Below are 138,791 nucleotides of genomic sequence, written 5' to 3' on the forward strand. Positions count from 1 at the left end.
TCCTCCAATATTGGCATGCATATCCTCATTGCTTTGAGTCAGTTTAGCCCACTGTCTTTTTCAGGAAGAGCAGGCTAAAGCTCAATCACAAATCTACTGTTGGGACTAAGTTGGTGTTTGAGACCAAGAGAAGGAAGATAATGCAGTGCAAGCCGGGTGGCGGTTTACGTTTGTCATTTGTCACCTTCCTCAGAAATTTGGACTCCGTCGGAGCTTTAAAGCAGAGCCAACTTCCAGGCCCATGGACGATCCTCCGGATGTTTATCAGTTTACGAAGTTATTCCACAAGGCTAAACCTAGAGTCCAAAACCATAGACTGATTTTGGGCTTTGGATTGGGTCGCCACTTCTACGTGATTAATTTGCCTATATATGTCTAAGGACGATACTTCTTATTTTGCACGTAAAATTATGATGATTTTATTATTATTGATTAGAAATTGGAGAATTCAATTTTTTAATAAAAAAATAATGCATCGATTATTAAATTAAATGTCCACTCCTACAATATAAAGCGAATTGAAGGAAGAGTACAAAGAATAATAATGTAGATAAAATTTAGTCATTAATTCTTTTTTTTTTGAAAAGTCAGTCAGTAATTCTTTAAATCAAATTCACAAAGTTTTCTATTAAAATCAATCAAATTAAAATTAAAATAAAAAAAATCTAAACCCATAATTGAAAAGCTTTGTTATATAGATTAAGTCTATAAATTTTGAAATTTTTTAATAAATTTTGATATATTTTTTAGATATATATTTCGACTAAAAATTATAACAAAATTGACCATTCAATAAGTATTGATCAAAATTTAAATATAAATAGTATTTTAATAATTTTATTACATATCTTTGACATTCTCGTTGAACTCTCTCCATATATACGTTTTGATTTTCAAAATTAATTTTTATTTGATCATTTTCAATAAGAAACTTTACATTTTTTTTGCAAAATATAGATATTTTAAAAGAACAATTTCAAGACGGACAGCCAAGACTGGCAAGTGGATAAACACTACTAAATTTTGAAACCCTTTGAATATAGCTTAAGGAATGTCAATAAACACTACTGAATTTTGAATAATAACTTTATGTGATGGCTTTTTACGGGTAATTGATAATAGATAAAAATTATACATTATTAATGCATCAAATATAAATTTTTAATTAATTTAACATTTGGAAACCAACAAGATCTTACCTCAACAATAAAGAAGAGAGTTTGAAAAATTGAGATCTTAGGTTCAAATCCAGCAAGTGCGAGTTTGGTCTAACTTTGTATCAAATTTTTGTAATTATATATTAATTTGTTGACTCAATTATTTGTTATATTAGATATAATACTTGATTATGATTGTAATTGTACATGTAACTTTGTCAAAATAAAAAATTAAAATTTCAAAAAATATTAATGTTCATTACACTTTATTTTCCATAACCTATTATAATGATTAACTAAGCACTTTCATTTATTTTATAGACATTTCAATTCCCAATGTATTGCCATAACATTTGAGTCCGTAAAATCAACTTTTCGATGTCAAAAATAATCGCCATCAATTATTTTTATTCAAGTGTAATTGATTACTTAAGTGAATTAATATTTTTTAATGAGATCCTGACTTAAGTTCATTTAAAATGATAAATTTCGTCTACAAAATAAATAAGGTAATGTGTGAAGAAAGTATTATCATCCTCACAACATCCACATTTAGTTAATTATATGTTTTTCTTTCAATATTAATAAATTAATTTAAATTCAATTCTTTTAATTATTTTTATATTTTATTTAATCATTTTACAACAAATAAAAGTTCTTTAATATCGAAATATCTTTTGAATACTCCAATACTTATCTTTATTTTTATTAATGAGATGCTTTGAATAAAATGAGATATCCACACGTACCATACAAACAACCTTTTATGATGAAAAGGCGAAAGATGGAAAAAATAGAAGGGATACGGGTTTCATTAAAGTATTATTGCCTTTTAACCTTACAACCAAAAGAAAAAGGTCTCTTCCATTATATTGGATAGACCCTTAAAAGTCTCAAAAGCCTGGCAGGCTAAATCAACAGTACGAGTGTTGATGAACTGGACCTGTTGGAATTTCAGATCACGAGCATGTGAGAGAGTGGGTATTGGACAATTCCAAAGGTGCTCAGACACCCAACAATTCCAAAAGTGTTAAAGCATTTAATTATTCCAATCCTTAATATTCACGATTATTGTGAAAAGTTAAATTATTTTTGTTTTATTTTTTATGTTATTTTGAAACGGAATTTTTAATAATTAAAAAGCTTATTCCTCATGAAAAGATACATATATAGTATTCATATTTAGATACACATATGCATTCAAAACACTTTTTTTCAAAACCGTTAACATCAAACATATCCAATTAATAATTCATAATTTCATACTTTTTCAAGTTTTTAAAACATGCTTAATTATATCCAAAATAATTTTAAAACGTGTATCTACTTACAATACTTTTCGGATACTTTCAACTAATCAAATCTTGCTTAACATGACAAGTTAAATCATTCAACAACACCTAGTTTAACAAGCAATCATTAATATCACCATAATTACCTTCAGAAAATCGTAATAAATAAATACACATTTTCAATCTTATCTCATTTTCATTTATTTGTAATAATTTTCATCAATCTCTCCTCCAAACTTCATACCCTTTAAAAAAACAACTTACTTTACTTATTATTTTTCCTCGGTAAGCTTTCTAATGGAAGAAACTAGCCAAAATTTAAAAATTAAACAAAAAATTTTGTTTTTAAAGAGAAGAGCTAAAGTCAGAAATACCAATATTTTTAAAGTTGATATCCTTGTTTTGAGCGGTTAGAATCTAATCCACTGTTCTGCTCTTGCCGTGTACAAGTGGGAATCTAGTAGTCAGGCGTTGGGCCAGCATAATGCTTTATGTTTTTCAGCTTTATGAGGCCATAGGACGGCAGGTTGCTTTGCCACTCTTTTGTTTTCCTCTATGGAATCTGGGTTACCACACCACATGCATAGTTAATTAATTTTGTAACTTCCCCTATTACACAATTATTGTATCAATTTATAATTTATGATGAGTTCAATTTATTTTCATCTTTCTGAAAAAGTTCATTGATCCTCCTCGTCAGGGGCGGAGCTAGCCCAATTTTATTGAGAGGGCCAAACACAGTTGATTAAAAATTAAAATTTTTAAAAAATTAATATGTTAAATTCAATCAATAATAAAAATATTGATAATAAAAATATGAAACTAAATATAAAATTACAATTTGTAAAATATAAATAGTTAAAAATAATATATAAAATTAATAAATTTTTCTTATGTAATTAAAATTATTTAAATACTATATATTCAAAATAATTTCATTTTAACTAAACATAAAACGTATAACATATAAAAAAAATACTCAAGTTAATTTCCTTTTATATAATCAAAATTAATAAAAAAAATGATACGTTGATGAAATTTTAAGTAACAATATAACACTACAACTTATATTTGAAAATTATATAATAATTTATTAATTTTTAAAGATTAAAATCATAAAAAATAAAATTTATGTAACATAAAAAAGAAGAATATGGCAAATAGAAAGTAGACACCACATATTATATAACAAAAAAGAAAAAAAAGAATATGGTTAATGGTTTGTAGAAATTTAGAAAAAAAATATTTATAAAAACTTATAACATATGAACAAATAGAATAAAAATGAAAAAATAAACAAATATAAATAAAAATAATAATATAAATTAAAAAATATAAAGTTGTGTGAGATAAGAGAAATTATTTTATTATTTTATTATTTATATTAATTATTAAATAAAACATTATTTTGAGAGAGTTAATAATAGAATATATAAAATATTTAACAAAATTTATATGATATGAAAAAAATTTTAAAAGTTTTGGGCCCCCCATCACATAAGGAGGCCCCGCCCCTGCTCCTCGTCCTCGACCTCTGGGGCATTTTGATGTTGTGGCTAATTACAAACATTCAAATATTGATGGTCTTGTTCCTAGACAAAACTGTGTAAACTCTTTTTGTCCATTTCGTCTCACCCTCACTGGGCTCTTTTCACTTACTGATTCATAAACCTTCTTCCTGACCCTCGATGATTTTTGTGTGATGATTGGGAGGTGATCTTTCCACCCCTGATTAATGAAATCCTCTCATTATGCTTTTCAAAAAAAAAAAAAAAATTGATCTGTCCTTTTGTCACACACTGGGACACAAACCTGCTTTCATATTTCTTTTCGTCGAGTTTGCTCTCTGCTTTTATATATACGTACAGACAAGAAAAAAAGATCACTCTGCACTTTGTTGAAAAATTGAGTATCTTGTGATTCTTTCGTATTCTAGAGTATTGACAGTTCATTGTGAGTAGAGCTCAATCACAAATCTATTGTTGGGACTGAGTTGGCGTTTGAGACCAAGAGAAGGAAGATCATGCAGTGCAAGCGGCATGGCGGTTTACGTTTGTGATTTGTCACCTGCCTTAGAAATTTGGACCCCGTCGGAGCTTTAAAGCAGAAGCAACTTCCAGGCTCATGGACGATCCTCCTGATGTTTATCAGTTTACGTATATATAGGAATGGGCTTGGATCATTCAATGTATGTCAGAACCACGTCCAATACTAGGACTTACATTTGGTCATTTGCTAGGCATACTTAATCAAGCAAGTTATTTCACAAGGCTAAAGCTAGAGTCCAAAACCGTAGACTGATTTTGGGCATTGGGCTGGGTCCCCACTTCTACGTGATTAATTTGACTATATATGCCTAAGGACAATATTTCTCATTTTGCACAAAAACCATTAGGAATTTATTATTATTATTATCAATTTGAGAGATTTGAGATAGGAGAATTCAATTTCTTTTAGTAAAAGATAATACATCAATTATTAAATTAAATATTTGTTTATAAAATATGAAGACAATTGAAGGAAGACCCCAAAGGAATAATAATGTGGATAAAATTTAGTAAAACAAGATTCTTTAAATCAAATTCACAAAGTTTTTTTTTATTAAAATCAATTAAGTAAAAATTACAATAAAAAATCTAAACCAATAAATTGAAAGGCTTTGTTATCCAGATTAACCCTATAAAATATAAAAAAATTTGATTTTTTTAGATATATATTTCTGGTAAAAATTACCACAAAAATTTACCATTCAGTAAGTATTGATCAATATTTAAATATAAATAGTATTTTAATAATTTCATTACATAATATTGACATTCTCCATCAACTCTATCCAGTTTTGATTTTCAAAATTAATTTTTATTTGATCATTTTTAATAAGACACTTTACAATTTTTTTTGTGTAAAATATAGTTATTTTAAAAGAATAATTTCATCATACATTAGCTAAGACTGGTAGCCAGGACTGGTAAGTGGATAAACACTACTAAATTTTGAAACCCTTCGAATAATATAAGATTCTTTGGACTTAAGAAGATTCTATTTGCATGAACCCCAACAACAAAAATCTTTTTGTGCTCATAAAATTTCATTAATGAAAGAACAGCATTTGGTCTAAGAAAAACACGTGTTGGAAATTTTTGTTTGGTTGGGTCAAATTAACCTTAAAATCATGAAAAAGGACAAAGGATGTTGGTATAGTTTTAAGACTTTTCAACCTGTTTTATCAATGTTAATCAATTTGCTTGCTTGCAATTATATATATAGTATATTAAAATAAGACGACACTGATCAATAATTAACCGTTAATTTAATTTTTACATTTTATAGGTGTTTATTAATAAAAATATTCATTTAGTACTATCTCGTGATACCTTATTTCATATTTAGACATTATTGTAATTATTAAAATATATATAAAAATTTAAATCAATCATTAATAATTTGAATTTAAATTCATATTTTAGATTTTTAAAATTAACAGATCGACAATGCTTAGACTCAAATTATTACAATTATCATCAAAAATGCTTCCACCTTTGCTGTTTCCATCAACTTATATTAGTAATATTGATGCAAGGTTTGCATAATCAATTGAGATTTGGAAGATAGATTAGATATTTCAAAACCATGGATTTTCTCTTCTCATTAATGTGCAAAAGAAAGGGAATAGGAATTTGTCTACAGCTTCAATGACAAAAATATAAAATTAAAAGCTTCCCTCATCATTCTATTGGACCCTTCAAATCTTAAGATGAGACCGTGGGAACGGAGAAGTGGACTTATACACTACTTTCTTCTTGTCGTCACTCCAAAATGTTTCAACGGTCAATTTTGGATGCCCATCTATATATATAATAAAGTATTGTTAATTAATGTGACAAATACACATAAAAAAGACACAATCTCCATTCATATTATAAATTTATAACTATCACGTATGTGTTTGTCCTTGAAAATATCGAAATGTATTATAAAATAAGATTTTTTTGATAAAATATTTCGTCAAAATGACTTTATTTTTAATAGTATTTGGGACAATCAACACTGATTTGTCCGATGGGATTTTTTTCTTCCCCTAAAACTTGGTAAGATGGATACTGATATAGATTATTATATATATTTTATCATATGATTATTTAAAAATATTAGTAGGTCAAGTCGACCGCCGTTTGCATGTGTGGATCATGATAATGAAGAAATTTTACTCCTCGTCTGGTCTTTAATTATTGAAAGTATCTCAGGCGTAGTGGCAATTATTTTGGTGGAAACTAAAGTCAAGAGAAATGAGTTGACGGTCACATCATTGGGGACTTTATCATACAATTTTGGCCACAACATCAAAATGGCCCCAAAACTCAATCGTTCTCTTAGCTAGCTAACATCAATATATTAACTCCTTGATAAAGACGAAAATAAATGTAGTTTGCTATTCCATCTTACTCCATTTTTATTTTCTATTTCTCTAAGCAATTAAAACGAAAACTTAGGGAGTTAATTATATAATATATGGCTGAAAATTTTTCTAATTTTTATTAGAAAATATGCTTTTTCTCCATCACTAATTAATTCGATGAGTGTAAAAATAAAAAATTAGATATATTTTTATAATTAGATATATTTATAAATTAAAACATTGTATGACTTTAGCAACTTAAACCTGATTGGGAGCTAGCAAATCAATTAGTTATAAGAGATTGCATTATTGGTTTTTAGACATTGTGCCACTAGGTTTTAAGTCTTGGTGTATTTTCAAAATTAAAGGTTATTTCACATTATAGAAAAGCTATCATTAGCTCAAAAGTTATGTTACGAAAAGTGACATAATGTGTTTATTAGATATAGATATGTTTTCATGTAAATGCTTATGTCTCTTGAAAAATCATATTCAAAAGTTAGAAGACATGATTGAAAAGATACCATTGCTCAAAAGTTAAAGTGAATAGTTATTGTTTCAAGATATAACTCAAAGGTTATAATTTGTGGGATGAATAATTATCTATTCATAAGATGACTATTGAAACAATAACTATATCTAAAAGTTGTGTTGGCAAAAATCATAAAAATGTTTTCTAGACAAAGAGGTGTCTTTATGAAAGGGTTGTGTCCTTGAAGAAGAAACACTTATAAGCCTATATAAAGAGCTTGGTGCCAACCATTTTAAACACACCAGAACACACCAAAGACACACCAAAATCAGAAGCAAAGCAAGAGCAAGAGCAAGAAAAGTGTTATGTTTTATTATAAACATAAACACTAAAGTTCCCACCATCTTCAAGATATTTCGAATTCCTTATTATCTACTTGCTGCAGAAAGTCGGTTCTAAGGCTAAACAACTTTGCAAACCCTCGAGTGTATCTAGCGGTCTACTTCGTAAGTGTAATACGAAAGTTAGACGTTGGCTTCATTGTATCCTTGAGACTATTCGCATTATTCCCCTTTGCATACCGAGTGGTGGGGGTGAAATAAGTCTTAAAGATAGACGTCTATTTAAAAGGTTCACCTTGAAGCCAATTTTGCCTATTCTTGAATACCGTATAAAAACCCCATTTCCCACCACCAGTTTTAAGATTTATTTTCGTGGTATTCAAAATGGCTTCACTCAAGGAGATGGCTAGCAACATTGCCAAGTTAGATCGCTTTGATGGAGGAGACTTCATTCGATGGCAAAAAAAGATGCACTTCCTCCTCACAACACTCAAGGTTGCATATGTTCTAGATATACCACGACCAAGTGAGGAAGACGGTGAAGAATCCGTGGAAAGAACTCATTCGAGGCAGAAATGGGATAATGATGACTGCATATGCATGGGACACATTCTAAATGGAATGTCGGATGCATTGTTTGATGCGTACCAGAACGAGGTTAGTGCAAAGCAACTTTGGGACAAGTTGAAGCACGATACATGGCGAAAGATGCAAGCAGCGAGAAATTCTTAGTTAATCGTTTCAATAACTTTAAAATGATTGATAATCGTTCTGTTATGGAGCAATTGCATGAGCTTGAACGTATTCTTAATAGCTTTAAGCAATATGGTCTTAAAATTGATGAAGCTATGGTGGTTTCTTCAATAATTAATAAGTTTCCCCCTTCGTGGAGAGACACAAAGAAATTCCTTAAATATAAAAAAGAGGATATGTCTCTCAAAGACCTTGGTAATCATCTTCGAATAGAAGAAGATTATCGAAAATAAGAAGAAGTCAAGCAAGATGAAAAAGAAAAGAATTCTAATGAAAAGAATCTTGAGACTTCAAAGGTCCATGTGATGGAACACAAGCCATCAAAAGAAGACATTCCGTGGGAATGAAAGACAAAAGTCATAAGTTCAAAAAGAGCAAAAAAGGGCAATTATTTTATTGTAACAAACTTGGTCACTTTAAGACGGAATGTAGACTTTTGAAAAGCAAGACACAAGGTGTGAACAATCACAAGTTTGTGGCTATGATTTTCGAAGTCAATATTCTCCAAGATTATGGAGCATGGTGGATTGACGTTCGTGCAACTAATCATGTATGCAACGACAAAAGTTTCTTCAAGACTTTGGAAGAAGTTGATGATGGAAACGTGTTATACATGAAAAATTCCTCCACTACACAAGTGAAAGGAAAAGGCACCGTGGAACTTGTGTTTACTTCTGGAAAGACACTTGTGCTAAACAATATCTTTTATGTACCGGAAGTAAGAAAGAACCTTATGTCAGGTGGCTTATTGAATAAGTTTGGCTTCAAATTAATATTTGAAGTGGATAAGTTTATCTTTACAAAAGGTGGACAATATGTGGGAAGCGGATATTATTGTGAAAACATGTTCAAGCTTAATGTCAATAAAAGTATTACTAGTTCTACTTATATTGATGCATTGTTTCATGTTCATGATAGTAAAGCAATCATAACTAATCTATGACATAATAGATTAGGTCATGTTCATTATAGAAAAATGCATGATATGGCTAAAATGGAATTAATACCCAACATTGATGAAAGTAATGATATATGCAAGACATGCATGATCACTAAAATCACTAGAAACTCATTTCCTAAGGTAGAAAGAAGCACTAAATTACTTGAATTAATACATTCTGATGTTTGTGACATGTATAGTACTCCTTCTATTAGTGGAAAGAAATATTTCGTAACATTTATTGATGACTTCTCTAGATATTGTTATGTTTACTTATTGCATGCCAACAATGAAGCATTAGAAAAATTTAGAATTTATAAAAGAGAAGTTGAATTGTGTTGTGAATTTTTTATTAAATGTTTACAAAGTGATAGAAGAGGTGAATATTATGATCCCAAGTACTTTGAGTCCACTGAAATTATTCACGAGACTATCGCTCCATACATACCGGAACAAAATAGTGTAGGTGGACGTAAGAATCGAGTTCTTACGAAAATGGTCAATGCTTTTCTTTCTAACTCGGGTTTGGGAAACGGATTTTGGGGTAAAGCCTTACTAATGGTACTAAATAGAATCTCAAACAAAATGAGTAAAACTACTCCTTATGAACTATGGAAAGGACGAAAGTCATACCTTAATTATTTAAGAGTTTGGGGATGTCGAACCATAGTAAGGGTTCCGAAGCCAAAGAAAGGGAAATTGGATGAAAAAGGAATTGAATGCATATTTATAGGATATGCTGAACATAGTAAAGCATATCATTTCATGGTGATAGAGCCTAATGATTCATATTTCGTTAATACGGTCATGGAATCAAGGGACGCTATCTTTGATGAAACAAAGTTTAACTCAATTTCAAGACCCAAGGAACAAATAACAAAAAGTGATAGTTTCTCAGAAAATGACGAGAAAACTATCGAACTCCGGATGAGTAAAAGAATTAGAAAAGCAAAGACATATGGATCCGATTTCCTCATGTACTTAGTGGAAGGTACAAGAGAGGAAACATGTGAATACCTACCTTACTACTTTAATGTAGAAGGTGAAGGTGATCCTCAAACTTATGAGGAGGCAATAAAGTCTCGGGATGCTTTTTTTTGGAGAAAGCAACACAAGATGAGATGGACTTAATAATAGGAAACAAAATATGGAAATTGGTAGACCTTCCACCAGGTTCCAAGCCAATAGGCTGTAAGTGGATTTTCAAAAAGAAAATGAAAATTGATGGAACCGTGGAAAAGTTTAAAGCAAGGCTTATGACAAAAGGCTTTAAACAAAAGGAAAGTGTTGATTATTTTGATATATATGCACCGGTAGCAAGAATAGTTACAATTAGAGTGCTTATGGCACTTGTATCTATATATAAGATGGTAATTCACCAAATGGATGTTAAGACAGTATTCCTAAATGGTGAATTAGATGAATAGGTGTATATGGAACAACCCGAAGGGTTTGTCTTTCCTGATCAAGAAAGGAAAGTGTGTAAGCTTGTAAAGTCCTTGTATGGATTAAAACAAACGCCTAAACAATGGCATCAAAAGTTTGATGAGGTTGTGCTAGCTAATGGCTACAAGATTAATCAATTTGACAAGTGTGTCTATAGTAAGTTCCATAACGATAGAGGTGTCATCATTTGCTTATATGTGGATGACATGTTAATATTCGGTACCGATTTGGAACAAGTGGAAGACACAAAAAGGTTCTTGTCAAAGAATTTTGACATGAAAGATATGGGCATGGCGGATGTTATTCTTGGTATAAGAATAATGAGAGACAATAATGACCTAACATTGTCTCAATCTCATTACATCGAAAAGATTGTAATGAAGTATGGAAAGTCAGATTGTATGCCCATGACTACGCCTTATGATTCTAATCTAAGGCTAGTAGCCAATGAAGATAAGCCAATAGCACAAAATGAATATGCAAGGGTGATTGGATGTCTCATGTATGCAATGGTCTGTACAACGTCGGATATTGCATTTATGGTTGGGATGCTAAGTCAGTTTACAAGTAATCCGAGTAAACAACATTGGTATGCTGTTTATAAAGTTCTAAGGTACTTAAAGAGTACAAAGAATTATGGCATCTGCTATTCAGGTTTTCCTTCAGTTTTCGAAGGGTATACAGATGCAAGTTGGAACTCAAATAGATCAGATTACACATCCACAACTGGATGGATTTTTACACTTGGTGGGGGTGCTGTTTCTTGGGGTTCTAAGAAACAATCTTGTCAAGCGGACTCCACCACGGTGGCTGAATTTATAACCTTAGCATCTACCACCCAAGAAGCGGAATGGTTGAGAGATTTACTTTATGAAATTTCATTATGGCCTAAACCAATGGCACCAATCTTGATACATTGCGACAATGAAGTAATTGTATCAAAGGCATATAATCAAGCTTACAATGGAAAAAGTAAATATATTGGACTTCGACATAGCATTGTAAGGCATAGGATTAGTGACGGTATAGTCACTAAATGTTATGTGAGGTCTGGTGAAAAATTTAGCGGATTCGTTTACCAAAGGTCTAAAAAAGGACCTAGTTATGAAGACCTCAAAGGGGATGGGTCTCAAGCTTATTAATTAAATCGTCAATGGTGGAAGCTCATCTCAACGCTTGCGACTGACCTGCAAGTCTCGGGTATTGATCATTCTACCACATGGTAGTTGCAAGCACTAAATTATATTTTCCATCCCAAGGTGTATAATGCTTGGTTCCTATAATGTGTAAAGTAAGGCTGAATGGAAAGTTCTTAATAGACCCATAACATGTATATGTTGAAGTATTATAATTACGAGATACTTCTGATGGAGGCTACCTATATGAGTGAAAGTGCGACCGCTTCTAAGAGTTAAAGGCTTGACTCTGACAGCACTCATGAATGGATGCAAAACACATGGCTATAAACGTGTTGGCAAAACTAGATACAATGTGAGCAAGGAGGCTTGTGTGTGTTTAGTGGCCCGATTAGTTAATGAAGAATCGATGGTTCAATGCTTGGTCAACCACTCAATTCAGACTAGAACCAACCACACTCACTAAATGAAGGTTCAAATCTACGGAATACCTTCATTTATGCACAAGTTTCCCAAAGTTGTTGGTATTTGAAATTTTGAAAATGGTGGGAGATTATTGGTGTATTTTCAAAATTAAAGGTTATTTCACATGATGGAAAAACTATTATTAGCTCAAAAGTTATGTTACGAAAAGTGACATAATGTGTTTATTAGATATAGAAATGTTTTCATGTGAATGGTTATGTTTCTTGAAAAATCATATTCAAAAGTTAAGAGACATGATTGAAAAGACATCATTGCTCAAAAGTTAAAGTGAATAGTTATTGTTTCAAGATATAACTCAAAGGTTATAATTTGTGAGATGAATAGTTATCTATTCATAAGATGACTATTGAAACAATAACTATATCTAAAAGTTGTATTGGCAAAAATCATAAAGATGCTTTCTAGACAAAAAGGTATCTTGATGAAAGGGTTGTGTCCTTGAAGAAGAGACACTTGTAAGCATATATAAAGGGCTTGGTGCCAACCATTTTAGACACACCAGAACACACCAAAGACACACCAAAATCAAAAGCAAAGCAAGGGTAAGAGCAAGAAAAGTGTTATGTTTTATTATAAACATAAACACTAAAGTTCCCACCATCTTCAAGATATTCCGAATTCCTTATTATCTACTTGCTGCAGAAAGTCAGTTCTAAGGCCAAACAACTTTACAAACTCTCGGGTGTATCTAATGATCTACTTCGTAAGTGCAATACGAAAGTTAGACATTGGCTTCATTGTATCCTTGAGACTATTCGTATTATTCCCCTTTGCATATCGAATGGTGGGGGTGAAATAAGTCTTAAAGATAGACGTCTATTTGAAAGGCTCACCTTGAAGCCAATTTTGCCTATTATTTAATACCGTATAAAACCCCCCCCTTCCCACCAACATTAGGTATTGTAAAACTGATTTTTAAGTATTACGTGACTTAATCATTGCGTCTTTAATTTTCAGGTATTGTGTAATTGGTTTTTAAGCATCGCGTGACTAGGTTGTAATCATTACGTGATTGATTTTTAGACAATGCCTAAGGCACACAATATCTTAAAACTAGTCACGTAATGCATTACTAACTAGTCAAGCAATGTCTTACTAACTAGTCACGCAGTGCCATCAACCAGTCACGCAATGCCATATTAATCAGTCACGCAATGCCACATCAACTAGTCACGCAATACTTAAAAATCAATCACGCAATACTTAAAAACTAGTCACGCAATACTCAAAAATCAGTTACCTAATGCTTAAAAACCACACCAAACTACTGAATTCTATTTAACAAAATTAACAACTTCAAACAACATACAATATTTCATTTAACAATATAATCAACGAATATGCCTACTTGGCGAAGAATGATCAAAATGCTCAAAGGTTTTTCTTCATGTATCAAAAATCACTCAAAAATATTTAAAATATTCAAAACGTTCAAAGATTTTTCTTCGTGTATCAAAAACTACTCTAAAATGCTCAAAATGCTTAAAGATTTTTTTTCTTCATAAGAAATACTCCAGAAATGAATGGTCTGGCGAGAAAAGCTCAAAGGATATGAATCGGTTTGAGGCGTGGACCTAAACATATGGATCGGTTTCATTAAAAGTAATTTTGTCCGAAATTAATTTCTCTTGGTTAAAAATAATTAAATTATAAATAGAGTTATTTTAAAAAATATTTATTTATGAGAGGTATTTTTGAAAAGAACCCTAATTCTAACTAACATTTAAAATATTTTAATGCAAAAATAATTGGTTTTTTGAATTTTAGATTTTGGATTTGCTGATATGATTGTCTCACCCTCACTATCTCTATTTCTTGGTACATATATGTAATTGAGTTTGTGCTTCTGTCACACGCACTTGATCACACCAACCTGCTTTCATATTACCGTAAAAGCACACGGACAAGAGACTTTGCTTTCATAATACGTACATACAGTAGAGAAAAGATCACTCTACACTGCTTTGTCTCTGCTAATCATGGAGGTCAAGGAAGCCGAACCAAACTCCAGCATGAGAAGAGCTCTCCTAGTGATAAACTGCTTCGTCTTAGCCATAGGCAACTGCGGTGGCCCACTTATGATGCGCCTCTACTTCATACATGGTGGGAAACGAGTCTGGTTCTCGAGCTGGCTCGAAACTGGTGGTTGGCCCATCATCCTTTTCCCCATCGCCTGGGCTTACTTGCACCGTCGTAGGACCCAACCCACATCAAGAAACAAGTTCTTCTTCATGAAACCACCCTTGTTCATTGCCTCCGCGGTCATCGGAATCCTTACGGGCTTTGATGACTACCTCTACGCCTACGGCGTCGCCCGTCTCCCCGTTTCAACCTCTTCTTTAATCATCGCAGCGCAATTGGCTTTCACAGCAGGGTTTGCTTTCCTTTTGGTGAAGCAAAAGTTCACTTCTTATTCCATAAACGCTGTGTTTTTGTTAACCATAGGAGCAGGCGTTCTAGCTCTAAATACGAGCAGTGACCGGCCTGAGAATGAATCAAACAAGGAATACGTTATGGGGTTCCTAATGACTATTGCAGCAGCGGTGTTGTATGGATTTATTTTGCCCCTGGTGGAGTTAATGTACAAGAAGGCAAAGCAGGAAATCAGCTACGCCCTTGTGATGGAGATTCAGATGGTGATGTGTTTGTTTGCTACTGTGTTATGCACCGTTGGGATGCTGGTTAACAACGATTTCAAGGTTTCTTTTCTTGCTCTTTCCCGGCCAAAATTAAGTATATTCCATCTCATGATGAGTCATATAGAATCTAACACGTTTCCTTTCTTGCTCTTCGCCGGCCAAAATTAAGTATATTCCATCTCATAATGGAGATGCTATTAAATCTATTGTATATTATTGTTTAATTAATTTTCATTCCTTGAGACAAAAAGGTAAGCACAACTCAAACCCACTTTTATATATATATATTAGTTATAGATCTTTTCTAGGTTTTAGATTTCCTTTTTCATATTGCAAATTAAAGCCAAGATACTGATTGGCAGCTACAAAGATATTAATCTAGTATAGGATGAAAAGTGAAAGGGAAGCGCATTACTATTGTTCTTGTTCTTTTTTTGGGTTTAATTAACACATTTATTCTAAGCTATGAACAACATTGAAATGTTATATATTATAATTTGCAGGTAATTTCAAGGGAAGCAAGGGAATTCGGGCTTGGCGAAACAAAGTATTATGTTGTCGCGATTTCGAGTGCAATAATATGGCAGGGTTTCTTCTTGGGAGCAATAGGAGTAATCTTTTGTGCTTCATCTTTGGTATCGGGTATTATGATTGCAGTTCTATTACCTGTAACAGAGATTCTGGCAGTAATTTTCTTAAAAGAAAAGTTTCAAGCAGAAAAAGGTGTAGCTCTTGCACTCTCGCTCTGGGGATTCGTTTCGTACTTCTACGGTGAAATAAAGCAGACCAAGAAAAAGAAACGAGCTCTTGAAACAGAAATGCCACCGGTTCCCACTAGTCCGGAAACTGTTTAGAAATATTGGTGATCCGAGCAAATCCAAGCTATAATTATCTTTGAATATTGCTCGAAACATTTGCAAAAGAGAATAGAAATTTATCCTAGTTAGATAAGAAATGGCCTTCGTATGTTCTTGTAAGACTTCGATTTTCTATTATTTCGGCTTTTAAAGACCGAAAACTATATATTGATACATAAAATTCTCAAAGTTTCTTTGTCATTTTCAAATTTAACATCAAAAAATACATATGTATGCATCATGTATGTCTTATGTTTTTATATATACATATATATATATATGTACATACAAGTATTTGTATACTATTATTCTCTCTACGTTTCTCTGCTAATGCTTAGATGAACATTCAAATACTTTAATTCCTCAAAAAAATAAAAAAAGAAAAAGAATTAGGGACGGGGGAATCAGCATATCTACACGCATGTCAACAAAAATAAACCAATAAAATTGCCCCCAAAGCAGCAATATCCCTGTAAAACATCTAACCACTTCTCAAACCCTAAATCAAACCTCTTTAGATCCCTGTGAAACAACAATCTCAATGAAGTTTAGGTGGCCAGCCAAGCTTTGAGGGAAAAGCTTTCAACATCTAGAATGATTTGGACTGTAATAATGCCATCCAGTGGCTTCAACTTTGCAAAGCCTAGTAAAAGACTACCCTCCAATTTATATAACTAAACAATGTATACGCTGCATTGCTACATTTTATTTTCAGTAAACTAATATCTATGGAAGAATTGAAGGAAAAAGAAAATGGATGCAAGTAAAACGAATGTACCTTTTCATTTATTGTGTGGTTGAAAGCAAGCTCTATACAACAACTATCATGTGTAAACAGCTAGAGTACTAAAGGTGAGAAAAAAGAGGCATTCATTTGATGCCCAAATAATTGGTAACAAATGGAACTATTGGTAAGAGAATTGAACCCTTCCCCCTTAAAAAATGGACGGAAGGGGTGCGCGCATTTCCTGTATCCTCCGTTGGCATGCATGTCTTCATTGCCTTGAGTCAGTTTAGCCCATTGTCTTCCTCAGGATGAGAAGGATTAGCAGGAGTAGAGAAAACTCAATCACAAACTTAGGACTCATCACATGCTCAAGAATTGTTTCCCACCTGTAAGTTCAACCAGTAGAGAGCTGCTGATAAAGCCTGTTGTCCATTTCAGGGTCTTCATTATAATCAGATTAATTACTGAAGGACCCAATGCTACACAGCAAAAATTCAGGTAACTGATGCATGCTAGATAAATTTCAAATCTATCGAATTCAAGCCGGCTGCTCTGAACCAAAGCTAATTTAATATCTATCCAGAAATGAAGATCTAAAAAAAATACAAATCAGGAACATGATGACATTCCCTATCACAAGATCGGCCATCACCTTTAGTACATGCTGATGCCAAACAGCTATTTCATGAACAGCTAATATCATGGAAATAATTGTATATGCCAAGAACAAATGTGTCAAAATCTGAACTCATCATATTAATGATGTAAATGAATTTGAAAGAATCGGAATTATCAGATAACATGCATATTGTGACGTACACTTACCAGTTGCCTTCAACAGTGCTGTTGTTTTCAATATTAATTTCCTCCTTCGCAAGTTCCTCTAAAATAGCACGCTGCCGGTCATTTATCACACTGCAGAGGAGATAGGGAGGATGAAGAATGCGACAGAATAAATACTTGGAAATGAGTTTTTTCAGAGAGTCTACATTGCACAGAACTCAGGCTTCAAAAGTAATAATCATATAAATCATTCCAACATTTGTCTACAATAAAGAAAAGATAACCTCAGTTTTGGCAAACAGGTCACTGTGTAAATGTAAATCTTTTAGTTTTCATACAGTATCAACAATAAGATAAGGTTATGAACACTCACATTTCAAAACAACAATAATAACAACTCATATAACAGAATGCTCTAGGGATTGACAAGACAAAAATGATAGGAGTTGACCAAATTTTAAACCACCATTCAAATAGGGGTTAGAACAGAGGCTATAGTTTACAAGTGTAAAAGACCCAGATACGGCAAAGGCCTGCTATAATTTGAACTGGTTCTTCCACCTCATAAATTCTAATACTTGGCTACAGCAAGCTCTCATATACCTACTTAACATTTTATTGAAAAAACTTCAGTTGACACTAAAAGCATCTCCTAGTCACAAAAGTAACAGGTGATCTCAAAAATGAGTAATTATACTTGACAATTATGAAGAAAGTTTCCATTCGCAAGAGGCAGAAATGCATGATAAAAGCAGAGTTGAAAATCAATAAGATAGAGCATTTTCAAGGCAAAATGATTTCCACGAATCCACTTTGACTGGTATAGTACATTTAGCTGTCAGTTTATCTTTTGATTAACTAGAATATTGAATTAAAAAGATCAGACTGTCCAACTTCAACTCCATGTTACAGGAGAGAGGAAAAGTAATAGTAAAAAGAATGCAAAATCGTGTAAGTAGTTCACGAGGAAGAAATCACTTTTTTTTTTTTTTGAGAAAAGAGGAAGAAAACAACTTAATTAGCATCATGATACTTTTGCTAATGCCCAGAAGCATAATATACTCAACGAAGCCTCAATTCCAAGAGGAAGACAATTAGGCATACTTCAAACAAATGAAATATCTTTGGTGTAATGCTATCCAAACTGATCTATATATCTTCATGTCATCAGACATAAATGTAGAGATAACCAATAATATAAACCGAAATAAGCTAAAGGAAGCATACGTGGGCAAATTAACACGGAAACGGACATATTGATCTCCATGATGTACTATAAAACCATGCTTCGGCAGTCCTGCAGGAACTCAAAAGGAAAGCACATTTATAGCAGGAAAATGAAGCAGAGAGTAAATTCAAGCAGCACGGAGAAATGGGGAGAGGAGGCAGGGCGATATGGGGGAATGATTAAGCATACCTTTGCCTCTTAGAACCAGAAGTTCTTCATGTTGACATCCTTTTGGTATCTGAGGACACCATAATTTCAAACCACAAAATGGTTAATGTCAAGTACATTGACGCATGTCAATTGTTAAAAACTAATAAAAATAATGAGGCTCTAGACAATGGGACCAAAAATGAATGAGATTACAGAATATCGCATGAATTTTAATCGACAAGGTATCTATATCAACCTGAATAATTCATGCCAGGTTCACAGATTAACGGGGTCCAAATCATGGTAAGACTGAGGCTCATGTCCAAATATCTTTAAAGATTCAGCACTTAATTTGGCTTAACTAGACTACCTCTAATACCAGAAAATTTACAAAAACTTCTTCTTATGCCATTCGGTAACTCGTACCAGATCGTAATGCACAAACATATAAAAAAGGAGCATAAAAACAACAGTATTACTTTCACTTGAATCTTCCCCGACAAGGTAGGCACCTCAACTTTACCACCAAGAATTGCCTGTAAGAGATCCAAACATCAATTATTGATAGAATTATTTAGGTTCTGTATGCAAATCTATAAAGTTGTTCAACAGGGCATGACAGACAACATAACTTTAGTTCAAAAAGGTAGCTAGTATATACACACTTAGAAATCAACTGAGATGTCTTCACTAATAATAAGAGATAATGTAGTATAAGCCTAAAAATAGATCAAGGTAAGACAATTGACATTTAGGAAATAAAAAACATATAGAAGTTGATAGAGAAAAATAAGAGTTCTACACCAAAAGTTTTGAATGTTGGTGAAATTGCAAATCCGATTTAACCGGATGGAACACAAACAAGTGCAGTAAACATTTCGCATAGCACAAATTCTTACTTGAGTAAAGCTAATATTAGAGTTGACATAAACATCTGCACCATCTCTAGCAAAGACAGGATCATCTGCGACCTATATTACAAAAGCAAAGCTCAGAAAGCAAGGACAATATACATATATCTCAAATAGCAAATCGTATTTAGTTATTTACTTCTGTACTAGCCTATTTGGCCTCCTCAAATCAAGTTCAAAAATCATCATATTCTAGTTTCAACTAAAGGTGTCCCATGTGTGTCAGCTCAAACAAAATGTAGAGCCATATTAAAATGCAGGTTACATTGAGGAGCAATCTCATGACCAGAAATTATCAAATGCATATATGAATTTACACTTGCACATAATTAACCTTAAGCAACCAGACCTTAAGGAAGCTTTATAAAGATATAAGGAAATAGAAGGAACTGCACCTTTATTTTAATGAACAAGTTACCAGGTTGACTTCCTTGTCGTCTAATATTACCAGCTTCTGGTATACGTATTGTATCTCCAGAATCCACACCTAATCCATTTTTTTAGAACAACAATAAGCAGAACCAACAAGATTAATGCCACTATAATAAGCAACATATCTTTGTGCCAGTAAAAGTAGAACAATTATGCAACAAAGGTTCCATCCTAAAACTAGTTTGACATTCTTAGATCCATGGAAAATGCAGAAACTAATGGCAGTACCTGTCATAGAGAAGGGCTAATTAACAAAAACTGTATTACTGAGGAAGCACTGAACATTCAAAAACGAAAAAGAAAAAAAAAAGAAATAATATGATAGGATCTGCAAAAGCCAACCTCAGATAAAAAGAAAATAGCTATAAAGATTATCTTATAGCAATACGCTAGACCATATCAGAAATCCATGTGCAACCACTTTCCTTATATGAACTGTAAGAATCAAAGCTACCCCTCAACCTTCTGAACTTGAAAAATTGATTCATCAAAGACAAGCATTTTATATCTACCTGCAGGTATTGTAACTTTAACTTCTTTAACACCTTCAACAACCCCTGATCCTTGGCATGATATACAGTATTCCTGGATCATATGTATAAAACCTTGTTAACATGGCGTACAAGTAAAAAGAAAGATGGGGCTATTTTGCCCAAATTCACATCAGACCTGGATCATATGTATAAAACCTTGTTAACATGGCGTACAAGTAAAAAGAAAGATGGGGCTATTTTGCCCAAATTCACATCAGACCTCGATTATTTGTCCTGATCCTTTACAAGTGTTGCATGTTGATGTAAATGGAGGAATTGTAACCTGGTTAAGAGTTAATACAGTATAATAAATAAAAGGTAGCAGGCATTATTTTCAGAAAGTGAGACCTATAGGAAGGATTTATCTACTAATCACCATCAAAATAGATTGTGAAAACACTTACCATCCCTGTGCCTCTGCAAGTTGGACAAACTTTCACTTTGGCATTAAGTGGATAGCCACGCCCATCTGCATTACACAATAAAGAAGGCACAACAAAACTATATCATCTATAAAGAAGAAAGGAACCAATACTTCATACAAATGGAAAGTGTAGAGAAATATATTCAACAAGATGCTGGAAATATTTGCAATAAATTAAGCAAAACTTGGCTTCTAACAGTGACGTGAATACATACAAAATTTTGAACAAACATTATAAATTGAGAAGTAGAAAGATTATTGCATGTGGTAGACTACATTGGTGCTTGTATGATTCTTGAACACAACCTGATTCCAACAAATCTTAGCTCCACTTACCGCAAGAATCACAAGGAACAAATGCATCAAAACATAGATCCTTTGTGCATCCTTTAGCAGCTTCAGAAAAAGAGAGCAACAGCTCTGTCTACAAAATTCCAAAGAGAATATATTTTAACTTGAAAATATAAGTTATGAAGAGTAGAAAAATTAGGGAGAGAAAAATGTGTTGACCTGGATATCTGGTGCAAATTGATCCATCTCATCTTGAAATATCTGCAACAAATCAAGCTTCAGCATTTTAGGAATTACGACAACCAATTGCACGGAGAAGAGAATAGAAACAAGGAACACTGAATACCTCAGAAAATATCTTAGAGAAAGAATCAGAGAAGTTTGTTTGATAAGAATATCTAAACCCTCGTGCACCACTTGCATCATAAAATCTAAACCCTTGAGCACCATCTGCACCAAATTCCGTGTCTTCTGAACTTCTAACATGTGTCTTCAGTGGAAAGATTCAGAGTAATTCATTAGTTTAGAAACCACTACAAGAACCATGGACATTGAAATGCAGACAGTTTGAAAGTCCCAACTTAAGAATTGGTGACAGCTAAAAGTAACAAAAATGTACCGGAGTTTTACTTACTGGAGGAGAACAAATAGCAACAGCAAAACAAACCAGGAAAAACAAAAGGGACAGGGGAGGAAGAGTATTAATTACCCTATCATATTCTCTCCTCTTCTTCGCATCTTGCAAAGTCTGCAATTAAGCAGAACAATTATAAATGGAATTTTTTTTTTAAGATTAAAAAATATTGTTCAGAATTAGACTTTTGCATTCATTAACTTTCATTAGGAAGGACAAAATTTTTGAGATTAACCAACAACTATGAAACTACAAACCTCATAGGCATCCGTTATCTCTTGGAACTTCCTCTTTGCAGAAGGATTATTCTTATTTGCATCAGGATGGTACTTCTTGGCAAGCTCCATAACCAAAAATTACAAAAAAAAACATCCCACTTGGTTTATATATATTAATCAATAAAATTAAGTCAAGAATTTATTTTGGAAAATGCAAATGCCAACATCAATCTACTCACAGCACGATAGGCCTTTTTAATTTCATCTCGAGTAGCATTTTCCGGTACTCCAAGAATTTCATAGTAGTCTTGTTTAGCAGAGCAGCATGGCCCTAGAAAAAGGCCTCAAACTTAAGAAAATTGAATTTATAACAAAAAAAATGAAAATCTTCAAGGTAAAAAAAAAAACCGGTTGCGTGGAAATAACGCTCTCTCAACGGCATTCCAGTGACTGTAAAATCAGAAGGTTTCCCAATACCAAAACTGCAACTGTGCAAAGCTTATTCCACAAAAAAAAGATAATTTATCATTAGCTAATTCGAAATGTGTATTAAAAAAAATTAAGCTAATCATCGGTTTTAGAACAAACGAGCATTACCTCTTTCACAATTTAACGATTGGAATAATGCAGAAAGTTTCCTAACCCCGTCGCTTCTATCAATCGCCGATTCCACAGCCATGGTTGAAAGCAAATGCCGTCGACACTGCACATCAAAAGTCAGGCATATAAAATCATCTATGTATAGTTAAAAGAAAATGATTCTTCGAGTGAAATTGAAGTTCAAAAAATTGGTTAAGAAATTAGGTCGATGGCACTTACTAGACCTAGCCAGTTGAATCTTCCCATTTTGGAGCTGAAATGTTACGTTGTATGATTCCTTGAACAAAATTTGACGGAAATTAAAGGAAAAAATGAAAAGAAAATTGTTGAAATATTTAGGAGTCAAAGGCAATAAAAAGAATCAAACGAGTCGTGTTGCGCAAGCAAAAAAAAAAAGGAAATTCTGGTCGATTTGCTGGATTGCAGAGCAGTGGAGGGTCAATGACTTCAACGGGAAAGTTCAGGGTTTTATACAAGGAAGGGGTTTAAGTCTTGTTTTTTAGGCTCGTTGAGTCCAGAAAACGCTGCCGTTCTGACTATGGGATACACGTGGCAAACCGTTCACTCCTTCCTCGGCCTTCTTCCTCTTAAGCGCGAAAGGAACTGTGAGACGCCAAGCAGATTTTCGTCGTCCATGGCGAGTCGCTCGATTATCCCCCATCTCAAACGCAATGGCGGCGATAAGCTTGCCGGCGCCACGTGGCGGCGGATAATAAATTCAGGTGCTTCCCCAGGTTACGCGGTGGAGAAGCCACGTGTAAAAACTGCTATTGCTAGTAGCAGGGTAAGTCTAAAGAGGAGCATTCTGAGGTTGAAATCACCGACGGAAAGCACAACGACGGTGCTCCAAAATTGGGCGGATTCGGGTCACAAGGTTGAAATTTCGGATCTCCGGTACATTTCCAATATTCTCCTCAAAACTAGTTGCTACAATCAGGCGCTCGAGGTTCCTTTCTTTCTCCGTCCTTGGGATTTTATCAATACTACTATATAGCATAAACAAAAAAAAAAAAGCTTTATTTTTGTATTTAATTAAATACTGGCCCAAAACAATTGCAAAAAATTTGACTGGGCAAAAGTGAAAACTTTCGCCCCATTTATGTAAATTTGTCGATCTTTATAATTCTGTGAACAAACAGATGTGGACATGGATGGAAACTCAGAAAGGTTTACAAATCTCAGCTGCTGATCATGCCAATAAATTGGAATTACTCATCAAGGTCCGGGGTTTAATGGCAGCTGAAGAATACTTCGATCGTCTACCCAACACTGCTTCACAGAAAGCAGCCTGTCTTCCTCTTCTTAATGGTTATGTAAAAGAAAGAAACGTTGGAAAAGCTGAGGCTTTCATGAGTAAGCTGACTGGCTTGGGGCTGACCCTGGGCCCCTATCTATTTATTGAAATGATGAAGCTGTACATGGCAACATGTCAGTATGATAAAGTACCTCTGGTTATTATGCAAATGACACGAAACAAAATACCCAAATATGCACAATCCTACAACCTTTGGATGGATGCTTGTGCCAAAGCATCTGGGGTTGCAGAAGCAGAGGCCGTCTACAGAGAAATGCTGAGTGATGAGAATGCCAAAGTGGGGTGGTCCACGCTATCTACTTTAGCTAATATTTATGTCAAAGCAGGTCTTGTTGAGAAAGCAGTTGCTGCACTCAAAAATGCAGAAGCAAAGCTGTCTACAAATAACCGCTTTGGTTATATCTTCCTTATGACTCAATATACATCTTTGAACAGTAAGGATGACGTTATTCGGCTATGGGAAGCCAGTAAAGCAGTAGGTAAGAGACTGAGTTGTGCCAATTATATGTGCATATTGTCGTGCTTGGTTAAGCTAGGTGATCTAGTACAAGCTGAGAGGGTGTTTATGGAATGGGAGTCCAACCGTCAGAAGTATGATATTAGAGTCTCCAATGTCCTTTTAGGTGCTTACATGCGGAATGGTTGGGTGGAAAAAGCCGAGTCACTGTATATCCGCTCATTGAAGAAAGGTGGGTGTCCCAATTACAAGACATGGGAAATTCTAATGGAGGGGTGGGTGAGAAGCCATAAGATGGTAAAGGCCATCAATGCTATGAAGGAAGGGTTCGCAATGTTAAAAGATTGTCATTGGAGACCATCCCAGAGTATTCTTGTGGCCATTGCTGAGTACTTTGAGAAGCAAGGGAAATTGGCAGATGCGAACAACTTTATTAGAGATATTCAGGATATGGGTCTTGCAAGTTCACCAATATATAAATCATTGCTTAGAATCCACCTTTCTGCCAAGAGACCAGCTAAAGACATCCTTGAAATGATGGATAAGGATAAAATTGAGATGGATGATGAGATTTCTTCCCTTGTTCAAGCAAGTGAAATTGATTCCAGGAATTTCAATTCCTGCTCTGGGTTTTTGGGATGAGAGAGATTCTATTATTGAGGAAAGAAGCTGACTTATGTTCCCCGGTAAAGATTACCGAGGCAAAATGAAATGCTCGGCTTATTCTTTTTATAAATTTGGCAGCATTCTTGTTTAAATTTTGTATTTCCTCTCTCTCTCTCTCTCTCTCAACACACACACACATCAAACACGAGGATAATGCTGGAAAACTTGGAACCATAGGTTGCTTTAGGTGATATGCCCTGTTTGCAGTAAAACTAAGGGAAAAAAAGAAATAAAAAGATTGAAGAAGCCTTATACTTAGGAACGACAAAGCAATCACTTCTTAATAGCAAGCAAAAATTTCTCCACTGAATTTATATGTCACAAAGGCATATGGACTCTTGGGTTAGATTCAAGAGTAAAACCGACATTAGACCTCATGACAAGATAAAATTGATGAAACTTTGGCTGTGAGGCTGTGTTTCATGAGCCATCTGGACTCACCTGCTTAAACTTTGAACTCTAGAGGTCTTATCTTACATAAAAACAGTTTCCAACAACTCTGTTAAAATGAAAATTCCAAGTTCATATTTCCCCAATCTTAACGATTTTCATATTTTTTTCATTTGACACAAATCTTCAAAGTTTCTTTTTTCCCTTAACATCTAGGAGAATCATTCTGTAGTTGTCAGAATGAACTTGTTTTCTGTAGTTAGTCAATTCAAAATAATTAATCATGCCTGCAAATGTGCAGCGAAGACAAATCCAAGTGCCGATGAGAAATTTCAACTAGAGGAAAACTTGATACATTTAACAGATGCAGATAGTATTGAGTTTCTCAGAAAGAATCCTATCCCACAAAAATGTCAAAATTGTAAGTTAATATTCTTTGAATTCATTGAAATTTTTGTCATAACTATAGATTTAAAAGTAAATAAGTGCTCAATGTGTTACACTGGGGCAATCCAGCTTGTTATTCCACCCCAAGTTCATCTACCAAATACCTCTTTTAACCACTGAACGCTCATTATACTTCTCACTATAGTCTCCATCCTAAAAAAACCATGAGCTCTTATACAATCTTCTTGAGTTACTGCAGAGATAACAATGCTGACGAAACATTTTGCGAGATTCGATCATGTATTGGCTCCTGCAAGAAAAAATCAAATTGCCACTTTGCATAATAGCAACCAAAAGGCATCTATAGTGCTAAGTCTTACCTCTGTCAATGGCATCTCAAATCTTGATTTTGTTATTGTTTCGTACAAAAAGATATACCTGGCATAATGGTTAACATCAGTGCAAGCAGACATAGTCGAAAGCACTTCAATCATAAAACAGTGTCAAAAAGTTTCTACATCAAGAAGCAGAACAAGGTATACAAAAATACGTCAGTTAAAACACGGCTTTGGCTCCTCTCTACTATCTTTCAATACAACTATCATCAGAGTTCACATGTCTAGGGTCCACAACTAATGAATGCAGCCCACAAATGTGAACTGTGCTGAATGCATTAAAAATAATGAAAAAAAAAATAATTGAGAGGATCTATATTGAAAACACACACCCAAAACTGTAATAATTGTCTTTCTCTATAGACAATTTACCACTGTTTAATTGTGGGATTACTAATAATTGTTTAACAAATTCCACAAGCTTGTACAAATAGATTCACACAGCCACGTTTTGTAAAGGGCTAAGGGCTACGCTTGAGACATACTACATCTGGGAGCTGCTAAACAAGTGACAGTGTGTTTCAATTGACAGGAGAGAAGAGAAATGAAGAACAGTGTGTGAGATATGAGAAGTAATCTGAACTGAAAAAGATTTTGACTTCATTTTCTCTTTTCTCTTTAAATTCATAATAGCATATACTATGCCTAATTAAAAGGTATAATAACATGGAAAACATACCGCCAAGCAAGCTCACAGACAAGTTCTTCAGGGGCATCAGGAAGGACCTAAGGATTGCATCATCAAAGGAGATTTACAATATTTCCTCATATCAACAGACATCAAAGAGCACAGAATTTAACTTCTTGTTGCAACTTACCTCATCTTCATAGGGATTACAGTTATCTTTAAACCATAACCTCAAGAACTCCTGTAAACTCCATACATAATTACACATTAAAAATCAGAAAATTTCCTCAGCATGAGTAGCGAGGAAGTCAAAGTGACAGTCAACGAACTTCGCATGTGAGTTGGCAAAACACCTTTTTGTCCCTAAACACAACTCAGACATGCATAACTACCATTCACTACCCACCTTGTCAACATTTTCAGGTTCAAGGCCATTCTGAAAGCGCTCTTCATAAGAATTGGCAATCCAATATCTACTTGAGTCAGGTGTATGCACCTAGAATTACAAAACAAGATGCAAAATTCATCCTTGCATGTCAGTTTGAGTGAATTCTCATGCCTGCATATAGAAAGATGTGTACGCGAGAGTGCACATGTTTGCAGGTGTAATGTGTATATGAGAGAGAGAGAGAGAGAGAACAGGGAATCTTTTCATGAAAGTGGCATCTAACCTCATCAATCAATAGAATTGAACCATCACTATCCTTTCCAAATTCATATTTTGTATCTACCAATATCAGGCCATGCTCCAAAGCTACACACTGTATTTTCAACAAAATCATAATGTCAGTTGCATTAAACAATATACTAAAGATCAAGCAACATGTAGTAGAAGTAGAAACATTAAAAGAAACAATCCAGCATATTTTAATGACAGACAGTGAAAGTGTTGGCTGTTAGAAAGTACAAACACCGCACATTCATAAAAACAGACCCAGGATTGCTCTATATAAGCTATGATGCTTGATGTGACAACATTTTGTCTACCAACAGAGCATCACTGACACTGTAAATTAGTTTGTAGTACTAAAATGGTTTTCAACAAAATTAGAGGAGTAAAACAGAATGGAGGGCAACTCTCAAATGCCAAAGGCATCATTTTCATCCCAATCAACTGGCCTTCATAGCACAAGATGCAAATCAATTGATGTTTTGCTTCTTATGCTCTTACGTATATTCAGTATTAACATATTGAATTTGATCTCATCTCAAAAAATTTCAGTGTGTTGATTGATATTATCTTACATGCATCATAAACAATTACATCACGTAAGCACCTGAGCGTATGAACAAAATCTAAATTACCTGTCCGTACTCAAACAAACTTAAAGCTTTTTCTCTTGCTTCGTCAAAGTCAGCTTGAGTCATCAGTCCTCTTCCAATTATCTGCAATCCAGCAGATAAACAGAGACCAATCAACAGTATCCTAAGATTAGCCAACAGGAACCCTTTTTTTCGAGCCTAGTTTGAAGGGGTGGAGGTGGCAGAAGAGGAAGAGGAAGAGGAAGAGGAAAACTTTGAAGCAATATGAAAGATAAAAGAGAATCTTATTATTTTCTTTATACTTTCCCTGTATCTAACAAGTTTAAATTTGGAAAAAGAAAAAAAAGATTAACCTCATCTGGAGTTACAGGAACATCATGATCCTCAGCCTTGGTTGTTGGTGTGAGTATGTTTGCAGTTAACTTTTGATTTTTTACCAACCCTATACAAACATATTAAACAGCCATCACATAGAGCAATTTCCAAATGAAATCAAAAAGTGATTTAAATAAACAAAAACCTCACCATTTGGAAGCACATTGCCACAGTAATTTCGAACCCCATTTTTGTAGACTGTCCACAGTGACGTATCAGTACTTCCTGTCACAAATCCTCTAACTGCATATAGCAACAAAATTCAGATCAGAAGAGGATTTTACACCAGACAACTACAATAACTCTAAACAATGACCTCGGCACACAGAGATGGAAAACTTAAATCACTTTGAACCTGTGGCACTTCAACCTCCCATTGAAAGAAAAAACAATCAACTTACATGGAAGATCAATTTGAAAAAGCAAATTTTTGTAATCAGACCATGTTAAGAATTAAGTTAGCTGTTCTAAACTAAACAAGTCTTTGTCTTCCATACCTTATGAAATTACCCCATCTAAATATAAGAAAACTAAAACTTATGAAACATGTTCACTATCTTACATGCTGTGAATGAACAAAGGAAAAGTCGTCGCTTGCTTTAATTGATAAAATGGAACTTGGTTTATAATCCAAACTCAGGAATAGCCCCTAATCATGAATTGTAACCAAGGAAATTCAGAGTTCAAGTTTGCAACAATGAAAGAATTCAATTCCATGTGGAAAAATGAAGAGTAAAAATCTCGAAGATACTCACCAACAAATTCAACAGGAAAGACAGAACATTTCTTTGCAATTGTAACATTTTTATCTGGTACTGACACAACTGCATTTGGGGTTATGTGTTGTGTCCTATTGAACCACCACAAACTCGTCTCATTAAGAACCTGAAAATTGAAATTCCAACAATGATACTACATCTCATTTACTACTATTAATATTTACCATCAACAAAGTAGTAAAAGGTAGTGCGATCTGAGTATAAAAACCTGGCCCTTGAAGGGAATAGAAGCAAGAATCCTATCAAATGCACTCTGACGATCAGTAGTGACCAAAACAAGATAATCCCCACTATCATAAATATCTCTAACCTGCATAAATCAATCCAACTAAAAACGCATCCCTTGAACACCAACCTTTGTTTGGTTGCCAAGAGAAAGTACAAACTTAAAAAGCTTAACTTAGCCAAATTTTAAAGACAAAAAAAAAAGGGCAATCCTTTTCATTTCTACCTTGCCTCTGGTTTTGGATTCGATACCAGGAACCGTTAAATGAAGATTAGTCTCTGAAAGACAATTGTGAACAGAGCCTTTTATAGTGGCAAAAACTTCTTCTTTGCGACCAGAGTTGAGCAAAGCATCAAGGGATGGATTTAGTTGTTGGCTTTGGTTTTGGCTGGACATAACCGACAGGGAGATTTTGGGGTACTTTATGGATTTGGGTTTCGCTTCTAAGGAAGAGATTGATGGGAATAAGCGATTGGGATTATGGGTTTGGCTGGAGTTGAGTGGGGTTTTGGGAGGGTTTACGGTTGTTCTTATACACTGAGCCATTTTTATCTTTCTTTGGCTTCGGCTTTCTGTCTGATTTATGAGGGTCAGTGAGACAGTGGAATTTTATAATATAATCGAGCGTTTGCAAGGCCGCGTTTGGTTGCGTTAAATGCAGGCTGCTTTTTCATTTTTGGAATATAAAACTTCATTGGATTCCGAAATACAAGAATTTCAAACTTTATAAGATAATTATTAATAATTCAAATTTAATAATTTTATGATACAGTTTGAAGACAATACTATTAATTAGATTACAGTTGTTCTAATTAATTAATTAAATTATAATACACATAATTTCAGAATGCAAGAGATTTTTTCTTCAAAGAAAAATCTACTACTAAAATAATAAAAGAAATTAAAACACATTTTTCAAATATTTATTGTGATAATAATTTCTGAAAATATTAAAGACCGTCCATAATGGGGTATGGACAATCCGTACAAAGACGTATCCAAACAACAGCACGGCTGAAACCAAAAAACCTACGTCCACGTCGCGGACCAGCGCGTGCTTTCAACCAATCACATCAACTTGCTTCAACAAAGAAGAAAAAGCACCAATCCCCTCGGCCACGTAACCAATCAGCACGCTCCAAATATGACGACAGCAGCTTCCTTCATGCGGCTACAAGCAACACGAATAACCCCTCAAGGAAAACCCAGGTACCCGAATGAGGACCCGGATTCGGAAAACGTAGCGTTTAAGAACTGGACACGTCCTCAATTACCTCACTGGTGTAAGCCAGGGAAATAGGTTTTTATTGTTAAACAAAATCACAGCCCCCAAATCTCTCGACCCGGAGATTTCTTCTGATTCAGTCCTCAAATTTCTCTCTCCGGAATTTTTTTCCCAGTTATTTGCTTACCTAATTGCTCTAATTCTTTCTGATTCTTCTTTCGCTAAAAATCTCTTTCATTTTCTTTTTTCCATTTCTCAAGTGGGCTCTCCTTTGGTGGAATCTGAAGCATTTTGGGCTGTGTTTAAAGGTTGGTTCTTTGCGCTGAAATTCTGATTTCTTTTCGGTTAATTTTTATGATTAGATGAAAATTTTGAATAATAATCGAATAAAGTTAGGATTGTGATCTAGGTTCCATCTGGTCCCCAGGAGAATCCTCGAAAAAGCCAAACAGGATCGATTCAGTATCTTGATTTTCTTTTATATATATATATATATATATATATATAAATTTTCCGTTTTAATTGAAGATGCGTTTTTACTTAATTGATGGTTTACATCATTTTGTGGCTTAGTGAATTAAGTTTTTTATTTTATTTACTTTTCTTTTCTTCTATTGTGCCTTTGTTCTATGAACTGGTTTTGATCATCTTTTTTTTTCCTTTTTAGTTTACAGGAAACAAAAGCAGATGAGCTTGCCGCCATAAAATGTGATATTTTTGTTGATTATCTTTAATTTTCTGCAACTTAAATGCATCTAAGGTCTAGTTTTAGATAAGTTTGTTTGAGTTGATACTTGACTTGATGAGAAAGAAGAGGAAAGGAAGTGAAACTGATGTGTCTACTGAGGTAACAAACAATTTTGCTTCGTCTTGTGGTTCCAGATCATCTAATATTAGGTCTCATTTTTCATTAGAAGATTACGCGAGGCTAAAAAAGAGGTGCAAAGAAGATGTTGATGCACCTCCTGTTGGTTCATGTAAAAGTAGACTCGCTGGCATTGCTACTGCCCCACCTTGTGGTGCATCTTCTTTGGTCCCTCCCGGCAGAGGTCTTAAGAGGAAGATAGGGTGCATTGAGGTAATTACACAAATTGGTAGGAAGAAAAAGGTCGAGGATGATTATGTTAAAGGTGCCACAATTGGGCGGGGGAAATTTGGGTCGGTTTGGTTGTGTAGGTCTAGGACTAGTGGGGTTGACTTTGCTTGTAAAACACTATGCAAGGGAGAGGAGACTGTTCACAGAGAGGTAGAGATAATGCAGCACTTATCTGGTCATCCTGGGGTTGTGACTTTGCAGGCAGTGTATGAGGAGCCAGACTGCTTTCATCTCGTAATGGAGTTGTGCTCTGGAGGTCGTTTGATTGACCAAATGGCAGAGGGTCAGTATTCAGAGCAACGTGCTGCTAATATTTTTAAGGATGTTATGTTAGTAATTAAGTACTGTCATGAGATGGGAGTTGTGCATAGAGATATAAAGCCAGAGAATATTCTTCTCACAACTTCAGGAACGATAAAGCTGGCAGATTTTGGTCTTGCCATGAGAATTTCCAAGGGTGAATATCTGCGACCTGCTTTAAAGAATATGAGCTTTACTTTTTATTGATTCTTTTAAATTCTTTCTTTGTTTATTATCTTGCAACTCAATATTCAAACGTTTGGAGACAGAGATAAGTTTGTATGCTCTCAATGTTTATCAAGTATGGTGACATGTTTATTTTGAGATTGGCTGCAAAATGCCTGTCACACATATGCATGAAGGAAGAAGGACAAGGGGGGGAATAAGTTGTTAGCTGAGACAAGAAAACATATCTTCCTGTCTGCTTATTGATTAAGAGCACCTAAGTTATCTGGCCTGGAACATTATATATTTCCCTTTCTGTGGCCATGTCTTGGCTGGTGGCAGGAACAAGAGAATTTGCTGAAGAAAAGGATTAGCAAGATATTATACTCAAAGTGCTAAAACTTACATTAAATAATAAAAATAAAATCGAAGCATTAAAGAAGTCTACAACTATCAGCATTGTGATTAGCTATTGAGGAGTGTTGATATCTGCCTGGGAGCATGTGAGGGACTGTGGCCTGGTTTTAGCCTGTCCAACCACACCACTTGTGAGACTAAATTATATTATAATTGCTAAAATATTTGAAACTAGAAATTTACAGGGGCATGCAAATTCTTTTTATTTAATTTTAATTTTAATGTTCTCATGTTCTAAATTGCTAATTCTAAAGGTTTTTGGCATTTTCTTTTCCTTTGATCATTCTTATGCATGAGTAGATAGGATCATGCTAAAAGATGCTAGCATATTGGCTTAGGAAAGTTATGTTTAGTATTTGAGTGTCTCCTTTTTAAGCTGTGCCTAACGCTTCTGAGTGACACTATTACTATTTACTACAGGTCAGACTTTGTCTGGTTTGGCTGGAAGTCCAGCTTATGTTGCACCTGAGGTTCTGTCAGGAAATTATTCAGAGAAGGTCGATATATGGAGTGCTGGTGTGCTCCTACATGCACTTTTGGTTGGTGTTCTTCCATTTCAAGGAGACTCCTTGAAGGCAGTGTTTGAGGCCATCAAGAATGTAAACCTTGATTTTCACTCAGGGATATGGGAGTCTGTATCTAAACCTGCACGTGATCTGTTGGCAAGAATGTTGACTAGGGATGTTTCATCAAGAATAACTGCTGATGAAGTACTAAGTAAGCCCTAACTATCTCTTACAAAAACAGTACTATAATTAAATAATAGATACATTCACTAGAAGTTTGTGAATTAGCCTTATAATTGTATATATTAAGGTGTTGAGCCATCATAGAGGTGATTCATTAATTTTTTTTCGTCATGATTTTTGCTTTCTTATGATTGTTTTGCCACTCATTATGCTTGTTTCTTTTTCAATTTATGTGGACTTTTTTTTTCCTTTTTTTATTTTTCAAACGATCTGTTATTTGATTAGAAATTTACCTTGGGACTTGCATAGGGCCTAACCACACAATTCTTGTGAAAGCTTAATAATGAGACTACACTTGCTGACATTTGAATTGTTTCATTTCAGGGCATCCATGGATATTATTCTACACTGAGCGCTCTCTAAAGACATTATCCATCAAATCAAAGTCAAAGAATCAAGTAGGACCTTCCATTCAAATTTACAGTTCTCCTGGATCCAAGTTAAGTGTGAGGAGGATAGATGGTGGTTCTCATAGTCGGGTTCCACAGCCAGTCTCAACATCCAGCAGTTCAAGTTGCGGGTCAGAGGAACAAGATGAAAATGGTGTGGTGGATGTGCTCGCTGTGGCAATTTCCCATGTGAGGATTTCTGAACCAAAACGGAGCAGACTTTGTAGTCCCACGGGACCTATAGAGCAGCAGTGTTCATCTAACCTGACGGCTAACAACCTCTGTAGAGCCTTTTGATCCTGCTGACACCACTAACATGATTATCTCCACTGTTTTTTGAGCTGGGGATTTAGAATTAACCTGCCCTGGTTGCAATTTCAGTGGGCAAAATGATGCTTATGGATGATGAACTTAACATTCAATCTGGTGATAATGGTGTCATCTCTAGCAAAGCTTTTGACTTCCAAAGCCATGGTGGTAACTAAATAATTGTTCTCGCCTGGTGAACAGAGAGAATTGAAGTACAGGATTGATGTATATAGATCCTTTCAAATCATTTTCTCCCCGCACTTGTACAGGTGTGTGTTCAGTTATTGAGATTGAAAGTCTGTCATTAGGGACATAGGTAGGTTGCCTTATAAAGATCTGTTTTTACTGAGCTGTGAAAGCAATGTGTTTATGGTGTTGATTCCCATCCTTCGTAACTGTTAACAGATTTTCACCATTTTGGGCCAAAAATTTCCTTTTCCTTCGAGGGGAAGACATGAATTACAAGTCTTCAAAGATGCTTCAGGGATCAGTGGGAGATTGAATTGGGAGAGAATTGATGCTTGGAAAGAGGAATTCCGCATAACAACCGTAAGGTATTGTCAGGATTGATATGCCCCATGCTTGCAATCATGATGGGACCAGGATAAAACTGGCCATAGCTCAATGACCAAGATACTTTACAAAAATGACAAATTGGTAACAATATCTTCCATGCCCAAGTTAGAATCAGCAAGACATTCGACGGTAATTTAAAAGCCTGTTTAACCTAGGCCAAGTCTTGTAAAGCAACTTTGGATGGAGTATGGAAAATATGATAATTAACTAAAACTACGGAATGATAATGCAACAATATCTCCTCTTTTGGAGGATAGAACTAGCCTTCTGACAACAACATAATAAAACCTAGAACCAGTATTTTCCAAGTCAATTACAACCGACAGAAGTCATGAAGAAAGCTTTACACAAACTTCACTGAAAACTGTTAGAAGCATTTAGGCACCATTTTCTTTCAATCGCCAATCAACATGTATTCAGCAGTCCCCCAAAACCTCATCTTCTGGACAATTTGGACCACATGTAGACAACAAAGAAGCAAAATAGCGCAAAAAGAACCACATGGACTATATGGTTTGAACCATGTTTGATTATGCTCTTGTTCAATTTCCTAATGTTGTTCTTCACCCCTGCTTGAGCTTTAATCACGGTCATTTGCTGTCATAAAATGAGAATGCACATTCAGAAACCAGGAAAAGCATCTCTCCAAACGTAAATAGCAAAGCACTACCACCTAGACCTAAGTAATACCATGCCAAAATCACCATGAAAACGATAAACCAATACTATTCATTTTGCATGCATGTGTGGACATGTGCTTAATAAAAGTAGGCATCAGAGAAATGGGAGAATTGCTGTAGATAACAGATGAAATCATCAAAGAAACAGCTTCCTCTTTTGTTTTGCATCTAGCCACCACCAGTTGGTTGCTAATAGAACTTTGCCTCCTTTACCATAAAATAGAAAGAGGTGGAGGAAAATAATGGTTTGATGCATTATTGTCTTACACAACAATAGGGTATATCAAATTTAACCATTATACAAATGAGCTTGCATCATACAACACCTGAAATGAAGAGACACAAGGGGATGTTTCCAACCCATACAAAGTCTGAGTGGGAAAAATTAGTTCTAGTAACTTTATGTGACTGAGGAAGATCTCATCATTATCTTTTACATAACAGAGAAATAACATGATAAATACGTTTTCAGGCACAGATAAGCAGGAACTAACATTTCCCATCTTTTTCAGGTTATTTTCCAACACTTTTCTAGTTCAAAATTCTATTCCCCCCTGCCCTCCCTCCTTCATTTCACTTCACTATACAAAACTGCATTGCAATTTTATAGTAAAACCTCAAAATGTGTACAATAGACTATGGAGGTTATTCCTTGTATGGAAGCAAAAAAAAATGTCATAGCAAGGATTGATAGCATGCAAGAAACCATAAAGAGAACAAATGTTAAGCAAGGGTGCATTTAGCAGTAACAAATACCAGCTGGTCTAAAAAGTCCTTCTGAAATTTTGCTTCTGATCCTATCTCTTGAGCAACCTGCACCAACATTTTTCAATAAGAACCAAGTTAACAGAAAAATCAAATAATTTATCTAGAAAGCAAGGAACCAATCTCATAAATTATACAATTTGTGCAAAGTCATAACCAAGCAAAGAGTATATTATATAAAGTCAAGTAGAAAACCTCCACATAAAAATTTTAAAATTCTACATCATACTTTACCAACTTACCAAACCACTGCAATCAAGCACATTTGACAGACCCCAACAATCTCTTACAAACTCCCACTTAAAATACAATGAGAACCTTTTGAAGTCCCAATTGTGATATTCCTCTAAATTTGCACACTTCAAGATTTACTTAGAACATTCTTTTTCAAAATTTAAGTTAACTGCAGCGCTTCAGTTAAGACAACCTTCAAGATTCACACAATTCAACCAGTTAAGCTACAGACATGAATAAAAAAGAGAAATGTATCCCCCACCCCCCAAACATCAAAAACCTAAAACCTCAAAAGCAACTGACAAGCTAAACTTAGGTAAATGTATACTCATTGCATTAAGGGTCAGGACATTCGTCCGCACAAAAAAATATAAACCAACACAATTCCAATGAAAAAAGCAAAAATATATTAAATATCATTACAAGATAAATACTTATAAGCCTGATTTATCTAAATTCAGAATGACCTTCGATATTTATCTACATTGGTCTAATTTCCGGTATCTCCCCAAATATGAAGATATAATCAATATTCTGAACTTCTGTTACCAGTATTTTATTTGATGAGGCCAGTGTTTGGCATTGACTGAAGCGATAATGATGAATTATCATGACATATATTAAAACCAGAAGATGTGCATGACAGGATTCCATCTAAACACGATCAGCAAGATCTTGTTGAATTTTAGGAGCTGAAGATCATTCATGCAATTCATCCAACAGAAAAAAGAAAGCAAGATAAAAGGTACGATCATAAAATATCAAATTAGAAAATAAAATCAATAAATAAATAATCTTACGTTTCTCAATTGTTTAACTTGGCTACGGAGACCGGTGATCTCATCGTCCAAATCAGCATGCATCGGATCAATCCGCAATTGTATTTCATCAGAGCTAGCCACCGGTCTCGTGCTTAAACCCTCCCTATTTCAAAAATAATCATAATCAAAATCAGCTCTAAACAAACAACTTATTTCAAAAAAAAAAAAAAGAAAGCTAAGAAATTCTAAACCGTCCGATTCTCTGATTATATATTAACTAAATTGAAAGAAATTAAAGAAAATAAAAGAGAATAAAAAATAGACCTTGATCGGTAAGGTGCTCCACCGCCGTAGAAAGAACCGCCACCGGCTCGGTTCGAAGTAGATGCCATCTAAACGAAAGAGAGAAGAAATAAGCGAAAACGCCTTGGAACGACAACGGAATTTTGAGCCAAATTGTATTGGAAAAAAAAATTGACCCGATAGCTCCCTGGATTTTTGAAATTTCGAGAGAGTTGGCAATGACGGAGCCGTATTCTAGTTTTATTTTTCCGAATTACTCTTTAAATAATAATAAAAAAAAAGGTTGATGACGCTGTTGAGAGATAGATCTACCGTTAGTTTATAATCCTACGGTGCTGGAAACTTCTCTTTTCCTGTTGCACCGTTTTCTTTTCTTTTTGTTTTTCCTAAGGTCCAATCTGTCTTGTACAGGTTTATTTACGCGTGAATGCGGCTTTTAAGATTTAAGGCCTCGGGTCGACATGCTGGCTTTGAAGGCTCGTCGTCCGCCATTAAACATTTAAGTAATTCAGATAAGAGTATTGCCAAATGAGTCTAAGCTGAGCAAATTCAACTGAAATTTTGAACCAACACTTTTTCATCCCTCCTTCACACTTTTTTTTTTCTTTTAATCTTTTGAATAGCAAAAAGGAAAAGCACATTAAACCTTTAAATCCCAAATTTGAATTCCTTTTATATTTAATTTTAATCTAATTTTATGTTAATTTATTTATTTATTATAAGTCTTTTGATTGATATGATTAAGGGTATTTTGAAATTTTACTTGAGTCTAATTCTTTTTTGATTGATTTTAGATACGTATTCCTTGTATTAACCGAATTTTACTCTTGAAGTATTTTTCCACAAAAATTAAATCCAGATTGACAAAAAAAAAGAATTTTCTTTTTATCAATTTATAGAAAAAAATTATTATCCAATCATAAGATGGGACATATCCAAAATTAATATATTGAATAAACATTTCAAAGATGAATCACGATGTGGGCATTTAATAAATAAACTTTATGTTTGTCTTCAAATTTTTAATTTAAGTTTTGATGTAAAATTTGTGTGTATACAATCGTTTGAGTGTTGGTTTGATATACGTTATATAATAAGCATGTGATAAAATTTGAAAATAATTTCATTGTTATTGTAATTTATTTATACTTAAACATATATTTTCATAAAAAAAATAATTAGCTAAAACATGTGAAGTTGTTGACCTTCATTAGAGCGGAATTCAGAAATTAATTAGTTAGTACTTTTGCACTAATAACTTGAAAGAATTTTAATAAAAAATATTAAGGATCCGAGGGACGAGAGTGGCAGCGTCAGTTGTTCCTTTGCATGTTTGTTTTTTTTTATTATTATTGCGTGTTTAACTTGGAGAGATCACGAAATGAACTATGAATATTTTTGTTACTTATATAGTGTCTATATATTATAATAAGTGCATGTATAGGTTATTTAAAAAAATGAAATTCTTTTAAAAGTCAAAATAAATAAATACTAGTACATGTTTTAATGTAGACATTGAACTTTGCAGTACACGAAATGGCACCAGCACTAGATTTGACAATTCATGTTTTCGTATCTTAAACGTGTTAGATATTATTAAACATAAAACACGTTAAGATTAAATACGAACACGACACGAATACTATTCGTGTTTTAAATATGAAACACGTATACATATATATTTAATAACTGTGTAACATGGCATGACTGTTTATACAAGTTTGTTAAACGTATCAATCTATGATATGACACGATTAATAATACGATTAATATTATTAAATAAAAATATTTACAATTAAATATAATTTTATTATTTAAATTTAAAATCAATAATTATGAAAACAATTATAACAAAACAAAATAACAAGAACATCAAATATAACAAAACAAAATTTAAAATTAGGATTTGGGTATGACACAATTACATTATTATCTTTATAAAATTTAAATATCTTATTAAATTAATTGTTTAAAATTATTTAAGTAAGGCTAAAACAACATTTGATTGTTAATTTTTAACAAGTTAATAAGCGTATCATGTATACACATTTAAACACGATAACACGATTAAACATATTTATACGTTTAAACACAATAACACGATTAATATGATTAATTAAATGTGTTTAAACGTGTTACTAGTGTCTGACACTTAAAACACGAAATTTTTCATGTCTTAATCATGTCAAACATAATTAAACACGAAACACGTTAAGGCTAAATCAAAATATGTTTAATACTATATCTTTTCGTGTCATGTTAACGTGTTGTGTCTAAAATTACCGAATCTAACAAGCACCACATGTTCTTAATAGGGTGGGTGAGCCTAACTTTAATTAGCTATTATTATTACTAAGATATAGTCGTGGCATTTGGGTGCACTGTTTTTATCTTGAACGTTTTATATACACAATTAACAATTATTGAAATAAATTTAGAAAATTAATCAAATTAATTTTTTTATTATATTTAATTAAATATTATAATAAGTGCATGTATAGGTTATTTAAAAAAATGAAATTTTTTTAAAAATCGAAATAAATAAATACTAGTACATGTTTTAATGTGGACATTGAACTTTGTGGTCCACAAAATGGCACCAGCACTACATGTTCTTAATAGGGTCTGCATGCCTCACTTTAATTAGCTATAATTATTATTACTAAGGTACAATCGTGGCATTTTGGTGCATTGTTTTTATCTTGAAATGTTTTATATACACAATTAACAATTATCGAAAAAAATTTAGAAAATTAAATAAAGTAAAAAAATTTATTATATTTAATTAAATTTTTATATATATTTTGGATGTGCACTTTTTTGTGTCACTCACAAAAATAAAAAATTTTATAATTAATAATTGATTAATTATTTTTTATTAATAGATAATTTATCATTTTATAACACGAGGTACTGTGTCACAAGCCAAAAGTTAAACTTTATCTCGTGGGTAAAGAGCGCATTATATAATTAAGTGAGGTAGAATCCAGTAAAGAGTCAGGGCAATGAGAGTATTGCATAATTGAGTGAAATAGAATGTCATGGATCCCACATCAGTAAGAGATGAGTGGATCTTAGGTATATAAACATAGGTCTTCTACCACCTATCAAATATGTTTTTTGGATTGAAACGTGGACATGTGATTAAGCTTACTCTAATACCTTATTACATGTAAGAACTTAAACCCAACTTCGTGTGATTTTAAATTTTAAAAATAAAGTTTAAATAAACTTATAAATTACAAGTCCACATTTTTAACCAAAAAACCATTCAAAGTTCAAGTAAACCTATAAATCACAAATTCATATTGCCAATTCAAAAAATATGTCTAATAAGTGGTGGAAGATTCATATTTATATACTTAATACCCACTCAATTTCTTACTAATGTAAGATCCGTGACTCATAAACTTAACATATGGATATATTGTGATAATAAAATGACATACTGATATGACTATGTAACATTTTTTACTTTTCAAATTATGTTAAGCGAATACAAAATGATAATTGATATTTTAATTAATGATAATTAATTAATTTTTAATTATAATATTTATTTGATTTAAAATGAAAGTATATAAACTTCATTGAAATAGTAATAAAAGATAAAATTTTATTTAAATTTTTTTAATATTTAAAAACTCTTTCAAGCATTATAAAAAAAATAATATCAGGGAATATGTTATCCGCGGGAGTTCAAACACACGCGACTTTCTCGTGGAAACAGAGAAAACGCGAGGAAGGTAACGGGCTACCAGCTCACAATCAGAAACATCCGACAGATCACAGCCGTCCAAAAGAATCCAACTAACTTTGTTAACGTCATTACGTTTGACTTGACTTTCCCCAACCTCTCTTTCCCAATTCGAGTGGGACGGGGCTGGGACTAGTCTAATTAGAACTGGCAGCCTTTCGCTCGCACGTGTTTAGCGAGATTCTTATACGGTAACCTCCTCGTCCTAGCCCTATAAATTGCAGTAACCCATGTAAAAAAATTCAAAAGAAGGCCTCAGAAAACCAACAGAAACCAATAAAAAAACAGAGCAGAAACATTAGAATATTGTTAAAGGAGATGGGAAGTGAAGCTGAGATTGCCAGGAAGCCAAGATTTCTTTGCCTCCATGGATTCAGAACAAGCGGAGCGATTCTCAAGAAACAGATAGAGACAAAGTGGCCTCAATCAGTGTTGGAAAAAATTGATCTAGTTTACCCTGATGCTCCTTTTCCGGCACAGGGGAAATCCGACGTTGAAGGGATCTTTGATCCTCCTTATTACGAGTGGTTTCAGTTCAATAAGGTAAACAAACACTATTTCACGTTTTATTCTTAGATATTTCTGTTATTTTCCTTGTGTTTTTTTTTTCCCCCGGATGAAAAAGAAACGCGGTTTCATATATATTGCAGGAATTTACGAGTTACACAAACTTTGAAGAGTGCCTTGCTTATATCGAAGATATTATGATCAGGCAAGGACCATTCGACGGTCTCCTTGGTTTCTCACAGGTGTGTTTTCTTGGGCTTAACGTCTGGGTTTCTGTTTGCTTGCCGAGAAACTGAAGGAATCTTCAAGTTCCCTTTCTTGTCTCTTTTTTTTTTATGCATCCCAATTGAAAAAACAAAAAGGTACTATTACCAAGTAACAACAAATGACATGTGCATTTTACAACTTTATAATTCCAGGGAGCTATCTTGTCATGTGGGTTGCCTGGACTGCAGGCGAAGGTGCGTTGATACTGCTCTTCCCATTTTGATATTATTATTATTATTATTTTTCCGTTAAACCTTTGTTAGGGGCCATAAGAGTTAAGGATTCGTGCAACATGATTGGGTGTGGTTGCAGGGTGTGGCTCTCACAAAAGTTCCCAAAATAAAGTATTTGATAATAATTGGAGGGGCTAAGTTCAAGTCCGAATCAGTGGCAGAGAAAGCGTATTCTTCCCCCATTCAGTGCTCATCCCTCCACTTCCTAGGTGCGCACATTTCATTTTTCTTCTACCTTTTTCAGTTGTTTATTTTTCCAAAATTTTGGAAGTTTTAGTTTTGCTTGCTGAAATCTAAAAAGCTTATGAATTCTGTTGACTTATTTTGAATGCTAAAAAAATTATGTTCATAATTAAATTACTTTCAATATATATTAAATATTACTTCTACAGATGAAATTAGAGTATAATTACCATGAGTGTTGGAAAAAAATCCTTATTTATAATTTATAATTCATTGTTTTGTTGATAAGAATTTTAATTGTCTTGAAATACTTTCATTAAAAATATTTTTCATAATTCTAATAGTAGTAAATAATTTATAGATTAATATTATAAAATTTAAATTTTTTACACTTCAAATTTTATATTTTAAAATATTTATATTTATATACAATTGATATATATAAAAGTGCAAAGGTTGAGAAACTTTTTACTTATAAAAGATAATATTTCTACTCATTATATTTCTAAATTATTATTTTTCATTTTAAATAATTTCAATTGTTACATCTCATACTATTACATACAATACTAAATATTATAAATTGTCATTTTAAATATTAATAAGATTTTTTTGGTTTTGTAAGTAAAAGTTGTAATTGCATTGAATAGCATTCTTTAAAAATATTTTTGTTATAAATATTAATCAAATTTATCCAATTTATAAATATAATTTTAATTGCATTGAATACTTTTTATTAAAAAAATATTTCTTAATTTTAAAGTATTGAATAATTTATAGATCATAATTACAAAAATTTAATGATTTATATTACAAACCTTAACATTAAAGAATATTTGCATTTATATATAATTATTAATTTAAAAATAAATAAAATTTTTTCTGTAATCTAATATTAGTCTTTTTTAATAATTGAGAGAGGAAGGATTGAACTTTACTTTTTAGGCAGGGAATCATGTACCAAGTCAAATGTTCGGGTGAAACCTAATATTAGTTAATTCTTAAATAATTAGTTACAATATATGGAATTGTCTTCCTTTTTTGGGAAGGACAATAATTAATTTCCAGCCATCCTTTCTTTTGATTTATTTTTTCAGGAGAGACAGATTTCTTAAAACCATATGGATTGGAGCTGTTGGAATCCTGTGTAGACCCCGTGGTCATTCATCATCCAAAGGGCCACACTATTCCCAGATTTGGTAGGTTTCTATATGCAAATGGTTCCTTTTGGGTAACACTTGCATGGATTTTTGCTTGTTCATCTGATTCATAGAATCTCTTTTCCTTTTGTTGTTGTTGTTGTTGTTAATTCAGATGAAAAAGGATTGGAGAGTGTGATGAGCTTCCTGGAGAGGATTCAAAGGATGTTGCCTGAGAAACAAGAAAAGGAAATATACTCCACAGCCACAGAAGATGCTTTGGAAGCATAAAACAAGAATCGTTTAATTATTAGCTACTTAGCTTGTAATGGCATTGATTATAAGCCAATAGGCTCGTATTGGTTATTTTCTAAAAAAGAAGAAGAAATATTCAAAATTGAAAATCAATCATGAAAATAAAAAAAAAATCAAAATATTTTTTAAAAAATTTAAATAAAATTTTATTCTTTTATTGTTGCGTTCAATTAAATTTTTTTATTTTTATTTTGAATCAAATAAATTTTTATAACTGATAGTTGATTAACTGTGTTAATCATAACATCATTTGTCATTTTATGTTACGTAGTATTGATATGGTATGATAATATGATATTTTTCACTCATCACATCAATACCACATGAATATAAAAATAATAAGAGGTGTTTTAGTTATTATCATTTAGTCATCAATAATTCAAAAAATATATATAAAAATTTAATTAAATAATAAAAAATTATTTAAATAATTCAATGACTTTTTAAAATATTATACCAAAAAAAATTTAGCAATCCACCCAAGTTATGCAATGGAGTTCTATTTCTCCATACAATAAAAAATAATAAAATAATGTTTATAAATTTATTAAAAAAAGAGATAACTTATTGCAAAAAAAATAATATCCAAAGATTAGAAGACCGAATCATAAATTTATGATGCCAGCAATTTCATTTTTGACAAATATTGAATTTTAGATTGATTAAAATTCTAAATATTGTTTTTGAATAACATTCGAATAGTTGTATAATTTTAAATTTCTTATTTTAGGTGGAGTCATTTCTACTTTCAAGTGTTATCAAAGATAATATTTATAAATTTATTAAAAAAAGAAATAACTTATTGCAAAAAAAATATAATATCCCAAAAATTAAAAGACCAAATCATAAACTTATTATGCCAGTATTTTCATTTTTGACAAATATTGAATTTTAAATTGATTAAAATTCTAAATCGTGTTTTTTTTATCAACATTCAATTGTAAAATTTTAAAGTTCTTGCCACACATTGAGTCTTGTTTAATTCTTATGTTTTTCTATTTACTTAAATTTTTTGAATTATTTTATCTTTATTTTTTTTTGGATGTTTTTCATAACAACAAATATATGTAGTACTATAATTTTATGGTATTGTTTTTATTATTCTTACTTTTATGTATCTAACCGGTAAAAAAAAAAATTCAGATAATCTAAAACAAAGGAAAACAATGTTGGGAGTGTTACGCAAAGGCGGAAGAATGATATGCTCGCTTCTCACCCAAGCACCATTCCCTCTCGCTTATTGTAGCTCTCCTTCTTCAATTTACGAAGCCAAACCTTCTGGTTATCTCCCTCGCTTCTCCTCGGTAAAAAGCTTCTCATTCTCGCTCTCCTCAAATCCATCTATCCAACCCTTTAACAAGTAAGATAATGTTGTTTTGATTAACAGGGTTTTCTGTGTCCAATTTCCTGCTCTGCAATCCGAGCGTTGTGTTCGAAATCCGGTAAAGTGGGAGGAATGGCGTCGTCGCTGCAAAATCAGGGTTCTATTACGTACCTAACTCAGCGAGAAGCTGCCGAGATTGATGAGATTCTCATGGGTCCTCTTGGCTTTAGCGTTGATCAGTTAATGGTTAGTTACTCGCTTTTTTAAACTCATTAATTACTTATATATACATTTGTTGAACGGTTTTAGTTGATGTCAATTGTCAGGAATTAGCTGGTTTAAGCGTCGCCACATCGATGGCTGAGGTAATGGCTAATACCTCTTTCTATTTTGTTTATCGAATTTCTCTGGTTGCCAACTTGCCATATGCTAATTCAAACATACAAAATATCCTTGTTTTTAAGTTGACCTAAGCATGCATAAGGAGTTTCCGATTAAAGGGTTCTGCTCCTTTTTTATCGATGTTGAGCTGATTTCTTTACTTATCTTGCTACATTACTACTAGAATGTCAAATATATATATTGTTTAATCAGCAATTGTGCTTCATCTTATATGTTTTTTTCAGCCTTCAAAAGGAGCTTTTCTTGTTGCAGGTTTATAAACCAAGCGAGTATAATACGAGAATGTCAAATATATATATTATGCATGTTGCCACGTGTAGACGCTCGGGTAGCTAAGAAATAAAGACGCCCAATGAAACGCTCGGCTAACTCACTAACACGTACTCAATTAATCACAAATCCAGCCAAAGTTGCCAAATAATTTCACGCTGTGCGTTGCATGCTTTACAACGGTAACTTCGTCCTTGATTCCCCCTATATATCCAAATCGTATTGGAAAAAAAAATTGACCCGATAGCTCGCTGGATTTTTGAAATTTCGAGAGAGTTGGCAATGACGGAGCCGTATTCTAGTTTTATTTTTCCGAATTACTCTTTAAACAATAATAATAAAACAAAAGGTTGATGACGCTGTTGGGAGATAGATCTACCCTTAGTTTATAATCCTACGGTGCTGGAAACTTCTCTTTTTCTGTTGCACCGTTTTCTTCCTTTTTTTTTTCCTTAGGTCCAACCTGTCTTCTACAGTTTTATTTACGCGCGAATGCGGCTTTTAAGATTTAAGGCCTCGGGTCGACATGCTGGCTTTGAAGGCTTGTCGTCCACCATTAAACATTTAGTAATTCAGATAAGAGTATTGCCAAATGGAGTCTAAGCTAAGCAAATTCAACTGAAATTTTGAAACCAACACTTTTTCATCCCTCCTTCACACTTTTTTTTTTCCTTTTAATCTTTTGAATAGCAAAAAGGAAAAGCACATTAAACCTTTAAATCCCAAATTTGAATTCCTTTTATATTTAATTTTAATCTAATTTTGTGTTTATTTATTTATTAAACGTCTTTTGATTGATATGATTAAGGGTATTTTGAAATTTTACTTGAGTCTAATTCTTTTTGATTGATTTTAGATACGTACTCCTTGTATTAACCGAATTTTACTCTTGAAGTATTTTTCCACAAAAATTAAATCTAGATTGACAAAAAAAATGAATTTTCTTTTTACAAATTTATAAAAAAAAAATTATTATCCAATTATAAGATGGGACATATCCAAAATTAATAAATTGAATAAACGTTTCGAAGATGAATCACGATGTGGGCATTTAATAAATAAACTTTATGTTTGTGTTCGAACTTTTAATCTAAGTTTTGATGTAAAATTTGTGTGTATACAATCATTCGAGTGTTGGTTTGATATATGTTATATAATAATTATGCAATAAAATTTGAAAATAATTTTATTGTTATTGTAATTTATTTATACTTAAACATATATATTCATAAAAAAATAATTAGCTAAAGCATGTGAAGTTGTCGACCTTCATTAGAGCGGAATTCAGATATTAATTAGTTAGTAGTTTTGCACTAATAACTTGAAAGAATTTTAATAAAAAATATTAGGGATCCGAGCGACGAGAGTGGTAGCGTTAGTTGTTCCTTTGCATGTTTGTTTTTTTTTTATTGCATGTTTAACTTGGAGAGATCACGAAATGAACTATGAATATTTTTGTTTACTTGTATAGTGTCTATATATTATAATAAGTGCATGTATAGGTTATTTAAAAAAATGAAAGTTTTTAAAAAGTCGAAATAAATAAATAAATACTAGTACATGTTTTAATGTAGACATTGAACTTTGCAGTCCACAAAATGGCACCAGCACCACATGTTGGTAGGTGAGCCTCACTTTAATTAGCTATTATTATTATTATTAATACAAAGATAGAGTCGTGGCATTTGGGTGCATTGTTTTTATCTTGAAACGTTTTATATACACAATTAACAATTATCAAAAGAAATTTAAAAACTTAATTAAATTAAATTTTTATAATTAATTATTTTTAATTAATAAATAATTTATCATTTTATAACACAAGGCACTGTGTCACAAGTCAAAAGTTAAACATAATCTTGTGGATAAAGAGCGCATTACATAATTAAGTGAGGTAGAATCCACTAAAGAGTAAGTGTAATGAGAGTGTTGCATAATTGGATGATGTAGAATGTCATGGATCCCACATCAGTAAGAGATAGGTGGGTCTTGAGTATATAAACATGGATCTTTCACTGCCTATTAGACATATTTTTTGGATTGAGAACGTAGACATATTGATTAAGCTTATTGCCGCACGAGGTTGGGTTTATTGTCCCAACTCTAATACCATTTATCACATGTTAGAACTTAAATCCAACTTCGTGTGATTTTAAATTTTGAAAATAAAGTTTAAGTAAACTTATAAATTACAAGTCCACATTCTTAACCCAAAAACCATTTAAAGTTTAAGTAAACCTATAAATCACAAGTTTACATTCCCAACTTAAAAAACATGTTTAATAGGTAGTAGAAAACTTATGGTTATATACTTAATGTCCACCTCATCTCTTACGGATGTGAGATCCGTGACTCATTGACTTAAAATATGGATATGTTGTGATAGATAATAAAATGATATATTGATATAATCATGTAATATTTTTTACTTTTTAAATTTATATTAAGTGAGTACAAATGATAATTAATATTTTAATTAATAATAATTAATTATAAAATTTATTTGATTCAAAATTAAAATATATAGACTTGACTGAAATAGTAATAAAAGATAAAATTTTATTTAAATTTTTTTAATATTTAAAAACTCTTTCAAGCATTATAAAAAAAATTATATCAGGGAATATGTAATCCGCGGGTGTTCAAACACACGCCTTTCTCGTGGAAACAGGGAAAACGCGAGGAAGGTAACGGGCTACCAGCTCACAATCAGAAACATCCGATAGATCATAGCCGTCCAAAAGAGTCCAACTAACTTTATAAACCGTCATTACGTTTCACTTGACTTTCCCCAGCCTCTCCTTCCCAATTCGAGTGGGATGGGGCTGGGAGGAGTCTAATTAGAACTGGCGGCCTTTCGCTCGCACGTGTTTAGCGAGATTCTTATACGGTATCCTCGTCCTTGCCCTATAAATTGCAGGAACCCATGTAAAAAAAAAAAAAAACAAATAAAGGCCTCAGAGAACCAACGGAAACCAATAAAAAAACAGAGCAGAAACATTGGAATATTGTTAAAGGAGATGGCAAGTGAAGCTGAGATTGTCAGGAAACCAAGATTTCTTTGCCTCCATGGATTCAGAACAAGAGGAGCGATTCTCAAGAAACAGATAGAGACAAATTGGCCTCAATCAGTGTTGGAAAAGATTGATCTAGTTTACCCTGATGCTCCTTTTCCGGCACAGGGGAAAGCCGACGTTGAAGGGATCTTTGATCCTCCTTATTACGAGTGGTTTCAGTTCAATAAGGTAAACAAACACTATTTTACGTTTTATTCTGTGATATTTCTGTTATTTTTCTTGTGTTTTTTTTTTCCCGGATGAAAAAGAAAAGCGGTTTCATATATATTGCAGGAATTTACAAGTTACACAAACTTTGAAGAGTGTCTTGCTTATATCGAAGATATTATGATCAAGCAAGGACCATTCGACGGTCTCCTTGGTTTCTCACAGGTGTGTTTTCTTGGTCTTAACGTCTGGTTTTCTGTTTGCTTGCCGAGAAACTGAAGGAATCTTCAAGTCCCCTTTCTTGTCTCTGTTTTTTTTATTCATCCCAAATGAAAAAAACAGTAGTATTACCAAGTAACAACAAATGACATGTGCATTTTACAACTTTATATAATTCCAGGGAGCTATCTTGTCAGGTGGGTTGCCTGGACTGCAAGCGAAGGTGAGTTGATACTGCTCTTCCTATTTTGAAAATTTATTATTATTATTATTTTTCTTTTAAACATTTGTTAGGGGCCATAAGAGTTAAGGATTCGTGCAACATGATTGGGTGTGTTTGCAGGGTCTGGCTCTCACAAAAGTTCCCAAAATAAAGTATTTGATAATAATTGGAGGGGCTAAGTTCAAGTCCGAATCAGTGGCAGAGAAAGCGTACTCCTCCCCCATTCAGTGCCCATCCCTCCACTTCTTAGGCACACACATTCCATCTTTCTTCTACCTTTTTGAGTTGTTTATTTTCGCAAAATTTTGGAAGTTTTAGCTTTGCTTGCTGAAATCTAAAAAGCTTATGAATTCTGTTGACTTATTTTGAATGCTAAAAAAATTATGTTAATAAGTAAATTACTTTCAATACATATTAAATATTACATCTACAGATGAAATTAGAGTATAATTACCATGAGTGTAGAAAAAAAATACTTTTTGTTAAAAAAATATATTTCTTAATTTTAAAGTATTGAATAATTTATAGATCATAATTACAAAAATTTAATGATTTATATTACAAACCTTAACGTTAAATAATATTTGCATTTATATATAATTATTAATTTAAAAATAAATAAAAAATTTTATTTGTAACCTAATATTAGTTAATACTTAAATAATTAGTTACAATATATGGAATTGTCTTCCTTTTTTGGGAAGGACAATAATTAATTTCCGGCCATCCTTTCTTTTCATTTTTTTTTTTCAGGAGAGACAGATTTCTTAAGACCAAATGGATTGGAGCTGTTGGAATCCTGTGTAGACCCCGTTGTCATTCATCATCCACAGGGCCACACTATTCCCAGATTTGGTAGGTTTCTATATGCAAATGGTTCCTTTTGGGTAAAACTTGCATGGATTTTTGCTTGTTCATCTGATTCGTAGAATCTCTATTCTATTCCTTTTTTTGGTTGTTGTTAATTTCAGATGAAAAAGGATTGGAGAGCGTGATGAGCTTCCTGCAGAGGATTCAAAAGATGTTGCCTGAGAAACAAGCAAAGGAAATATACTCCACAGCCATAGAAAATATTATTGAGATTCGAATTCGTGCTCAAATATAAAAATAATTAATAAATTAAAAATATAATATAATAAAAAAATAAATTAGTATTTAATCAAAGAAATAGTCAAATCTTACAGGATCAATATTTGTGTTTTCATGTAACTTTTAAATTAATTATAAACACTCGTAAGTTTAAGAGTTACATATCTTGATCTAGTTATTATAATCAAGAGCCAATTAAATCCAAAATATTTGTTTCTTCACCTTTGGATTTGTCAAATCTTTAATCATCCAAATGTTTGGTCTCTAACAGTAATTTACACAGTAATTGAATAAGACCTTCTCAAAAATAAGATTTTATTTGTGCTAGTAAGTTTTGTTTTTAAAACAAAAAAAACAAAAGTTCTTGTCGAATCTTATTATTAATACTTAATAACTCCTTATTATTGCACTAACATGAAAAAAAACTTCTATCACATATAATTATGCAATTAAGTATGCATTAAATGACAATATATATATATATATATTTCTTGATCAATCCAATTAGCTCAAGGGCATATACTAACAATCTCCCACTTACACTTGAGTCAATTATTAACGTATCCAATTTCAAACTCTTTCACTTAGCGATTGTGTCTCTATTAGGACAATTCAAATTGCAATATTTGAGAATATGTTAATTTATATGTTTGACAATCTCCATTGTCATAATCGATATACTAATTTAGATCACAACTAGATCTTGATTCCATTATTATGGCTCTTATTATTACTTTAACAACTCAGAATCATTTATTAGTTCATTAAACCAATGATTTAAATATCTCATCTTTTGTGGCCTAAACAAAAGATTTATATCAGATTATAGATATAATCATGTAGTTATCTCTTGTTTTGGAACCATTCCAATATAACTGCTCAATCATGACTTTATGTCACTTTTAACATTTAGGATTCTCTTTATGTTAAACTCCTTTAACATGTCATCTTAAATTCTTTTGTTGAGTCTCTTTTTAGGCTCTAACTCTTTAGTCCCATTTTGTTTTTCTTAAACTGATAAATGTATCGTATGCATTTTTAATGAGTAACTTATCTTATTCCCATTAACCTTATGATGTGCACAAAATATGTTTATCTTATTCAACGTATTCAACTATTTTGAATTTATTACATTGAATAAGGATTATTATATAATCATTCATGTTGGATTATTTAGTAAACTCATCTTATATGAGTAGTGCATCAATATGCATCCTACTAATGGTTTGTATTTAATGGATTCATCTCATGAATTATGCATCCTTATGCATCCCATTAAATTAGTTTTTATGCATAGATCTTATCTATTGGATCTCATAATTTCATAACCTTTGATTTTTAAAGTGTCATTAGCTCCTACTATTTCTATCATGTATAGAAATCTTGCCAAGTAAACTTATTTACTTTCCTTTGGGGTGTGTTATCCATAACTTTTATGTATACTTACATGTCATTAGTCATTTATCATTGGTTATGGGATGAAATCCTCTCAAAGATTAGTTCATGCGATTTATTGGGTTTGGAATGCTTTGCAATTCATCTCTTATGAATTCAATATGATAATCAATTGTTATTTAGTTTTAAGCAATCTTAATTTAGATCCAAGATTTCATTAAGAATACTCTTTGACTAAATATGTTCATAATCCTATTATGAATTCATTAAGTTATGACTCAATTTTATCTAAGTCAACTAATTAATTTTCTTTTTGATTCATAATCAAAAGAAAAATAATCTCACAATGCTCTTATCATTATGACTTAGTATTGATTATCATATATGCAAGGTTATACTTAAGGATAAATAATTTAAAACAATTCTAAAATAAAATGAGATGTAATGTAAATATATAAATATATATATATATATATATAAGATAAGCATCTCATGCTAGCAAAATATAAATCTATGTTTCCTAAACATAAAATAAAATATTTAGCCATAGCCCCAAAACCAAAACATCTCATATTGGTAATCATGCCATGAAACATTCAATGTTCTAAAATTATTTATTATTCCCCACTCTAATCTAGGTCGTCAAGCTTGATCACCATCAACTAAGGTTGTCCTTTTCATGATCCTATTCTTCACCGCTCCTTGTCATTAGTTTCTTCAATATGTCATACATATAAAACCATTAATAAAGAGTAAGGTATCATATACCAAGTAGTGAAAAATAAATCATCATATGATTCATACCTGATGTGGAAACTTCCTTTTGTTTTTTCCTTATGATGGATTCAAGATAATCCTTGCAATTGGGTCTCCAATGCCCAATTTGCAGCAAAAATGGCATTTGTCATTGTCATTGTCCTTCTTCACTCCTCCAATAGGCTTCATACCTTTTGAAGTTAATACCTTTTCATCATTGTCTTTTTTAGAAAATTTTGTTTTCTTATTTTTATTTTTCTTAAAAGAGACAAGATGAACTGAAGGCTTCTCATTCGTTATGGTGTTCTCAGCCTGTGTGAGCATATTCAATAAACCTGAAAGGATTACCTCAATGTTGTTCATGTTGAAGTTCAACACAAACTGTGAATAACTCTCTAGTAGTGAAGAAAGTACAAGGTCTATGCTCAAATCATGATCCATAACCCAACCCAACTGCTCAAGTCGATTGATTTATCCTATCATCTTAAGCACATGAGGCCTTACTGGATTTCCCTAAGACATTTTACATCGGAACAATTCCCTTGAAATGTCGAATCTCGTTGTGCGACTTTCTTTATTGAACATTTCTCTAAGGTTCAGGATATTATCCAGGGCATTCATGGCTACATGTTGCTTTCAAAGATCTAGAGCCATACTAGCCAACATCACACATGTGACTTGATTGAGATCATCCATATAAACTCTATAGGCCTCATTTTCCTCATTTGTAGCATCATCTCTAGGTTACTTGGGAACAGGTCCATCTAGAACATAAGCCTTTTTCTCTTGTTTCAAGACAATCTTGATATTATGAAACCAGTCAATGAAATTTGGGCCTATTAACTTCTTTGCATCAAGTATGCTTCTAAGTGACAAACTATTCACCATGATGGATTTATATCTTATATAAATCAACATATATGATTATTAGTCATTAACGTAAATTATATAATCATAAAGATAAGGTTTTAGAATCTTATATGATTATTCTCAATATTTTATCAAAATAATAGCCCTCCTCTACTATTTCGAGAAATTTAACCTTTAAACTTCTTATTAAGCTAAGACTCTTTTCATCCCACTATGACCTTGAGTGACTCAACAAGCCATAATGAAACTAATTAAGTAGATAACTTAGCTTACCATTCATATCTTATATAACTCCTAGATCAATTAGGTGACAACTCTTTGTCTAAATGCATCACATACATTTTGCCTAACTATGCCTCTAATACTATACGGTCATGTGTGACACATCCAAATAACATGGTACTAGTTGAGTAAGACCCACCAATAACTCAAACGTACTTGTGTAAAAGTTTGGCATTGAGTGACTCAACAAGCCTCCAATTAAAAGAGTAGCCTAGTTATCTTGTTATATAGTGGAAGGTAACTTTCTGACTCAATATATTAATGAGGGATTTTTATTTATTAATTCATTAATTAAGGTCTCATTGATTTGATGTTGTTGTTGACATGCATAGCATTTATCACATTTCACATATATCATGTATATATACTGAAAAATAAATCTATCTCATGCCAACTACTAGGATGATTATGGACTTTACTAATTCTAATTTCCTCGAACCATTAAGGAAATTAGTTGGTCAAATTCCTAGGGAATTTACACAAACATTGTCTTCAAGCTTTGCTTGTAATCTCCTTGAATTTCCATGGCACCTTTGGGATCTTCATCTTCAAGTTACAAAAATTTTTCTATCTAACCTTAGTTTTACACTTTAAAGTAACTAATTACATTTTATAATCAAGAAACCTTGAGTTACATTCGAGGGGAGTTAGGTGAGAAAAGAATTTTACAACTCAAAGAAAATAGAGATAAGGCAGGGTGCGTAGATCTTATTTTAAAATAAATAACATGAGAAATACATTTAACCATATATGACCTAATCTTCTAAGGTCTAAGTCTATAATCATCCTCGTGCTTTATAATCATAATCAAAAGCATAGAAATAAATGCAAGCTCAATATCGCTTGGTGATCTTATGTGTTATTTGACAAAAATATTAATTAATTCACTTAAAGTGTTAGACTCAAAATATTTGGTATTCTTTTATTTCAAATGAGTGTTTAAGAAATTCTCATTTTCAAAACACTTAAAGTAAACATTTTACTCCGCATTTCTAATTAGAAATTCATTGAAATAAAATTTCCTTTTTAAGACTTTCCATTTTAATTCTTTCCATAATTAAAATTCCTTTTAATCTTGGAAATCTTTTTATTTTAGGTAAACTTCTTAAAATATATCTAAGACAACATTTTAATTTCTAACATTTAGAACATGGATTAATTTCCTAAATGGTGACTTAACAAATTTTAGAAACTTCTAGTCAAACCAAAATTTTAAGGAAAGTTCAATGCTATCACATAACTTTAAGAATTTCTTGTAAGGTAGGAAACTATTTCCTATGAATTTCTCAAATTAAAATACTATCCTTAATTTTAAGAATTTCTTTTAAAGTAAGAAATAATTTTTTATTTTTTATAAATCACCAAAAATTAAAATTCTATCCTTAATTTTTGAAATTGCTTTTAAAGTAGGAAACAATTACCTATTTTTTAGGAATCACTCAAAGTTAAAATAAATGGTATTTAAGTGCTCCTAAAACTTCATAAATCATGAGTCAAACTCATGAAAAAGCTGCTGAAAATTTTCAGCAAGTGTGTTTAACAATTAAACATAAAATTCATGAAGAATTAAGCCACCAAAACTGATCATAGCTGCCCAAAATTTTTTGCATTGAATCTTTGTTGTTTTTGGAATCCGAAAACATGATTTTATGATTCTTTTTCATACTAAATCAAGTCTAGCTGAAACATGCAGTAATTTAATTTGATAAAACTAATATTTAAAAATTAAAAACTGTTCATAACACTTACCCAATGTTAATAAAAAATAATCGACGCATTAGTCCCTAAAACACCTCAAAACTATTCAGTTTTAACTTGGCTTCGCAAGTCTTTTAATCCATTCATTAATTATTCAACTAAACATGATTTTAAACCTTTTAAAACATGTTTTAATGAATTAAATTACATGTTGTCCAGATTTAAATTAAAATAGAAAAAATTTTTAAAGAAAGTCTTTAAAATTAATATATATCAAATCAATACACAAATCAATCTTACTGATTATCACCAAGAATCAAGCATGCAAATTACATGAAAAACATCAAACAAAAGCTTTGATACCACTGTTGGGATTCGACCTCATACTCAAATATGAAAATAATCAATAAATTAAAAATATAACGTAGCGAAAAAATAAACTAGCATTTAATAAGAGAAACAGCTGAATCTTACAGGATCAATGTTTGTGTTTTCATGTAACTTTCAAATTAATTATGAACACTCATAAATTTAAGAGTTACAAACCTTACTCTAGATATCGTAATCAAGAGCTAATTAAATCTAAAATATTTTCTTTTTCACCTTTAGGATTTGTCAAATCTTTAGTCACCCAAGTATTTGGCCTCTAACAGTAATCCACACAGTGACTGAATAAGACCTTCTCAAAGGTAGGATTTTACTTGTGCTAGGAAGGTTTGTTTCTAAAACAAAAAGACCAAAAGTTATTACCGAATTTTATTTTTGCCAGACAAAGAAAACTATTTTCTTTTCTTATTTTATGAAACGGCTGAAAAATGGTTGGAGGCTTAGAGTTTTAATTTGCTAATATGATATATTTATATAGCAAAACTAAGTAGTAACCCTAAATACAACAGTTGTATTTTAATTTAATTAAGTCTCTGTAAACTTAATTAATTTCTCACTATATTTTGATCTATTGTAATTGAGTCTAACTTAATTAATTATCCTTATTTAATCCTAGTCATGTCACTTAATGTGTGTGACCCATTAGGCTTCTAACATGTTGACAATAAATATAAATACTAATCAAATATCAATTTGACAATTGATTTATATTTATAGATCATGAACAACATCTAGTAATACATTATGATCATCCAAATGTTAGAGAGTCAATTAAAGAATTTGACAAAGTCCTTTAGTGATAAGCTTCTCAGTGCAATACGGTTATTTCATCAAATATCCTGGATATGACATTAAGCATGGCTCGGTGTTTACTTATGACATTTTATATTAGTTCTCATAATTCATGACTAACCTTATGAATTCAGGAAACTAACTTTCCTCAAATTCATCATGCTTTGGCCAAAGACTTTATACATGTTAATCAAGAATTGAGAACAAGTGAGATACATCCCCTCTTATTACTTGGGGTGATGAATCCTCTCTTGACCACTCATTCACCTTCGCATGTTTCATGGCATACTCAAAAACACCTTGTTTAGGCATTTGGTCACCTCCAAACCCGTATGGGTGAAATCAAAGTATGTCATTTTCATACAAAATGACCTGATGTCTGAAGTCCAAGGACTAGTTGCACGACTATCACATGAGAACATTTTCCATAAACACTTGAGTGAAATACCAAATGGAGTTCTCATAGCGGATCATGTTCAGTGAACTTGTTATTTAACAAGCACCTACATGTTATCCTCAAGTATCCCATATACTTCAATCTATGAGATCGATTGCTTACTTCCTAAGTAAGGAGGCTTAACATGTATCAGTCTTTGAGCATTGTCAATACCCTGTCTTGAAAATACAATGACTAGGAACAATTTTAGGAATATGACTTTGATGCACAGTGATCTCATAATTGTAACAATTTTACAATTCTCTTGTAAGGCTTTTATGTTCTATGCACTTCATCCAATTAGTACTTTAATTATCTATTATTATTATTACTAAGATATAGTCGTGGCATTTAGGTGCATTGTTTTTATCTTGAAACGATTTATATATACAATTAACAATTATCAAAAGAAATTCAAAAAATTAATTAAATTAAATTTTTTATTATATTTAATTAAATTTTTATATTTTTATTTAAAAAATAAAATTTATAATTAATAATTGATTAATTATTTTTAATTAATAAATAATTTATCATTCTATAACACAAGGCACTGTGTCACAAGCCAAAAATTAAACCTAATCTCGTGGGTAAAAAGCACATTACATAATTAGGTGACGTAGAATTCAGTAAAGAATCAATGCAATGAGAGCGTTGTATAATTGAGTGAGATAGAATGTCACGGGTCCCACATCAATAAGAGATAGATAGATATTGGGTATATAAACATGGATCTTTCATCATTTATCAAATATGTTTTTTATGGGCCAACTTTAATATCACTTATCACAAGTTAAAACTTAAACTCAACTTCGTATGATTTTAAACTTTGAAAACAAAGTTTAACTAAACTTATAAATTACATGTCTACATCCTTAACCAAAAAACCATTCAAAGTTTAAGTAAACCTATAAATCACAAATTCACATTCTCAACTCAAAAAATATTTCTAATAAGTGGTAAAAAACTCATGTTTATATATTCAATACTCACATTATTTTTTACTGATGTAAGATTTGTGACTTATTGACTTAACATATGGATATGTTGTGATAGGTAATAAAATGACATACTGATATGACCATGTAATATTATTTACCTTTCAAATTTATGTTAAGTGAGTACAAAATGATAATTGATATTTTAATTAATAATAATTAATTAATCTTTAATTATAATATTTATTTGATTTAAAATTAAAATATATAAATTTGACTGAAATAGAAATAAGAGATAGAATTTTATTTAAAATTTTTTAATATTTAAAAATCTTTCAAGCATTATAAAAAACAATGATATCAGGGAATATGTAATCCGGGGTTGTTCAAACACGAGGAAGGTAACGGGCTACCAGCTCACAATCAGAAACATCCGACAGATCATAGCCGTCTAAAAGAGTCCAACTAGCTTTATTAACCGTCATTACGTTTGACTTGACTTTCCCAACACCTCTTCCCAATTCGAGTGGGATGGGGCTGGGACTAGTCCAATTAGAACTTGCAGCCTTTCGCTCGCACGTGTTTAGCGACATTCTTACACGGTATCCTCGTCCTTGCCCTATAAATTGCAGAATTGCAGGAACCCATGTAAAAGAAAAACAAATAAAGGCCTCAGAAAACCAACGGAAACCAATAAAAAAACAGAGCAGAAACATTGGAATATTGTTAAAGGAGATGGGAAGTGAAGCTGAGATTGCCAGGAAGCCAAGATTTCTTTGCCTCCATGGATTCAGAACAAGCGGAGCGATTCTCAAGAAACAGATAGAGACAAAGTGGCCTCAATCAGTGTTGGAAAAGATTGATCTAGTTTACCCTGATGCTCCTTTTCCGGCACAGGGGAAATCCGACGTTGAAGGGATCTTTGATCCTCCTTATTACGAGTGGTTTCAGTTCAATAAGGTAAACAAACACTATTTCACGTTTTATTCTTAGATATTTCTGTTATTTTCCTTGTGTTTTTTTTTTCCCCCGGATAAAAAAGAAACGCGGTTTCATATATATTGCAGGAATTTACGAGTTTACCCTGATGCTCCTTTTCCGGCACAGGGGAAATCCGACGTTGAAGGGATCTTTGATCCTCCTTATTACGAGTGGTTTCAGTTCAATAAGGTAAACAAACACTATTTCACGTTTTATTCTTAGATATTTCTGTTATTTTCCTTGTGTTTTTTTTTTCCCCCGGATAAAAAAGAAACGCGGTTTCATATATATTGCAGGAATTTACGAGTTACACAAACTTTGAAGAGTGTCTTGCTTATATCGAAGATATTATGATCAGGCAAGGACCATTCGACGGTCTCCTTGGTTTCTCACAGGTGTGTTTTCTTGGGCTTAACGTCTGGGTTTCTGTTTGCTTGCCGAGAAACTGAAGGAATCTTCAAGTTCCCTTTCTTGTCTCTTTTTTTTTTATGCATCCCAATTGAAAAAACAAAAAGGTACTATTACCAAGTAACAACAAATGACATGTGCATTTTACAACTTTATAATTCCAGGGAGCTATCTTGTCATGTGGGTTGCCTGGACTGCAGGCGAAGGTGCGTTGATACTGCTCTTCCCATTTTGATATTATTATTATTATTATTATTTTTCCTTTAAACCTTTGTTAGGAGCCATAAGAGTTAAGGATTCGTGCAACATGATTGGGTGTGGTTGCAGGGTGTGGCTCTCACAAAAGTTCCCAAAATAAAGTATTTGATAATAATTGGAGGGGCTAAGTTCAAGTCCGAATCAGTGGCAGAGAAAGCGTATTCTTCCCCCATTCAGTGCCCATCCCTCCACTTCCTAGGTGCGCACATTTCATTTTTCTTCTACCTTTTTCAGTTGTTTATTTTTCCAAAATTTTGAAAGTTTTAGTTTTGCTTGCTGAAATCTAAAAGGCTTATGAATTCTGTTGACTTATTTTGAATGCTAAAAAAATTATGTTCATAATTAAATTACTTTCAATATATATTAAATATTACTTCTACAGATGAAATTAGAGTATAATTACCATGAGTGTTGGAAAAAAATCCTTATTTATAATTTATAATTCATTGTTTTGTTGATAAGAATTTTAATTGTCTTGAAATACTTTCATTAAAAATATTTTTCATAATTCTAATAGTATTAAATAATTTATAGATTAATATTATAAAATTTGAATTTTTTACACTTCAAATTTTATATTTTAAAATATTTATATTTATATACAATTGATATATATAAAAGTGCAAGGGTTGAGAAACTTTTTACTTATAAAAGATAATATTTCTACTCATTATATTTCTAAATTATTATTTTTCATTTTAAATAATTTCAATTGTTACATCTCATACTATTACATACAATACTAAATATTATAAATTGTCATTTTAAATATTAATAAGATTTTTTTGGTTTTGTAAGTAAAAGTTGTAATTGCATTGAATAGCATTCTTTAAAAATATTTTTGTTATAAATATTAATCAAATTTATCCAATTTAAAAATATAATTTTAATTGCATTGAATATTTTTTATTAAAAAAATATTTCTTAATTTTAAAGTATTGAATAATTTATAGATCATAATTACAAAAATTTACTGATTTATATTACAAACCTTAACATTAAAGAATATTTGCATTTATATATAATTATTAATTTAAAAATAAATAAAATTTTTTTCTGTAACCTAATATTAGTCTTTTTTAATAATTGAGAGAGGAAGGATTGAACTTTACTTTTTAGGCAGGGAATTATATACCAAGTCAAATGTTCGGGTGAAACCTAATATTAGTTAATTCTTAAACAATTAGTTACAATATATGGAATTGTCTTCCTTTTTTGGGAAGGACAATAATTAATTTCCAGCCATCCTTTCTTTTGATTTATTTTTTCAGGAGAGACAGATTTCTTAAAACCATATGGATTGGAGCTGTTGGAATCCTGTGTAGACCCCGTGGTCATTCATCATCCAAAGGGCCACACTATTCCCAGATTTGGTAGGTTTCTATATGCAAATGGTTCCTTTTGGGTAACACTTGCATGGATTTTTGCTTGTTCATCTGATTCATAGAATCTCTTTTCCTTTTGTTGTTGTTGTTGTTAATTCAGATGAAAAAGGATTGGAGAGTGTGATGAGCTTCCTGGAGAGGATTCAAAGGATGTTGCCTGAGAAACAAGAAAAGGAAATATACTCCACAGCCACAGAAGATGCTTTGGAAGCATAAAACAAGAATCGTTTAATTATTAGCTACTTAGCTTGTAATGGCATTGATTATAAGCCAATAGGCTCGTATTGGTTATTTTCTAAAAAAGAAGAAGAAATATTCAAAATTGAAAATCAATCATGAAAAAAAAAAAAAAAATCAAAATATTTTTTAAAAAATTTAAATAAAATTTTATTCTTTTATTGTTGTGTTCAATTAAATTTTTTTATTTTTATTTTGAATCAAATAAATTCTTATAACTGATAGTTGACTAACTGTGTTAATCATAACATCATTTGTCATTTTATGTTACGTAGTGTTGATATGGTATGATAATATGATATTTTTCACTCATCACATCAATATCACATGAATATAAAAATAATAAGAGGTGTTTTAGTTATTATCATTTAATCATCAATAATTCAAAAAAAATATATAAAAATTTAATTAAATAATAAAAAATTATTTAAATAATTCAATGACTTTTTAAAATATTATACCAAAAAAAATTTAGCAATCCACCCAAGTTATGCAATGGAGCTCTATTTCTCCATACAATAAAAAATAATAAAATAATGTTTATAAATTTATTAAAAAAAGAGATAACTTATTGCAAAAAAAATAATATCCAAAGATTAGAAGACCGAATCATAAATTTATGATGCCAGCAATTTTATTTTTGACAAATATTGAATTTTAGATTGATTAAAATTCTAAATATTGTTTTTGAATAACATTCGAATAGTTGTATAATTTTAAATTTCTTATTTTAGGTGGAGTCATTTCTATTTTCAAGTGTTATCAAAGATAATATTTATAAATTTATTAAAAAAAGAAATAACTTATTGCAAAAAAAATATAATATCCCAAAAATTAAAAGACCAAATCATAAACTTATTATGCCAGTATTTTCATTTTTGACAAATATTGAATTTTAAATTGATTAAAATTCTAAATCGTGTTTTTTTTATCAACATTCAATTGTAAAATTTTAAAGTTCTTGCCACACATTGAGTCTTGTTTAATTCTTATGTTTTTCTATTTACTTAAATTTTTTGAATTATTTTATCTTTATTTTTTTTTGGATGTTTTTCATAACAACAAATATATGTAGTACTATAATTTTATGGTATTGTTTTTATTATTCTTACTTTTATGTATCTAACCGGTAAAAAAAAAAATTCAGATAATCTAAAACAAAGGAAAACAATGTTGGGAGTGTTACGCAAAGGCGGAAGAATGATATGCTCGCTTCTCACCCAAGCACCATTCCCTCTCGCTTATTGTAGCTCTCCTTCTTCAATTTACGAAGCCAAACCTTCTGGTTATCTCCCTCGCTTCTCCTCGGTAAAAAGCTTCTCATTCTCGCTCTCCTCAAATCCATCTATCCAACCCTTTAACAAGTAAGATAATGTTGTTTTGATTAACAGGGTTTTCTGTGTCCAATTTCCTGCTCTGCAATCCGAGCGTTGTGTTCGAAATCCGGTAAAGTGGGAGGAATGGCGTCGTCGCTGCAAAATCAGGGTTCTATTACGTACCTAACTCAGCGAGAAGCTGCCGAGATTGATGAGATTCTCATGGGTCCTCTTGGCTTTAGCGTTGATCAGTTAATGGTTAGTTACTCGCTTTTTTAAACTCATTAATTACTTATATATACATTTGTTGAACGGTTTCAGTTGATGTCAATTGTCAGGAATTAGCTGGTTTAAGCGTCGCCACATCGATGGCTGAGGTAATGGCTAATACCTCTTTCTATTTTGTTTATCGAATTTCTCTGGTTGCCAACTTGCCATATGCTAATTCAAACATACAAAATATCCTTGTTTTTAAGTTGACCTAAGCATGCATAAGGAGCTTCCGATTAAAGGGTTCTGCTCCTTTTTTATCGATGTTGAGCTGATTTCTTTACTTATCTTGCTACATTACTACTAGAATGTCAAATATATATATTGTTTAATCAGCAATTGTGCTTCATCTTATATGTTTTTTTCAGCCTTCAAAAGGAGCTTTTCTTGTTGCAGGTTTATAAACCAAGCGAGTATAATCGTGTTCTTGCCATTTGTGGTCCGGGAAATAATGGAGGCGACGGGCTGGTTGCTGCTCGTCATTTGTATCACTTTGGATATAAGCCATTTGTCTGTTATCCCAAGCGAACTTCCAAACCCCTTTATTCTGGTCTTGTTACTCAGGTATGATTATGATACAAGGGCTATAGTCATAACAATCTTGAAAATTAGCTTACTTGGTTTGTCTGAGTTGTTATTTGATCTGCTGGTTTTGTAGCTGGAATCTCTGTCAATCCCTTTCCTGTCAGTGGATGAGTTGCCTGTGGACTGGTCAAATGACTTTGACATTCTAGTAGATGCTATGTTTGGCTTTTCATTTCATGGTAAATACTTTCAACTTGATGTCTATGTATATACTTTATGATGCTGCAACATTACTGTTATTACCATGTATCTAGAAACAAGTTAAGATCATGCTGCTGTGATTCTCCTTTTCTTCCCCATCAACTTCTATAGTTTAAGATTCTTATTTCTTACTACTGCTACTGGAACTTTTTATTTTCTTGATTGTGAAAGTGGACAGTACATACTTCAACTTTCTCTAATAAGCTATCTTATCCCATTTCCACATCTATCTGCGCTCTGGATTTTATGGCTCATTTCATGGTGTGATCAAATCACTTATTGCCTCCTGGTTAGGTTTTGATCACTATTTCTGGCTTATCTTTCTTTTTTTTTTAAAAAATAATAATAATAATTTAATAATCTTAGTGAAATTTTTAATTCTTTTACATTACATAAAACTTTTTATTTGCCCAATTAGTGTATAATCATGGCATGAAGAAAGTTTGTGATCTCATGATGGGGTGCAGTATCGGAAAAACCATGAAATTCTGTGTATCATCTATATTCATTGTTTCAAATCTTTCAGGTGCACCGAGGCCACCTTTTGATAATCTGATCGAGAAGCTGGTTCACTTAAATAATTATAAACAAAGGCAACAAAAGTCCCCTGTGATTGTGTCTGTAGATATTCCATCTGGGTGGCATGTTGAAGAAGGTGATGTTAATGGTGAAGGAATTAAACCTGACATGTTGGTACGTCTTTCATGCAGCCTTAGTTGTGCTTTGGAAACTTATGTTTTGTTGTTGTTTAAACACGAATAGTTATGCACCCACCTTTATATTAAATATTCATGTGTCTAACTACTGCAAATTTCTAATAACTTTATTTTAAATGTACACAGGTTTCTTTGACTGCTCCAAAACTGTGTGCCAAGAAATTTTCTGGACCTCATCACTTTCTAGGTGGTAGATTTGTCCCACCATCTATTGCAGAAAAATATAAGCTTCACCTTCCCCCATATCCTGGCACATCTATGTGTGTCCGAATTGGAAAGCCTCCACAAATTGATATATCAGCTCTCAGAGAGAATTATATGTCTCCAGACTTCCTGGAGGAGCAGGTGGAAGCTGACCCTATTGATCAGGTACGAGTTCGCAAGTCAAATTATGCCGTTCATTCATTTTACTTGATTTGAAAATTCATTTTTTGTTGGTGTCTTCTCACAATCAGTTATTTGATTTATTTCTTTTATCATGTAAGCTTCTCACTTATCTTGCAGTTTCGCAAATGGTTTGATGATGCGGTGGCTGCTGGCTTAAAGGAACCAAATGCTATGGCTTTGTCAACAACAGGAAAAGATGGAAAACCGTATGTTTCTCTGGTTTTGCTGCAATCATGCTTCTTTATTCGTGCTGCCTTTTTTTTTTTTTTTTTTCTAATGAACCTTAATTCTTTGAAGCTGTAAAATGTGTCAGTTTGGATCCTAGCTGCTAGTCTAATACATATTATTAAGAAATGAGCACATATTTTTGAGACTTTTTCTGATCTAATGGATGCACTCTCATTTCCACTTCAGGGATGGATCCACAATGGGGGCAGCTGCTCCCACTGGAATCCTTAAGAAAATTTGGGAACTATTTAAAATGTGCCAAAATTTTTTGAAGAAATTTGCTTTTCCTCATACTAAATATGAGAACCCTGCTTATAATTTGAGGTAATTGAATAATCATAGCATTTTAATTGTTATTATCCAAACCCTGATTTTTAAATATTAAAGTTGGTTTTGGGTAGTTTCTCTTGTGTAAGAAGCTGAGTTAATGATGGACATGGACAAAAATGAATGACGACAGTGTTTTGTACTTACGAATATATATTGACTAAAGTTAGTTTTGATATTACTAATTGTCACTATATTTGTTGGAGTAGCTTTTATGATGAAGATTGTGCAGAATCATTTGTCTAACCAGTGAGTAATTTAGATTGTATAGTCATGACGTCAGCTGTAGTGAGACAAGATATGTTAAGTGGTACTAACAATGAAACATACCGTACATTTCAAATTATGAAAATATGTTGAAAACAAGTGGAGGGTTTTGTTTTTATGGAATAATGTGATTGGTTAATCTTGTATCTTAATGTTTCCATAAGTTTAGGAGAGGTACTTGTAAATTATATTCTTAGTTCTTATAAAAATTGTAAATGAATTTCCTTTAGGCTGTAAATGGTTGTTGTTTCTTCAACCTTCTTTTCTTTGGAATTGTAAAGTGCTTGAAATTTGAAAAATTCTTCCTCTGAAGAAAATAGTTAGATTATGCAACTTTATTAGTACTAATCCTCTTCATCAACTCTGCCATTCTTTTTTTGGTTGAAATTCGTAACGACCTGGTCAAGCTTCATCCTGAAATAATTCATATCTCCAGCACTTCTAGATGTCCTAATACCTTTTAATGAAATAGATATGGTGATGATGACTGCCAGCAACTTCAATTAAACTTTAATTGCACTATTTCAAAACTTTATACATTTTGGATATTTATTGGTTGACCTTTTCTCATCTCTTTTTAACCATCTTACTGTCTGCTGCAGCTCATCAAGAATGGTATTGCTGAAAAGTGTGGACAAGGATGGGTTTGTTTGGTTAGTGTTCTTTTCTGTCATGGAATCATGTGCGGTTAACAGAGTTTTTTGTGATTTGATATTGTTTGTGATATTTCCTATGTTTTTACTTCAAGCAGGTACACCAATTATGAAAGTCGGAAGGCACGCGAGTTATCAGAAAATTCTCATGCATCACTTCTTTTCTACTGGGATGGGCTTAATCGGCAGGTAGGACATTGAGTTCTGGCTTGTGCTTATCCATTATGAAATGCTGAAGTAAATCAACTTTAGTTGACGTGAAAATTATCTTTTGGAAGAAATCTGTTCTAAAGATAATCTTCTCGAAAGCATGGTTCATTTTGGAACATATGACTAGCATCTGCATGCAAAGACTGAAATTACTGATTCAACATTACCTAATTCTGATGCCAAATTCTCTATCATTTCCTTTTCTTACACTTGATTTGTTTGATGGACGACATGCAATATGGGTCTTGAACAGTTTTTAAGATTCCTTTTAACATATTAGGACTTAGTGTGGTTCAGGCCTATTGTTGAACTCTTTATATATGTTTTCACTTTATTTTCAACACTGAACGTTCTTGTGTCGTAGTAAATATGGAAATGTTATTCCCACTTGCAGTCAGATGCACTTGTGATATTTTGGTTCCAGAAGTAGGATCATTGACAAATTTAATGTATGCTTGAAGCAAGGGAGTAACTGCTTTTCTGGTCGAGTTAGCTTGGTCTATTACTAACCATGAATTCTGGCTATTGATGCCTTAGGCTTCATAGTTGATGTGGATAAGATGGTCATTATCAAAATCACAATGGATGGTGAATTTAGGTATAATGGTTCTGTGTATGAGTGTGTGTGTGTGTGTGTGTGAGAGAGAGAGAGACTTGAATGATGGATTGTGAGTTAGATGATAGAAGTTCTGTACTTATGCATGTCATGTCTGGCTTCCTCTGTGCCTGTGTAAAATGTGTAGAACAATCTGAAATTCTGCTGGTATTTGGGTGTACCTTGTAATTATGTATGTTAACCAAAAGACATAACTAATAGCCTCTTTAATGAATTGAGATGTTGCAGATATATGTGGGAAATTGTTTTTGACCTTTAGACATAAACTTGATGTATTGAACTTTCAACTTCCAATATATAATTGAAGTTTGCTGCAATGTGGAAAAGTATCTGATTAAATAGTACTACAACTTTATAGCATGTTGATATGTCTCCTTGATGAACATGGCTATTATGAACTGTGATTTCCAGGTAAGAGTGGAAGGATCTGTGCAGAAAGTTTCTGATGATGAATCAGAGCAATACTTCCACAGTCGTCCTCGAGGAAGTCAAATTGGAGCAATAGTTAGCAAGCAGGTCTGTGACTTTAACATCCTGTTACGTTATACCGGAAACATGAATGATAGGGCTATGACATGTATTACCCCTGTTAATGTCCATTAGAAGTAAAAGTGATAGTTTGAGAAAAATTTAAGGATTAATTTCTTTCTTCAGAGTACTATAGTTCCTGGACGGCATGTATTACACCAGCTATACAAAGAATTAGAAGAAAAATACTCTGATGGGTAAGTTGTCTAATTTTCAATTGACCCTGATAGTTTGGTTTGTTCGTATATTGTATATGCAGCTATGCTTCAGGTTGTTGTTATTGGCTTGATTTCCGTTAATCTCTTTCTAAATGAAGCTCTTGTTTGATTTACTTCTAAATTCAATCATGATCAAGAACCTGCATCTATTGAGTTCATAATCACAAATGACCAGCAATATGACAAGCTAATGACTCCTTTGGGACTTGGGAGGAAACCAGAACTAAAAATCCTTATGTTTTTCTTTTTGGCAGGAGTTTGATTCCAAAGCCTAAACACTGGGGAGGATACAGACTTCAACCTGAGCGTTTTGAGTTTTGGCAAGGACAGCAGTCCCGTTTGCATGACAGGTTGTTTACATCCATTTTCTTGCTACAATAATTGGCCTGTAAAATATGAATAGAAGGAGGATTTTAGCCAAAATCTATCACAATTTCAAACTCTTTCTGTTTTGGCTTCAAACAGGATTTGCTTAATAATGATATGGGCCATTTTGTTTAGGTCCATATTTGGGTTAATGCTAACTCCTGGATGAGCTGATAATTGGGTCAATTCCAGAATAGCTTATAGCTGACAATGCTTTCTATATTCCAATTACAAGTTAAACCACCTTGAGTGGTAGTTCGAAGCAAGTCCAAGTCACTGAAAGCTCTTCCTCTCCTCCTGCCTCTTCTCTCTTTCACCCTCCACTCCCTGCAACTCACCCCCCCCATCCCACCGCACTTCTCAAACATGCCACAAGGAAAAGAAAAAGTCTAGGTTTGCAGAAAAATGTGGATTTTACACTAGAGCTACATCTCATTTTGGTATCTGTTCCTTTGCCTCTTGACAGATGCTTGCTTTACCTTGGAAATAGACGAACCGGGAGCAGAATTTAAATTGTGGTTAAAATTCATGGAAGGTTGGTCCAATTGGTAATATGTGTGCTATTTTGGCAGGTTGCAATATTCCCCTCAAGAGATCAATGGGAAACAGTCTTGGAGAATCGATCGTTTGGCCCCCTGAGTAGTATTTTCAGCTTCTTCACTGTGAAATTCACCACTGTGGTATTTATATCATTCGTTTCTATCAAAATTTGGATACGTATCAATCACATGCCAGATGCTGTTAACCTTCTAAGGATGTAATCTATTAATGGCATTCTGAGGTGTGACACTTTAAACAAATACAAGTTTAACACCAGCACCTCATAAATACGGAGATGTAGGTCTGAAATTTGATCGGTGTGGAGAACGGGGGTAAATAACATGGGCAGGATCTCTTACATTTAGTCGTGACTGGTGCACATTCATATTCCAAAGGATGTGAAACACAATAGTAAATTTGACTTAAATTTATTAGCGCTCTTCCCTATTGCCTTAGCCAATATTTATAGACTTAATTTGCTTGCAATAAAAGTGCTACTTTTTCTCTGTTAGGGGCTTAGGACATTCATTTTGTTGCCCTTTTTTAATTGCAAATTAACTTAATTGGTCAAAGCCTCTTTGCTTATAAACATCTTTAGCACATTTACTAAAGTAATTCCTGTCTAATCTTCCCCTTTGCTGTTGGGTTGTTCACAAGTTGAACATCATTAGTAGTTAGATGAACGTGTTAAACAGTCTATTCTATTCTATCTAGTCTCATCACACAAAATAAAGTCATGTTGAATCACCATCTAATCTTTTCCTTATCCCCTTGAGCTTGCATAGGATAACAGATTTTCCGAATTTTCCATGAGCATGATAACATACAATTTCTAGATACCTGTTTGTAAACATTTGACTAGCAATCGTATTTGCTGGCTATCTTTTCAACACAACCACTCTTTTTGCTGGCTTTGGTGAGCAGTTGTGTGCAAAGGACAAGGACCCGAATGGCTGAATGCTCTTAAATACCACAATGAGCTTTGTTGACAGTTATGATGGTAAGTCACTTTATTAGTGGATATTAAACTTTCCTTGTTATATTCCAATTTCATGATTGGGACTGAGGTGTTTACCGTTGATAATCATGGAGGAATACCCATGTTTGCAATCATGGTTGTTTTGACACCGTCTCTGAATTGGAGCGTCTGAGTTTGCAATTTGTTATTTGTCCATCGAAAAGGTCTGCATCTCAGGGATTTATTATTATTTTGTTTTTATTTTTTGGTATCTTTAGGGGAAGGAAAAGAATGGAAAAGAGAGAGTTAGGCAGGCTTTATAGGACGAAGCCATCTGCTTTATTTCATTTCATATTGGTCTGATTTGCAAGCTTGTCCAAAAGTTTGGAGATATCTTTTATGGATGCTTCTTGATATTTAAAATTTTGAATAAGGTTGAAGGGAGGGTAATGCTGCCGATTCTGACCAAATAGGGCTCCACCATGAAAATTAAATATCAGGACTTCCTTTTCAAGGTTCTTTTGACCAGCTTAAGCTGAAATCTGACACACTACTTTTTCCGAAAGGCCAATTTGATGCTTGCTGGGTGAGACTACCCCACTTTCTTTTTTCAAAGGTCAAGTTTTCCCCTTGTCAAATTAGTGGCGCATCAGGGATCTTGGGGTCTTTTTTTTTTTTTATAACTGAAACTCAAAAGAACAATGAGCCCTTGCCCTTGTCCTCACACACATCAGCCGAAAGATCCAAGACCTAATTCATACCCTCTTATATAAAATATAATTGTTCTCACACAGAAATGATTAGAAGATACCCTCCCCCTCTCTCTCTTTCAAATCACTGCATCTCAAGTCCTACTACGACTTGTTAAGGGCTTGGCCTCTGTTACTATAATAATATTCTCCCAAGTTGGTAAAGCTTGTCTGATTAAAAATCACGAGATCATGTCCAGATTTTTGATTCATAGATTTTTAAGGAATCCTTTTTCCACGACCATGGAACCTTGAACCTTGAAACAGACCTTTACTATTGGTGAAGCATTGAGCACCAAATAATGGAAGGATTGTCCCAACTGTTCAATCTGCGACCCAAGAGCCTTGTCCCCCCCTACAAGTTGAGGAATGTTCCATGGAAACTACTTCTTCGCCAGACGATGCGTTTATTCTTCCATCACAAGTCGTGTATAAGTTAACCTCAAAGAATTGCTATCTATAGGATTGACCTGTGGTATCTCATTCCATGTAAAGAATCATTCTTGACCTACACTATCTCTACTTTTTTTTTTTTTTAATCAGTTTAAATAAAAACAATACATATGATTACCAACCACGTTGCTATTCATATACCTACATTCATTAGGTATATATGACCTAAAATACAAATAAAATAATTCATGAAAAATGAAGGATCCAGACAATATAAAGAAAAAGACAATAGGGAATCGGAGATTTTATTTCTATGGCTTTAGGACGAATGAAGAAGCAACTAACTAAGTAGCACTGCACCACGTTTTTTTGCTTAGGTCATGATAGGGCAGAAGAGAGTGCTTGCTACTGTTCGTTGCAAGTTCAAAATTTTCAAACTCGTTGAAAGAGCAGAAGAAGAACAAGCATCGGAAGTGGGGCTCGACCCATTGTCAAGTGGTTGGAAACAAGCACACGGTGAGGGAGGACCCTCCTCCCCTCTCCCCCCCTCTCTCTCTCGTTTACAACGTGACACGCAAACTCTAAACCTGCCTATGCCTAGGCTCTTCCGAAACAGTGTTGTTGTTGTTGTGAGACGACAGACGGTACTTTGCCTTCAATTTTTAACTGTTCCCAACCCAAGCTTACAAAGCTCGCCAACCCTGCCTAATCATGATGACTGATTTGTACGGACGGAAAACAAATTCTCCACTGGTGGAAATGAACTGCTAAGTCCCAAGTCCTACATCAAAGAATAGTAATCTTTGATGAAATTTCCATTAACAGGGCACCTACAGTTAATCTTAATTGTCAAAAAGGCCGGAAGCGTACGCTCATTCTCATAGTCATCATAGGCTGAGGGGCTCTCCTAGGGTTTTCTATCTCCATACAAGACAGAATCAGAGCTGGATTGATTGCATGCTTTGTCAAAAACAAATAGTACCTGCAGACGAAAGTTTGGTTTCAAATTTACCTACTAAACCTAAATCTTTGACATTTGACAACGAGCTCATCTCAAATCTTTCTTCTGCCTTCGTTTGGATCACTTGTAATAATGACAGGGTAATCGAAAGTATGGCGATTTGAAGTCAAAAATTAGGTTCATGTCAAAAACTTGCTTTAATATTTACGTGATTGTTGCAGTTATAATCCTCCTTTATAGTTATACGTATCTTTGTGAGCTGTGACTAGAGAACAGATAACAACTAGAATTTCAATCCCTCCCACATCCTATCCTATCCCATCCCATCCCATCGCTATAGCGCCACATGTTCGAAAGCAAAATCAAGTATTTGGCCTGGGAAAAAGCAAAGATCAATCCTGGAAATAGTGCAAAGGGGAAAAAAAAGGGAGTGCTGTACTGCAGTCCAGTAATGTATGTGCATAATTAATTAACTAATTGGGATGATTTTAATTAAAGTGGTTGCAGCACGAGAGAGAGAGAGAGAGAGCATACTTTAGTGGTTGACCTCGTGCTTAGTTCAGCCATGAATGCTCTTAACAGACAAAAGTTATGAACCCTTTTTGGTTTGGGTTTCGTAAATTTTAATTTTCTTAGCTTCACCGACTAATTTGTTTAATTAACTATCACTGGCCACTCCACCAACTGGGTTCTAGGTTGAACGGACCTGATCTGCCCAATCAGTGTGGTTTTACTTTCGTTTGTTGCGTTGTACGTTAGCGTCTGCTCACCCTCTGGCTATCCACTAAATCTATTTTTTTTGTATAAAACAAATAAGATAAGATATTATGACTTGTAGTAGATTAATGCAAATTACACATATTTCAGCATACTTTTTGTTGCATAATCAAAGTTATTAAATTAATGTATCCCACCTCCCATACCGTACACGTGGCCCACACATTGAATTGATCTGGTGGTGGGGCCCTCTCTTTTGAGATGGGTATCCACCAATCAGTTCAAAGCAGCCTAACTTTTGTCATTGCCAAAAAGGGGCTTGCTATTAGTGTTTCAGTTTTTTTTGTATTGGGGTTTAGTCATCAAAACCATTTTTATTTTATTTTACTGATTTTTTTGTGCAACTTACTGAGAAATGAAGCATTATTGTTACTGTTATTGTTGCTACCAGTTCGGTGGTGAGGAGCAGCAGAATTACTATAATGTTGATAGCATGTGCCTGCCAAAATTGGGATGATGTACTAAACAAAATCAAGGCCATCCAATTAAATGAAAGTCTCTCTGTCAAATGATGGATTAGATGAGATATGTCCAGTAGGAGAAATAGGTCCATCAAAAGGGGCATTTCAAGTGTATCGAGTGGCTAAGGGCTTTGGGAATCCTTGGACCTAATGTAAAGTCATTATCACTGTTTTTTCTTCCTTGGAGACAAGGATGGTTGCTCAAAAAGAAAAACCAAAAGGCAAACTGTAAAGGCATGATCAAAGGGGGAAGGGAGGGGGGGGGGGGGGGGGGGTGGGGAACAACAGGAAGAAAATAAAGAAAAAAGCAGGGGCTACCATGGCCATGCCATCCCTTTAGCAATGGTCATCCAGGTTACTATTCACTGCGTAAGCAGAAGCGAATGGATGAGTCGAGCCAAAGTAGGCACTAATGAACTCAAAGTAGTCTGGTTTTGATCCTGTTGAGCACATGCAATTCTATCGTCTCGAACATGGCTCTGATGAGCCTGAGAGGCAATCCAGGGGGTGGGTGAGGGAGATCCAAAAGACAGGCATGAGTCATGAGAAAGAGAAGAAAGGGGCGCCCAATCCCATTTACCATTTGGCATTGAAGCAGTGGGCAGAAGAAAAACATTTGGGGTTTGGTCCACTTGCTACTCCTACAAATGGATAGACAAGAAAGAAAGCCAAAGCTTTGCTTCCCATCACACTTATTCAATTGCACAGTCAGATCCCACTTTGATGATAGGTTTGCTTTTACCATCCTGCCATGGAGAATACCAACAAAGAAGGGCAGATAGATTTTCCATCCTAATAATAAGAGAGAGGGGGAGAGGGAGAAGACCATTTGTGGACTTGGCTGCTTTATAACGCAAACGCAGGGGGTGTGACAAATCATCAAATGATTGGTCCCACCCTCAATATAGGAAAATCTATAATGCAAATCAGAGCACACACCAGGGCATCCAGAAGCTAATTCAGCATAAGCATTAAGCTCAAATATCAAACGGCTGCAACTCCATTAAATTTTTATGAACTCAAACTGAAAGGTACGACACATACTCCAAAGGACACGAGAAATTATCAGAGGACCATCCACCATCCATCCTTTTTAAGAATTGGGATTCTCGTGGATGGAAAAGATGGAACCCCACAAGGTGGAGAGGGTCCTGCAACGTGTACTTGTACAACACTTTCCACACATAATTAATGGGCCTTCCTGTCAATTGATCATTCCACATTCTGGTGGGAGCAAAGGGGGAACAAATTAAATTTAAAACCAAAATAAAAGAGAGGAAAACACAGTCTTGCTCCAGTTTTTGGTCCATGCATATGCATATTTGGCATTTATTACCCTTCTCACATTGCTAACAATAACAATAATAAATTCAACAGTCAGGTGCTACCACAACACATCTGAAAATAACAAACATGGAGAGAGGTGCAAGTCTGGGAATTTAGCTCTGACAAAGCTACAGCTTAAACTAAAATTTTAATCCAAATGAGCAGACTATCTTTTGGAGAGTGGATAAAGAGATGCTTCTGCCTTATGCTTCCTTTGCTTCAAGCATGGAAAAATAGATCCACCCAACTTGATCTCCTCTAACTCTCTGAGTCTTCAACAACTATTTCATCTCTTCATCAAAGGATAAGGCAATTTGGCCACGAAAAACACATATATCATTGCCCCTCCATATAGTTCAATAACCCCTCCTCCCTTCTCTTCTGGCTAACTTCGATTATGATAAAATGAATATGAAAACAAAAAGAAACATAAAATTTAAATGCGTACCGCTATAACATCCAATGGTCCGATAACTTACAATGACATCCATTTTCTGCACCTAGTCCCCCTTACCCAAAGTCCTTCAAAAGAACCAAAGCAAAGATGAACTGTTGTCCCTCACCAGGGTCTGCTTTGACTGCCAATGTAACAGCCCAAGCCTGAAGCAGAAGTTATGAACTCAACTTTGCTTGACTGTGATTGCTGGGACCTTGTTGCGGGTTATTTAAAAGATACCCGCCATATCAAAATTCCCCGTGAAACAGTATACACTTGCTTGGTATCCACCATGAGAACAATTGAAACAGCTTCCCGCACCACATTTGCCTACAAGATGGTGACGAATTTCGGGGCATCCGTTCTTGGCCCTTCAAGAGACCGATACATGTATAACGTTCCAACAGAGTCATCCATCTCCTCCTCACCAATAGACCTAATCACTTCAACCACTAGGCGATCCATAGCATGAGCAATCTCCTGGCAACCTTGGCGAGTTAGACTACATGAGGACATCCAAAGGAACCTCATGTTGTAGTAGTGATGCAAACCAGAACGCAAAGCTGCATCTCCAAATGGGCTATCTCTAATCTCAAGCTTCTGCAATTGGGGACAGCCCTCAAGCACATATTTCAGCCCCATGTCACTATCTCCAGCAAAAGCCACTGACAATGTGCGTACCAATTTCCCATATCTTCCAATATAATCGAAAGCTTTATCTGTCAGTAAACCAGATACAGCAAGGCGAGTGAGCTTCTTACAGTTCATAACAATGGCTCCAAAACCATCATCCATAGGATCTCCAGTAACAGGATCAGGCCTGTGGCGCCCCATTATGCATAACCGGAAAACAACAAGATCTGGACAGTTCTTGGACATGGCTATGACAGCTGCATTAGTCATTCGCTGGCAGAAATACAGAATAGATTGCAATTTCCGACAACCCTCAGAAATTGCTTGGAGGCCCACTTCAGAAACAGGGCCGTCACTATCCTCCCGAGCATCGATAGGGAAAACCCGAAGCTCACGTAGTTCCTTGCATGTCGCAGCCACTGCTTGAAGTCCTTCATCACATATTGAATCAAGGACCTGCATAATGAAAGCTGAGGTAAGCTTCAAAGCTCAAATATCTTCACAAAGCTTAAAGACCAAATTTTGAATACATACCCAGAAAACCTGGAGCTTGTGGCAGTTGCTTATAATTGGCTTAAGCTGTTCTGCATCGATGTTGGCATAGCTGAAATTCAGAGACGTCAGATTTGAACAAACAGGGTAAATTGCAGGCAGATAATCTGGAATTATTTCCCTAAACCCAGAGAGACAAACTAAGGATCTGCAGGCAGCAAAAGCAGTTACATAATCTGGTTCTTGATCACCTTGTCCTGCTACCTCCAGTGGGCTAAACGAACCTGTCCCAAGGTGTGTGAGCTGTGGAGCTCGAATCATCAGGCGATATAGCTGCCCGATAGAAACATGTCGATTTAGCCTAAGCTTCTTAAGTGAAGGAGACCTAGCCACCAGCCTTTCCAATGCCTCAAAATTTATCGGGCATTCTACACAATCAAATATCAACGACTCAAGATGTGATTCACCCTCAGGAAAACAGGATATCCAATCTGTCTCATCATCTGTAACCTCAGATTCGATCAGATCAAGCACCCTAAGCTGTCTGCAATTATAGAAATACATCAATCAACTATCCATACACAATTCTATCCCCAAACTTCCTTTTTCCCTTTTATCCCATTGGTTATCACAACACATTACTTTAAACTCAAACGTTTCCATTTCCCAATCCATACCCAGATCAAAGAAGAAACATAAAAGATCTAAAAAATTCAATCTACAAACACAACAATCAGATCAAACAAAAATCTCAGTAAAGCTACAAACTTGTCTTAACCCAATACCAAATAAACCAATAACCATTACTCTTAACACCTTAAACAGATCTAATCAGCCAATTTTTTATAAATACATAGCATTATTATCAGGAAAAAAAATAAAAATAATAATAAAAAAAGAAATTACCTGCACTTGCTAACAAAAATAGCAAGGCCACTAGTTCCAAACCCATCACAGCAAACGAGAACGAGCTCCTTAAACCCTGAAAATGACTCGGCCAGCGTTGCCAGATCATCATCCGTCACGGACATGCGCTTCAGGTAAACTTTTTCCAGCCAAGGGTACGCCTTGGCCAGCGCCAGCGCCCAAGGATTGAAGTGGGCCCCCCAATCGGGCGGCATCAGGTTAAAATCCGCGAACCTGGGCTTCCCTTTCAGATGAAGCGCCCTCACCCTGATAAACCTGGCCGTGGCCCGATCCGGCGACACCGCGTAGCAGTTTCCGATGAACAGCTCGGATCGCGTCAGCGCCTCGACCCGGTACCACGACTTGCACACCAATGAGGCGGCGTTTCGGTCGCGCCTCGACGTTAGGAAGTGGAGCACGTTTTCCAACACGTTCTCCAGGACCTGGTCCGGGAACGGAGACTGGAACTCCGGGTGACCCGACCCGGACCCGGTAGCGTTGCAGTTCCGGGCCTTGTTAGAAGTGAACTCAAGATCTGACGGTGAAGATTGCTGCCTTTCGTCGTCCTCAGACATTCGCTCCGCCCTGTTATGTCGCATGAGAGACAACAAAAGGAAGAGAAAGAGGGCGAGTTGGTAGCACACGCGCGGCCCTGTGATCTAAAGCGATCTTCCCTTTCTTTCTTTTGTTGGGGTAGCTTTGATTGATGAGATTGAGATTTGGGTTTCTCAGATCATGGGAACATGGATTAAATGTAAGAGAAATGAGTGAATGAGATGATATATTTTAAGTTTCTTTTTTCTTGGGGAGAGGAGGGTTTAGGTAGGAGAGGACAGGGAGGGAAAGCGGAGGGGGTGGGGGGGTTGGGAACTGGGATGGGAAGGGAAGGATGGGGGGATATAGAAAGAGAGAGAGAGCGCAAAGATAAGTAATTTAGTTTAATTGGTCAGAGAGAGAGAGAGAGAAGAGAGAGTGAACAGTGGACAGTGCTGTCTGTGTCTTCTCTCTTTCTTTCTTTCTCTCTCTTTCTTCTGAGCATTGGGATTCTCCATGCCTCTTCCACCTCTCCCTCTCTCTCTCTCTTTCATCTGCAATATCCAATGGCTCTCCACACTTCTCCTCCATTATTTGGGGTTTTTTTTTCTTTTTACAAGCTTTTGTCTTTTTATTTCTTTAAATTTTTTTTTTTAAAGTTGTTGGTTTTTGACAGTAAGTACTATAGTTTTTTCTTTTGTCAACTGCTGTAGAATTTGTTTGGATTTTATGTTGGATAGCACCCTTGGTCTTTTCTTTATTTGTACATAACTCCTCCTCTTTCTTTTTCTTTCTGAATTTGACCAATTTTATTTCAAATTGAGATGACAAGTCTATTTTAGTAGTGTGTGAATGATGAGTCAGCCAAAGGAAGATAAAAATGATTGATTCATCTTTATATATTGCATGCATTGTTTGTATTATACTAAAAAGATTTTCATTTTAAGGGGAGCTTGAAATCATTATACTATTTTTCTTTTTTTTAATCACTAGTTTTTTTTTACCATATGATTTCAAGTATGAATCTCATATGTCCTACATAAAATGATTTTAATTCTCTAAATAATGCATTATTGTAGGAATAAAATGTTTATAAGCAAGATGAAAAAGCATTTCATTTATACATTGTCAACTAAAATAAAACCGTCATAATATGTGTTGAACAATCATGATAACTTAATTCATGCATGATGAGAAAATATAGTAATTTTTTTAAATAATTTTGCTTCCCATGTTTTTTTATTGATCAAACTCTACCTATTTAAGCATAATAATTTGTTTAATGTAACATATCAAAGATTTGGTTTTTTTTTCCTCCCTTATGAATAGGATGAAAACGTGAGTTAACAAAACCAATGGGTTATTTTGTATATATACTAGAAAATGAAGGACCGATTTCTAAATATCCGTTTTTTAAATTATCTCTTTACGCTTTTCCAAACGGAAGTAAAAAAAAAAAAAGAGGCCACCGTCCAATCGCGAAGCAGTAAACTGTTGTTAGCTACCGAAGCTTCAAGGGGGACTGCTAGAGGCAAAGGCTGACAAAGTCTACGTGGCAGAGTCATTTTTTTCCCTCTCCACGCGCTCCCAAACCGCGTCCCCATCACTTGGCTGCAATTCCCTTTCCCGCAGTCTTCCCCTTTTTCTCATCCCCTTTCTTGTTGTGTAGCGAAGAAGCATATATTTTTTTTAAATAAAAAAACAAAATAAATATAAAGAACTCAATGATACTAATAAGTACAATAACCCTAATCAATAAATAAATAAAAGGGAAAATAAAACAGGGAGTGGATGCAATTAAAACCTACACTTCTCTTTCTTTTTGGTGTTTGCTGAGGTTAGCATCATTTGTCCTTCTTACACTTTGGATCTAATCTTTTGCCCATTGCCCTTTTCCTTCTATCTTTTTTCACTTGTTATGTTAGGTAATTTTTAATCATTATCAAACTTTTTAAATTTGTTTTTTGCTTGTTATGTAAATTTACCTAAAAGAAGAAAAGGGTTTTTCTTTTTTTACTGTAGTTGTTTCTGGTTAAAATTGACATCTTAACCTGACTAGAAATGTTGCAACATTCTTCCTTTTTTGGGTTCCTGAACTGACTCTTAGCTTTTTGGCCACAAATAATATTCACCTAACACTTTAATCTTAATTATTTAAATAATTATTGATTTAAGCTTAAACATTTATTAATAAATAGGTTCCATGCACAAAATGATAGACCCGTTATTGAATTTATTCAATAAATTCTTGGCACGTCCGTGAGAGAAATAGTTGAGATAAAAGTATTTGTGCAAAAAGCATTAATAGCTTTTTCACATATTTGTAATTAATTTTTGACATGCCATCTTAAATTCTTTATATGTGATCTTTTTTAAAATATATATATATTTTAAAACACAGTTAAAAATATTTTAAGTTTCATTTGAATTTAATTCTTTTTTTGAACGATTTTAAAGAATCAATTCAAAATTAAATGAAACGGGATTTAATTTAAGTGGTAAAAAAGAATCGAATTATTCAAAGGAAATTGATGCACATTTTACAACTAAAAAAAATCTAATGTTACATAGCATAAATAGATTTTAAGACATAAGTAAAAAAATGAAGAATCTTAAAATGATTAGGGTGTTTAGTGTTGTGTTTGGTCGGAACTCTGGATTAATGATGGTTCTTCCAAAAGATGTCAACGAATCTGTGACATAATGTTGGAAATTTGAACTCTTAACCTTTCAGTTCGCCAAATATTTACAAAGGCACTTTGGAAAGGCCCATGTGGTAATAGCCGCAAATTCACAGTCGTCGTCTGTAATTCCCAGTTAGATATAAAGAGCAAGATTTGAATTTTTTTTTTTAATTATAAAAATAAAAGCATCAGAATTTATTTTTGTTAAGCATTTTGAAATAATCTTTCCATTGCTTATAAAACCATTTAATCAAAGCCTGCAAAATCATGGTTCAATTGTTTTCCTTTTCTTTTCTTTTTTGTTTGAAATGACAGAGAACTATGCCCTACAAAAAAGAAAAGCAAAAGACAGAAAACAATGGATGAATATGATAAAACCAAACATGTCCTAGAGCTCTTTAAGCTTTGATTTTGACATATGTCATATTGCATATTCTCTTTCTGCTCAAGATCTGCTCTAAGATTTCCAAGGAATCATTTGGTTTCAACAGACAATAGTGCTCCAATTTTATTGAATGACCCTCTGAAAATTTTTAGCTTAAGTTTTCTGGGTTTCAAGACTGGATTTCATCGAAGGCTAATGGAGGTAAGATTTATTGTTATTATTATTTTTTTTCCTTGCTTGCCAGAAAATATATATTAATAATCAATGTGAACAGATGACAGAAACAAATGGGGGGAGGAAATGAGAAAAGATTGATGATTCTCGTGGCCTCTTTTAAATTTGGGGAATCTTTCCTTGATTTCTAGTACCTGTAATTTTAATTATGTTTTTTTTTTATTTTATTTTCTCTGTAACCAAACAATATTTCACCAGAAGGAAAGCAGATAGCATGGAATAAAAGTAGGTACTTTGTTTCTCTTTCTTCCTTGCATGCATCAAGAGGGATGCAGTAAAGATCTTAAGGACCTTGGTCCCCATAGGAGAACATAGTTGACTTACAAGATTAAAAGTTGGGTTTCCACTTAATGTGTAAGTAAATGCATTAAAATATTTGGAATCTTTCCATTTATCCAAAGTACAAATCATGTTATTATCAGTGTTCTTTATATTCCATATTCTTTTTTATTATTCAAAATTTCAAACAATTAATCTTTTGAATTTCATGATTAAGAAATAGAAATTGTGTAACAAGTTGGGAATCGAAATTCCAATCATTTTGAAGGGGTTGGGGTTTTTTTTTAATTTTATTTTTCTTGGAATTAATGAGAAGAGATCATATATGTTCAAGTACTATGGCATATATTATACCTGCCATTAATTTAGATTCTCTAGTTAGCGTCAATTTACGTGAGCATAAATTCCGTTCAAAGGGGAGGAACAGGATAATAATCAGATGATGAATTTGAGGATATTATGGGGAACTCAAACTTAAGCCAACCATTTTTTTGTGGGGGGGTGATGGCCATCGATGGACCATGAGAAAATCTTGATGTGATCTTGTTTCTTTTGTTTTGTTTCATATCGTCAGGTGTTGAAGCAGAAGCAAGAGGATTGGCATGTTTGCATAATATCTTTGGGGGAGGGTTTGATTAGAATCAGCAGGCTACATTGGTTAAGAGATTTGGACACTGACTGCTAGGCTGCAGGGTCGGCAAATATGTTGAGACAACAAGATGAAGTGTCTATTCACAACATTGGAAAATCAACCATTACCCCCCTCCCACCCTGGAATTCATGACTTTTCACCATCAATTTCCCTCAAGGGGACCTTCCAGCACCCTTCTTCATGTTAATATGAACACTAAACAATGTTGAAAAACCCCAATTGGACCAAGATCTTGACAATACATTCCAAACAGGAATTTGGAAACATGAAGGGCTTGCTTTTCGAATGACATTTGTCCACACATTTCTGAACGTTTCTTTAAGATTTTGATTCCAGTAGGGCAGAAAAGAGCCTTCTCTTTATGGCCTGATATCCACTTAGCTACTAGGATTTTGGAGGAAATGAGAGCAAAAAAGAAAAGAAAAGAAAAGAAAAAGCATTTGCTTAAAGTCGTCCTTTTGGGAAATAGCCTTTTTAGCTGTGCTGGTAAAAGACGGGGTCTATGCTCCATGAGACAATTGCTGTCTTAAGCTCCAAAATTCAGTAAAGTTTCTGGAGAAAACTTCCTTCACTTGGTTATTATATTTAATTGTGTGGATGTCGTAAGTTGAAACTTGAAAGCGTAATCTCTTTCCTGCTAATAATTTAGTACCACAGTTGGTATTGCCCCAGCTAGCTCTTGATCAATTATTGGTCACTAAACCTGAAGTGGGGCTAGCTGGATGCACATCATTCAGGTTGGCTAGCAGGTGAAATTATCAGTTCATCACTGCAGAATTTGGGCTATTTCCGTAACTTCAGATTGGTCCTTTCCCTAAATTCCTTGTTGTACTGTGATTGGAAACTCCATGGAGATCGCCCAGAGCGCCCCCCCCCCCCCCCCCCCCCCCTCTCTCTCTCTCTCTCTCTCTCTCTCTAAATTCCACTACTCTTTTTGCAATGATATAATGCTTGCAGTGGATGAAACCCTCAAGAACTGCTGATGATATTTCTCGAGAATCTCCTACGATGTGAGCCTGATTGATTAATACCATCAGATATATCAATCATTCTTTTTGCGTCAACCCCCCAAAAAAAAGGTTGATAAGCAAACAATTTGGTTAAACTTAAGTTCTGGTTTTGATTGAATGCAGCACTGTTTGAAATATCTCTATTCATAAAGTTTGTCTTAAAATAATTCATGCACCCATGTGTTTCTCTCCCTGGTCTAACACGAAAAGCTTATACACTATATATTTTAGTGGAATCAGAAGCTGATCTAACTTTTAACAATGGTAGACTCCTTTCCATACCACTTCAACAGACAAGGCCCAAAGAGAGAGAGAGAGAGAGAGAGAGAGTCTTGATTATAACTGGCCGTGGTTAGACCAATCATAAACCCATTCAAAGTTGGTATCTAGTTGCCAGTTGGGCTTATCAATCTCACCAACCATTAGAAAAATGTTAAGACATTGGAGAGAATCTTCCACCGCTTGCAAATATTATTATTCCTAAACGAGTAGAGACATGGGTGTCCATTTGAAGCTCCTTTTGGAGTTGATTAGGAAGGAACTCGACTCCTGTCTTGTTGTTGAGGATTATTTGTGGACGACCAAAACAAGAAAAGTTGGTATCTGCTATAGCTCATTACATAGGCATTGCCGCTATCCCGGCATGAACATCTCATTAAATTATTTCATTCCTCAAGTACTTAATGTATATACTAATTACTTGATTATTTATTATATTATTATGTGAATCGATTACTCAGAATTATAGAATTATAGAATGTTAGAAGAATTATTGGGCCATACGTAAGATATGATTCAAAGCCTGGTCCAATTCAGTGTTGGGCTCCTGATTTGGGCCTAAGACTAGAGGAGCAGTGGAAAATCCAGACCTAATGACCATGTCGGTCAGGGCCGGATATCATGTTGTCGCGTGGCGAACTGCCAAGTGGTCGCTTCAAGTTCAAAGGTAAAAGACGTAAAAACGAAAACTAACGGCAACAATTCAAACCTCGCAAGGAATAAATTCTAGAAAATTCCTTCACGGTTTTGACTCATCCCGCAGAAGCTTTCCAACTCCAATTAAAAATTTCCATTTCTTCTTCTCCTTTTGTCTGATCCTAACACTAAGAAATGATGAGCCAGCCTTCGCCCGATCGTAACAAGGTCCCCGAAACCAAACAGTCAACAACATCCTCCGAGTCAAGCCAACCGGCAGCCCGCTCTTCTGATTACGCTCCGTACCCGAAACTCGACCCGAAGGACGTCACTCCTCCACCGGAGAGTTGGACCAACGTTTCCGTGGGTTCCCAATCGCAACCCAATCCAGGCCCAGCTCCGATCTCTAGCAGCGCTGCCACCAGCATGCCGGCCGAGTCGAATCCTTACGTTTCTCCCGCTCCGGTTCAATCATCATCCGTCAAGAGTAAGTCACTTCCAACGATTCCAGTTGCTTCAATTCATAGTAAATTGTTATTTTGAAGTTATCGAATTATGTATTTAAATTGAAGCCCCCCCCCTTTTTTCTGAGCAGATAAGATGGATTCAGTGAAAGATGTGCTAGGGAAATGGGGAAAGAAGGCAGCGGAGGATACTAAGAAGGCGAAAGAGATAGCTGGGAACATGTGGCAACACTGTAATTATTTCTCTCTTTCAATTTTGCTTATTTTATTTCTCTGTATTGCCTATGACTGATTTTGACTTTTAATTGACATATCGTTTTCTAAGGGTATTTTGAATACATAGTGTCCATTTGATGGAAAAGTATGAAGTATTATAAGTAACTTTGTTGTTGTTTTTTCTTTTGGAACAGTGAAAACGGGGCCGAGTTTTGCTGATGCTGCAGTAGGAAGAATTGCACAGAGTACTAAAGTTCTTGCAGAAGGTGGTTATGAGAAGATCTTTCAACAAACGTTTGAGAATGTTCCTGAGGAGCAGCTTCTGAAGACGTATGCATGCTACCTGTCCACTTCAGCTGGTCCTGTCATGGGAGTTCTATATCTGTCAACCGCAAAGCTTGCTTTTTGTAGTGACAATCCTCTGTCTTACCAAGTTGGTGATCAGACTCAATGGAGCTATTATAAGGTATATTGGCTTATGTTGTGTCTCGCTATGTTTCAAGTTGTTGGTCAAGTTTAGCACAGACTGATGAGTGACGATTTACAATGAACTTAGTACTGTGTTTTTATGCTGTAATGGATTTTTTGTTAGATTTTCCATTCTTTGGCAGTTCCTTATATTGTTGCAAGATATGAATTATGAATGTTCTGTCCCTTTCTTGATTTACTTGTTTTAAAGAATGTTGAAGGCTCAATAGTTGATGGTTCTATGTGGATTAGTGGAGCACTTAAAGTTGACAAACATAAAAGCTGTACTTTAAATAACATAGATCCTTATTGCAACCGCGGTTGACTTACTTGTCCCAGTTATTTGCTGAAATTCTGTGGTCCCTTGTTTAACGTCTTCATCACCTTGTAAGACTTATTCTATTGGCATTCTTTGGTACCTGTAGTGCTAGTTTTTGGTTTATAATTTTGTAGTGGATGCTATGTTTAATTGAACTTATTTAAAAGGAGTTGGTAATGAAAATTGTTGGTGGTAAGGACCTTAATGCGTTGTAAAGGTAGAATATTTTTTATGAGATTGATCTGGAGATCTGTACATAGATCATGACATCCTCAACTTTGCTAAATTTAATGGCTCATATGATTCTGAAGAACCCAGTCAAAAGCCATCCTGTAATAGTTGTCCTGAGGCAATTCAAATGAGATCTAAAAATTCAAGTGATTTTGCCATATGTGTTCATGAGCCACATGTTCGTAGGATAATTGTTTTACTTGATTGCGTCCTTGTCAAATGCTCTAGAAAGTTACCAATTAAAATCTAGGATATATTGATTTTCCTTTGTTGGATTTATCGGGATTTGTCAAAGTCTGCTGGCTCTGTTCTTATTACACAGACCTGTGCTTTTTTGTATAAGTATACTTGTCTATCATCAATCATTTATCTTTACTTAAACCTGTTCTAATGGTTATTAATGTGATTTTTATGTCCTCTCGCCACTCTACTTGTAGGTGGTGCTTCCATTACATCAGCTCAGCACAGTGAATCCATCAGTTAGCAAAGCCAACACAGCTGAGAAATACATCCAAATTATATCAGTTGACAACCATGAGTTCTGGTTCATGGGCTTTGTACACTATGACAGTGCTGTTAAAAATCTTCAAGGAGCATTGCAGCCCCGTTGCTCCTGATGTGATCCAGTCAAACTCTACACAATGACCCAAAACGTGCTTTGCATCACGAAATTGATGTAGATAAAATATTTTGAGCCAGATTTGTGATAGTTGAGATAGCATATATTGCATTTGTTTGAAGTCACTGTAATATTCCTTTGTTTCTTAAATTCATCAATTCTTGGTGGTATTTGTGAGTTGTCAGTAAGGTATCAGCTTGTTAAATGGTTTTACCTTATTCATGTGATCGTTTATACTAGTACTTTTTCAAGTGGAAAGTATTGATACTAGCAAAGGTTATTGTGAGATAATGGAACTATTTCTTTTCTAAGTATCTTATGCAACTTCCCTTCTTTCCCTCCGTCTTTATTCAAATTGTGTGTAATGAGATATATATTCACACTTAAAAGATGCCTCTAGTCTCTTGGTCAGTTGGTCTGGCTAGTTTCTGGCAAGTTTGTTGGATGTGCTTATTATTTATGTGGTATGGGGGACTAGAGCAGAGTTTTGGGTTTCTACGTTCTTTCTCTTCTGTGAGGGTTTCGTTCCATTACCCAAATCCTTTATCCGGGCCCTCTCGTTTTGCTTCTGTCCTAGCAACCTTCGAAAGCAACAACACTGGAACGTTGGGCATCTATACAACTTGCAAGACAAATGCACCAATGAAACAGCCATCAGATTTGGATCTGGGTGGCAAGGATCTTCCACGTTGATCTGAAAGCAATTCCTCAATCCTGCTATGATCACGTAACATTTGCAGGACACGGAAGCCCCCATTGCCAGAGCTACTAGTTAGTAGTGGAGGAACTAGGCACGATGGAGCCCTGCAAGGTGTAAAATATCAATTAAACAGAATCTAAACTGCAGAAAGTAAATAGGAAAAAGGTGTGACATAGTAATGTACCCTGCAAGCAACGGGAAGTAAAAAAGCTTTATAATCATAAACTTTAGATTATTATGATCATTATTTAGGCAACAGTGCATTATCAGCAAGGCCCCAGATTGTTGATAAGCTCGATGTTGGTGGTTTATTTGGCCCAAATGTGTTGGAACCGACAGATCCACTAGTAGGTCCAAACCCCTGGCCGAAGGAAGGACTAGATGTTGTGGCCTGGCCAGCTTCGTCTGTCTTTATCTTAACTGGCAAACCTGAAATAGGGAACATACACCAATTTTATGGCAGATGACACTCAATTTACATTCATATCATAGGCCACCCTGCCATCGCCGGGGGACCATAGTTTATCACTTTGAGCTACTCTTTCCTAGGGAATGTGTGCAAATTTTTAAGCTTCAGTTTGTCGTTTTTTTCTTATATGCAAAAAATAAAAAATGAAAGGAAATCCTGGTCAGAGTATTGTGAGGCTGGTGTGGGTAGAAGCAGGAAGCTCCATTTAAGAAAAATGGTGAAGTAATTCTTTACTCTTATTCTTATATTCTTCAAACTTTAAATCCCGAGTAATGGTCGTTGCTCGTAATTGTGCATGTGTTCATTATCACCATGTACCATGATCCTGAATCTGCAGACATAGGTTATGGAAGAAGCACTGGAAACCTTAAGAAATACACAAGGAGCTAATAGTTAGAAGGCAGTAAGATGAAATTTTAGGGTTCAGAAAACGTACAACACTGTAAACATGTCGTCTCAATCAATAAACAGATTTACCCAGTTTTATATACTCCAATATCATTTTACTTTTTATTATTCCTTCATAAAATGTAAAAAAAAAAATGGTAGTAGTAGTAATTAATTAACAACAAATTAAGAGATGAATGGAGATTAAGAGAATCCATGAAGCAATAATTATTCTTTCTTAATTTGTAATGACCTACCTGCTAGGGTTTTTTCTATTTTTGTGTTAACTCTTAATATATAATTGAATTGCTAATTGACAAAACAGAAGGGGATGAAGGGAGGCAATGTTAGCATATGAGCCCTAAAGAAGAAGGATGAGATTGCGATATTTCTATGGTCCTAACCCTTCCCCCAAAAATAGTCATTTTTTTCCTTTGTAAAGATAAGCATTTACTTTCTCCAACCACTAGCCTCTCCCCCTTCTAAGTCTCTTCCTTTGGGTTTTTTTTTTTTTTTTTGCTTCTGCCACATCCCCCCCCATAAAATGATTGCTTTCTTGAACCAAAAAAAAAGAAAAAAGAAATAAAATCAAAATCCACAAAAGAGAAGAAAATGAAGGACCCTTTCTCTCTCTCAATCATCCCTTTCATATCTATCATTGCTTCTTTCTTTCTTTCTTTTCTTTTTTTTTTCTTTTCTGCATGTAATTTGTTACTTACTACACCCCCTGAGATTGAAACTTAAGTATTTTCTTCATTTCATATTTGAATGTTTTATCATATTTTAATGTATTAATTACTTGTTAATTATGGTACAAACCATAATAAATACTGTTAATCATCTTAGGTACATATGAAAACTGTTAGGTACATATCAATACTGTTAGACACATGATTGTATATTTGGGTCATGGGTACATACAATAGTAACATGATATGAGTTTAGGTATGAAGAAATTTCTACAGAACTAAAATTAAATATACTTTAATAAATGAAGAAATCTGTTACATAATTTCAATCTTTATTTGTTCTTAATTACTATGCTCAGCTAAAATTCATTTTTTATTCATTTTTCTCGTAAGTCATAAATAAGTTAAAAACAAGAAGATATTCTCTTTTCGTAGGCAGTGTGTTAATAATATATGTATTATTTTTTTTCGGACAAACAGAAAAATTAAATGACTAAGTTATGGGCTAATCTTTGCGAGAGCATTCCTTTTGTTTTAACTTGTGTTTCAGAACTTAAACATGGGATGATGTATAATGTTAAACGACTGCTTACTGTTAATTAGGGTTTCATGGTATGATCAAATTAATAGGAAAAAGTCATTAAAAAAACAAAAGAATTTAGCGATTTCAAGGTTTTGGGTCAAATTTGTGTAACAAAATGAAGTCAAAGAAAGTAGCCTGAATTGAGTTCCCTCCTTCAGCCATAGTGTTGAAAACCCCTGGCTGGCACACAAAATTTCTCAAACTCCCGCCCCAATGAAAAGAAGCAGTGCTCAGAAAACAAAAGCTGCTGCATAACTTGGTCCTTCGCTTTGAAATCGAAACAGTTAAGATTATTCAGAAAAAGAAAGAGCAGGCTGGTAGTAAGTATATTAGATGAAAGAAACGAAAAACTGATCACAGAAAGCACAGTGGGAATATCTATTTGAACAATAGTTAGTGGTGGAAGTGAAGTGAAGTTGAAGAACACAAGACACATTAGGTGAGAAGCTAAGTCCGAGACTGAGACAAACAACAGCATAGCTGTAATGTCAGTGCAATTAATATTGTTCCCGTTTCCCTTTGTTAGGAGAGAGAGCCCACATGTTCCTTAACAGGGACAACCCAAAAGCAGCAAAAACTTGAGACCCAAGCTCATTGAAACTCTTATTTCCGACAGCTTCAACTCTCCACTATGCTATCTGCTCTTTACCTGACTTTCCCCAACATCAAACATGTTGAGTTTCTTCCCCACATATTCTCCTTTCTTTTTCTCCTACATATCTCTGAGACTCTTTCTATATCTTTGCTACCCTCTCAACTACTGCTACTGCCAATTTGAAGGCCCCAGCTTTTATTTAGATTTACGTTGTAACATATAACATTAATTGTTGTTATTATGGGATTAATATTTAATTAGCGAAATTAACTGTATGGCGGGGAATTTTATATTAAAAGGTGTTTTAACGTCCCATCCACGGGCCTTGGTCAGAAGGAAGTCTGAATTACGTCTGCAACACTGCAATAAAACTGGCAAACACTGTGCTTCACTGCCATGTTAATAACCACTCCAAACTTTATTTTGTTCTCTGTTCCTCTTCGAAATTTGTTTTCTTATTTTTTTCAGCACCAGAAAAGCTTCATCAAAGAAACGAAGTGAAGTCATGGAGAAGGTGAGTCCCCAAGTTAACAAAGAAAAGGAAAAAAAAGAGAAATAAACTAAAAACCAAGAAAAGATAAAGAGAAAAAGGGTGTGCAACACAAAGGCTGTATATAATCAAGCTTGATGAGTGCCCACTAAAGACAGAGAACGATGAGAACGACAAAAAAGGAGAGATCATTAGTTAATGGAAAGATGAGAAATTAATCTGGTGGGAAAAATTAAGATAAAAGAAAATCGAAAATTCCCCTTTGTAAAGCGCATTTGGCAACTTCTTTTCACGGTGATTTTGAGACATGTTCAGCTAGTAGAAGTGTCTAGAAGTGCAAAATGTGGGTTGGAGGACATTAATGCGAGAGAGAGTAAAGCATACTAAAAGCTTAAGCGGTCAAGACGAAGAGAAAAAAAGGAGAAGGTGACAGGTGTAAACAGAAACAGAAAATATTGCAGCTTTGCATGCCAAACACGTTTTATCCGAATTGGAATTACTCTCCATCCTTGATGATGAATGATGATGATCATGATCACATGATGCTAACTTACAAAACCTTAATTAGTTCATCAGCTTTTTTTTTCTTCCTTGATCTCCTCGCAACAGTTGAGCAAATTCAATGTTAGCAGCAGGCAGAAGCTATAATTCCAAACTGGGAGTGCAGTTTTGATGACAGAGAATATAAAATTGCAAACATGTAGTAAGCAGATGGAAAGATGGGATTATACTAAGCACTGAAGATGAGATTTCTAAGGTACTTGACAACTCTTGAAATCAAAAGAACTACAGTTAGAAGATGCTTGGTTTGAGCAATGGCCCATTAATTAGCAACAATGTACTGATCAGAAACTGGAGGTCATCATCATCATCATCATCATCATCATCCTACGCTGAACACTGATAATAATAACAGAAACTAGATAAAAATCAAAATCAGATTGGAAAAAAGAAAAGAAAAAAGAAAGAAACGGTGAGAACCCTAGTTCAATCCTACTAAATTCACATCGCGATTCTCCTCATTCCCATTATCACATGCTTCTGTGATGTTTTTCTTCTTCTTCCCAAGTAACAATGGTGAAGCTCTTTTCTCATTTTTGTTGAAAAATTAGGGTTTCTTACCAAGAGTGTGCTTGTTGTTGTGCATCCAGACCTTAAGCACATGCCTTTTCACACCAGTTTCTTCACAAAACTGCTCCACAGCAGCCTCATCATGCTTCTGAATCCTCCACCCGAGCCTTTCAGCGAACTCCAGCATCTTTTCTTTCTGTTCGGAAGTAAATTTTGTTCTGAACCTCTTCTTCAATCCACCACTGCCTCCACCTCCACCGCCACTGCTACTAGGATTTGAAACATCTTCATCCTCTCTGCTGTAACCACCAGCAATACCGCCCCCACCACCCCCTGACGCTGCTGGCAAGGCCAAAGGCCTGTGCTGTGGAGGTGGCGTTAGGTGAAGATACCCCGCTGGTGGTGGCGCCCTATAGTAGGCCGAGAATTGGGGGTGGTGCTGGTGGTGGTGAGGGTTATAAGTATTACCTTCACCGTCACCTTCTTTACGGTGAAAGTTCCTGTGGCAGTTACACGCGGCACATTTCAAGGCGTCAAGGGTCCCTTCCTCACCAGCCGCCATAAACTCGCCGCATCCATCCACAGCGTGGCCCCCAATACTCACGGCATGGTTCTTGAGACACTCACGGTACCTTATAGTGGATCCCACTTTTCTTGGTGTTGCTGACGCCGGACCTTCACCGCCGCTGGCGGGTCCCATTCTTGACAGAGCTGCTTGTGAGTTGCCAAGTGAGTCGTAGCCCGGTGGAACAGCCATCCCCATTTCTTCGTCTTGGTCTTCGTGTTCGTCAAAATCCATTTCTTTCTTCTTCTTCTTCTTTTTCCAGCTGCCCTCTTCGTTTTTTGTTTCGGTTTCCTTTCTTTCCCTGGCCTTGTTTTGTTGATAGGGAAGATCTACATGGCCAGGTTAATTCAGCAGATCCAGCACCAATAATTAAAAAGGAAGAGAGAGGTTAAACAAATATAAGAGAGGGTTTTGAGAGTAAACTTGTTTTGGTTTAGCTGAGAAGAGAAGATAAGAGAGAGGAGCAGAGTGTGGCCATGAATTCCTGGCCTGCAAAAAAAGGGTGTCTTACTCGAAAGCCTTTCATGTGCTTTCCATTTTGTGAAACCAAATAAGCAAAACTATTTTCCTCTTTATCTTAATTTACCCCAACTATTGGGGCTCTTTTTTACAGATTATTTTGACCGTAAATTTCAAATTTCACGTCTTGTTAATTGTCTTTTTCCTCTTTATCTATCTCTCTCTCTCTCTCCTTCCCTTTTTAAGTTTTTGGCTGTCTTAGCTAGGCCTGAAACTCTTGTCTCCGTCCTTTTTCTATTTTTGTTAAGAGATGGTATGTGGGAGTGGTAAAAGTAAAACCGAGTCTGGGAATTACTTTGCAGTGAGCAAATGGCAAAAGTAATGGAAAAGCAGAGAGATGTAGGGAGGAGGAGGAGGAGACGTACTGTGTTGGGCAAAGGGTTGAAGGGGAGAGGTGGCGTTTGGATACGTGGGACAAGCTTTTCTTTAGTTATATTTTATTGGCTGCCCTTTTCCTTGAGAATGAAAGAAAGTATAGGAAAACTCTTTCCGCGACCCAACATGAAGTAAATCTAAATTCCTCGTTTTATTATCATCCTTCACTTGTCTTGATCTTTCCCTTCAACACTCTTCCCATCCAATGCTAGCTCACGATTAGACATTGTTCAAGTTTTTCCCTTTCTTTTTCTTGCTATTGAATGAAGGAACACATCTCATCACAAATATCTCATGTTTAGCATTGTTTAATGTTTATAATGGTCAACATCTAAAAGAAGAATTAATGTAATAATTTATTTCTTACTCACACCATGTTAAAATGATGAACTTACCATTCTTATTCATATAAACAAGAGCTTATGATTTTCCATTAAATTAGTTAGCATACACAATGGGTCCCCTACATGTAAAGGAAGAGAAAAGATTTCTACAAATAAGACTGAAGGAATTAAGATGTGCGTGATATAGAATTATAGATAAGATTGGGAGAGAGGAGTTTGCTTAATCCAAAAGGGGAGAGAATTGCTTCAACATTTGGGAGCACAACTTGAAAAACTCAGTACACGGAATTGCATTAAGGGGAAAAGCACATAAAACAAATAAATAAAATAAAAACAAATTTGGTGGCATTAATGCCAGCTGCCTACGTGCCCCCCATCCCCGACAGTAATATGTGACATCATTAATACAATCTTATTTATTCAAAAGAGATGATACGGGTGATCAGGGCCAGTACCCATCCACGCAATTGCGCTGAAACTGATCTCTCTCCCCACTCTTCCTTCCCCTACTTATATTAGGACAGCAATTTGTCAATTTTAGGTCCCGGGTTGGGTCTACATGCTACTTGGTGCCAAAGGACACCGAGGTTGATCTCTGCAACCTCCCCACAACCTCGGTTAGGTCCAAAAACCCAGAATGTTAGGCCTTAAGCCCTAATCCAAACCCTTCCTTATTTAGTTATAGTTAAAGCATTTAGCAGTATTAAATTAACCTTTGCGTATTTCATAACATAACAAGAAGCATTGTCAAGAGGTTTTATCTATCGCATGATCACATCAACTCAATCGGATTATTGAAATCTACATATATATATATATATATATATATATATATATATATATATAAAAAGCTGAGATTGACAAATGATGCAATCCAATACTAAATTGGTAAGTGTTTCTTACGTAAATCTATGATGAAAAAACCAATCATGTTCTTCTCAGACGACCCCAAATCTTACAAATCACCCACTTAAGCGCGTTCTTAGAGATAATAATTAATCAAAGGCAAAGAGGGCAGTGATAATAGCTACAGTTTGTTGGCTCTTAGTTTGCCCATATTCTAAGTGCATGCACAGCACCAAAACACTAGGGCTAGCAAAATGCTGATTAATTAAATTTAGTAATTATTTGAGAGTGGACTTTGGAAAGGGCCGGAGGGTTACACCTTGGTACTTGAACAAGTGTAAGATAACAAATGTAAACAAAACAGTCCAAAGGAAAACGGAAACAATAATTAAAGAAAAGAAAAAAATGGTAACATAGTTTTAATTTGTGATGGGGGGTGATTAAATGCTACCACAACATCCACACAAATCTCAGCAGGTGTGCAGGGTGATTCATGTGATACCTTCCATCATCGATCCATCATCCATCACCCATCATCAGCCCCACTCCCGCGTTTTTCTTTCTTTTTTTTTTTTCCCAATCCCGGTATATATCTGACGTGACTCTGTCTCGCCGTACTCCTGTCACTCTCATGTCAGCTGGCGGGAAACCAACCCACTTCTTCTCAGAGATGCATGCCCTTTCTTTTTGCTCTCCTCCTTTGGCTTGACAACTAATTTTAGTAGTAACTGGGAGTTAATTATGTACTTAAACTTAAAAAAGTTCAAACTAATCTCAGTATAAACGGAGAGAGAGAGAGAATTCAAGCATTTGGATACTCCAATCAGGAAGAAGTGACAAGGAGCGGGCATACCGTACGTAGTAACGTAGGTTTATGTATATTTCATTTCGTGTACATTCTGCAGATCCGTACTTGCAATGTTTTTCCGTCCCGTTCTGCAGAACAGTAGAACATTTTAACCGTTGTCAATTACGGAAGATTCTTTGTAATCAATCAATCTTTAGTTAATGTGGGAGTTGAATGAGAGAGAATTGAGGGGAAAAAGGGAACAGGGATGGCGACAAGACGAGAAAAGGAAAGGGAGGGGGGAGGAGAAGAGAGAGAGGGTCTGACCTTGATTTCCATTTCCATGCTTTTTGGCAGCTTTTTTTTTTTTTAAACTTTCCTTCCTTTCTGAATGAAAAACCTCTTGTCCCCGGTTTTCCATCTCTTGTGCAAAGATTGCCACACTGTACAGATGGGCCCTTGGCTAACCATTTTTCCCATATTCCCATCCTTTCTTAGACTTAGCCCAGGGGGCCCAACCTATTTTAGTAGCATATATCAAGTATCATAATCAAAGACAAACAAAATTTAGGATTGTAGTCGGATGTCTCCAAAAACTAAACTGTGCAGGTTAAACCATCTGCATCGTGACTTAGAAATATCATAGCTAAAGCTCAATAGTCAATACATGTTAATATGTAGGGGACATTGAACGAACTTCCTTTGTTTTTTTTTTTTCTTAAAAAAAGAAAAGAAATTAAACCCAGGTTTCTATATGTGATGATCAATGATAAAAAAACAAGTGTTTTAAGTGTAGTAAGTATTATTTTATTAATTACTCTGATGAATGCTAGTCCTGGACCATTTATATTGGGGTTTTCACCCTACTCAAATATTAGGCCTGCACGAGTAGGGTTTTAAAGTCAAGGCAGTGTTTTGCTTGCATGCATGGAAGAGTTGTTTCTTTCGGCCACTCTGGATCTTAATCTTTGAATTCACTGCCGTATTCGATAAGTAATTTGCTTAAATGTTTGATGGTGATAAATCAGATCGGTTAGGCGTACAGATTCATATTTTGCATTATTGATTCAGTGTTTTCACGTCGTTTGGCAATGGGAAAATCCCGTCTTAAATGTTAAAACTTTGTCTTTTGAGTCTGACAATAATACCTAACCCCTGCCTCCCACGCACCCATTACGCCATTAGTGGCACTGTTTGCATCTGCATTTTAAGCTTTTCAACCACCAAACAATTTCAAAAGAAGAAATTTTCGCCATTGTCTCTTAAGCTCTTCAACCACCTTTGATAAAAAGAGCAATTGATGATGGAGAGAAATAGAGTCTTGTATAAGTTTCAGTGGATGTCAAGAAGCTAAGCTTTATTCTTATTTGTTTATTGGGTGATTTTATGTCATGTGTGGACACAACTTAAGGCTTAAGAAACTGGCTGTGTCCCTCCTTTCATTGTATCCTATGTAGCAAAACATCTACGGCCATGAGGGTTATTCTAGAATCAGGTTATTCGCATTCAATTTGTTAAGTTGTAGATGAAAGGGAGGGAAATGCATGGAAAGCCTAGAAGCTCTAATCAGGCAAGTCAATCAGTTTCAAGTTTGTTAAGGTAGAAGAACTATTCGACGCCTTTAAATTTTAGCCCAAGACGGCAGCCCAGCGACTGTGGGTTGTTTCCTGTTGGATGAAACTGGTCTACTTGTTTGCTGAGTGTTGGCAAAACATATAGATTCGTCAACCCACTGTAGTTTTCCCTGAAGTTTGTGGCCCAGAAGCAGTAAAGAACTTTGATAGCAATTTAGTCAGTCCATTTATAAAACCTCTTATAATGGATTGCTTGCCTCGTTACGAATATCCACCAGGTAGCCAACTAGGCTTGTCTGTCCATGGAGCTCGATGTGCCAATCTATTATCTTATCTTACTTATGGTAAAAGGTAAAGTAAATTAATGAAAGCAGCTAATGCTTGAAGATGTCATATATTTTTACTATGATTTTTCTTGCTAAATAACATATGTTTTGTGTTAACCAATCTCGGGAAATTAAAGAAGAGAGTCAAGACACATATAGGTTTATTTGCTTGGATCATTGGCTGAAAGTTACCATAAACTGAAGCTTCATTCACTTTCCCTATTGAACTTGAACATAAGCCTAGCTAGTATTTTACGTAAGTTAAACGATTGGTGACAAATATCATATACTGCTAGAAAAATTGGGCCGCATGAGCCACATTACGAGACCTTGTTTAGACTTGAAATGTTGGGGCTGGTCAAGATTCGTCCATTTGTCAAGGGTCAATCAATGTCCAATCCTTGGACCTACGCTATGTTTTTCTGACACAAAACTATTCCCAGTCCGACCAACAGATTTTATTTTTAATTAGGGAACTCACTGTTGTGGAACTGGGTATTAGGCTACTAGCAGCAGCCAGCAAGCCCCTCGACCTGCGTCGGCTTTGTTTCTAAGACCCAAACCAGGTAAAGATATTTTGAATTGTCCTTATTGATTATTTTCGGTTTTGAAACTCTTCTAAAATGGGAAGAGATGTTTGTTAAATTCCAACCACTGCTTTCCAAGTCGGCTGCCTCTGTAAACTCACATTAGTCTTTGGTATGGTGCTGCTGCCTACTTGGTTCTGACAAATTACAAAAAAGTTGACATCTATTTAAAGATGCATGTATAGCATACTCCTGGTGAGACTAATTAATAAGGGCATTAATAATCTAAACTATAGACTGCAGAACAAGTCAAGTAGCTATATGAAGAAAGGCCCAAAATATAAGATCAACTCTGATTTTATAAAATGAGAAAGAGAATGATTGAACAAGATGCCCTATCAGGGATTTCTGAAGAGGGGGGGGTGGATGAGAAAGAAAGTGGAGGAGAGGGGCTATTTTTGTGATAGTCAACTAGTTAGGAAAAGGGATAATCAAATAAATTAGTACTTGATATGTTTGAACAACTGCCCCACTTGTTAGTTCAGAGGTTGATGGAAATTTAAGAACTTATGGAGCAGTCTGTGATAGAAATGGACCTTCAAGAAGACAAAAGAATGAAGTCTATCATTTAATTATGTGGGCCACCAACATTGCACAGCCTTTCAAACACCACATGGAAAAGAAAGGTCGTCCATATCTACATATCCAATGACCAATTTTAGCATCCGAGGACCCTTTGACTTCATATTCTTCAAACAACTACTAATTAACATAAACTATTACTAATTAATTGCTGATCTTGATATCAAACAATAAAGCTTTCAAATCATTCAACTTTAATAAAAGAAAAGCATAGATTGATATGATTGTTCTGTTTCCTTCTGCCGGTTGCCCTGTAGTCTAATAGCTGGAATCGCTCTCTTCTGGTTTTGAGTCTCATTGAAGGGGTATAATCAATTTTTGTGAGTTGTGATACAGTTAGAATCTTCATTGCCAAAGTATGCTAACTTGTGTCCTTCACAATTTTAGTTTTCTGTCTATTCATGACAGAATCAGTATGTGTAGGGAAATTATCCAGAGAGAAAGAAGTAGAACAGAAACCTCCATGGATGAACATCATATATATATACATCCAACTGAAACAAGCTTTGCTTGGAGGGATGTGAACCACGTATATGTGATTGGCCAGTCAAGTCAGACCTGCAATCACAAGAGAATGAACCAACTGCAACAAAAACCCGAACACTAAATCCAGAAAACATTAATAACCTACGGAAAGGATCGTTTTCAATTGATAGCGTCCACGAATGATCAAACAGAATCAAGGAGACATAACCAATCACTGCATTAAAAAGTTTTGAAACTTAGCCAAACATTAGAAACAGTCCCAAACATAAATCAAATAGTGAAACACAATATCAGCCTCTAGTAATGACAAGAAACTCATAGGGTCGCTGCCTTATGATGACTGGCTTTAAAGGACTTGTTCTCAGTTCTTTTCTATTTACCTGATGACATATTTCTTACCCAGTTAATAATAACCACAACAATTCCAAGTTTCAACCAATGGCGCCTCTGTCTTACAGACTGCGAAGGGTACTAAAAAATAGCCATTACAGCTCTTTGTTTTAAGCTTATCAGGCCAGTCTTTCAGGGTTATTAATTTAGCAAAGATTTTGTTGGTGATGAAGCGACAGATCCAGCTACCAACATGATTTTGCTAAAGTATGAGGATTGGATATAAATAGAACAATCAACAAACAGTCAATCGTTTCATTCTTGGAATAATTTCAAATACAAGTAAACAATTACAAACAGAATTCATCAGAATCGAATCATTCTAAACTACAAAATCATCAGAAGGTACGACAAATACAAAGAAATAATTAAATTCTTCCACTACATACAGTTGGAGTTTATGAGTGACATAAATTTCTGAAAGGAAGCAACCCCTTGGCCCTGGAAAAGATAACGTGTTGTAAGTTGATGGATTCCATCTTTCACTGCTTCGCCGCCAAGAGCGATAAGAGAACGACAGCCCCCGCCTGCAAAAACCGCCATTACAGTAACTAACGAACAATGAAGCAGAATTTAAAACATACCCTTTTGGAGTTTGGATAGTTCCCTTCCTTCTTTATTTCAAAATCCATCATCAAACAACATCAAATCTTGTCTTTGAGACATCTTAAACTAAAAACAAGGGCTTTTCTGACATCTTTCTTTCGGATTTGTCGTCATCAAAACTGATAACTAATTTTGACATATCGAAGTCATTCGAGTTCCTTCTTCTCCCAATTTCGAGCACATTTTTTTTGCTGCTTTGATTCAGTAGTCTCGGACTTTGTAGAACTCCCATAGACCTCGACTTGCTCAGCTTCATGACCGGCACTTTCACCGTTACTCCAGGCTTTTTTCTTACCAATGCCACGTGGTCACCGTCCAAATCAATCTCTGCGGGCCCCATCCTCATCATCATCGCCCTCTCCCCGAACGAACCAATCGATTTCGATCTTACCACACGATCACCAATTACTTCACTGTCGTGAGCTACACTCGTCACACTCGATACCTTTCGGCTATTTCTCCGACTCCCACACCTCGAACTCCGTACCACCTCCTCGCTCCCTTCAAACACCTGATTCTTCACCAACGGCTTATCTACGCGTTTCACGCGCCGCCTTAGGTTACGCCAAACAGGTCCCTCATGAACTCTCTTCCGCACCACCTTCAAGCATTCCACCACATCCGCCATGCCGGGGCGTTTCTCCGCCGTGGACCTCACGCACCTAGCCGCCAACACTGCCAAATTCTGGACGACCTCTTTATCCACCGGCGGCCCCACACGACAGTCGCAAATCGCTGAAAAATCTCCTCCCTTGATCAACGGAACCGCCCAGTCAACGACCGACGGCGGACTATAATTCAAGTCAATGGCATGCCTGCCGCTAATAATCTCCAATAACAAAATGCCGTAACTGAACACGTCACTTTTAGTGCTGACGTCACTCGGCGCCAAATATCCAGGGTCGAGGTACCCTAACGTCCCGGCTGGTGGCGTGCACTTAACCCGTACATCCTCCACGTGTCCTCTCAATGCAAGACCGAAATCACCCAACCTAGCGTTCCAGCTTTCATCAATCAAAACATTGGACGATTTTATATCCCTATGGATCACCGGCGGGTTAGACGAATGTAAAGCCTGAACCGCTTTGGCAACCTGTAAAGCGAACCGAACACGCCTGGTCCAACCGGGAGGTCTAGAAGAAGAATGTAAAAGATCGTACAAACAACCGTTGGGCATGTATTCCACGACGATTAATTTATTCTTACAAAGCATATCGGAACAGTAACCGATGAGATTGACGAGATGAGGATCATAAACTCTGGAGAGAATCTCAATCTCGTTGTCCGCGGGGCTGCTACAGTTTGCTGTCGTTTTTTTAACGGCTGCGATTAACTTGCCGTTGTCGAGGACGGCCCTGTAGACAGAACCGTGACTGCCTTTGCCGAGGAAGCTGTCGGAAGAGAAATCGCTGGTTGCAGAAAGGAGATCAGTGTAAAGAAACTGTCTGATTTCAACGTTGTTTCCGGTTTTTCTAGGTTTCTTTTTATGGAATTTTTTTCTACGATAATAGTCCCAGTTGTAAGGATCACAAACGGCAACCGCTGACTCTGCATTGCAGGAGAAGTAACCCATGAGCTGGGTAGAAATGAAAGAGTTTGGTTTTAGAGGTAGATTCCGGGAGAAAAGTAGAAAACCGGCGTCGTTTAGTGGGAAAACAGAACGGCAAAGTAGAAAGCGGCGTTGTTTAGTGGGAAAACAGAACGGCAATGGCAAAGGCCATTAGTGGCATTGGCAAAGAAGGAAGGGGATGGCTCTAAAGCATTTTAAAGTGTGTACCGATTTACAGCTTTGGAGATGTGAAAGCAATCAAAGCTTGAAATTTTCGAAAAATTTAAGTAATATTTTTTTTATCGATTTATTGATTTGCTCCATGCAAAAGTGGGAGTCTTTGAGAGGAATTTCTCGGGGGAAGGTTTGGAGAAGTGGGGTACAGTGGGGTCCATAAGGTATTTCTACTGCATTTCTTTTATCTTATCAGGCGACTTATACTAGCACCGGTAATTAACTTTAGGTACAAAAGAAAAGCTGAAACCATTAAGGTGACATTTGAAAACTTTAGAAGCCAATTATAGGCAGTTCTTCTTTTGAGGCTTTTGTTTTGTTTTAATGTGCCTTTGACTGCCATCATTCGAAAAGCTGATCTCTTTCAACATTTGGTGCTTTGATATGGCTTCTTTCGGCGTGTTCTGCTCGTCTGCTAGCATTCTTAAGGTTGGAGATGATGCGTGGGTGCCTCATGAATCTCTTTGCAAATATTTTAATTGTTTTTTTTATTAGGTATATCTGATGCTTAATTCTTCCTCTGATTAAGGTTATTTTGGAAAAATAAATCCATGGCTAGGCTAACTTGACCACGAGTTTTCAAACCCGATTCCTGAAAAAATTCCTCCTAAAGTCAAAAGCTCGTGGTCCATATAGGCAGGTGAATGCTGATTTAAAATCCTTTATGGTCTATCCTTTCAAATAAAGTAATGTTAGATTGTTACTACTCATTGGAAAATGATTTAAAGTCAGGGGCTCCATGTATTTTTGTTAGGATTAATTATAATTCAAATTAAACGTTATTGCACATAGGCCTTTTCTGGTTGATTTGGTTTTAGATTTTATTAGTCATAACCTTCTCTTTCTTTTTTTCCATCATTTTTTATGATTTTGAGTTTAATGTGCAGTGGAATACTTAAAACTAACTTTTCATTTTTAGGTTTCACATTAATTGGATCTTTTGGTTGTACATGGTACTTGGTACATATATTGACGGATAGAGCAGAAAAAAATAAATATAAGATTGATAAACAAAATATCTACATTTCACCGACAAAAAAATCAATTCAGTGACTAATACCAAGCAGGAATTAATGGTTAACATGGTTTTTTTTCTTTATCTTACATTGTCCAAATTAATTTAAGACTTGTGATTTTAATTATGTGTATTTTTTTTAAAAGACAGTGTATAATTCTGTATAGTAAATATTTATATAAAATTATTTATTTAATGTTTTCTTTTATTCTTCTTCTTTAAAGATTATAGCATCATATGAAGACAATAAGGGTTAGAGTACTACAAGATGTGTCTATATATATTAAGGATTCACGGTCTTCCTTTCTTAATTAAAGAAAGAAAACGATTGCTTTAAGCGATGGAAATGGTCTAATTCATTTATTGAATTACTAATCCTCAATTAATTTCTTGAGTTAATGTGGCCTGGGGTTTCATCTTATATTTTCCATAAAAAGTAGCCAAAACCTGATCATGAATCCTTCCACGAATCAAAGCATTAGACACTAAGAAAACATGAGTAGGACAGGGCAGTCAGATCCAAATGCGTGGCAGGTTGGAGGGTGGGGACTGGGCAGCCCTCTGTTGGTTCACTTTTCCGGACTAAAGAGAGTTGGGACTGGGGAGCTTTCCTCAGCTTGGACTTTTGGTCTCTCAAGCGCAGCCCAGCGCTTTCTGACCATAATCTATGGTTCATACAGCAAATGCTTACGCAAAAAATCCAACAAGAAAAATATAAAAAAAATGGAGTATTTAAAAGGTATGGTTTGTTGGATATTCAAACCAGGCTAGAAGAGGAAGGCGTAATAGAGTGGGGTCCTCTTAACTCACCTACTTTGGTTAGGGAATGGTTACCTAATTTATATTTACCCTTTACCCTTCTGCTTGCTGTTTTTGACTTTGGCGTCGGCTCCCTCCAAATAATGTTCAAATGATTTTGAAGGCTGAGAGACACCGTGATTTGTAATCTTATCACTTTGGTGAGGTGGTACAATGCTTTTCAACAAGGAGCCTATCAATAATGTGTACAAGCAAAGCAGGAAGTCCAAAGGTCTTGTTAATCATGTTCAATTTTTCACTGCCTTCCCACCTTCAATCAAGCTAAGCAATCATTTTCCACCCGAATATTATTATTATTATTGGTGTAATTAGTAGGTGTAACTGGTTAATTAAATGAATCCACTTTTGTTAACCATTTAATTCCTCTTTCCGTTTCATAATTAACGTACGAGTTTGATTTTTTAAAATTAATTTTTTCAAATTCAATCAAATTAATTTAACGTGTAAAATAATTAATGTCAAGATTAAAAAAACTTGACTAAAGAAAAAAAAATCAAACTAAGAAGGAATATGTTATTACACAAATCTTACATATACATATATATATAAAAGATTATATGAGTTTTAAATTTATAAGTAAAAGTATTATTTCACCTAATAGACAAATATTTCGAGTTATAAATCCATGACAAAGTTTAATTAGAACTTATCTACCGCTTTACTGACATTGTACTTTCGATAACAAAGTCAAAATGAATTATTTTCCTCTAGGAAAAAAAGATTCGGTACAACGAATGCATGAAACATGATAGATACATATAATGATCTATCTTTCCGTTTGTGTCAAAGAGAAAAAGTTGCTAAGAATAGTTTCGTTAAAAGACGAGCCTTGCCTTGGGGAAAAAAAATCTTACCAAAAAGTGCTTTGAAATTAGATTTGGCAATTAGTATTGTCTTAAATATCACCACATGGCTGAGATCACATTGTGTAGTATACGATTTTACTGCTACTGAATAATTAATTTGGAGCCACTATCTCTCACTGATTCAGCATGAAAAAGAAAACAAAAAAAATGCATACTTACCTTGCTTGAATTGACATTTAAAATGGTAAAATTTGCTCACGTTTTAATTTTTAAATTTTCTTTCACAAGCCTTCTTCTGAGGGTAGATTAGATTAAAAGTTTAGTGATGAGATTCACATGCAAATGGCAGGCAACACATAACAAGAGAAACCATTGTTTATTAGATAAAGAAATATTATGAACTTAATGAAGAGAGTGGGGCAACCATTGATTTGTGCTGGGTGTGTTCCCAAAAGGGATGAATCAATGCATTGGAAGGGGAGGGTGGCGGAAATGATAGAATATTTCAAGCCAAAATTTGTTGAAAAAACGTGTGGTGGGGGGTTGTGGCCAGTTTACTCTTTTTGGCATTTATTTTGAAGATTTAAAGAGGAAAGCACGCATCTGCCATCATGCATGTTCCTAGTGAGAGCAGCTTTGCCTGATGCACGCCCCCCATGGTGTTATATGTATATTACTTAAATCATAACAACACTGTGTTTCAACAAGCTCAAAATGAATGGCAAATAAGGAAATTCAATCCACTTCTAGTAGTAGCCTTTGTTTTTCCTTTAGGAGAAACATAGATGGATCTCTTGGGCCCTCAACTGTGAGTAGGGTTTCATGATGAATGGATGCATACTTAGCCTGCCTCAACTCTCTTGGTTGAATTTTTGGGCCTTGAAGGAGATTTGTATGTTATCCAAGCTATTGCTTTTGGGCCTATCTACATGGATTTCTTAGTTGAATTTGGCTTTTTAAACCAAACAGAAAAGTGTTTGTTTTCCCTTTTTGGTATGGTTTGGAGAAATTCTGGCAGAATCAGATTCTATGCTTTGAGGTAAAAAAACCTCTGATCCAATCCAATCAATTCAAAGATATTCACACACTCCTCTCTGTCTAATCTGATTGATTGCCATTTCTCATCTGTCATCTTAAGCCACCTCCAACGGCTGATCTTCTCTCATGGCCCCAAATGTTTACCAAAATGGTTTGATTGGTCATCTAACAGATACTGGCCCATTTAACATTTAGAAAGCCTCATTGGCCCAGCTCCAACTTCATTGTTACGCACACTTTTGTCTTTTGCAATTTCACATCATTTGGTGAAACGAGCTTTGCTTGTAACAACAACACTAATTTCATTTGGTGATTGTGGCAAGATTTTGAAATGGGATATTACAAAATGGTAAAAAAAAAAAAAAATGAAGAAGAATCCTTTCGAATGAAGTTCAGTTCAATCATTAGCAGGCTAACCCAACCCAACCCACCCCACCAACCCCATGGCCTAAGTTGGGAAGGTTAGTTCTCCTCTGCTTTATACTGATGCAGATACCTTGTCACCCCAGGACCCAGCTTCCTTTTTTTCTCTTATGTTTCTCACCTGCTCTTGATCCCTCCACCTGGAAAAAGTAAATGCAGAGCACCTAACCTATAAGAATCCTAGGAGAACCGGTAGTTATTCATTTATATTCCCCTTATCTTGGATGCAAAATATTAGGTTTCTTATGTTGTATTAACTCATTACTCATTCCAAATGTATCTACCTTCATATTGATGCAGCAACTTAACCAATCAAAACTTTGGTGAATGCCTGCCAAAATATATCGTGACACTCCATATACCTTCTCCTACCAAACTTATATCATTTGCCTTGGTATTGAAGATCGAGTTTGAACCTAGAGTACGTATAGGTGTTATATGGTTCATATGAATCTCAAGTCAGCAACAAGAACACATCAAAACAATTATAGAGAAAAGGTTGGTAGAAAGTATCTACAGTAATGTTTAGGAAAACATATTGAAAGAGCCTGAGAAAGTTGTCTCAAGGCAAGATGAATGATTCAATATAGTACAAAAGTTTGAAGAGTACATTGAATTGGGGAAACATGGCAATGAATTAGCTGTTATTGCAGTCAAGCAAAACTGAAAACATCAAACGTGGGTGTTGCATAATCATTAATATTACTATTAATATTTCATTTTGGGTGCCAAAGATCCATTGATTGCGTACGGAAAATGAATTTGAAAGGGTGGGCTCATCATTCCAACAGCTCATGTTTAGTCAGAGACAACAAGACCAGCAATGATGAGAAAGCATCTCAGCAAAGACACACAAAGAAACTGACTCATTTAATCCAAGCCTTCATCTTGTTCATGATCGATTGAATCTCTGAATACATTCGGGTTTATTGGCACACGATAAGTTTCTTTCTTGTGAAAGAAACAAAGGTCGTGCGTTTGCCATACGTGTGTGGCAACAACTGGAAGACATGATTAAACCACAGGATTTAGTAGGTAGGAGTCAACAACCCATCGTGCACGCTATAAGAACAGTGGAAAAAGGAACACTGAGAAACTATCGATATTGGAAGAAAGACAAAGAAATTAATGGCGTGAAGAATGGTCTAGGCAATTAGTGGACTTGTTTTTTTCCATAGGTATATATGATGGAACGACTTAGCTTATGCAAACGCGTTTACCTAGGTCAACTAAAACCTGATCAATCCACCCACTTTCGCAACAGTAAATTATAGTTATTTTTTTACAACTAGCTGTTATACTTTACTTCCAAAGAATATGGAACATTTCCACGTATGAAGAATCCTGCATTTTTGTCAAAATATTCCGACAGCAAAACAACTTGGAATGTGAGATATTTCACTATTGGGAAGCCTAGGATTTTGACCTAAAACAAATCTGTGATGAGGAACAATAGCATTGTATTATTTTTATTGTTAATTTCTCCATTGTCGAGCTGTTATATCAGTGGAAGCATCCTGATGAGTGACCTGGAAAATTCTAATGCGTTTGAAGGAACTTTCCCTTGATGACAGTTAACTAAATTTAATGCATTAATATCAATATCGAATATTTTTGTCCATGATTTCTATCATTCCAAGACTTTCTTCCAGGTTTACACTGATTTTATCTGTTTGGAACGAGGGAAAAGTAAAAATTATGTAAAGTGGTAAAAGTAGTAAACAAAACGACCCTTTTTCTGGCGGAGCTCTCCGTTCATTGAACCCATCTGTAATTGTCAACAACTTTTTTTTTTGGGGACCTCAAAATTCGCCACAAGAAAACAAAACCATAACCATCTCTGTACGTACGTTCGTTTTTTTTCCAGATAAGCATTGGAGTCTTTTTTTAACTTGAAACCTCATCCAAGAGCTTGTATCTTCTTACCTTGTTCCTAAACACATGCCTTGTAATGAGCCCACTGTTTGATATCTCTTCCGACTTTGTTCTCCTAAGCTTTTCTTCTAAACGAGCGTTTGTTATGATCCTTTTCCTTGTCGTCGTTGGCGATTTCTCTGGTGACTTTGGTTTCTTGATGGGGTTCTTGATCAGTTGCAGCTTTAAATTGTTTCTTTGGCTGCCTTTCAAGCCAGTTGGTCCCTGGTTATGGTGATCGCTTTTTTTCTTGTTCTTGCTATCGTCTTCGCTGTTGTCTTTACATGATGCTGAAGAATTACAAGAATTCTGAGACTTCTCCTTTGAATCCTCCTTTTGATTCAAACACCAATTACAAACTTTATACGACTCGGCTTTTGGATACAGATTGCTACAGTAACTGCCCAAAAAAGGAAAGCCAAAAAACCACGGTCATCTTAATAATCTCTCCCAAGAAAGAAAACAGAAGGAAGATTTACTAAAATTAATCGATCACGGATCAAGGAAAACAAAGAAAAATTCAATGATTTGCTTAATCTGGGCATAAGTATATATATGTTTACCTGTGTTGAGATCTGAATTGGCAAACTTTGCATTGAAAAAGCTCATGAGTCAGACCAGAATCTCCACACATGCAACACTCTAGCAGGCTTGCTTGCTGTGATGGTACAATATCTTCTTTGTTTGAAGCCATAGTATTTGCTTCATATGTCAAGAGTGAAGGAGGAAGAGAGGAAGAGAAAAGAGAAAGAGAGAGATGGATTTATAAGGGCTAAGACAGACGGCCACACAAGAATAATAAGCCCTGGGTGGATCGCTAGAGTTTTATTGCAATATTTGATTAATCCTGTATATCATTTTCGATGTCGCGTGTATGAAAAGTAATATAAGAATATATATTTCAATTTTCAAGGGGTGGTGTTGCCCCCAAAAAAGAATGCATGATTGAGGTTTGAGGGTTGGCTTTGGGTCTCAGATATATATATATATATATATATATATATAGTTGATAGCAACATTCTTTTCTATTAAGTCCTTGGGAAAATTGTTTTGCGCCAAGATTAATGCCAAGAAAGTCAGCATCAAAGAAGGGTAGATGGAGAAAAAAAGAAGAAGAGAAGTTTCCTTAGGGAAAATAAATAAATATGGGCCATACATGTATATGTATAGTAGATTCGGCGACGTTGCCAACTTTAGAACAAATTAAGAGTACCAGTAAATTCGCGGCCACGTGACGAAAAGAATCTCAAAAGGAAATAAAACCTTTGATCAACCATAAGGGAAGAAGAAGAAGAAAGGTTTGGGTTTAGTGGTTTTTAGGCAAAGAATCAATGGAGGGTAGTAAACAAACATGGGATATGGATACAGCTATAATTCGATATTGGGAATCAAATTAGAAAAGTACATGTCTTCGCAATTGGTGATTGTTTTATTCCTTTGGTTACTATCGATTGTGCTATAAAGGACAGCATTAACAATGATGTGTAGGGCACTGTAATTGGTCGCTTCTCTCAGTTGCGTACGATGCATGAAGCAAGGGCTATTCAGAGCTGGATAGTCACAACCACCGATTGATTACCACTTTGGTTTTCCATTGAAGTTTCCCTCTCTCTCTCTCTCCTTTGTTTTTTAGGTTTATAATAGCCAATAGGGTTTGATGAACATTGATGACTATTGAAAGTTGGACATCATTACATTAAGCTACGGGTATATGGTGGCTGAGAAGGTTATTCACATGCTATTATCTTTCCTTAAAAAGAATTATATTTGTGAAGATAAATTTTGAGATGCTCGTGGCGACATGTCACATGACATGTATATATATATCATAATTCATATCGCCTGTTTTTACATGAAAAGTTTGATTTCCAATATTCAATACTAAGAATTTTCTAGTTAATGTTGGTAACATTTGTTGTAAAAGATTTGCTTACCAAATGCTCACATCAGTACTGATTCATTCTCTAGAAAATGAGGTTTAAGATCATAAACAAATCAAAGGACCCAAAGCGCCAAATACGAAACAGTTGAGTTGGTCTGATTAATAAGTCTAATGACAGCAAAATGATGGGTTCGATGAATGATTAAGTCTTTTGCTTTAGAATGGTCTGATCTTTGAACCATAGCGAGGGCGTGTGTCATTTGTGCTGATATATCTCATGAACATGATACAGAAATTAGAAAAAGTGAGCGAAAAAAACCTGGATGGATCATCTGTTTTCCCCGAGTGAAATCAGTGTTCTCTGACTGAATAATACTTGCCACTACCAGCTTGTGTCAGACTGTCATGTGCTGCACGTGTCAATACGTGTTGTTTAAACTTCATATTTCATTTTTGCCCAAAAGCAAAGAAGAAACTTTATCTAGGGATGATAACGAGTAAGAATCCGATACCCAATGAATATTTGACGCGAATATATAAAATTTCGAGTCTAAAACGAGTTAAAGATAAAAATTTAACTACCCATCTTGAGTTCATATACCTTGTTTATTTGTAAGGTTTGGGTATAGTCATCGAAATTTCTTCCTCCCTTTACCAACTTTCGAAAGTTGACTAGCGGCAATCCAATTACACCCAGAAGTATTTTGCAAATAAAACCTGAGATCGTGCAAGAATTTTCGGGAAAGCTACGATATATAAAGTGTTAACATTCTTTAATATTCCAAAATCTCTGGCTAAAACAACACTAGCTCCTCTCAAAAAGTTAATAAAGAGGAATACAAATATTAAAGGTTTATTTTCCTTATTAAATAGTAAGCGTTTGTACCAGTAGAGGAATAGTGCACAGATTTTCCGCGAACTGCATGCACTTGGAGGAGCTTAGAGAGCAACGTGAAAAACTTAGAAGCCAGACAGAATACTATAAATTTTGGTCATATCGTGCAAAGATTCCAGTAAACAAGTCATATCGATTACAGACTTCTGGCCGACAGAAGGACTAGAAAATAATATAAGGGACAAGACAGCCAGTTTGAATTGACAAACATTTCCTTCCGGTCAAAGTCACAAAGCCCATCAACTCCGCTCCGCGAAGAATATTTTTAACCCCTTCCGATACGTATAGCTGGAAAGTATGTGCTTAAATTATAACACTAGCATGGCCACTTGCATTCAACTAATATGTCAAAGGCAATGCTGCATGCCTACCACCCAATTCCCAACCCACCCGTACAACTCTACTTCTGGACCTGGTTGGTAATTTATAATAAGCACACACATTGTAAGAGAGAGAGAGTGCAAATGGATTCTCAGGTTCTCTCTATACCAGCTCTTTCAAGCCAAAGCTTGAGACAGATTCCATTCAGAACTGTTGTAAGAGGAGGCAATGCAGCAGAAAAGACAAAAAAGCGACTGGAAACAAGATGGACAGTGCTTGTGGTATATAATTAACATTTACACCAATATGACAAGCATCCTCGTTCCTCAACTATATACAGGAACTTCTCGGACAATGTACAAACAAATCAAATGTTCTTTGGGATAGAAGAAAAGGGGGCCAAAAGAAGAACAAAACATCTACGTAAAAACTGATTTTGAGATGCTTTACAATTAATTGAGGGGACTCGGCATAGTTTATTCAATCTTTTAACTTATTTCTGACAATCCCCAAACCTTTACATGTTCAGCAGATTAAGAGGTTTCATCATCCATTATACATTTTCTCAATCTTTTGGGCGACAAAAGATCCATTCCTTCCTTCATGGTTTGCATGGTGCTGTCTGCATGACAAAAAATGGAGGAAAAGAAAAAAGATGGTGCATCAGTCTCAGAGATACATTCTCATACAGGAAAAGACATCAACTTGAGTATCATGCAGAACATGACGAATATAAGAATAGGGCCCAAATTTCCAATAATCTGACAGCACTAACCGATAGACATTGTTTGAACAGATAGGGTGGCATAGATGGGATTTCATCTATATGCTAGTGCTAGTTTATTTCAAGATATTGCACAATTAAACAATAAGAAATGTTATGATTGCCAAATCCAAAAAGTTATCATTAGCTTCAAGTTTTGCCATCAAGTGCAGGCTGTAACCCCATAATTAAATGAATACTCATATTGCAAGATTTGTTCTTGGGTAGTGTAGCAGTCTTGAGTTTTCTCTTCAACAGCAGAAAGAAGGAAATGGAAAAGAAATTAAAAAAAAAGAAGAGGAAAAACTTTAAAATGTAAAAAGATTAAAAAAAAAAAAAAACAGCTCTTTTAAAAGTGGAACATACACCATGCATGCCCAGGTGAAAAAATGGGAAGAAAGAAAGTCTTTAATTGAGTCTATTAGCTGATTCGAGGAAGGGATTTAAAGAAAGTCCAAGGTTGTTGCTGGAATCATAGATTTTCATTTCACACTACCTAGCTGGTTCTTCATTGCTCTCTCCATCAATCCAGATAATCCCCCAATTCAGTCTTCTCAAGACAGTTTCTAACTTTTGAAAAAGTTTAGCAAATTCACTCAGCCCTGGAAATTAATTTATTCAAGGAAAAAACTAATTCAAGTATCAACTAACTTCTGTAATAGCAAAGAACTACTAGAGAAAAAGGAAAGAATACAGGAAAGATGACAAGGAAATGGCTCACATGTATCTGTGAGCATCTGTGCTTGCATCAGCATACTAAGCTAATTTCCAGTGCCTTAAAAATATGCCCATTTCATGTCAATAAATCTTATGGCTCGACTGGCGACATTTTCATTGCATTTGCAGGTGAGGAAAAATAATTAAATATATATGAAAGTAGTATTGAGACCCTTTCTATTCAGGTAACCAACTCAAACTTCAGTTGTCAAATGAAATTAAAAGGAAAGACCCAATATATGGTTTCCAATTCGTAAAATCAACCAACTGATCATGTCATGTAAAATGCCATGGAACAGCCCTTTTCAGTAAATGCAAGTGAAATTTTGCCAAATATTCAACGGTAAAAATAGTTGTGTAAAAAATCTCTTCCATGAAAGAGAGGTTAGCTACCTGCATGCTATTGTAAGAGCTAAGAAGCTGATTAGGTCTGGGCACACTCAAATGGATGCAAGGATCCTTCAGAAAATTCATGCATCCGAAACCGCTCCAAAAGTTCAAAGGGCCTGCAAATAACATTACTCATCTTGCAGATAACTTTAACAAGGAAAATTTGATTCAAGAAGCATTACTATAAGAAAAGAGAACCAAACACATGTTTTTCAAACAAAAAGCAACATTCAAAAAGAATGAACATACCTAATTTGTAAGTCCCAAACTATGTCTAAATTGAAAACAAACAACTTAAATTTCCACTTTCGTATGGCCTTTTCTTTTGAGAACAACTTTCGATGGTGAGGCAGCATATGCCAATACATTACAGTAATGGCATTTTCAAGAAACAATGTTGATGGGATGGGAAAATTTGTAAGAAAATATAGAGATCTCCATAAATTTAAATCCTGACAAACATGCCATGTAAAACCTCAACAAGCCAAGTAGACTTTTTCATTTTTTCCTGTCACAAGCTGAGCTATCCTAAGTAAGTTTATCATGCCTAATACTACCTAGAGAACCCCAGTTAAGTTCTGATGATAAAGTCCCGCAAATCCCATGAGTCAATATTTTTCAATAAACATAAGTAAAAAGTTGGAACACTTTCAAAGATGAAGTTTGGAACCACTATAGCACTGAATACTAGTATGCAACAACATTTATGCAAAGAGCAACCTAGAATCACATGAAACTAAAACCAGAGTCAAAACAAATAAATCATTGCCGAGACTTGTACCCTTATGAAAACTGAAGTGACTATATAGTTGTAAATAATTAGATAGTATATGGAGCTAACGTTTCAGCAATGAAAATGTCATCTCATAAAATCATTAGCAGACAATTTCATGTAGAGGAATAATGTCCTCCCATAGAACCGCGTAGAGAATCACAGAAAAGACAGTCAACATTTGTCCAGCTGATGGTGCTACAGGGATAAGGAAAGATTATATATTGTGGGATGAGATTCTGAATTCGGACATTTTGAGTATGAAAACATTTGAAAAGAGTTTTTCTAGAGTTTATAGAACTCTATAATTGTATTTCTACATGTGCAAAAGAAAGTATTGCATCCCAATACACAAAGAGCATCAACTACCAGAATGATCAACCAGAACAAGACGAGAGACAGAAACAGGGGAAGGAAATGGAAAAGAAAGTTGGCAAATCCACAATTAATCTTTTCTTATCTGATGCATGTTTTATTTTAAAAACATAAAGAAATACTATTCACAATCCTTACAGGATAGCTTCACGATTACGACATAATTTGTGTTGATTACTTTCCATGACCTCTAACACGTTAGTGGTTTCTGGCCCTGCTGACCCACCGGCAACCATTGATGGAACAGCAGCAGTTGGAGTCCATAGCTACACCATGCACCAACTACAAATAAGAAAACTAATCTTGATTATTGCATATAATTGAACTCTTCCCATAATACTCACCTTTATTGTGCTATCAATCCCACTGGTTACCACAAAGCAATCAAATGGATGGCACTGCACACAGTTTACAACTGTGGAGAACAAAAAGAGTTATTTTCCAGTGAATAATAAACCATAGGATGACGGTAAAGCCCACAATCTGTAGGGCAGGTTGGAGAGGAGAGGGGAATATTACCAGCATCATCTCCAAGAAGCATTTTTATCAATCTACCAGTCTGCTTTTCCCAAATAAACCACCTCCCATCATCACTCCCACTAGCAACATATTCTCCTAAAAATCAAACAGAGGATGTCATGATAATAGTTTCACTGCTAAAATTGCATGCAGACCAGTTCCGCTACTCAGGACTAACAGTTTTTCCCAATCAGAACTAATTTCATGAACTCATAATGTTCAACGAACAATGAATTAACAACAGCCACAATCAACAAGAAATGGGATTAAGAGGAAAAAGAAAACATCTTTCCTGGGGATATGTGGACATTTCATCTGGAAGCCCCTTTGTGTTGGGCACCAGACATTGCATGTTGCCAAAGGAAAGACCATATTTAAGTGCGGCAGCCACTAGACCACCAATGAAAAGACTAGAAAGCAATTGACTTGTTGCTTCACAACAAACTTATTTGTTACAGATCAAATGTCCAACAAGCAACAAATGTTGTGATCCAATAGAAGACTTCTAGAGTTCATCCAGATTCAATATGCATCAAAATGGCACCAGATTCCTTCAAGACATATGTGGACTGCATTACGAATATCATCGCAGAAAAAAGCAATTTATTCAATTTTAATAATCTTTTTTGCTTATGCATCCAAATATTTGGCTCAGTGGTTGGTGCATGATCCCCTTGTTCAAAGAGCCGGATTCGAGTCCCCCCTTTCTCCCAAATAAAAAAATGTAATTATTCACTATTTCAGGCTTAGTCAAGTTTGCTTATGTTATTTGAGAATCATCATTTTAGTTCTACAGTTGAGCTCTGACATTCTTTTGACAGCCAAAAAGTAGTTGTGACTGATTTTCTTTCTTTCTTTTCATGACATACATAGAAGACAATTATGGCATTCTCTGGTTGATTAATTACTATTAAAATGGCACCTGAGCAATTTTTTTTTTTTTGGGGGATGTGGGGTTTGAATCTAACTCTTTGTGCACAAGTAGCTGCACCAAACAGTAAGCCAAATGCTCAGGTGCTATTTTAATAGTCATTAATCAACCAGAGATTGCCATAACTCTCTTCTACGTAGATCATCAAAAGAAAGAATGAACATCATTCACAACTTCTCTTTGGCTCTCAAAAGAAGGTTAGAGCTCAACTGTAGAAATAAAATGATGATCCTCGAACAACATAAACAAACTTGACTAAGGGTGAAATAGTGCATAAAAAATAAACAAAATGTGAGTATCTGAATGTAAAAAGAAAGGAAAAAAAAACTGCGATACTGATAAATAGGCACAAATTCAACACCATAAAGCAAATGCGAAAAAGGTCATAAAAGATAATAATAATAATAATAATAACAACAACAACAACGACAATGATAAAAAGCAATACAATTTTGATGCAGCTTAAAATATAGATAAGATCATATAAAAAAAGTACCTCTCTGACCAAGGAAACTGGCCTGTTTGATGTCAGTTCCAACGTTACAGTGTCCAACATATCTCCGCTTCATATCAATAACTGCCTCGGGCTAAAAAAATAAATGAATGCATGGCGTGAAAATCAAAAGCAAGAAGATTAAAAAAGTATGTCTCAAGCAATATGATGAATCTGTTGTTGTACATACATAACAACCAAACTGGTCAATTTGGAAGTAAACATACAACTAAGTAAACAAAACTCTTTTCCATGCTATCTTACTATAGACCAGCCCTTTTTACAGTTTGGCGTCTAATCAAATCATCAATATGCATCACAAGTTGAAGAAATAAGCAAGTTGCTGATCTGCCCAGGAGATAACAACCAAAGGCTAGCAACATCACCAATGACACATTTAGATTTAGCCATGCCTTGACAATTAATACTTGACTAGAGTCACTCTCAAGTTGATTCTTGATTATGACATAACCTGCTTATCAGAATCATAAAAAATTTGCACACTACATCAAAAATAAGGATGTGAACCTGATAAGCTGCTCTATCATTTTGCGATGACGAGGATGGAGAGCCACATGAACCATTCGCACCAGTTTCCCTTGTTGAATCACCTCTTCGATGAATTCTAAGATTTAAACTTCCATGTAGTATGTTAGAATCAACATCACGTCCTTCATCACCTGATATTGAAGTTTCAAAATCTAATTCCAGCTCCTCGTCATAATCAGAATCTTCTCTGTCAGATCTTGGACCATCTTGGGAAGCATCACTATTAGCTTCAGAGCGATAGAGTATATCACTCAGTGACAATACCCTTCCAGTTCGAGGTTCAGACCTAGGTGCCCCATCACTCACCTTGTTATTTCTTTCAGCCTCAGCTAGTTACACCAAAAAAAAAAAAAATCAGCAAAACTATAGTTATAACCAATCCTAGAGATATTAACCTTTCACATTCTTCGACGAGACCATCCCCACCCCCAAGAGAGGAATAGAAACGGGATGAAAATAAAGAGAGAGACAGATAGATTTCACCCTTTTTTGAGTAATTACTAAAATTCGTTCCAGAACCTAATAGCAGAAGGATTAGCAATAACCTTAGTGACTCCATGTTATCAACTTAAAAAATGAACCTAAGCATCCTACGAGTACACTTGAATCTTGATTGCCCCCAGGCCTAATAGCAAACTAGAGTTAATCCAAGAACAAAGGGAAGGCTTGGACAAGAGGCCAAAGGATAACATCAGTACTTCCTGTTATAAGAAGATGGCATCTACCACCCCAGTGAACTGAACAGAAAAGAAAAGTTAGACTAGTACTAACGTCAACTCTGAACCCAAGAAATCAATACTCAAACCCAACACTGCCTTTCAATCAAATGTAAGATGAATAGCCCAAGATAGAATTGCCTTACACGCATGAATATAGGCAGGATAATTATCTCTGAAGTTAAGTAATAAGACACTTCATTGGGACGATGATGTGCATGCACAACACAAACCTGCAGCAAGATGTTTTCTTATGTTCTCCACTTTCTCGGCAGCCATAGTATCAGATGGAGAGAAACATTGTGCTGCAACAGCAAAGTCTAAAGCTTCTTTATGTTTGCCCAACTGCAAAGAATTAGAAACCAAATGACAAAAAAGGAAAGCTTAGTTTTACCAACTTTACATGAAGAAACAACCACGCCATTCTATAAGATGGTTGCCATTTGAGCTTCAATAGACCAATTTTTTCTTAAGCAAAAAGAAAAAGAAATGAAGAGTAAAAGGAAGTTCAAAACATAAGATATTCTGAATTACAACAGCACAATTCATCCTAAATATTCTTAAGGCCAATATTCATCTAGAGAGCAAAATCTACACAAACAACACCCAATCAACACATTAAAATAGAACTCACCACTTAGAATTCAAATTAAGATTGGCTACTGTGCAGAAAGTGAAAACTTCGCCATAATACAGGCTTTACTTTATAAACCAACTTCTCAGAACATACATATTGGCTATTGAAACAACATATTGTTGTTGATATTTTTAATTTTCATATGAAAAAGTTCCACAGCTTAAATTTGGTTTAAAATTTGTAAATAGTGCAATTAGAAACATATTTTCAGTTGGATGTTCTGTTCTTTAACCACAAAAGCTACCTGTAAATGTAAAGATTTTGAAATGATAAAAGATGTGGGCCAGCAACCCAAAGCCAGTAATCCACTGACTGAGGTTCAAGCTTAACAATTTAAAATGTTCTTGGCAACCCAAAGCACTAAGGAAGATAATTGATCATGTAGACCAACGTCTTTATAAACTTCAGTGTAACTTGCAGTGCAGATCACCTGTTCCAAAGCCTCGGCTGTATAATAATGAGCTCTAAAGGAAGAACTGTCTATTCTTCGAGCATTATGGCAATCTCTAATGGCCATATGGGCATCATTTTTCCACTTTCTCTGCAAAAGGGAACAAGTTAATATGTGGACATAATTGCATACCAAATAGATGAAACGGTCCATAAATGTTTATCCAGACAAAGTTATCAATGAACCTTCAGCAACAAGGCAGCACGTGTACAAAAACATTCATGCCTTAGCATGGGCCCAATATCACTACCATGTCCATCCAAGATTTCATTGCATGCCTCGATTGCATGGAAAACATTCGTCCCATCTTCTAAGGATCTTTTAGCCAACATCCTGCATTTTTCAATCTGTAACTGCCATGTTAGTTATAGCTGAAATCCATATGGGAGAACATAAGTCGTATAACAATCTACCGAAATTTTCAGACAAATTTACAAAACAACAACAAAAAAAAAAAAAGAAAATAGAAGTGTAAATAAAAGATGCACACCTTTGCAGCAGTGTTGCTTCTTCTAGGGAGACCATTTTGGAAGACACTGGAGACAGGTGGTTGGCGCCCTACTCCATTTAGTACAGGAGTGAAAGTCATCAATTTTGCAGCATCTCCCGAAGAATATTTCATTGAACTCCCACTAGCTGCTAATTATGGAAACAACAAACAGATATTCAGCTAAAGAACATTTCACCATTTCAAATATTGATTACACATTGTATTCCACTAACTGCAAATAAAGGAAACAACTAAAAGATTCTGAGCTAAAGATCATTTCACTAAATCTAATAATGTGAGCAACTATCATACAACCAGATTGGGTTTATGCTTAACCTTTATATTGTAATCTAAATAGCACTTCTTCATGAAAATGAAACCTAAAACAACCAGAAAAGAAAGGGAGGCAAGAGCAACCCCAAGCCTGAGTTACATTTTAAGATGTCACATATAACTTGTACATGTTAATTCCATGAATATATTGGGTCAGACACATCAGCTCTATGCAGCAAGACCCCTAAATAGAACAAAACAAAAGCATCATTCATTCCTCTTCCAAATTTCTAGTCACACTTCCATCAAGCCACCACTAGCTTCACTTCTTTTCACAAAACTGAAACTTAAACACGGAAAGACAATTGAAAACCAAATAATATCAAGTCAGGCAACATGAAGCCTCTTTAAAGAAGATAAAACAAAAAACTAAAAAAGCTGAGCACAAATGAATTGAACCATCTGACTACATTAGCAGCAGAGAATTTTGAATATGCTTACCATGATTGACATCCATTAGATATACATGTTCCCCACCATAGCTAAGTAGAACCTCTTCTCCATTAGGGCTAAACGTAACATGAGTTAAGTGCAAACTTGATCGACCCTGAAAAGCAAAGAAAACAAAAATTGAATTAATATAACAATTGTTTTACTTAAAACCCAGCAGTGCTTTTGTTTAAAGTTAACATATAATGACACCTTAAAGCAAGAAAGTGGTGTTACTAATAGGAATGCCAATTGACAACAATCAGAAGTTTCCAGTTAAATGATTCTTATTAACACAGCTAACCTAAAATATCAAACAAAACTTTTTTCCATGTGCAGAATAAAGGAGAAAAGATTCCAATAAGAGGAAACTAGCAAATAGTGACCTAATGAAGACAAGATAAGCTCACTCATTTACCAAAAAACAAAGACAGAAGGAAAGAAAAGAAAAGAAACAGAGAATTATTATCATTTGTGAAGTTATTGTTACATCATTCCAGACAATTTTTTCATATACCCGAACATAATTTATTGGTCCTGATAAGTAGAAATCATAAATTTTACCAAGATATTACCAGAAAGGAAGTAAACAAGAGTAAGAACTAACAAAGAAGTTCAAAACTAACACGGTCAGAAAGATGCATTGGGCAGAAATAATTAACACAAGTAGGTGGTGGCATTCTTTTCCGGCATGAGGTGGGCGGTGACAGCATCCTTCGATCATACAGACGAGCAAATGCATCACTGCAAACATTCAAAGACAAGATAAGTTGAGAAAATAAAGCAAAAAATTTGAGACACAGCATTTCAGCCACATACTTCCCACCAACAAGGAGCAAATGAGGTCTAGTAGAACTGATATCACAAGATTTTAAGGCAAGAGTATGTCTAGGAGGATCAGCTAGTGACCTCTTGGCCCCACAACGCAAGTCAAGCTGCCAAAAAAGAAAAAGGAAAATTCTTAAAATAATTTACAATTTGAGGGGATACGGTCAAATACAGAGAAACTAAGATACAGGGAAATTTAAGTTGAGCGGACTCATTATGGCAATCCTACAATGCTGAACATGAGAATTTCAACTGAAGACAAACATTGGCAAATAGAACTGAAAATTTTCAACACGAACCAAAGCTACACCTAAAACTAGAAGACTTTGAAATGATAATCCATTGACCAAAGAATCAGGGATATCATTCTGTCCACTGTAAAGTCCTCTCACACTGTCTAAAGTCATGGTGAATCTTGATGAGCTATCTCATCAAGACCAGATCTACAAAATAATAACATCTTTCCATTCTAGGTACAAAAGCATCCAAGATTCTGTAGGTTTTCAGACGCTCAAAAAGGTGAATTTAATTGTTTGTAAGTTCTCAATCCCAACAAGAAGAAATTGAATTTAGATCAACCAAGTATGTTCCTTGGCAAGAAATCAAGAGAAGAACAAATATAATGTTCCACATCAAAGAAAAGACTTCAGTGCCGCATGGAATCTACATAGAAGGAAACCAAAGTCATATAACAACCACAGCAACAATTATACCCAGGTGAAGACAACAAGTCAAAACTTGTCAAACTTTTGACAAGCGTTTTAGAGATACCAAAATATTTGGAATCAACATGCCGCACTGAATAGGTACTACTATTAACTTCAACAAACAAAATTCTCACAGGTGTATCTAGAACATAGAAATGAATGAAAGGAAAACCCATATTATATAATGTGAGTCTCACTAGAACATTGCGACACTCTTGGTGAGAAGATCCAGCTGGAGGACAAGAAGTGCCCTCTCGAAAGTCATGCTGTCTCAGAGTTCCATCTTCACTTGCACTCCAGACCACATTGGGGTTTCCAACTTCAACCTGAAACAGGAAACAAGTAGAAACTATGACAGGTGAAGCAACCAGGTGAACATTCATGGTCAACATGTAAAGCAACATAATGTGATGAAAATTTTACCATTCCCATATACATTAGCCGATTAAATTGTTAGTCCATTTATCAGTCATTTATGCAATGAATCTTACCGCCAGTTTTTTAACTCTTCTTGTGTGACACTGATAGAGCGCTGATGGAGTAATAGCACCGTCATTGAGCCCTCTCCCACTTAAGCGAGACAAATTAAATAACCGAACCTACAAAAATATTAGCTGTCTAAGTTACTAATGAACCTAATCGCAATGCAACAAGAATCCACTATAGAAACCTTGTTTAACCATAGTCCGAAAATTTACCTCTGCATCACCAGCTCCGGAGACTACAAGCTCATCAGAAGTTTCAGGAATAAACTTTGTACAGAATATATTTGCAGAATGCCCTGTCTCTATAGAGTGCAAAAGCTTTCGACCAGAGTAGCTCCAAATATTGATCTGCAAAAATTAATTTGCTAACAAATTTGACATCCACAAGAGGCATCGCATATTTTCATAAAACCAATACGCCTCAAACACCATTGTTCAATAATTTAACATCCACAATGAGCGTCGCATATGTTCATAAAACCAATATGCCTCAAACATCATTGTTCAATAAATCTGACATCCAAAATGAGCACTGCAAACTTTCATAAACCCAAGACCCCTTAAACACCATTCTTCACACACCTTTATAAACTAATGGCAGGTGCCAACAAGTTTACCCTACTAGAGGCCCCTAAAACAATACTTTATTTCCTCTTTCAGATAATCAAATCCATATTCCATACTACAAAGCAGAAAATGGTGAAAATCACTCTTCCGATAATATATAAAGAACTTATAAGTATCAAAACACAAAAATAGCACCACCATAATCCTGATTCAGAAGGATTGGTACAAGATGTTAGACTTCACAAACGCTTTCCAAACGAGTACGTAAATATCCTATAATGACTAATGACTAGGCAAACTTTAAAAACAATCAACTTCATATAAATAAAAAAATCCCTATAACAAAATCATCATAATGCAGAATTAGCAGGAATAGGTCAGCTAAAATACAAAAATCATCATTATTACATTTTAGCCATTTTTATGCTACCTGTTACATTGCACTGAAGTCTACATGGTAAATGAAGATAGATGTCTCATACCCGTGCATCATCAGATCCAGAAATCAAAAGTGAACCATTTGAATTCCAAGCCATAGCGTTTACACAACCCTGATGCCCCTGTTCAGATAATGAACATGTAAGTTGATTTTAGAATGACGCAAGACAAAGAAATATTGAAGCACAATAACAGATCACCCCGTTCAAGCCTTCAAAGCATCCCGAAATAAATAGTGCCTAATACAAAAGGCAACTGGAAAATGGAACAGCATTAAATATAGCAAAGTAATCAACACATAACTTGTAATGTAATCTAGGAAGGCACAATAAGTAGAAACTCAAACAACTGACTGCCCTAAAATGCCATTACTATGATAGTCTGTGATGCATCACAAGATAAACAACATGCATTATTTTTAAAATTTGAATGCGTAAAGAGTGCATAAAAACAAAGGCTATGATATATAAAAGAAAGGGTGCATGTTAGTAATGACAGCTTTCAAAATGCAAATATTAAAAAATTGAAAAAACCTCCAATTCTCGTTCCAGTGAAAGCCTCTGTATCAAAGACGAATGCATTTGCAAACTGTGATCAACATCCTACGAAAAACACCCAAAAAAAAATCTCTTAGATAGAACAGCCACCATTGTAAGTGAAAAAAACGAAAGCGCATGATTATAGTCTAAACTGAACAAATTTCCTTTTCAACAAAAAAAATAATACAATAATAATTGATAACAAGAAACTGATAAATATTTAACATCGTTAAACTTAAATCATCAACAAGAGTCCGCGAAAATAAAAAGAATGAAAAAAAATAACAATTAGACTCATAATTACAAACCAGAACAACAAAATTTCAACAACAAAAAAAAAAGCGTGCAATATCAAAGAAACTGGAAATTGAAATAAACTAAATGAATTGCTTTGAAGAAAGAGAGAGCAGAGCAGAGCGAGAAAATACGTGGCGAATGTCGATGTGCCTGCTCTTGAGTAGATTGTGTGCGTTGCCGTCGTGGAACGGCCACTCCGCCATCAAGTACTATTTTTAAAAAATGGAAAGATATTCCAAAACCCTAGCTTCGATCGCCAGTGACGGTTGTTATCGGCGATGACCAAATCGTTCTCTCAAATGCGGAAAACAATCTGTTAGCGTTTTTAGACGCTAGCACGGGTTTTTGTTGGGTTCGCCAATGGAAAAAACTTTTTTTATTTAGTATGCCAAGGCTTTTGAGACACGAATTCGAAGGATGGACCAAGTTGCCTCGTGTGCGTTTCTAATATTTCTACACTCCTCCACCGAAAAAATTAATAAGTAATAAATAAAAAGAGCTATGAGAGGTTTTTGTTTAGTGAAAGGAGGAGTAGGGTAAGCTTGTTGCGTGAGATCTAAGCACCGCTGATTTAGGGTTTGACAGTTGATGGAAGGGGAGTTGCTTAAGTGGAATTATTGTATGCTGATGTGGCGTGGCGGTTTTCGTATTGAAATTGGGCCTAACCCCAAAATTAAAACAAGCCCCACTGTGACCCTAGCCCAATTGCTCCGTTTTTACTAAGATTTTAAAAAATACAAATAAATAAATAGTAGATAAAAAACTGCCCCATTTTTTTCTTTAATGTCAAATCCCAATCTTGATTCAATATTGAGATAAATCATATAAACTTATAATTTTTTTCGAATTGTTATTTATTTGAATTTTAATTAAAATATTTATCAAAATTAAAATAAAGAGCAAAAGTTAATTTTGACAAGTACAACTGTCACGGCTCAAGAGCTCAGACTAATCCAAATAGGTTAAACAACTCAATAAACAACAACACAAGCAGATAAGTAGCCTAACAAACAGCAACTCAATCAAGGTAGACAATAGGCCCAACTCACATAGTGTAATCTGTTTAAATTATTGAATTTAATTATATATATCTAAAATTAAATTAAATTAAGATTTAATTTGAATATTTTCTATCTAAATTAAATTACTTAATATTATCTTTTATGTTGTAAATTCTATTTGTTAAAAAAGACTATTAACTTATAAATACGTCTCTCCCTTTTCTTTTCTTTTTCTACTATTTTGTGAGTTTTAAAATTTATTTAAACTTTATTTTAGAATTTAAAATCATACAAGGTTAGACTTGAGTTGACTTAAGCTCTACAGGTCACATAAACTCCATATAATGCTACTGTTTACATGTTGAAAAATGGCAAACAGCCCTAGCAATAAAAGTACAAACTGAAGAGCCCAAGATTTTTTGCTTTTACCTCTTGACATTTTAAACTTTGTATTGTGACTTCAAACAGTTTTTAATCTTTTGAAAAATTAAGGATCTCTGTTGTTGAAAACTTGATTGAGAGCATTAGAAGTGACGTAAGAGGCCAACTCCCTTTTAGGTGAAAGTCCAATTTCATGCACATAGCATTTTTGCTTTCAAGTTGATAGACTTTTTTTTTTTCTTCCTAATAATCTAAAATGATAAAAAAAAAAAGTTTGCTAATCCTCTGTCTTCTCATTGACTCATTGCTTCTTTAAAGAAAGTGTTTTTATTGCTTTTATTGACTCATTGCTTTTTTTTTTATTAAAAAAAAGTACAAAGCAACAATTTAAGGAAAATAAAATCTACGAAAAAAGCATTGAACGATTCTACAAAGATATGATGAAGAATATGTTGGTTCAATTCCCCCCTCTCCATGCCTCCAACAGTAATGGATCACATTTTAAAAGTCCAAACAGCTGCCCTTCCTCCACGCTATCATTCCACCCATCGAGAAGCATGATATTTGTGTTTAGATTCTTTTGTTCTTCACCGTCCAACCTCGCCTCTCTACGTTGCATGGTATCACCTTTGTGTTTACAACATGATGTTCATGGTTTGATGGCATAACCCTAACGTGATGACTGATGAGATCATTGAAAAGGGCGTTGAGAGCAGTCCAGGAAGAATTAAATTAAAGGGCAAAACAGAGCAGGTGCTTTGTTCCTGTTTCCAGGTTTTTCTGTAGCTATGACAAAAGGAAGAAGTGGCAGGACCATGCCACTTCTTCCCTCGGCTAAATAATGCAACTTGAGTGGTCCCATCACCGAAACCATCATCTCCATAGAGATGGAAAGGTTTGCACCATTTAAGAGGGGGGTGGGGGAAGGAGGCTACGACCACGGGCTAAGACATCGCTGTCTCATATATAAAAGCGTGCATGCGACGTCCATACATAGGCATAAAGACATGGATAATACCAAGCAATTATAGATTTACATCCACCCATGACTGATAACATCACTTGCAAAACCATCAGGGCACTCACTACAATCACGAGTTTAACAAGGAAAAACACCATACATTACCCCATGATGGCAGCATACCAAAACACATAAAAAGTAGTCTTTCCACAATCAAATTAAAAGTACCACGAAAAGGGGGGAAAAGAAATAAACTACCACAACTTCATACCGAACAAAAGGAAAACATTTGCATAACCATCGTTGCACTCACACGCAAATACAAACACAAGGCCAATGGGCGATGAGAGAGATGGTGATCTGGGGCCCCTTCCGGCAAGTTGTTGCATGATGAAATGGGAGAAGGCTCTTTGCTCGTGCAATTTTCTACATCAAAGAAAAGCGAACCCACAAGGATAAAACTTGACAAGAATACAAAAAGGGAGAGGAAAGTGAAGATTGGGACCCAAAACACCCAAGGGGCGTGCACTTAGCCCCCTTTATGAGGGTCCCTCTCCAAAAACCAGTCTTCTCATTCACACAGCCAAACCCTCATGCCCAGATGCGAGTGTTACTTTCTCTAAACCCCAAAACGTAGACTAATGATTCACCTTTCCTTTATTGGGACATTAATATACTGCAGTATCCTGCTTTCTCTAGAAAAATAGAGAGATCTCAAGCCAAAGCTACTGGTTTCCAACTCAAATCATTGAAGAAAGACTTAACCAAAGGAGGGGTTCAAGTTCTCTCTCCACTATCTTCTGATTTTCAGCTCCTTCGCTGGAAGACTCCAAATTATATGCAAATCCATGCACAACTGTACATACCTAGCTTATTTGACAAGCTCCATTAATTAACAATGTCTAATGCACAATGACTAATTATGACAGATGCTACCACTAACGCTATTAATAAGAACTGTGGCAACTCATAGAGTACTAAGTCCAAAAGCTTTGGCTTTGAGTTTCAGGGATTTCAGGTAATCAATAGCTTCATCAAGTACCACAATTGCATCTTTGCCCTCTCCACCTGGAATTATGCTTCGCAAAGCACTCACCGTCTCACGAATTTTCTCCTTTCTCATTCTCTTGTTGCATGAAGATAAATCCATATCGCCAGATCCCAGATTTTGGCCAAAAGCACAGCCGGAATCTGCATCATCCTCATACTCAGAACATCTGTTTGGATTGATTGAACTAGCAGTATCCACAAGCAATGGCACATAATCATTACCCCTGTCAATCAATTTCCGCTTTTTAGTTAGTCCAGTAGAGCTAGCAACCTCTTCAGTGCCTCCCTCAAATTGCTCATCGTGAGCTGTCATTGTACTAGGAGAATGACCTGTGCTCGTAACTTCTTCATCCTCAATAAAATCATTATCATCATCCGAATAAAGCAAGGCATTGAGTTCTTCAGTGTCCTCATGCATTTCACTTTGCACATCAGTCCCATTGTCATCAAATAAATCTGTCGATATTGGTCCAGACTGAAGATTCAGGTTCACTTTAGATATGGGATCTTCCCCATTAAAGTTACAAGCACCAGGAGATTTTGGACCCCAAGAAGTCAGGCACTTGATAGGAGTCCTAAAAGCAGAACTAAAGATCATGGTAGTTTGATCACCAGATTGATCAAAAACAAGGAATCTCTTCTGAGCACACCCAGACCCTGCCTTTGGAACAATGTTCTCCCTATGATGTTCATAAGGGTTAGCTGGGAGTTGCTCTTTCAACTCAGTGTTTGAAGCAGGTGCAAACACCTGGCGAAAGTGGGGTAAACAGTAATACCAGCCATGAGGTTCATTAACTTGGCCAACCCGCAAGTGAGATAATCCAGGATTTGCATGAACTGGCAAAGCCCCAGCGGTGGAGACCATATTAGTGCCAGGGTTTATGAATCGAGGATTAGTATTTTGCTGCACCAAAGGATGCGGAGCAGCCAAAGAATTGAAGTTGGGTGATTGCCAATCAAATTGCTGCTGAGGAAACCAGGATCCACAGCCTTCTCCCATCCAACCAGAACAATCACCTACAGAGATAACAGAGTCAACATGACAAGGATGTTCTAAAGAATAAAAAGATATTCTTAAAACCAAGTACCATCAGCACATACCAGAAGTCGAGTGCTGTAGCAGTAGAAATAGCAGTTTACTTGTAGTTTCTCTCAAAAACAAGGAAAAAAACTAAAGACTCCAGCTTAACTTGAACGCGGAAATGCAAAACTAATCTACGTAACGGGCTTAAGCAAATGACGGAAATATTCAGCCTGAAAAACACCAGAGAAAGGAAATTCAGTAAAGACATTGAATAAACTTTCTCAACAATCATCGATAACAAAAGAAAAGAACAAGGAATCTCATAAATTAAAAAGAAAAAAAGAAACGTAAACCAATGAAATACAAACATCACCAAATATAAGGGTATCTAATTCCTCAACAGAGAATATTAAAAAAAGGCAGAAAGAAAGAAAGAAAAAACAAACCTGGCAATCCTGAAGAGGTTGAAAGCATGCTATAACTCTAACTACAATGGTGGCACTCCCTGCAATACCATTTTCGTACTTCAATGCCCGGAATCTTGTTTGGCTCGCTGCTTGGCACACCATAACTACGTCCCAACCCTTCACTATGGCAGAAAAAAGAGGATCTTCCAGACGACACCGTATTCAAAACCAGTAATCCGTAATCCAAAGCAATAAAACTGAAAAACTACTACAAAAAAAACTTAGCCTACCAAATTCAAATGACAACCCTTGGATTAGAAATTTGAGAGAGGTTTTGACACTTTTCAGCTAATCTGGCGGACATAACATGGAACGACAACAAAAAAAGTGGATCCCATGGAAGATGGAATAGTAAGACTACCGAGTTAAAAAAGGAGGGATCTTGATGATCTAGAATATGGAATTACAGAATCACTCTACAATACAAGTTCAAGGAGATAACTTTTCGAAACACATCAACAGATAGAGTCAACCACCACCGCATGCTGTTTCTTTTTCACTGCAAATAGCCACGATTCACTTTTTCTTGTAACTCCCCCAACACAACCTACGCAGGAACCCTACAACAGATTCATTATATAAACATCAGATACATAATCTCTCAACTAAAATCATATTAATATAATGCAAAACAAAAAGTAAGAAGAAGATTTGACATTTTAGCCTATTAGGATCTTAAGGAGCTAGTGAACAGTTACAGTAAGAGATTTATTATCTTATTTACCGAACTGTTAAGATCAAGATAGGAAATTTAAAACCCTATAGCATTAGATCTATTTTGAGTTTCCTGTGTGTTTCTTTTTCTTGGTTTTTCTTCAAATTTCCCAGTAGCAAAAGTCGCATATTACATCAAATCTAATAAGAGAAAATTACACGTAAACAAGCTAGCCAAAGCTATCAAAAATATAAACTTCAACTCCAGGAAAAGAGGATGTAGCAGTCAAAATAAATGAGAAAAACAAAGAGCTAAAATCCCAGAAAAAAAAATCTTACAAAAATCAAGAAATCTAAACAGATTAAAGCAAATGACTTTGGAAATGACAAGCATCAAAGAAGCTGACAACTTACAGAAAAGAATAAAGAAGAAGAAACCCAAATTCCAAATCAAGAAAGAAAAACCCAACCCAACCCAACTTCCAAATTGCTCCAATCCTTAAGCTCCAACAAGAGAAAGAGAGATTCTGAAAGGACTCCTTTTTTTTTTCACAGAGAGAGAAAAATACAGCTCACAGTCAAAGGGTCGAAATTTATGGAATGCACGGAAGCTAAGATTAATGCTAGTAAGACTATATAGAAAATATATTGACGAAATTGTCCTTGACACATCCAGGAAAACAAAAGTTAAAAAAATTAAAAAAAAAAAGTGATTAAGCTTTGATACGTGCGTGCGTGAGGAGTGCACGCAAGGTATTAGTGAACAATGATGGAGCACAGTTTGAGTCCGTGTGGTGGGCGTTGGTGTTGGGGCCCCCGCGGGTGGTTTTATCATTAGCCCTTTTCGGATTCGGGTTTTGGGTTTTTTTATCTCTTGAATCCAATTAATTCCAACCCGAACCACCCGCCCTTTTCTACTATGCAGGATGCAAATGCAAATGCAAATGCAACATATATCATCATGCTAATCATGCTAGTACTTTTTGCATTTCCTCAAATGTCCCTCCTACTTTGCCCCAATGATGCAACCATTCTTTCTTCAAATTTGGAAACAAATAAAATAAAGACTCTTTTAAATAAAAAAAGTAATTTTTAATAATTTTTGTCATATATGATAATTATTACCTATGTAGTAGATTACTAATGAAATTTAAATATAACAATGATTTTATACTGGATTATAAATTATTATGACTTTCATAAAATAATTTGATTTGGTTGATGATGTGATTAAATGAGTCCTAAGCTAATTTGGTATTGTCAATCTTAAATATTGCCATGGTCCACATAAATATATGAAAGAGATATTGATTTAAGCACGTGAATCCAATGAATCTTTGAATTAAGACTATATTTTCATGATCTATATGATTTGATTTACATATTTTCAATCACACATATTACATTATTAAAAATTCAATTGTCTAATTTGTATTTAGTAAGAGATCTTGATATATTAGTGAGACTATAGCTTATGATATAATTGTTGTTTTTTTTAATAATAACAATAAAAAATAAATAAATTATCTTATAAATAGTGGAAAAACACTCAATTTCATGAATTTAAAATTTATTCATCGGAAATGAATTTAAACATACAATAACAAAGATAAAGATGAAAACACGACATCATTCGGAGATAAATTAAACCTAATTTAACTCACGTTGAATCACAAAATATGTGTTCCAAAAAAAGAAAATCTCGTGCAAATCACTAAAAATTGAGTGCAGTCCCACAAAGTGGAAAGGTGGAACAACATGAATTCAAAATGCCTTTTTAAGCATGTTCAAAACTTAGGGAGAGATGCAAAGAGAGAAGACGAGGCTAAAAAAAAAAAAACTAGACCTTTGCAAAAGGAAAAGGAAAAAAAGAAATTAAGATTGCAGTGAGTATATAAACTATAAAAAAGAGATGGCATCCTATGTTTAACATGAACACCAATAATTTGAAGCTTGACCATTCAAAATAAGAAATCATAGAAAGGATGATAGGACCCACCGCACTGATCAGCATTGGGCACATCATTTTTGATCTCACACTCCAACCCCTGACAGTGTATCTCTTTGTTATTATCCATGGATAGCCTGGCTCTGGGAAAGATGGGAGAGGTTAAAAAAAAGGTTTAATAGGCACAAACCATGCCCCCCCTCCCCCCAATAGAGTACAATGATACTTTTCATTGATGTGATACATGGATGTGGCAAAACCATCAAATGGGATGGCCCCCAACCCCAACCCCCCAGGGATTTGGGGTAGGATGTTTTTTCTTTTTCATTTACAGCTTCACATTACTATTATTGTTAATCACAATCTTCATTAAGTTTTGAGATAACATTTATTATGGGAAGTTTGTTTTCATTTTCCTAATGAATAAAAGAAAGAGCATCTCAATCATTTCAATAGCCAATTTAATCAATGTCATTCATATAACTAAATAACACCTAACTCAACTAAATTAATACCCAAATCCATAATCAAAAGTTTTGGAGTTGGTTCATATTGCTTTCAAAATCAAAAGCATGTTTCTTGGTCTTTTTTTTAATTGTTTGTTTAGTGTTTATTTAAGGGAGAAAAAAAGAATGAAAACTAAATGATTCAGATGGGATGAAATAAAGGGTTCACCAAAAATAAGCAATTGATGTGTATAGGCAGAAATATCATCCAAGCTATTTGATGATTAAATACTGGTTTGATTAGTATGGTTTATATATATATATATATATATGTATGTATATATATAGTAGCAAAATGAATATTGATCACTTTGTTTTGCAATGTCCTAAAGGAGCCAGACCAAGCAGAATCTAATGAAAAAACAAAGAATAAAAAAATGAAAAGAGCAAGGGAAAAAAGAGAGGCTGCTATGTCAAGTGAGGGTATGGTTTGTGCCACAAAAGAAGAATATTAAAGGTAAGACCCATGATTTAATCACCTGAAGGAGATCTTATGCACAGATAAGAAGATCCATTGCCCCCAATTAATAAATGGGTTTTAGGCATTAAACAATGCGTAAGAATATATATACTTTCATGCCTTCTTGTTTGGAGTGGAGGGAACAATAGCCACGCCCAATCAAAGTTTATCTCCCTCCTCTCTTTCTCTCTCCCATTGCCCCATTGGGTCTACCCTTTTGGTAGCACTGAACCAACTCTCCCTATACAATATGAGATGTAAAGCAAGGATTCCCTCTCCCGCCCCACGTCTCATCTCTTCCTATATCATCATCACATTCATGTTCTCTTTTTTATTTCTTTGTTTTTATAGTAGCTGCTCACTGGGTTATTTCGTGAACCAAGTTTTCACTTCTTCAACTGAAATAAGTCATGTGTTTTACCTGTTTACTTACATAATAATTAACATTTACGTAAATTAAGATAACCCTTTAATTTTATAAAATTGTTTTAATATATCAATTTAAAACATTCAAACATTCGCATATATTAATTTCGTTCATTGATAAATATATATTTAAAAAATTGATTTCGAGTTTTCATTCATTGTAAAAAAAAGTATAAGTTGCATAAATCAATATTCATTTTATATACTTAATTGGATCCATGATTTGAAAGTATTTATGATGAGATCAATTAGCATTGATTCATGAATATCTATATATATTGATCATCAAACTATCTTACATCCTTATTGGCTGCTTACTTTCATTAGCACTGGCATTATGTTGAAACCTTTTTTACAACTTTATCTTTATTGTTTTCCCTAATATAATAGCATCAATCATCAAATGATGCCTCCAAAGATGGCATAAGAGTGGTGGTTGTGGATTGACCACTTAACCGAAAGTCTCCCAAGTTATTTTTTTTTTCTTCTTTTTTTTTTCTTTTTAAAATACAAAACTGAAAGGGGTAGTAGCTTACCCACGAAGGAAAAATGGATGATTTTGTGTAACGCACCACCACATAAAATTTCACTGTATATTGGAGCTGCATATACACTTCCTAGTGGACCTTCCATTTTATATGGATGTGGCGAGTTGAGGATGATGATCTTCATATTTTTTCTTCATTTTTCCTCTATAAAAACTTCCTCAACTTTGACTGCCTAATGCTTGAAAAACTCCAATTCGTACAGGACTTTGTTAGGCAAATTTCTGGAAGTCAAATTGTTGTTGCTAGCTGTTAGCATATGATAACCAATTGTTAATAGAAAAAGGAAAAAGCATTAGAGGAGGGGGACTCAGAGTCAGATATGCTCTAGAAATGACCACATTTAAACAAATTTCCATGTTTTCTGCCACTAAAACTTGTTTAATCACCCCCCACAAAAATGTTCATTACCCCATCTCATGCACGAAAATGAAACACGTTAGGGCTAACATTGACTGACATTGGGATCTTTTTATTTGTTTTTCAGAAAATTTTTTCCCTTTTCCCCCTCCAAAGCACGAGAGAGAGCGAGAGAGAGAGAGAGAGAGAGGAAAAAGGAAGAATTCCTTTTTGGAGCGGTCATAAATAAACATAAGATACTGAGTTTTGGTGGGGGAGCGTTGGACATGAGACCATGGAGCCATTTGGTTGTGGATTCTCCAACAAAACATCCACGCTTAGAAAGCTTAAAACAATACCCCCCCCCCCCCCCCCCCCCCTCCTCCACCACTCCAGGCCGCACTAAAGAAACAAATAAACTCTTGTTTTTTTTTTTCTTTTTTTGCTTTTATAAATCATTCACAAACCAATACAAAGGGAGATGATTAAAAGGAAGGGGGATGAGGAATCCATACTTCCCCTCCTCTCTCTCACTCACTCTCTCTCTCTCTCTCTCACACACACACTCACATCTTTTATGCTACATTCCACCCACTTTCTTAGACTTTTATCCCACTCTCCTTTATATTTTACCAAAAAGAAATGACCCCATTACAAAGTGTCAACCCCTCTCCCCCCTGGCTAATCCTATTTTTTAAAGGGATGTTTGTTTCATTAATATTCTTGATTGGGAAGCTGAGCAGGGGGAGATTAATTAGGCCATGGAGGGCTTCCATCATCAAACACGTGCAAATGTGCACGCTTATGGCTTCCATGGCAAAGTATTCATGTTTCTCCATTTCAATAATATTTCCCTTTGAAGAATTGAAAAAAGGGTTTCTATAATTGTGATGAGACATTAAATTTGGTGTTTACATATTTGCTTTTGCACGTTTGTTTCCCTCAGATAGCAAGGAAACAACAACACAAAAAACCCCTTCCCTTCATCATTTTTCTAGATCTGATGTTGAAGGCACGAATGAAGAACTGAAATGGGGCAAGTTAATTTTTCCAACTGTACAATAAAACTGGTTCTTGACAATACATGTTCAGTCCAATATGTTAGGATCGAAACATGATGCAGTCATTGAGCATATTTTTTCCCCTCAGCAAGTCAACCAAATACAGTTTGATTGAACTAATTTGGAGGGTACTAACTAATTAAAAGTGGCTACAATCATGGAATAATGTGAACCAATAGTGTAAAGCCTTAGCTTAGAGAATTGAAGAACGCATAGTGTTTAACTAGTAACTAAATTTCAGGTATTATAATAACCTAAGATATGGAATTTTCTTGTGTGGGTATGTCTTTGAAAGCAAATATCAGCATTGCAATAAGGAGCAATTATAGTTAATCAGACCCCTCTCTTACACCAAAAGAGCAATCATAGCATTACCTAGAGAAATCTATTAGGGGGGTAAACAAATAATTTTAATGACGGGACGAGTTTAATTAATGAGTACTTGCATCCATGTCTAAATAATTATAAAGGCAATTAGCAATCCCACAAATCACTCTCTGCTTCTACCTTACTCTTTCCAAACATAAAACCTAATTATTCCCCTCCATTGCTGCTTCCACTGTTCTTCATTGCCAACTCCGAAACATGGAGGATCCTCGTTAATTTACACTTTTAAGGTCAAAATTATCCACTTATAACAGTGAAGTAATTATCATGTTGACCTTGAAACTATTGCACATATGAGATTAATGATCCCCATTCCCACGTAAGAATCATGAAGCTGGATCGTGGCCTTACTACAGTGCTCTTTGGTGGGTATAAGTTGGACTTTAGGGTTTCAGTTGCATTAGGTAGACCAATCAAGTTGCTTCAACACTGGGTTATAATTGAGGTTAGTTCAAATCCAGAAAGTGCCAGTCATTATCAAAACGAGACTTTTGGGCTCCCTCACCAAAACAAATCAATTGGAATTTGGTTTGGTTTCTTTTTAAGTTTTCTCGTTTATGGAATGAGGGTAAAAAATTCTTGCTCCTGTCATGTCGAGGACGCATGCATTTGGGAAAAGGGCAGCCTTTCCATTGCATATCCGAGCAACTTAATCCAGAATGGTAAGTTGGAATCTTCTTTCCTTTTTCAACTCGTGTTACAGTAAAATGACCACTGGGGAAATTTTAATGTAAGAGAATCAAACTAAAAAGCTTGAAAATTTTCCCATCAGCACTGGCTACAACAAGGAAAAAGGTGGGAAACTTTTTTCCATGAAAGAACATTTGGATTGAAAATACGCAAGTAGCACAACAGACAAGACCATACCTCCTCAATTTGCTAGTTTTTTTTGGTTATAATATTCCTTAAACCTTATTAATCTGACACATTTTCTCCGTGTTTTAAGGAGTTAAACTGAGATAAACATCCTAGTCAAGTCACGAACCAAACGCAACAGACTGGCCACAAAGTTTGAATTCCTTGGTACAGTAAATGGCTTGGAATGAAAAGGACAAAGTAGTCATTTCATACCCTTTAATAAGATTTATGAAAATTTTTAAAAATACTGAATTCATAAAGAAGTTCATCGACTAAAAAAATATTGTAAGACTTGAGGGGGCAAAAAATAAATAAAGGGTAGAAAATCTTGCAATCCGACACCAAAATCTCCAGTACAGTAAGAGCTAGCAGACTTTTTAAGAGAAAAAAAATAAAAAGTCTCCCACGCCCACGAGACGCACAAACCTTTCAATTAACACGCCGTCTTATCTTTTCCCAACATGTCCACGCTCCTCCGCTTGTGTTCCCTCCTCACCTCCCCTCAATGCCGCACGATTGATTACGTTCACACGTGGAAGGATCATAGAGGTCGAGTCTAAAATCCCAAAGGAAAATAAAGACAAAACAAATGAGATTCTTTTTTTGGAGCCAGAAGATATTTATTGTTAATATTCAATTAATTAGTAAATTCGTCTGAATGACATTAATACTTTTTACAACTTATTTTTCTCTTTTTTTTTAAAAAAAAAAAAGCAACAAACGCTGTATCAGCAATTCAGCATCATCGTTGGGATCTTATTAAAGGGAGCGCATGCATTTGTGCACGCTTTGGCTCGCGCTTCCATAAGAAAGAGAAAGAGAGTCAGGGTTTTGTTTGTTTGGTCAAAGTATTGTTAAATGATTCATAGGAGTTAGTTAAGGAGAAAGTGTTTTTTTTTTATTTTTTTAATTATTTGTGAGAATCATCCAACAAATGAAACTGTAAACATAGCAGACTGAGTTGTGTATAGGAAATTGCGTTTTTTAAAATGGTACGGAAAAAAATTAAAGTCAAGTAAAACTTAAAGATACTCAAGATCTCGTAATAAAAATAGAATGTATTGTTAAAGGGCCTAACCATGCACGCGAGGGGATAGGGTGACAGACGGGTGTACGGAGAAATTAAGGAGCAGAGGAATCGGGATTGAGTTACGGATGGCTGACACGTGTAGTGGGGATTGGGGTTTTTTTCCCTGGGGACCGCAAAATCAGCGGCTTCTGCGGACGCGTAGCCGCCAGTGGCGTGCTTTCTGGCGTGTTTTAACTGGAAGTTTTTTTCCCCCTTTAAATTCCTTTCTCACTTTCTTTTCTTTTTTTCCTGCAGTTTTTACGGTGATTCTCGGGAGTGGTAAAGCTTTGTGATTTTTGTATTTTCTCTTTGCTCCTTCATATTCCTTGGAACATTATTTCGGCCCCTACTTTTCTTTTTTTGTTTACTTTAATACATCAATTTTCATAATCACTATACAAAAGCAATTAAGTTTTACATTATGCACAAAGATATATTAAATGACTTGTATAAATAATATAAAATAAAAATTTAATGCATTTATATCACCTTGATGGAAAAGGTCTTCATGATCAAAAACAAAACTGAAGTGGGGGTGGGCATTACCTTTAAAAGCAAAAAGTCTCTTAAAGGAAAAGATCATGCTACCTACCAGAAGTGACAAGTTTTATACAATCTAACAGTGCCAATATTCTCGCTTCCTTAACTATATACAGTTTGGAAAAGGATACGGTTTTGGTAAATAATGTAAGGGTCGACATGCACTTGAAGCGATGAACTCCTATGGGAAACTAGGTGAGGACGTAGCCTTTCTCTATGTCAAAGCTTTAATACTTATTCATTAACTAAGAACAGGCAACTCGAGAAGATACAGTCCACGACAAACTTGGCATTTGTTTCGATGATGAACCAGGTTCGTTCACGTTCTTCTTTTTAGGCAAATCGGTCTTTTTCTTTGACGTACGCTGGAAGCTCATGCTTTTACTATAGTCAACAGTCCAGACATTCCAGAGTCTGAAAAAACAAAAGATTGAACTAATGTTCATATTCTATCCAAAACTCACCGTATTAATGCACGTTAAAAAGTTTGTGTTGATGCTGCATTTATTTATAAGTTTTAAAAGCTTGCATTCACATGATTCATTTACATGTAATTTTTTTTGGTTAAAAAAACATATAGATTACATGAAATGATTAACTTTGAATTACTTTACCTGGGCTTTCTAGGGCTAATTATTAATATAATACATTATTAGAGGTGACAATTTAGATTCTCACATTGTATATGTGCCGATTATCAAAAGTCATGCTAATTCCAAATTTACGGCTCATTTTATTTAATTAATTAAATTTTATTAGGAATACCCCATTGTTTTCAAAATTGATAATGTGATTTAAGGCTTTTTTTTAATAAATTAAGACTTTCTATTTAAATACATTGTCATAAGTTTTCGTTTTACAAAAAGCAATTTTCATGAAAATTATAATTTTTGAAAGATAAAGAGTGAATTTTTTAAATTCACTGGAAAAATATGAAAGAAAAAACCATAAATGAAACAAAAGGTAATTAGCCTTGCATTTCTTTCTGGCAAATCACAACAAATTTTAAGGCAAAGTGGGTGAAGAAACAAAAGAGAAGATGGGGGGAAAATATAGAAGAGAAACACAAAGGGAAGGGTGAGAAGCCGAAAATGTTGTGAAGTACGGGGACAGAGAGTTAAAATAGAAAGTGACAGCGGTTGGCTCTCGAGTAGTTGGGCGCATGGGCCATCGGGAGTCAACCTGTCCACATTATCAAGTACCTAAAGTACCACTCTCACCGTACCAAGATTGGCAGTAAGACAGAGCGGTGAAGATATGAGAGAGGCGAGCCAGTTCGGTAGCCTGCCCCGTGCTGGATTAGATTCCCTTTGAGTCGTCAACCTTGGCCAGTACACCTACCTCTCAAGCTGATAGAAATCATGCGTTCTGCACTGGCCAATTCTTTACACCTCCGCAGCCCCCAAAACGCCGTCGTTATGGTCGTTGGATTACTTTGAATCAAAAGTATCGATCCATGTGAAATGTAACTACTTTACCCACGTAAGGTGACAATTTCATGTCGGCATACTATGCAACCTCTGCGTCCAAATCTCAACACATGTAAACATGTTTTTAAAATTAATAAAAGAAACATTAAATATTTTAATGCGATTAGGCATTATAAATGTGAAATGATACGAAGGTGATTAGCCGTAAATGGTTTTGTAGGTTTTTAAATAATTTAAGTTGATGCAAAGCATGACATTTGGCTTTATGCATCAACTTCAAGCTATTGTATCAAAAAAAATTGACATGTTAATCAATCATGAAACAAAGTAGTATGGCTAGTTCACTTCTAAACTTACTTGTTTCGTGTCAATGCGTGTTTATTATTATTTTTAATCACAACTAATAAAATGAAAGCGACATTTTATATTGAAATTAATGAGTGGGAAAATAATTCTCTTGCTCTTTTAAGGCATATCTGATATCCCTCCTTTTTAGTCCTTCTTCTCCGATTGTTTATCATCCATAGACTGACTTCTACAACAACTAGAACAAAGAGAAACGATCAAATGGGTTGTGTTCTTCAATACTTTGTCATTCCACCATTCTTTTATCTCGTTATTAACAGTGAAATACTAGGTTTTGTGGTGGACTCAATGACTATTTTTAATACAAAGTAGCCCAATTTCTGTCCACTATTTAGCCCTCAATCATTGGATGGTCCACGGCCCTACATGTATTCTATTCATGGGAGACACTTACCTTTATCTGGGCCTAATATTTAAGAAGACTGAGCCAGAGACCCTCTTTACCCTATTCCTCAACCCAACTCAAGGCTAATTATCGAGCATTTAACCTTTTTTGTTAGAACATGTTCTGTTCTCATAAACAAATAAATATCATTCCATAATTGAGAGGGGCGGCAGACCATGTCTGATGTCTTTCATATCTAGAATTCACACGATAAGTGTTTGTAACGATGACCGCATTTTCTTTGACAATTATATTCACTGAAATAAGTGTTAGGATAAAACAAATGACAGAGGTACACAAAGTCAAGATAAATACATCATCTTTATCTTTAAAATATTCAGCAGCTGGAGATAGAGAAACAGCATCCTCTTATCTTCAACAGTGCAGCAAATCTCTTTGATATATGCTCCCTTTCTCTGCATTCCATCCTGCCACCTTG

General features: G+C 34.8%; 18 protein-coding genes and 2 long non-coding RNA genes across 29 annotated transcripts; 10 read left to right on the forward strand and 10 right to left on the reverse strand.

Moving 5' to 3' along the window:
• Positions 1-14,260: 14,260 nt before the first annotated feature.
• On the forward strand, positions 14,261-16,104 carry LOC18591758 (purine permease 3-like). The gene is made up of 2 exons (XM_007018072.3): positions 14,261-15,118; positions 15,562-16,104. Exons 1-2 carry the CDS (start codon positions 14,399-14,401, stop codon positions 15,910-15,912), a joined length of 1,071 nt encoding a protein of 356 aa, XP_007018134.3. The 5' UTR covers positions 14,261-14,398; the 3' UTR covers positions 15,913-16,104.
• A 569-nt stretch (positions 16,105-16,673) lies between these two features.
• ATJ1 (DNAJ heat shock family protein) lies at positions 16,674-23,288 on the reverse strand. 2 transcript variants are annotated; one of them, XM_007018073.3, is made up of 19 exons: positions 23,066-23,288; positions 22,844-22,949; positions 22,655-22,744; positions 22,486-22,577; positions 22,286-22,369; positions 22,104-22,142; positions 21,741-21,884; positions 21,614-21,655; positions 21,440-21,527; positions 21,084-21,148; positions 20,900-20,962; positions 20,659-20,731; positions 20,110-20,201; positions 19,703-19,774; positions 19,283-19,339; positions 18,843-18,891; positions 18,653-18,722; positions 17,468-17,557; positions 16,674-17,028 (listed from the first exon to the last, which is right to left on the reverse strand). In XM_007018073.3, the coding sequence occupies exons 1-19, from the start codon at positions 23,090-23,092 to the stop codon at positions 16,929-16,931; spliced, it is 1,443 nt and encodes a 480-aa protein (XP_007018135.3). In that variant the 5' UTR covers positions 23,093-23,288; the 3' UTR covers positions 16,674-16,928. The 2 variants fall into 2 exon arrangements, with proteins under 2 accessions (XP_007018135.3, XP_017981498.2); XM_018126009.2 differs by having other exon boundaries at positions 16,674-17,064.
• Positions 23,289-23,384: 96 nt separating this feature from the next.
• Positions 23,385-25,376, forward strand: LOC18591760 (Tetratricopeptide repeat (TPR)-like superfamily protein). The gene is made up of 2 exons (XM_007018075.3): positions 23,385-23,792; positions 23,986-25,376. Exons 1-2 carry the CDS (start codon positions 23,385-23,387, stop codon positions 25,258-25,260), a joined length of 1,683 nt encoding a protein of 560 aa, XP_007018137.3. The 3' UTR covers positions 25,261-25,376.
• A 717-nt stretch (positions 25,377-26,093) lies between these two features.
• PUR7 (purin 7) lies at positions 26,094-30,299 on the reverse strand. 2 transcript variants are annotated; one of them, XM_007018076.3, is made up of 12 exons: positions 29,953-30,299; positions 29,710-29,811; positions 29,478-29,607; positions 28,873-28,965; positions 28,701-28,789; positions 28,390-28,470; positions 27,756-27,845; positions 27,491-27,580; positions 27,275-27,325; positions 27,136-27,182; positions 26,442-26,499; positions 26,094-26,371 (listed from the first exon to the last, which is right to left on the reverse strand). In XM_007018076.3, exons 1-12 carry the CDS (start codon positions 30,271-30,273, stop codon positions 26,312-26,314), a joined length of 1,212 nt encoding a protein of 403 aa, XP_007018138.1. In that variant the 5' UTR covers positions 30,274-30,299; the 3' UTR covers positions 26,094-26,311. The 2 variants fall into 2 exon arrangements, with proteins under 2 accessions (XP_007018138.1, XP_007018140.1); XM_007018078.3 differs by lacking the exon at positions 29,710-29,811 and having other exon boundaries at positions 29,953-30,296.
• Positions 30,300-31,117: 818 nt separating this feature from the next.
• On the forward strand, positions 31,118-34,762 carry PEPKR2 (phosphoenolpyruvate carboxylase-related kinase 2). Its single transcript, XM_007018082.3, has 4 exons — positions 31,118-31,260; positions 31,620-32,505; positions 33,351-33,647; positions 34,004-34,762. Exons 2-4 carry the CDS (start codon positions 31,755-31,757, stop codon positions 34,363-34,365), a joined length of 1,410 nt encoding a protein of 469 aa, XP_007018144.3. The 5' UTR covers positions 31,118-31,260; positions 31,620-31,754; the 3' UTR covers positions 34,366-34,762.
• A 267-nt stretch (positions 34,763-35,029) lies between these two features.
• On the reverse strand, positions 35,030-38,027 carry LOC18591763 (bet1-like protein At4g14600). Of its 2 annotated transcripts, none has more exons than XM_018125975.2 (5): positions 38,009-38,027; positions 37,718-37,785; positions 37,433-37,556; positions 36,390-36,446; positions 35,030-35,550 (listed from the first exon to the last, which is right to left on the reverse strand). In XM_018125975.2, exons 2-5 carry the CDS (start codon positions 37,783-37,785, stop codon positions 35,389-35,391), a joined length of 411 nt encoding a protein of 136 aa, XP_017981464.2. In that variant the 5' UTR covers positions 38,009-38,027; the 3' UTR covers positions 35,030-35,388. The 2 variants fall into 2 exon arrangements, with proteins under 2 accessions (XP_017981464.2, XP_007018146.3); XM_007018084.3 differs by lacking the exon at positions 38,009-38,027 and adding an exon at positions 37,873-37,957.
• Positions 38,028-41,686: 3,659 nt separating this feature from the next.
• On the forward strand, positions 41,687-44,254 carry LOC18591767 (uncharacterized). The gene is made up of 6 exons (XM_018126171.2): positions 41,687-41,996; positions 42,104-42,202; positions 42,380-42,421; positions 42,540-42,669; positions 43,741-43,842; positions 43,958-44,254. The coding sequence occupies exons 1-6, from the start codon at positions 41,772-41,774 to the stop codon at positions 44,071-44,073; spliced, it is 714 nt and encodes a 237-aa protein (XP_017981660.2). The 5' UTR covers positions 41,687-41,771; the 3' UTR covers positions 44,074-44,254.
• Positions 44,255-45,233: 979 nt separating this feature from the next.
• Positions 45,234-46,174, forward strand: LOC108663127 (pyridoxine/pyridoxamine 5'-phosphate oxidase 1, chloroplastic-like). The gene is made up of 4 exons (XM_018126173.2): positions 45,234-45,401; positions 45,485-45,667; positions 45,748-45,786; positions 46,076-46,174. The coding sequence occupies exons 1-4, from the start codon at positions 45,264-45,266 to the stop codon at positions 46,157-46,159; spliced, it is 444 nt and encodes a 147-aa protein (XP_017981662.2). The 5' UTR covers positions 45,234-45,263; the 3' UTR covers positions 46,160-46,174.
• A 2,728-nt stretch (positions 46,175-48,902) lies between these two features.
• Positions 48,903-51,175, forward strand: LOC18591766 (uncharacterized). 2 transcript variants are annotated; one of them, XM_018126172.2, is made up of 6 exons: positions 48,903-49,338; positions 49,444-49,542; positions 49,718-49,759; positions 49,880-50,009; positions 50,513-50,614; positions 50,731-51,175. In XM_018126172.2, the coding sequence occupies exons 1-6, from the start codon at positions 49,114-49,116 to the stop codon at positions 50,862-50,864; spliced, it is 732 nt and encodes a 243-aa protein (XP_017981661.2). In that variant the 5' UTR covers positions 48,903-49,113; the 3' UTR covers positions 50,865-51,175. The 2 variants fall into 2 exon arrangements, with proteins under 2 accessions (XP_017981661.2, XP_088664962.1); XM_088808836.1 differs by having other exon boundaries at positions 49,880-49,968; positions 50,731-50,830.
• Positions 51,176-58,950: 7,775 nt separating this feature from the next.
• On the forward strand, positions 58,951-61,939 carry LOC18591764 (uncharacterized). Of its 2 annotated transcripts, XM_088808796.1 has the most exons (7): positions 58,967-59,362; positions 59,470-59,572; positions 59,680-59,778; positions 59,956-59,997; positions 60,119-60,248; positions 61,321-61,422; positions 61,535-61,939. In XM_088808796.1, exons 1-7 carry the CDS (start codon positions 59,280-59,282, stop codon positions 61,648-61,650), a joined length of 675 nt encoding a protein of 224 aa, XP_088664922.1. In that variant the 5' UTR covers positions 58,967-59,279; the 3' UTR covers positions 61,651-61,939. The 2 variants fall into 2 exon arrangements, with proteins under 2 accessions (XP_088664923.1, XP_088664922.1); XM_088808797.1 differs by lacking the exon at positions 59,470-59,572 and having other exon boundaries at positions 58,951-59,362.
• An 879-nt stretch (positions 61,940-62,818) lies between these two features.
• On the forward strand, positions 62,819-70,501 carry LOC18591765 (pyridoxin (pyrodoxamine) 5'-phosphate oxidase). Of its 4 annotated transcripts, none has more exons than XR_016028046.1 (15): positions 63,048-63,245; positions 63,326-63,364; positions 63,654-63,821; positions 63,916-64,021; positions 64,570-64,736; positions 64,886-65,128; positions 65,264-65,352; positions 66,571-66,621; positions 66,720-66,810; positions 67,859-67,963; positions 68,102-68,172; positions 68,448-68,543; positions 69,132-69,239; positions 70,024-70,099; positions 70,192-70,501. XR_016028046.1 is itself a non-coding variant. In XM_088809297.1 (14 exons), exons 1-14 carry the CDS (start codon positions 62,842-62,844, stop codon positions 69,196-69,198), a joined length of 1,614 nt encoding a protein of 537 aa, XP_088665423.1. In that variant the 5' UTR covers positions 62,819-62,841; the 3' UTR covers positions 69,199-69,530. The 4 variants fall into 4 exon arrangements, 2 of the variants coding, with proteins under 2 accessions (XP_088665423.1, XP_017981725.2); XR_001929119.2 differs by having other exon boundaries at positions 70,336-70,501; XM_088809297.1 differs by lacking the exons at positions 70,024-70,099; positions 70,192-70,501 and adding an exon at positions 62,819-62,979 and having other exon boundaries at positions 63,063-63,245; positions 69,132-69,530.
• Positions 70,502-74,696: 4,195 nt separating this feature from the next.
• On the reverse strand, positions 74,697-78,332 carry AFB5 (auxin F-box protein 5). The gene is made up of 3 exons (XM_018126112.2): positions 77,192-78,332; positions 76,328-76,829; positions 74,697-76,249 (listed from the first exon to the last, which is right to left on the reverse strand). Exons 1-3 carry the CDS (start codon positions 77,788-77,790, stop codon positions 75,491-75,493), a joined length of 1,860 nt encoding a protein of 619 aa, XP_017981601.1. The 5' UTR covers positions 77,791-78,332; the 3' UTR covers positions 74,697-75,490.
• Positions 78,333-80,709: 2,377 nt separating this feature from the next.
• Positions 80,710-82,245, forward strand: LOC18591771 (uncharacterized). The gene is made up of 3 exons (XR_001929128.2): positions 80,710-80,995; positions 81,069-81,382; positions 81,882-82,245. It is a non-coding gene; the product is annotated as an uncharacterized LOC18591771 (long non-coding RNA).
• Positions 82,246-83,949: 1,704 nt separating this feature from the next.
• LOC18591772 (FH interacting protein 1) lies at positions 83,950-86,512 on the forward strand. Its single transcript, XM_007018101.3, has 4 exons — positions 83,950-84,371; positions 84,480-84,581; positions 84,759-85,030; positions 86,020-86,512. The coding sequence occupies exons 1-4, from the start codon at positions 84,080-84,082 to the stop codon at positions 86,197-86,199; spliced, it is 846 nt and encodes a 281-aa protein (XP_007018163.3). The 5' UTR covers positions 83,950-84,079; the 3' UTR covers positions 86,200-86,512.
• A 4,351-nt stretch (positions 86,513-90,863) lies between these two features.
• Positions 90,864-92,298, reverse strand: HB22 (homeobox protein 22). The gene has a single exon (XM_018126390.2). It carries the CDS (start codon positions 91,982-91,984, stop codon positions 91,223-91,225), a length of 762 nt encoding a protein of 253 aa, XP_017981879.2. The 5' UTR covers positions 91,985-92,298; the 3' UTR covers positions 90,864-91,222.
• Positions 92,299-98,795: 6,497 nt separating this feature from the next.
• Positions 98,796-100,999, reverse strand: LOC18591776 (Protein kinase superfamily protein). The gene has a single exon (XM_018126355.2). It carries the CDS (start codon positions 100,743-100,745, stop codon positions 99,234-99,236), a length of 1,512 nt encoding a protein of 503 aa, XP_017981844.2. The 5' UTR covers positions 100,746-100,999; the 3' UTR covers positions 98,796-99,233.
• A 5,775-nt stretch (positions 101,000-106,774) lies between these two features.
• Positions 106,775-107,786, reverse strand: LOC18591777 (uncharacterized). The gene is made up of 2 exons (XM_007018106.3): positions 107,534-107,786; positions 106,775-107,370 (listed from the first exon to the last, which is right to left on the reverse strand). The coding sequence occupies exons 1-2, from the start codon at positions 107,662-107,664 to the stop codon at positions 106,944-106,946; spliced, it is 558 nt and encodes a 185-aa protein (XP_007018168.1). The 5' UTR covers positions 107,665-107,786; the 3' UTR covers positions 106,775-106,943.
• Positions 107,787-110,323: 2,537 nt separating this feature from the next.
• Positions 110,324-122,934, reverse strand: ASG2 (transducin family protein / WD-40 repeat family protein). Of its 2 annotated transcripts, none has more exons than XM_007018108.3 (20): positions 122,626-122,934; positions 122,192-122,260; positions 121,703-121,780; positions 120,867-121,001; positions 120,660-120,767; positions 120,366-120,494; positions 119,453-119,568; positions 119,260-119,377; positions 118,646-118,751; positions 117,872-118,017; positions 117,567-117,728; positions 117,361-117,471; positions 116,527-116,638; positions 115,557-115,906; positions 115,032-115,122; positions 113,605-113,700; positions 113,430-113,500; positions 113,224-113,351; positions 111,942-112,054; positions 110,324-110,690 (listed from the first exon to the last, which is right to left on the reverse strand). In XM_007018108.3, exons 1-19 carry the CDS (start codon positions 122,695-122,697, stop codon positions 111,973-111,975), a joined length of 2,280 nt encoding a protein of 759 aa, XP_007018170.1. In that variant the 5' UTR covers positions 122,698-122,934; the 3' UTR covers positions 110,324-110,690; positions 111,942-111,972. The 2 variants fall into 2 exon arrangements, with proteins under 2 accessions (XP_007018170.1, XP_007018171.1); XM_007018109.3 differs by having other exon boundaries at positions 117,872-118,020; positions 122,626-122,933.
• A 1,954-nt stretch (positions 122,935-124,888) lies between these two features.
• On the reverse strand, positions 124,889-127,128 carry LOC18591779 (transcription factor bHLH145-like). The gene is made up of 2 exons (XM_007018114.3): positions 126,989-127,128; positions 124,889-126,904 (listed from the first exon to the last, which is right to left on the reverse strand). The coding sequence occupies exon 2, from the start codon at positions 126,885-126,887 to the stop codon at positions 125,805-125,807; it is 1,083 nt and encodes a 360-aa protein (XP_007018176.3). The 5' UTR covers positions 126,888-126,904; positions 126,989-127,128; the 3' UTR covers positions 124,889-125,804.
• Positions 127,129-127,599: 471 nt separating this feature from the next.
• On the reverse strand, positions 127,600-128,736 carry LOC148761117 (uncharacterized). Its single transcript, XR_016027942.1, has 2 exons — positions 128,447-128,736; positions 127,600-127,938 (listed from the first exon to the last, which is right to left on the reverse strand). It is a non-coding gene; the product is annotated as an uncharacterized LOC148761117 (long non-coding RNA).
• Between the last annotated feature and the right edge of the window lie 10,055 nt (positions 128,737-138,791).

Source organism: Theobroma cacao, chromosome 8 (genome assembly GCF_053813885.1).
Source record: "Theobroma cacao isolate CCN51 chromosome 8, ASM5381388v1, whole genome shotgun sequence".
Taxonomy (NCBI): Eukaryota; Viridiplantae; Streptophyta; class Magnoliopsida; order Malvales; family Malvaceae; genus Theobroma; species Theobroma cacao.

What these genes read in the sequence shown, in the direction of transcription:
- HB22 (XM_018126390.2), bottom strand. Translation starts at nt 91,984, where the DNA reads ATGGATTTTGACGAACACGAAGACCAAGACGAAGAAATGGGGATGGCT.
- LOC18591776 (XM_018126355.2), bottom strand. Translation starts at nt 100,745, where the DNA reads ATGGGTTACTTCTCCTGCAATGCAGAGTCAGCGGTTGCCGTTTGTGAT.
- LOC18591766 (XM_018126172.2), top strand. Translation starts at nt 49,114, where the DNA reads ATGGCAAGTGAAGCTGAGATTGTCAGGAAACCAAGATTTCTTTGCCTC. An exon ending in GTCTCCTTGGTTTCTCACAG is followed by an intron (nt 49,543 to 49,717) that starts GTGTGTTTTCTT and finishes ATATAATTCCAG; the next exon opens with GGAGCTATCTTGTCAGGTGG. An exon ending in CCCATCCCTCCACTTCTTAG is followed by an intron (nt 50,010 to 50,512) that starts GCACACACATTC and finishes TTTTTTTTTCAG; the next exon opens with GAGAGACAGATTTCTTAAGA.
- PEPKR2 (XM_007018082.3), top strand. Translation starts at nt 31,755, where the DNA reads ATGAGAAAGAAGAGGAAAGGAAGTGAAACTGATGTGTCTACTGAGGTA. An exon ending in TGCCATGAGAATTTCCAAGG is followed by an intron (nt 32,506 to 33,350) that starts GTGAATATCTGC and finishes TATTTACTACAG; the next exon opens with GTCAGACTTTGTCTGGTTTG. An exon ending in AACTGCTGATGAAGTACTAA is followed by an intron (nt 33,648 to 34,003) that starts GTAAGCCCTAAC and finishes GTTTCATTTCAG; the next exon opens with GGCATCCATGGATATTATTC.
- LOC18591777 (XM_007018106.3), bottom strand. Translation starts at nt 107,664, where the DNA reads ATGGCTTCAAACAAAGAAGATATTGTACCATCACAGCAAGCAAGCCTG. An exon ending in CAATTCAGATCTCAACACAG is followed by an intron (nt 107,371 to 107,533) that starts GTAAACATATAT and finishes TTTTTTGGGCAG; the next exon opens with TTACTGTAGCAATCTGTATC.
- LOC18591758 (XM_007018072.3), top strand. Translation starts at nt 14,399, where the DNA reads ATGGAGGTCAAGGAAGCCGAACCAAACTCCAGCATGAGAAGAGCTCTC. An exon ending in TGGTTAACAACGATTTCAAG is followed by an intron (nt 15,119 to 15,561) that starts GTTTCTTTTCTT and finishes TATAATTTGCAG; the next exon opens with GTAATTTCAAGGGAAGCAAG.
- LOC18591764 (XM_088808797.1), top strand. Translation starts at nt 59,138, where the DNA reads ATGGGAAGTGAAGCTGAGATTGCCAGGAAGCCAAGATTTCTTTGCCTC. An exon ending in AGTGGTTTCAGTTCAATAAG is followed by an intron (nt 59,363 to 59,679) that starts GTAAACAAACAC and finishes TATATATTGCAG; the next exon opens with GAATTTACGAGTTACACAAA. An exon ending in TGCCTGGACTGCAGGCGAAG is followed by an intron (nt 59,998 to 60,118) that starts GTGCGTTGATAC and finishes GTGTGGTTGCAG; the next exon opens with GGTGTGGCTCTCACAAAAGT.
- LOC18591767 (XM_018126171.2), top strand. Translation starts at nt 41,772, where the DNA reads ATGGGAAGTGAAGCTGAGATTGCCAGGAAGCCAAGATTTCTTTGCCTC. An exon ending in TGCCTGGACTGCAGGCGAAG is followed by an intron (nt 42,422 to 42,539) that starts GTGCGTTGATAC and finishes GTGTGGTTGCAG; the next exon opens with GGTGTGGCTCTCACAAAAGT. An exon ending in CCACACTATTCCCAGATTTG is followed by an intron (nt 43,843 to 43,957) that starts GTAGGTTTCTAT and finishes TTGTTAATTCAG; the next exon opens with ATGAAAAAGGATTGGAGAGT.
- LOC18591779 (XM_007018114.3), bottom strand. Translation starts at nt 126,887, where the DNA reads ATGGGAGAAGGCTGTGGATCCTGGTTTCCTCAGCAGCAATTTGATTGG.
- PUR7 (XM_007018076.3), bottom strand. Translation starts at nt 30,273, where the DNA reads ATGGCTCAGTGTATAAGAACAACCGTAAACCCTCCCAAAACCCCACTC. An exon ending in CTTTCCTGTTGAATTTGTTG is followed by an intron (nt 28,966 to 29,477) that starts GTGAGTATCTTC and finishes TGCTATATGCAG; the next exon opens with TTAGAGGATTTGTGACAGGA. An exon ending in TGGCAATGTGCTTCCAAATG is followed by an intron (nt 28,790 to 28,872) that starts GTGAGGTTTTTG and finishes ATGTTTGTATAG; the next exon opens with GGTTGGTAAAAAATCAAAAG.
- LOC18591763 (XM_018125975.2), bottom strand. Translation starts at nt 37,785, where the DNA reads ATGGCATCTACTTCGAACCGAGCCGGTGGCGGTTCTTTCTACGGCGGT. An exon ending in GGAGCACCTTACCGATCAAG is followed by an intron (nt 37,557 to 37,717) that starts GTCTATTTTTTA and finishes TTTTTGAAATAG; the next exon opens with GGAGGGTTTAAGCACGAGAC. An exon ending in AAGTTAAACAATTGAGAAAC is followed by an intron (nt 36,447 to 37,432) that starts GTAAGATTATTT and finishes ATGTTGGTGCAG; the next exon opens with GTTGCTCAAGAGATAGGATC.
- LOC18591760 (XM_007018075.3), top strand. Translation starts at nt 23,385, where the DNA reads ATGGGATACACGTGGCAAACCGTTCACTCCTTCCTCGGCCTTCTTCCT. An exon ending in GCTACAATCAGGCGCTCGAG is followed by an intron (nt 23,793 to 23,985) that starts GTTCCTTTCTTT and finishes GTGAACAAACAG; the next exon opens with ATGTGGACATGGATGGAAAC.
- ATJ1 (XM_007018073.3), bottom strand. Translation starts at nt 23,092, where the DNA reads ATGGGAAGATTCAACTGGCTAGGTCTA. An exon ending in ATCGTTAAATTGTGAAAGAG is followed by an intron (nt 22,745 to 22,843) that starts GTAATGCTCGTT and finishes TTGTGGAATAAG; the next exon opens with CTTTGCACAGTTGCAGTTTT. An exon ending in AGCACTGTTGAAGGCAACTG is followed by an intron (nt 17,029 to 17,467) that starts GTAAGTGTACGT and finishes TTGAACTTACAG; the next exon opens with GTGGGAAACAATTCTTGAGC.
- LOC18591772 (XM_007018101.3), top strand. Translation starts at nt 84,080, where the DNA reads ATGATGAGCCAGCCTTCGCCCGATCGTAACAAGGTCCCCGAAACCAAA. An exon ending in TCAATCATCATCCGTCAAGA is followed by an intron (nt 84,372 to 84,479) that starts GTAAGTCACTTC and finishes TTTTCTGAGCAG; the next exon opens with ATAAGATGGATTCAGTGAAA. An exon ending in TGGGAACATGTGGCAACACT is followed by an intron (nt 84,582 to 84,758) that starts GTAATTATTTCT and finishes CTTTTGGAACAG; the next exon opens with TGAAAACGGGGCCGAGTTTT.
- LOC108663127 (XM_018126173.2), top strand. Translation starts at nt 45,264, where the DNA reads ATGTTGGGAGTGTTACGCAAAGGCGGAAGAATGATATGCTCGCTTCTC. An exon ending in ATCTCCCTCGCTTCTCCTCG is followed by an intron (nt 45,402 to 45,484) that starts GTAAAAAGCTTC and finishes TTTGATTAACAG; the next exon opens with GGTTTTCTGTGTCCAATTTC. An exon ending in TCGCCACATCGATGGCTGAG is followed by an intron (nt 45,787 to 46,075) that starts GTAATGGCTAAT and finishes TTCTTGTTGCAG; the next exon opens with GTTTATAAACCAAGCGAGTA.
- LOC18591765 (XM_088809297.1), top strand. Translation starts at nt 62,842, where the DNA reads ATGTTGGGAGTGTTACGCAAAGGCGGAAGAATGATATGCTCGCTTCTC. An exon ending in GAATTAAACCTGACATGTTG is followed by an intron (nt 64,737 to 64,885) that starts GTACGTCTTTCA and finishes AAATGTACACAG; the next exon opens with GTTTCTTTGACTGCTCCAAA. An exon ending in ACAGGAAAAGATGGAAAACC is followed by an intron (nt 65,353 to 66,570) that starts GTATGTTTCTCT and finishes TGTCTGCTGCAG; the next exon opens with CTCATCAAGAATGGTATTGC.
- ASG2 (XM_007018109.3), bottom strand. Translation starts at nt 122,697, where the DNA reads ATGGCGGAGTGGCCGTTCCACGACGGCAACGCACACAATCTACTCAAG. An exon ending in GGCACATCGACATTCGCCAC is followed by an intron (nt 122,261 to 122,625) that starts GTATTTTCTCGC and finishes TGTTTTTCGTAG; the next exon opens with GATGTTGATCACAGTTTGCA. An exon ending in GGATTGATAGCACAATAAAG is followed by an intron (nt 113,352 to 113,429) that starts GTGAGTATTATG and finishes TGCATGGTGTAG; the next exon opens with CTATGGACTCCAACTGCTGC.
- AFB5 (XM_018126112.2), bottom strand. Translation starts at nt 77,790, where the DNA reads ATGCGACATAACAGGGCGGAGCGAATGTCTGAGGACGACGAAAGGCAG. An exon ending in ATTTTTGTTAGCAAGTGCAG is followed by an intron (nt 76,830 to 77,191) that starts GTAATTTCTTTT and finishes CTATAATTGCAG; the next exon opens with ACAGCTTAGGGTGCTTGATC. An exon ending in ACAAGCTCCAGGTTTTCTGG is followed by an intron (nt 76,250 to 76,327) that starts GTATGTATTCAA and finishes TTCATTATGCAG; the next exon opens with GTCCTTGATTCAATATGTGA.